Below are 102,987 nucleotides of genomic sequence, written 5' to 3'. Positions count from 1 at the left end.
CACGCAGTAACTTTCTGTAAGGGAGCTTTTAGAGGCATTAAACCCTTTAGATGTCTGGTTCCCATCCCCAACACTGTGAACAGTTCTGACTGGATCTCTCTATGATGATGCATTTCACATCAAACCAAGCCCAAGACTGGACTTGCAACTGTGGGAAACTGACCTCTAGAGTTTCTAAACTCAAATGAAGTCATTCAGAGGTGGGAAGTAGTTTTGTAAGTTATTGTTTTGCGTCTAGCTTTGTCTATGATTTAGACAGGAGAAGCATCCACAGGCTTCCGTCAGCGCTTTAGTAAATCCCATGCTGGGGGCCTCTGTGTTGTAAAATGACAGGATGTGCATTACGCTGGGTGTAGCTGTTATTTAGTCTAGCAGGCCTAACCCATCTGTTATTATTTTTTTGTGAATGGCAGAGAGGCATACTCAACACAACAATGGCTTAAACAATCTGGAAGAGAATTAAATACGGCTGAATATGAATGAATATTGTCACTGCTGGAACAAACCCTTGTACCCCCAAAATGGTAGAAAGATGGTACAAGAGAAGGACAAAAAGGACTAAACTTGAAATGCAAGACTTTATTCCATGTCATTTTGGACCGTATATGTATCGTCTACAGTTTCTGCTTTTATTCTCAGCTGCTTAAGGCATTGCCTTGTTTAATGCAATGAGGTATCACTAATACGCATCTTGATTTAGGCCTTAAATCTCTAGTCTGTGCCTTTTTTGTAAAAGTGCAATAACAGACCAATATTTCATGCTGTAATTTTAGTGCAGCAGTTCCTGTTGTAGCTCATACCGTAATACAAAGACAGTACCAACATCAAACATCATCTCATATTTTACAGTAAAATGCAATAAAGCTGTTTTGCTGTGATTTATTTCTTTCATGTGATAAACATTCAGCACTGTGGACACATGTGCATGATGATGATTGTGATAGAACCTAATCGACGGTTTGGCCTTCAGTCTGCTTATCTTACCATGCATCATTTCCATGTGCACAGGCTGTTTCATGGTGACAGTGAGGCATATTGGGTTGTTTACCTTTATGTTGGCCACAATTGCCATTGATAAGGATCATGGGATTAAACCTCTGGTCTGTGGTCAGTGCTGACTTGTATTCGGTTGGCATTTGGCTGTCCAGAAGCTGATCTTTGAACAGAGGGATAAAGTGCTTCCTACCTTAAGTATGTGGCTTTTGTGATCCCTGCTAGGAGTGGAATGAACTTTGTCATTAGCCCACAGCGTGACACCTCCCCTTATTACTGTGTTTTAGCAGCCTTGCATGCGGCTCTAGTTTGTTGCTTGCTGAAATTTAATCTTGTTAATACTGAATATTAATTCTGACAAATCCCACTGCGAATTACATGATTTTCTGTTGTTATAAAACCACATAATCCCCCTGATTATACGATAAAGGGAAATTATTTCTTGCCAATTTAAGCTGATTTTGTTTTCCATGTTAGCACTGTGGTGTGCCCGGGTCTGTTTTTGTTCTTTTGAGTAGTGGAAGTGTTCGGGATGCTAAAAAACCATAATCATTTACTAATTTACCAGATGTGGTCACTTTCTTTTTTTTAAACAATGTTGTTTTTATGTTTAACTTCTGTCGAAAAATAGCTCAAGTCAGATAAGGGATTGCTTTTTACCAGGATGTTTGGGATGACATGGGACATCAGCTGCAGTGCAGTTGGATGTCAGTGTTTACCGGATGTCTCCATGTGATACAGTTGTATGCAAGAGTTTAAACACCCCCGGTCAAATGACTTGTCTTGTTTATCTTTATGTGAAAATAAGATAACACATCTACAGGGAATTCACCCAAATATGGCACTTTGCTACAAATTTTAGTTTCTGTTTATCTGCTGAGTTTAATATTTTGGACAAAACAATACATAAAATATAAAATGTGCTATACCTTTTGTACAGGCCACATTTTGTTTTACTTTTCCTAAAATATATTAGATTCATCAAATACACAGTAATTGTGCATTAAAATGAGCAGAAGTGTGTTCTCTGTAGAGGATGTGTTAACTTATTTTCACTTAGAACATAATTTGACCAGGGGTGCCCAAACTTTTGCATATGACTGTATGTTTTTTGTAAAATGATTTTGTTGTAAAAAAGCAACCCTTAACGATCAGACTGAGATATTTGAAGGTGAATTAATCCCTGATAGTGCAGGAGTCCAATCACATAAATGATAAAAATATGAAATAATTGGTGGACGTATTGGTTAATTTCAGTATTTGTTCTCGTCACTTTAGCCTCTGGTTTTATTTCATTCTGTGTTTAATATAAAGATGTAAGGCAAATTACGCTTGTTGGTTAAACTTTAATGAGCCGTGCATTAGTCGAGATAAATGATTATACAATCTTTTCTTCAGCCACGTAACACATGAGGTGGTCATCCTAGTTCAGAGAGACACACTCATTGTTTACAACCAAAACATTGTCCATTTCTTCTCTTGTAACTAAAGACTGCATGCTGATGATGGCTGATGAAGATAAGTGTGGCTACATTGTGATGGGATTAACACATTCCATTCCACCAGCAGAACAGAACTGATTTATATATTTTAAATGAATGTTAATCCTGTACCAGATTAACTGGCACGCTCTCGGCTTTCGTTCTGTGAAATGTAGTGACTGCGTTGAGCTGCTAGTGAGGAATGAGGGCTGATAGGAGAGGGGTGAGAACCCCCTGCTGTGAAAAGAAGTCAAACCTCTCCACAAAGACAGTTCCTCTGACAGATAAAACACAGTATAACTTCAGCTTTCTTCCTAACAAAAATTATGACTGCCAAAATAAAAAAACAGCATTTACAAATGTGTATATTTTATATATATATATATATATATATATATATATATATATATATATATATATGTGTGTGTGTGTGTGTGTGTGTGTGTAAAATATTGTACAAAATTAAATGGAAAACAAAATAATAGATAATCCAAAAAAGAGTGGAATGGTAAACACATGGTTTTTCATTGAAGGGGAATATGTATTTTTTTCATGGACTTGCATGCTCACATACAAAGATCCAGTTTGCTTCCTGTTTTGTAAGTCCATAGTGTATTGAAGGAAGATGCATATTTCAACTGAGGGGCCTCCTCGAAAAACAGGTGGAAATAGCATTTTATGGCTACTGTGAAAAGGGGGCTAAAGAACCTTTCTGTAATTGAGATGGATGAGTATGACGAACCCTTTTAGACCCTGTTCACAGGAGCACAAAGTGCAATTTCTGCCTTTTTTGGAAATCCTTCAGTTTTTGTTCTATGATTTATTCTCTTCTTCAATAACATTGCTGGAATATATTTTGATGGAAGTCTGTATAATTCACACAGTCGAAGAGGATCTGTCTTTGTAGGTAAGCAAGCAAGTCATCATACATAAATATATTTTCTTGTGCTTTTTGTTGTGGCTTCTGAATGTGATTTTTTGATAGGAAGAAAGCTGCAGTTGTGCTGTTGGTTTTATCTTGGCTGTCTTTGTGGTGAGGTGTGAATTGTTTTGGCAGCAGGGGGTTCTCAACCATCCCTTTTTTAACCGTTATTGCTCACTAGCAGCTCAACAACCTTTTACACATAGAGAGCCAACACTGTTTTAGCTAATCTGATAACAATAAACTGACTTATGGAGAAAATACTGTTTTGATTCTTTGGTTATATTACTTAAAAAGAGTCAATTTTGCCACAAGTGGGGCTGCAGCAACAAGCTACAGTTTAAAGAACCTCAACATAAAACACAGGATCTATACCAACTAAACTAAAGGTTTTTTTTCTCATATGTTCAAGCCAAGAATCTTTTAGGAATTTTATTTTTATATTTTATGAAATATAGTCCAGATTATAATCAAATGCTTGACCTGTAATGAAGCATGAATTTGAAATCATATGCATTTTCCTTATATACCATGACATATTAATGAGTGATTTAATACATTGAATCAATACACTTTAACCCATCCGTGCAGTGAAACACCACATACACACTAGTGAATGCACACACACACTAGGGGGCAGTGAGCACACTTGCCCGGAGCAGTGGGCAGCCCTATCCATGGCACCCAGGGAACAGTTAGTGGTTAGGCGCCTTGCTCAAGGGCACTTCAGTCACATACTGTCAGCTCAGGGGATCAAACTGGTGACTTTCCTGTCACAAGGCTGGTTCCATAACCTCCAGCCCACGACTGCCCCAATACTAACCGGTAGTAGTTGGTTAGTGTTGGATTCAATGGTGAAGGTCATTTCATTTTGATGGAAGATTATTGAAGAACAAGAATATTGTATTTTAAATGACATAAGAAATCATGCTTAATATGATATTGTCATAACATAAATTATATAATAATATTATCGGATACTCATACTAACAAGGTAAAAAGGGACATTTTTAAGTTTCTAAGCAGTGAATGTGCCTACACATCTACACATGTTGATATGATGTGTATCTGTGGTACAGCTGAGGCCTGTGCATGTAGAAATAATTGTGTAATAAGTTACAGACACTTCAGTTTACCACCGCCATGTCTTCTGATACACCCACACTTTCATATTATCATATAGCTCGTGATAAGACAGAAGTTTGGTTAAAGGTGAGGACTGATGTAATCAGTGTATTCCAGCATGGCCAAGGATTACTGATAAAAGGCTGCAGGGTTTATGTAAGTAATGGCAGTTTCTTTTGTATCTCCAATGCTTCGTTTGTTGCATTGCTGACAGGCTCTGTGGTGCTCAATGTTCGAGACCAATAACACAGAACTAAATCAACACATTTTCTCTGTAGGATCACAATATGTAAAGTGTCTGAGTATTTTCACTATATCAACACTCCGAGCCCATAAATACAGAATCAGCATTTGTTAACTGTAGGCCTCTGTTACATATCAGAGAGGCCAGAAGAGCTGTGCATGAATGGACCCAGCTTGTGCTCATCATTAGAGTACACTGACTGAAGTCCATCAGAAGAAATTTGTGAGCACAAATTTCCTTTCCAATAGATGTCTTTTGTATTTTATCTGAATGTTGCTGGATTATAATCTAAAGTATGTATAATCCAAATATCATTTGAAACATTTTTGTAAAACGGTACATCCACTGAGCCTGCAAAATTGCTCAGGGCTTCTCCCACCCTACTAGCAGACCTTTCTCGTCCTCACAAACTGTGGTCTGACAAACAGCTTCTTCCATCAGGCTGTCATGCTGCACTTAGACTGGCCAAAAAGTACAACCCCGTTTCCAAAAAAGTTCCAAAAATGTTAATAAAAACAAAATGCATAATGTGCGAATCATTGAAACCTTATATTTAATTGAAAATAGTACAAATATAACATTTCAAATGATGAAACTGAGAAATTTGAAGCTAACAACAGGTTTAAAAAAATATTGGTACAGGGGCAACAAAAGACTGGTAAAGCTGTGTAATGCTAAAAACACACCTGGTAGAAAATCTCGCAACTAATTAACTGGCAACAGGTCAGTAACATGAGTGGGTATAAAAAAGCATCGCAGAGAGGCTGGGTCTTTCAGAAGTAAAGGTGGGGAGGGGTTCACCACTCTGTGAAAGACTGCATGGACAAATAGTACAACAATTCAAGAATAACATTTCTCAATGTAAAATAGCAAAGAACTCTGGGATTTGATCATCTACAGTACATAACAACATTAAAAATTAAGAGAATCCAGATAAATCTCTGTATGCAAGGGAGAAGACTGAAAAACAATACTGGCTGGGCATGATCTTCAGGCCATCTGGCAGAACTGTATTAAAAAAATATACAGTTCTCTAGTGGAAATCACTGCATGGGCTCAGGAACACCTCCCAAAACCACTGTCTGTTTGTCGCTGTACATACAAACGTAATTAAAACTACCAAGCAAAGAAGAAACCCGATATAAACAGGATCCAGAAACGCTGCCACCTTCTCTGGGCCCCAGCTAATTTAGGATAGACTGAGGTGAAGTGCAAAAGTGTCCTGTGGTCAGACGAATCAAAATTTTAGCATTGACTAGAGGGCTGTAAAGCCCCCAGCATCGGGCTGTGGAGCAGTGGAACTTTGATCTCTGGAGTGATGGAGTTCCATCCAATACCTTTGGGATGAGTTGGAGTTGGAGTGTGTGATCCAGAACTGATCATCCAACATTAGTACCTGACCTCACTAATGCTCTTGTGACTGAATGCAATCAAATCTTCACAGCAATGTTCCAACATCTAGTGAAGTCTTTCTAGAATTTCTAGGCTGTTAATGCAAAGGAATGCGAAGGAAATAAAAAAAGTAAAACCAAACTGTAAAAAATGATGTTTTTGATTGCTTTTAATTATATCTGAAGCTCAAGATGTATTTACAACACTCATAAAGATAAACTCTTCTTTTTCATCTATTAGGTGTGATGACATTCAACACATGTTCAAAACAGAAAGTCAAAATTATTACTTATTTTCTCAAATTTCTGACTTGAGTCAATGAGTAACTGCAAATGATCAATGCAGAATGAGAACAGAACTTACCAGCTTTCAGTCTTTGCTCCTCTAAAGACTCAAATGTTGTCACTTATCATCAAGTCACTATGAGACAGAATATTATTTTATGGGTGAGTAAGTAAACAAAAATCGGCGTATATTTTTACATAAAACATTTTAAGTAAAATGATTGGTTTTATGTTAAATTGATGTATGTAGTGTTGATGTGGAGACAGATTAGATGCTGATTTAACTTTCTAAATAATGGAAGATGGAATTTCAGTGGCTGCATTTCAGTGGGTGTATATACTATATGGAGTATTTTGTTGTAATACTGTAGTAATGCAAGGGAATACAGTTCAAACCAAGAAACCAAAAAACAAAAACCTAAATGAGTTTTTTTTGACTTACTAAGGCAAAATCTTAAGGAAGTAAGTACTTTGACATATGAAGTCACAATTTGAGCCAAAATCATAAAAGCACAAAACACTTTTATTCTACAGAAATTGGACTTTCAAATGAGAAAGGATGTAAGCCAAAGAGGGGGTTACATTTTGCTAGTCATATATTAATTATGAAATTGTGCCTGTGTTCATTTGCATAGAAAGTGTTAGTAGATAAGCCGTTGAACTGACCCATAGTGTACCAAATACTCACTGCACTAACTGCACTACATTATTTTCCCACTCACTGACCAACCTACATCAAACAGTTCATAACTGTAGGCAAAGGGAGTCACTCACTGGAACCGCCCTACATATTCTGTCTGAACTGTGCTGCACTTAATTTACAACTACATGGGAAGTTGTAGGGAACCACCCTGCTCCCACCACCACCTTGAAAGCTCAGTATGTAAAGTATATTGTTCTAGAGTATACTGTATTATTGAGTTGTATCTAGATCAGAGGAAGCTGCTGGCTTAGATTATGCGAGAGACGAATGGCACGAGTGTGTGGTGAATGGTTATGAAGGGTTACATGTCTGGTTGCAGTAGATGTGGTGGTATCTCTGCTGGCCTGAGAGTGTTAGTCTACACAGAATGTTACCCTGCATTTTGCTTATTTGTCCTGAGTTGTTATTCTCTGAGTAAAGTACATCTAGAGGTCATTAAAGAGATTCATTTTAATATAATTCACAATAAGTAGAATATGTTATTATTTTGGTAAAAGCTCACCTCAGTGCTGCACCCCTAATTTCTGCCTTTAGTTTTTTTTTTTTGTTTTGTTTTAAGCCAAATTTCACTGTCCAAAACTTAAAGTTGACTTGCATAGCTTTTGTCCAGCAGATGGTATTAGTGAGTAACTCACATTTTTCAGTAACTCATTTTCTAGCCAGTGAGTGTGTTTTCTCATAATAATACTGCACACACAAATGCTCTGTGGCACCCTTTTCTCCCCAGTAGACACGCTCAGCTGAGTGAGTTTACATTTTCCTCACTTTTTTAAACAAAAGACTTACACACATATACAATAAATTATACAGTTCGTTTATAGAAACTAAGCTGCAAAAACAGACCACATTGAATTCATTGTTTTTATGATGTCACAAAAACCAACACATTTACATATACTTACCCATTCAGCCTACAGCACAAATCAGAGCAGAGCTCATGTGCATGCATTAATCTTAACAGCACACAAACACAGCCCATTTAATTCTACAGAATAAAGAGAGATTGAAAAATGGTCATGTAAGTATGTCACATGAATTATGGTACAGAAAAAATGCACATGTTGAAAGTGGGCCTCAAGGGAAATAATAAAATACAAGATAAAAGTAAGATATGGGCTCTTGAAGTCGAAGGAACTTCTGTACATCATTGCTTTGAATTCCAGTTATCTGTTATATTAATTCACAGCATATTGAAGAGAACAGCTACTCATCTATAAAAGGCTCAGGGCTTGTGGTTTAGCATTTGGCTGACAAAGGGAAGCAAATAATTTATGTGAAAGTCAACATGTTTTGGATTTTCGTTCCTTAACCTAAAGTATTCCCAAATGAAATGCGTTATCTGAGAGTATCAGAGCTAACAGAACATTTTTACTCGATATGAAGAGACAAAGAAAAAAAAAAGAATTGTGTGCCATAGTATGACAGCTATGTAAGAGGCCAGAGGCTAATTTTAAGGTGGTCTTTACATAATTAACAAAAGAACGTTCTCCACTTTTAAAGAAGTCATCCATGTACAAATGATGAGGGTTTGTCAGATTTCCAGTGGAACAAAAAGATATGCCAAGCTGTATGGCATTATGTTGAGTAGAAAGATAGTCTTCTGGTTGGATTGTAGCAGAAATTGCAGTGAATGGGTGAGAGCAAAGTGTCCAGTCTCATCCACAAAGGGCTGGTGTGGCTGCAGCTTTTCATTTCAAACAAGGTCTTGTAACGGCCAAGACTTTTACTGCATATATGTCAGAAAGACTCAAACATAGAACCCCAGAAATTGGTGAAGGCCTAAAAACAGAACGTATGTTCTAAGGTGGCAGATGACATCTATGGCGTTGAGGGTTTAACTGTGGGGTATATTAGATAACAGGATAATTGGAAATCTGTTATTGATGCAATACTTTAAATATTATTAACCCATGCTTTTTTACATAAAGATGAAGAAATCCTTGCTATGTTGTCCTTCCTTAAAATACAGGAAAACACTTTATTTCACTGGTACACAGAAGCAGCCAAAATATCCTGGCATTTGAAGATGTTCATTATGTTGTGTATCATATGAAATCACAGATCCATCACTGTTATTCACAGTGGAGAAGTGGAGGCTTGTTTTCTGCTTGACATTAGCATAAAAATTACCGTAGAATTTGTTCACACTGCGCCCTTTTGACCTTTTAGGACCGAAGCCTAAAAGCAAGGGGTGAAATACAGATACAGGGAAATGCAGCACTGGTCTTCCTCAGGTAACGGTGTAGCAGACTGCTTAACCCAGTTGGTCCTTCATTGCCAAGCAAGTGTAACTGTGCCTGGGATACCTCTGAAAAACTTCACAATATGCTGCAGGATATTTGTAAATCTGATAACTTGCTCAATTTCCTAAACATTTGGTGGAAAGAGTGAGTCATTTCTCAAACTGAACACAAAAGAGGAGGTGTTTAAGATCTCAGGTAATGTGCTGAAGACTGCATTACTGTTGCCATTGAAGCTAGGTTCAGCTGCACTATGGCAAGTGAGTTAGCAGCCAGCCACTGCTGAAGTAGCCAACCAACATGGGACGCCCTGAATACCAGGGGTATTTCACACACTGCCTAACAGTTGCTGGCTATGATTATCTTCATATCTGCCTGTAACTTTGTCATAATTACACTGTTATTTACACTGTGATTTATATGGTCTAATTCAACATAAATAACAACAACAACAACAAAAGAATAATAATGTGAAAAATAATACCCTTCAAGTGGCTATTTTTTCACATTTTTGGTAAAACAAATAATGAAAATATATATAACTTAACAATTGCAGTTATGCCAACAATCAACCACTTTATCAACTCAATAGAAGACTTTGTTGTCTGCATGTACAGGTATGTAATGGGATGCTTCATCTGTTATGGGCACTGGGGTTCTGCCCAGTTACCTCAAGCAAAAAATTACCATTTTGAACTATGGTTTTACTGTATACTTACATTTTTGCTGTGATATATGTCTGTGAAACTGCCTGGAGGGTCTAAAAAATTAATTCCAGTTTATAAATCATATTTATAACATATTTATAACTGCTAGAAGCTATCCTGGTGGTCTCTATCTGTGCTGCAGGGTGCTAATCACAGCACCCTTGTACATTCCAAACTCTGCATCAAAAAAGTACTGGCTCAGTGAGCTGGAGAAAATGCCTTTGCCATTCAATGCCAATCAAGTGGCTGTTGCTATGCAAAATTAACACATTCCTGGCCACAGTTGGCCACATTTTCTCCAATCAAAAGTTCATGGTATTGAAGTTTAGTAAAGCTAAAGTAACCACCAAGGTTACCCTGTTAATAAGTTGAGGCACTATTTTTAAATCCATTTAAATCCATTTGAGAGGACTCATGTTAAAAGGTAAATGCTAACTAAACAGAATTCTCATTTAAACAAGACAAAGAGCAGTTCTGGTGAGTACAGAGGCCCTAATGGGCTGTGGTAAAAAAAAAAAAATGACATTGTGTTCCCTCGCAATGATTTTGTGTTTTCTCACAACGATTTTGTGTTCCCTTTCAAATGCAAAATAATTGCGAGGGAATGCAAAGTGTTTTCAATTTTTTTTTGCAATAGCATTTTAGGGGTTCTGAAAGTGAGTATCACTTACCAGTCTGGTAAGTTTATTACTGCTTTATGTATTTTGCTTATTCTGGTTGTTATGATCTTTCAGCTCAGTGGCTAAAGGTTTATTTATATCGGAGTGTCATTTTGCTAGTCTTCCATTATCTTGTTTTTGGAGATTTCATATTTGTTGAATGCTATGCTCATTATGTTTTTAAACAGGCTTGTTAAGCTTCAGTTGGTCTTGTGCTGTCAAGAAAACTTTCTGAGCAAACTGCCAGAAAGGCAAATCAAAACCCCGGTTTTGACCTTCAGGAGGACTTAGCAGACTCAGGAGTGGAGGTGCATTGTTCTACTGTGCGGTGACACCTGCACAAATATGACCTTCATCGAAGAGTCATCAGAAGAAAACCTTTCCTGCATCCTCACCACAAAATCCAGCATCAGAGGTTTGCAAAGGAACATTTAAACAATCCTGATGCATTTTGGAAACAAGTCTTGTGGACTGATGAAGTTAAAATAGGGCCTAAAAAGCTGAAGATGAAAAGAGGATGGCTTCTACAACAGGATAATGATCCTAAACACACCTCAAAATCCACAATGGATAACCTCAAATGGCGCAAGCTAAAGGTTTTGCCATGGTCTTCACACTCCCCTGACCTAAACATCTTCAAAAATTTGTGGATAGACCTCTCACAGAAGAAATCTCACAGAACTAGAGGCCTTTTGCAAGGAAGAATGGGCAAAAATCCCCCAAACAAGAACTGAAAAACTCTTAGCTGGCTGCAAAAAACGTTTACAAGCTGCAATACTTGCCAAAGGGCATGTTACTAAGTACTGACCCAAACTTTTGCCTCTGGCATTTTTATGTTTTTGTTATTTTGAAACTGTAATAGCTGGAACTAAAAAGTTATCTTGATTCAAATATTAAAGATATGTGTCATTTTGAACTGTATGCCTTTTGGAAATGAGGACATCTTTTACTTGCTTAGTTATTCACAGTAATAGAAATTTTGACCAGGGGTGCCCAAACTTTTACATGCCACTATATGCTGGTTTTACTGGTCTATGCTGGTCCTTCCAGCAGAAAATACAAAGGGTTAGAGCACATTGAGAACACATTGACTAGGGTTAAACAGAGATGTATGACACAAAGCTCAGCTCAGAAAGCTCAGCCTCTGTAGTTTAAAGTGGAAAAGTTTGTTGATATCTTGAAGTTATTTATGTTTGAACATAACGTGTCATGAAAAAACATGTAGGTGGCAACATGTTTGTTCTTAAAAAGCAAAAATAGGAAATTAAAGATTAAAACAGGAAGATTGTGGTACAAATACAAAGGAAAAATTAATTAAATAAAAAGTCAAAACTAGGCCAAACACAACTGGAAAAAAGGCAGTAAAATTTTATGATACATGCAATATGCTGATATACACTATAAACTATACTCTATAAACTATTTGCATTCATGATGTGTCCTTACAAAAGAGCAACATTTGAGCAATTCTTTTTGTCAGTGTAGTGTTCATAAGCATTTTGTGGTTCCTCTAGTCTTGAAAACTGCTTCACACTGCTTTGTTATACTTTCCCAAGAATGTCCACAGTGGCTGGACTTTTCTTCTTTTCACAGTTCCTAATGTTGCCCTGCAAGATCTCAGTGGGATTTTCTGTCGTGCCTGAATTTCACTTAAAGAACTGTGTATTATCTTGCATTGTCTTGTTGGAATATCCGTCATTTGTTGTGGTTTTCCTTCTTTAAGTGAACAGACAGGATAAACACATTAAACATCATCTGCTAAACATCACCCTATGGCATACGTGCACGTGAACAGTTCATTTTGACTGCATAATTTTTTTCCGAGATAAAGAGTGACAACACCATGGAGACCTTTAGAAAAGGTGAGAAAGGAATCATAAATTCTTAAACATGTGGAGAGCATTGAAGTTATTCACTCTAGATGAGGCAAATGCATGTGTAAGCTTTTCACCGTTGGCACTAGAGAGAATGTTAGATCACTTAGAGATATTGCAGAAGTGGTAAAATGCTGTTTTCCACACAATCTTAATGTGGAAACTGAGATCATTCTCAAAAATTGTGCCAGGATTCTTGACGTACTTTTCCACCTTCACAGATAATGAGTCTAAATAAACAAATAGATCTTTCCTCTGAGCCTCATTTACAGTGTCCTTAGTTGCAGGAAGTTCTAAAGCATGCACAGTTTATGCAATCAAACAAGGAACATAGACGATGGAGGAAAAGGAAGGCCACTTAACACTGTGTGACACTACACAGTGCAAGATATATATATATATTTATTTATTCATATATATATATATATATATATACATATATATACATACCTCTGCCCATCTTTGCTTCTGAGAGACTCTGCCTCTCTAAAATGCTCCCAACTTTTTTGAGATGCGTTGCTGCCATCAAGGTCTAAATGAGTTAATGCTTTTCATTAATGTCTCACTTTCAACATCCAATATGTGTTCTACAGCATAAATATGTGTTACACTGATATGTCTTACACAGCATCTCAACTTATCTCAATATATATAAAAGAATCTTGCAGGCAACTGTCTCAAAAGCAGCACTGATATCTAGAAGAACCAGGATAGACAGGCAACCTGAATTTGTGTTTACTCCTACAAAACCAGAAACCTTTGAGAAGTGAGACCTATGAACCTGAAAAACACATAGCTCTGAAGCACTTCTCACAGACCTTGATTAGTTTAACACCAATCCCACCCCCACCTCTGATGTTTGTTACCAAAATCTGTTTTTTTTCTCCTGGGACTGTAGAACCCAGCACAAATCAAAGTGTTGTTTACCAACTTGCGTATGTGGCTTGACGACAGCAGAGGCTTTCTTCTGGCGAGCTTCCCAAATATTCTGTTGGCACGAAGGGAGCGTCTAATTGTAGTTTTAAAGACTTGGCGACCCCAGGATGCGACCAATTCCTGCAATTGTCCAATTGTGACCCTTGGAGAACTTTTTGCCTTGCAAAGCATCCTCTTCATTGTGCATGAAGGAAAATACACCTGCATCCTCTTCCAGGCACAGATCCAAATGTTTATCACATCTTAATTATTGCTTTAATTGTCAAGATGAGTATTTTCAGGTGAAGAGCCATTAGCAGATGTATGATGGACAACTTTTGTTTCATTTTGCATTCATTTATCTTGTTGATGGGCCTGTTCAAAAATGGCACCCTAAGCCATGTGATCATCCTCCAAGCTAGCACCTTAGTAAAGTCAACAATAAACTAGGAAAAGCCTGTCAGATGAGAGGTTTCTACATGGATCTCAGGAAGTTCTTTTGAGAAGTGGTTATAAAAAAAGTCCTTAAGGAATCTAGGGAACCCCCAAGGACCACCCAGTGTGATGACGTGGTAGTAGCTATGTAAGAGCCCTGAGGACTGGGATGCTGTCTTGAAAGCCTGACCAGTCTCTATGGAAATGGTAGGCCTTCTGAGGATCTCTTCTGTCATTTCAGGGGCACTTCGATAATTTGGAAGTAAATGAGTGAGTGATTTCTTGTTTTTATCATTTGTGAACATCCAGCTCATTAGCTATAAATTGTTTACCACAACTTCTACAGTCCAGTTCAGCTGATTTTGGTACTAGTGGACTTTTGAAGGTGTGCTTTGGTAGTCTTTATTGTCTGGGGCACAGGATTCATGTAGAACGAGGAGTTCCTGTCTTGAAGAAGAGCATGTTGACTAGCAGAAGGGTCTTGTGCATTCTCTCAAGTGTCAAAGTTGATGGTAGAGATTCATCACTCACAACAAATTTTGCTTACAAATGATGAAAACAAGAAATCACTCATTCATTCACTTTTGGATCACTGGAGCTCTCCAGATATGAAAGAGAACCTTTGAGAAGACCTTTTTTTCTTCATAGAGGCTGGTCAAATTTTCAAGACCCCATCCAGAAATATGATGGAAGAACTTAATGAGTACCGTCATATGATAAAGTCTGAACTCTCTGGTCAAATGACATTTTGTTGATTTTCTTTCTCTACAGGGCCCACACTTCTTTGTATTTTTACTGTTTATTTGCTGAATTTGACATGTTATGGAAAATATGGCCTGTGCTAAAGTTATGGCAGATTTTATATTTTGTGTTTATTTTTCCAATATGTCAAAATGTTTCCAATATGTTGTGCACAAAAATGTGCACAAATGCCATATTAATGTATGTTCTCTGTGAAGTATGTGTTACTTCATATATATACATACATACATACATTTGTGTGTGTGTGTGTTTGTGTTGTCAAATGACATATTTTGTTGATTTTCTAAGTGAAAATATGTTAACACATACTTCACATATATATATAAATAGGTATATACATACCTATGCAGTTACAATATATCATCACTGTCCAAAGAAAAACATGTATCTCCATTCTTGTTGATTTTTATTTTTCTACATACTGAACACACCAGCTGTCCTTTACATTATGTGAAAATTTCATGATGAATGGGCCATTAAAAATGATTGAAAATCACTTCAAATAAAATCTCTTTATATTATCTTACATTAACATATACGTATATTTTATACTTGAAGCTTAGTAATAACCTTAAACAGGCTGGGTAGAAGCCATAGTAGACCAGTGGTCTTAAATTTATGCAGAGAAAGCCGGTCATTCTAAAGTCTCTTAGATAAACAGACAACTGCTAATTATCTATCATCATGTATTACTTGCATAGTATTCATTACACTCAGAGAGGTATGGCAGGGGGGGGTTGTTGATATCTGAATGGATGTGGCTGTGCTGTGCTCTAATTTTGTTTATTTTTGCATCTAGCTTGACTGTCTGGGCTAACTGATACCCCAGGCCACTGAGAAATCTCCTGGCACTGCTCAGGGGCAGTCTGGGCCTGCCTGGCTCTAATATTTACATGTTCCTGGAAGGTTAAGGTCAAGAAGATGTGTATCTCAACATTTGTAGTGATTTCTACTCTAGTCTGATTAAAGTTGTTACTGTGCTTTGGATGCATCTGGAAAAGGGCTCAACAGAAAAAAGTCTCATCTTAACCACATGTGTCATATAAATTCAGAAACAGGCATACTGGAACCACTATGATTTAATGGAGATATCAGACCTAAAGCCCTCACTGATTTCAGAAGAACAGGCAGAAGGAACTTATCTAGCTGATGAAATCTATACAAACATGGACAATGATAATGATGATGAAAATGAAATGATACATATGAATTCAGTAGCACTGCACATAACAGAGTCAAAACACTTGAAATGATGGTTTATGAAAAGTCAGATTTGTTATTTTACCATCTTACTGTCTGTCTGGCTGATGATCTTCTCATGTTCTGGCTCTTTTCCTGCCTGTTTTGTCTCATCCACTTACCACATCAACTGTTTGCATGCTATTACTTAGTATTTGTGTTCTTCTTCTTCTGTGCTTGTATACCCTATAATGTTTGGATTTCTTTTAGGCCTATTTTAACATCTGTATGTTTTATCTTATGTATGTCTGTCTATGTACTGGAAGTGCATTTTTACTATTGTGGTATATTTGGTATGTTTCATACGTGTTAATTAACCCCACATTCTTTATTAATGTGTTTTTAACTGATTATCTGTGGAAACTAGAAGTAGATACACTTCAGTGCTTCATAATGTCTGTAGGTACAATACACTTTGGTCAAGTATACATTAATTTTGCAGCAACACTGTTATAGGATCAAAGTAGCACTGACCTCCATACAGCTAAAATGAGGGTAATCACAAAAGGTAACAAACTTGTTAATTGAGCCCAAGTCATGAGAATTACAGCACAGATGTTAGTGCAGAAGAGAGGCTCATGTCTATTCATTGCACTTTCTCTGATTTGTGGTATAGTGAAGAATCTTGGTCACAGCAAGCGCTCGTTTTTAAGATGCAAAGTTCATCTTGGGCTTAAACTGCAGTTAAATACAAATAATAAAGTGTTAATGAATTTTCAATGAGAATTCATTGAGGGAAAAATATTTTTGTTTTTCTTTTGAAGGGTTTTGTGGACAATAATATGAAAATGAATGTCAGTAAACCCTTGTCTCTAATTTTCCTACCTTATTGTGGTTCCTGTAATTATAATACTGTACACAACAATTATTATTTCATTATTCATTTTTGGTTTATTGTGTTTAACATTTATTAAACATCTTTGCTGGTGAAAAGTAATGAAGTATCATTTCTTTTTCATTCCTCCATACATCCAAACTAATGTGATTCGGCTAAGGAGTGGGCATGTTACGAAACTGTATATAATGCTTAATTAATGTGAAAAGTGGGCAGACAAAAGCTTAATGTAAAATTTATTGCAGCTTTGTTTATTACAGTTTTGTAACCACTAAGATATGAGAGAACTTTGGTTTCCCCAGATCATTGTTTTAGTACATTGAAGCCCCAGAGAGCTTTCTTCCTAAATAAGTCCATTTACATGTATATCTTGTTCCTCTAGGTCCAAAATATACATATACAAAGTATGTCTTATAATTACCTTCCCAAAGTCTAAGGCCTTGTTCAGACTGACAGCCCAAATCGGATTTTTGCACATGCGTCTCAGTCTGGACGCTGTGGATGCTCAAAACGGATTTTAAAGTGTCTTTTGTGTCACTTGCAACATGACAAACAATGATGATGTCAAATCCAGAGTGACAGAAGTACTGAGATTCAAAAAGAGCAACAAAGATTAATGCTTATGCCGTAGAATTCTGAAGAGATTGGAGGGCACTCCTGCATCTGTGTTTGCAATCCACATCACCAGTGTAGCTACATAGTTACTGATACCTATGTCATTACCACAGCAACCCATGCAGATAGGCTGGTGATGTCTGGATACATTTGATCTGATCACTTGCAAATAACAGTGCATCACAAAAGATCTGGTTTAAGAAACAAATCCAATTTGCCTGCAGCCTGAACACAGTTCTCAGATAGGTCTGATCAGTGGTTTTTAAGGCGGATGTTTAATATAATGCTCAAGTTTAGTACATGCAAACATTTTAAAATTTTGTCCTGTGTTCCTTGGGACTTTAGGTAAGTGGCTCTCAAACTGGGGGCTGCAGCCCCCTGAGGGTATCCCTAGGGGGCACTAAAGAGGCCACAGAAAAATCTCAGAAGTTGTACCTGTACTTTGTAAGTTTTAATTTTACCTCTTTATAAATCTATATATATATAGTATCTGTAAAATCATAAAACCGGGCCATATCTCTAGCAAACTAGACAGGGTTCTGAACTGCTGCGTTAAGCCACATTGAGCTTTTTTCATGTTAAATGTTTTATGTTCACATCTCAACAATGGACAAATAGTTTGGCCACATTAGTAAGCACACAGCCAGCAAAACAGCAATGTGTAAAAAAGATGATACTAGCCACTTTGAGGCCTGGTTGGTCTGGATCACCTGCTCTAGTTGGCTCTATCTGGCTGATTAAAACAGCACATAATGCAGTCACCCAGGGCCTTACAGGTATCAGGTGTTAAATGATGAGGAACAACCAACCAGAGAAGGCATTTTTCTGGTCTTCCAGACATTAAATGACATGTTATACATCTCCTCTTTTGTCTTTGATTTGGGAAATGAGTAAAAATTCACTCTCTCCACCAAACTTTTGGGACATTGGGCAAGTTGCTGCATATTTGAACATTTTTTATAGTTTTTTAGAGGTAAGTTAAGTATAGTTATAATTGCCAGGCTATGAGGGACAAACTGAATGAACCGATTTGTTACAGTGACACTTTGATGCAGAGCAGTGCTGCATCTCTACTTAGTTAAGAATATCAAAGACAGAAGCTTGTGTGAGTGAAGCAGGATAAACGATCACCATTCCCTGAATTCGCACTTGAGCATCAGTTTTTCCCTATTGAGCAGCATAATGTCATAACAAGTTTATTTTCAGGGATCCCCCAGAAATTTCAGGGGGTCCAAGAAATTAATTAGGGGGTCTCAGAACCCCAAGGGCCCCCTGTATTTTGTACTTTAATAAAGTAGCTGTTGAATAAGTATTTAATCCATATGTACTTACGTTTCACTACATTCACTTACATGTTGTAGATTGTGGAAATGAAGAAATACATGTACCTATATTTTTGTTCTCTATATGTGTTGCACTCTCCAAGCATGCTGAGGTGCTTGGCAATGCAGCATAGTCAGAAATTCAACAACATGCAGTGGCAAGCTTCATGTGCATGGGCGGATGCGTGTTGGCCTTTATCCCCCAGACAAGAAAAGGTGGATTAACATATGAGCAATTGGGACTTTAAAAAGCTTGTGTTGTATTACCTGTCTGTCTGCTACAGTTAGGCATACTTTATGTATTGTTTGTTCATTCTCAAAGCAATGTAAAAGATAACACTGTAGCTCTGAGCTCATACAGTAGCTTGTGATTTGTTTATGTCAGGAATTCACATTTTCATTTATATGCTGCTTTCACTTGTTTGTTTACAGTCCTTTGCGTTAGGATGTTGGTCTTAATGATGTGCTGAAATCGCATTTCCCCTTTCTTTGCAGATACAAGGTGTTCTCCTCCCACCGCCAGGACAAAATGGCCACAATCTTCTGCAAAGTCTAAACATTGCTCGTTTTCACGATAACGCTGCGGCTCCGTTTTTCTGATCACTATCCATCACAGGAAGTCATAAGGGCACACTCCCATTTATCTGGCGTCTTCTAGTCTGAGAACCTCTAGTCACAGCTGGGGCTTTTCCCCCTCATATCTAAAGCCCAACTGCAATAATAACTGAAAAATAAATAACTAAGATATTTGCTCTGTAGTATTTGGTGTTGCTCAATCATGCATGGTAGCTGGTGCAGGAGCAATGCTGTCACATGCAGTGCTGTCCTTAAAGAGGTGAAAGACAACTAATGCCCCTTTTCCATTAACAGCAAAAGACTTTTTGGGCAAAAGAGGGGGTCCAAAACTGTAATATTATGTAAATCACTACCGACAAGAACCCCTCCATTCACTAACAGGCCCTCTGAATTGTGTCATCTCATTGGGCCAGAAGCTGTCCTGTAGCTCCTCCTCATTAAGGAGTTTTAAAGAGTATGACATGTATGTTATCATTTGGTGTAGCTCACTACCGCCACCTTTCCCTTACAGGAGTAAACTCCTCAGTTCATCTTTAAAAATGATTTCACATGTGAAACAATGAACCTCTTCACTGAAAATAAAACTCATTGCTCATTTATTCACAACTGGTTGTAGCTTTGCAGCAGGATATCACGGCATAATAGAACAATCAGCAATAATCTTTAATCTTTGACATTTAAAGGCACCTCTAATGGTAAAAGTACATTTTAGTTGGACTATTGGAGTTGGGACACCGGGAAAGTAACCTGTACCTCTTGCTGTACCTGTTCCAGAGTCCAAGGACCCCCGTACCCTTGACCAGGTCAAATCAGAGTAATAATGGTGAAGAGGAGGCAGCGGGGAAGTCTCTGTTTGGCATTCCTCGCAGAACATGCTACTCGTTAGAGCCTTCATTAAGAACAGCTTAACCCACACGCTGATGGAGAGGCCATCAGACACAATTAGACTCAAGCTGGTCCTTTAACTTCTTCAAAACCTTGTCCACAGCTATTCAGTCCATTTCTTACACTAACAGATTAACAAGTGACATGTGCGTGACCTCAACTGAAATGTGAATTTGTTGTGCTCATGAATTAGTCTCAGGTACTTGACGTGCTTTTTTCTCCCAGTCGCTTAACAACATGTGCTCTTTGTTTATGTACGTGACGTAAAGTGGTTTCTCCAAGTGCAGGGAATGAACATGTAGTGTGACTGACACTTAAGGTCATTTTAGTTCAATTCTCAAGGACGTTTTATATATATATATATATATATATATATATATATATATATATATATATATATATATATATATATATATATATATGTTGCTGCTGTCAGAACAAAACCTGAAACGGTTTTTCAGTTTTTGATGCAATTTGAAAATGCCTGTTACCCTTTTACATTGTGTGTAAATTTCACAATGAATTGACCAAATCAAATGGCCCAAAATTCTGGTTCCATTGATTTCCATTAAAAGTAAAGGATGTTTGGTCCTTCTCCTGTAAAGTTATCATTTTGAAGATACAAGGTTTTGTTCCAAAATTAGCAATATGTATATATTTTATATACCAACCTGCATTATGTATGGTGTATAATGGACATTATATATATATATATATATATATATATATACCAACTGCTGCACTGTCACCATCAATCACCATCAAAACAGTACTTAAAGCTTTCATCTTTGAGAGAGAGGAGAAAATCAAGCTCCACTCTTGCTTCAGATCTCAAAAAATTGTTTCTGTCCATCCTTCCACTGTGAGAAGACAACTGAATACTCTGAGTCTGAAAAGATGTGTAGCTGTCAAGAAGCAGTTACTGAGAAAATAGAATTGACAAAAAAGGAAAAAAATCTGCAAATGAAACAAAGACACTGCTGGTGTTTTCAGCAAAATAACTAGGCATTTCAGAGTCCAGATCTCAACATCATTGAATGTGTTTAGAATTGCTAGGGCACAGAAAATCCTAAATGCACACATATATGTACACATATATATCTCTCTCTCTATCTCTCTCTCTCTCACACACACACACACGCACACACACACAGATATACACACATAACATTTAGGTACATTTACGTTTACATTTATTAGGTACACCCACCTTGTACTACACTCTACTCATTGGCTATTTTATTATATATTTATATATAGGTACATTGTAGCTGTTGTCAGTATATGACCTCATTTATCGTATGGTGATCCTTTGAATGGAGTACAGGGTGGCTGACAAATTATGTAAGGTACAAATGGGTTAAAGTCAGTAACTGTAAAATAATTGTAACCTACATTGAGCATCTTTGTCTGATAAGTGTATAGACACAATGGGAAATAAGTGTAGGTACAAAGGAGATGTACATTTTATCATTTTAGCATTTTTTTTTTACCATTTACACTCAAAGAAATAATGTGCACATTAATTTCTATAAAAAATTCTTTTAATATAAAATATTATATACATCCCTAAATGCACGTTTAAATAGTACATTGATGTGAAGCATAGACATATGGATAGCAAGGAAAACTGCCTTTGGCCAGGAAAAAGTATGCACATGAATATCAGCACTGCAAAAGTGAACAAATTACTGGTGTTGACACACCACATACTGGTAGGTTTAATCAAATGATTTACCTGTTGCACTGCAGTGGCCAAAGAAAAGTAAGAGCAGTGTGAGTGCAGTTGTTTTCCACGGAACAGGGAATTATGGAGGGAAGTCCATCATTCAGCTACAAGCTCTTAAGAATAATATTTTCAGAGAACAGTTTAAAAAATAGCAATTTTAGCAATAATTTGTCCCATTGTTCAATGTCCCAGTGGTACAGCTGTAGGTGTACTCATTGAAAGTCTGTTAAACATACTCTGTGCGCTCTTTTGATGATGGTCCTGAAGAAGTCAGGTACTCGTTCTGGCGCTGGTGGAATACCAGACGTGGCTCGGCATAGCCCAACCCTGAGCAGGAGGCGAAGAACAGGATCGCTGCGACCACGTGGAGAAACCCTGCGGCCCAGCCCACGAACATCGCATCTCCGAACTCAAAGCGAGGCACCACCTCTGGCAATGAGTGGTCGAAGAACTTCTTCACTATATCGTGGGCCATGAAGGAGACAGGAACGAGTCCCACAATGCCAGCTATTAAGCACAGGACCCCTGCTGTGATCTTCATCCCACGCTTCACCCGCCAGCCCTCCTCCCACTGACAGCTCTTCACTTGTTTCAGTCCAGGGATGGCGATGATGATGCCCAACAGGCTCAAGGCGTCCGACAGACACATAAGGATGCGGGCCAGCATGATGTCATGAGAGAGGCCCAGCAGGCTGTCGTACTCACGGCACTCTGTAGCCCCCCCCTCTTGCACCACACAGGTCTCCCACAGGCCCACCTCGTAGCTCTCTGCAGACAGCAGCTCGGTGGACAGGCTTTGCCATGAGGGCATGAGCGTGGCGGCCAGCGAGCAGAACCAGGCCCCAGTGCCCACTATTAATCCAAGCAGCTCCAGAAGACTGGAGCAGGGGTTAGACATGTTCACCTGCCCAAATGTCACCTCAGGAGAACAGAGAGAGATGGAGAAGGAGAGGTGCAGTGAACGAGAAAGAGAGGCAGGGAGAGAGAGAGAGAGAGAGAAGGAGAGAGAGGCAACAAGGCCCCAGAATAGCAACAGCGTCTTTGGAACCTAACAGCTGACCTCCACTCCAGCAAACTTTACAGTCCGTTAGTCTCCACTCAATGAAGCCCACATCATCTCACTTCGAGAGCTAGAACAGGAGGAGGAGGAGGAGGAGAGAGGGAGTGAGCAAGACAGGGCACTCTGACATTAGCCCTGCCCTCTAGGCTCCATCCCAGTGAGAGAGAGCGAGAGAGAGAGGAAAAAACACATGCAGGCCCTGCCCCGCTCGTCCCAGACAGGACACCACACGGGATGCCATAAAAGCGTAGACAGGATGCAATTAAAATGCTGATTGTTGTGGTTTTTAGGGGAAAGTGGCTGCTTTCAGCATTCCATTTCAGGTTGTTTGCATCTCTTTCTGGTAAGTTTTGTCACCATGCTGGAGGAGATGGTCGAGAAGGCTTATCATGCAAGAAACATGCTGTGTTGCCAGGAGCGGAGTGTAGGAGATAAGCTCCTGTGAATGCCTGGCAGGGCGTCTCATGCACAAGAGGAGGGCTAAGTGTGCAAATGCTGGGAGCCTTTGTTGCTGGTGTGCAACTTAATTTTTATTATTTGTTTATTTGATTACAGTAGCTGATTTATTTATTTGTTAAATTAGTCGTAAATACGCAAATTTGTAATAATTTTGTACATAAAGAAAAGAACAACAGCTTTGTCTGAAAACACATTTTTATTTTTCTGATAAGGGGGTACTAATCACAGTGTAGTGCTGAGATTTCTTCTATGTGTAAAGCCCACTCCCAACAGGCATATATCATGAAAAACAGTAGAAAATTAATGAAACTGGCGTTATTGAACTCTACATACAGTCCTTTTCTAAGTGAAAATAAAGTTAACGCATCCTCTACAGAGGACACACTTGAATATAACATTTTAGTGCACAATTTCTATTTCTTCGCTGGGTTTAACATAACATGCCATAACTTTTGCACAGGCCGCAGTTTTTTTTTTCAATATGTCATTTAAAAGAAGTGTATTTTGTTCTAATGATACACTCTCAGAAATAAAGGTACTAAACTGTCACTGGGGCAGTACCCCTCTAGTCACTGCGGTGGTACCCTCAAGGGTACATCTCAGTACCTTTAATCAGGGAACATAATTGTTCCATAATCGATTGTTTTCTAAGTTGTATTATAGTTGTACTTGAAAGTATTTTCTAAGTTGTATTGACTCCAAACACCCTGCCATCTCCAGGCTTTTTCTTCTATTATTCTGTTTTAAAACATTAGGTTATGAAAAGGAACAAATACGTAATTTTCACCTGGTCAGAACATTTAAGGTACACAATTGGAGCTTAAAACCACTGTTGTACCTTTGAGGGTACATTTACATTGTTTTCATTCATTTGTGAATGAAAAATGTACCTGCACTGAACATTATTTTGGCTGCACGTCCAAACTTTTTAAGGCTGTAGCCTTTCGCTCTCATATCACTGTTACATCTTGTTTCGAGGTGAGCTGTAGCCTTCCACTTTGCTATTACTGTTTATAAGTTTGCTCCTGCAAGTTCTGTTCAGCATAGCCCATGCAGACGTCCTTCAGTGCTAACATAACTCATACTGCCACCATCAGCACTGTGTTTTGCTTACTGAAGACTCAACATACTTCAATGATAAACAAATTCACAGCATGGCAGCTGTTGGACGTAACATTTTTCAAAAGATCCATCAATGGAACTTGCCATTTCAAAACTGTATTTGAACAAGATGACTACAGTGGTGATGTCACAGCAACAGTAGTCATGCAGCTGGGCTTCAGGGTGGAACTACAGATGGTTCAAAGGGTCAAACTATAGAAATAAGTTAATGGAGTAAAATAAATAGTGCGATTAATAATTTATCCCATTATTGATGGATTAACTTTCATACCACTTATATATAACAATCAGCCGTAACATTGTATCTACACTCATTGTCCATTTTATTAGTCCCACTGATCATGTAGGTGCACTTTATAGTTCTACAATGCAGACTGTAGTCCATCTGTTTCTCTGAATAATTAGTTAGCCCCCTTTTACCCTGTTATTCTATGGTCAGGAACCCCAGGACCACCACAGAGTAGGTGTTATTTGGGTGGTGGGTCATTTTCAGCACTGCTGTGACACTGACATAGTGGTGGTGGTTTGTTAGTGTGTGTTGTGCTGGTACAAGTGGATCAGACACAGTAGTGCTGCTGGAGCTTTTAGACACCACTCACTTTTGTCCCCTCACTGTCCACTCTATTAGACACTCCTACCTTGTCGACCCACCTTGTAGATGTAAGGTCAGAGACAGCAGCTCATCTGTTGCCGCACAGTTTGTGTTGGTCATCCTCTAGTGCTTCATCAGTGGTCACAGGATGCTGCCCATAAAATGCTGTTGTCTGTATATTTATGGTTGGTGGACTGTTCTTAGTACAGTAGTGACACTGAGGTATTTAAAATGTAAAAAATAAAATCAAGTTACCATTTTGAAGATACAAGGCTTTGAGCTTTGAGCTTTAGAGCAAAAACCCTCATTCAAGAGGGTTTTTGGATCCATACTTCTAATTTTAATTAGGATTTTAACTATACTTTCACTTAAAGGGGATTTCTCAACAAATGATGGTCACTGATTGTTCAAAATTTCTGCATAGTCTTTCAGACGGGATGTGAAATGCTCTGTTTTAGAAAAACTTACACAGTGAGAACAGCACCATATTAGTGATGATAGAAATCAGGCGTCTGAAGCGTTTAAAGCCTCTAAAAGCTACTTCACTGAAAGTTGTTACATGAGACGGTTATGTATATGCTGCCTGATGTCTGAGACACTGTTTTATTATAACACTGATATATGATTTGGGGGCCTAAAGGCCTAAAACATATTTTTTTTACAATACATTCAAGGTAAAATAGACCCAAAAGAAGACTAATTCTCAGATTTAGCACTATTTTGCCATAATCAACATTGCACGTAAAACCGAGAACATATGTGTAGGTTCACTGGTTTGGAATAGCAAGTAATGGTGAACATGAATCTATCTGCGCTGTAGACACTGAGACCCCTGGTTCCTATCACCACCATTGTAAAGACATCAGAGTCAACACCTTTCTCAACAATGCTGTTTCACATCAATCCACCCTGAACGACTCTGTTTACATGTCAGTGGTTGAATTATTCAGAAACGTTTACTGAAATTCTCTTGTATTTTTCAACTGCTGGGCTCAGTGCAAAAAAAGAAAGAAATAACTTGAAGAACACTTTGAAGAATGAAAGACCATTCAGTAAATATTAAACACAATGCATGTTTGAATAAAATGAACAGATAAACACTATATGAAAGACACCGTTTCAGATTTCAGACTGACAAAATCATCTAGCATTTTGAAAACATTGTCTAGTATTTTGAAAAGGTGAAGATCATTGGATGGAACAAATCAAAGGCAAATAGTGGAAAGACCCCTGTTATGAGGGGTTTTATAGTTTGTTTTTGTTCTTAAACACATGAAAAGACATTATGCTTCATTCATTCCTTCTAAAAATAACAGTACAGTGCTGTATTACACAGTATAATGCACATAAGTCTTTAAATTCTTGTAGTGTAAATCAGAATAGTTTGTGTATATTTAATGTCCACTTCACTTATAATATACTACTACTATTACTAATAATAATTATATATACATATACATATATGTATATATATATATACATTTATGTATATATATATATACATATATATATATATATATATATACATGTGTGTGTGTTCATATATAGATGCAAAGATTAAAAACTATTAATACATTATTGCTGGCAAAATGTCTGTTTTAATTATAAATATAGTTGTAGTACATATATTCACTTCGCACAGCACTCAAGTTGAAGATGCTTCCTAATGTTCTTAAACATCCCTGTCAGTACAATTATTTCAAGTGGAAAGTTCATGGAACAAAGACTTATCATCCCTGGACAGGCGTACCACACAAGACTTTATAACGCTCTCTCAGAAAGAGTTGCAGGATGACCTGAAAGCAGCAGGAACAACAGTTACATGCTAAACAATAAGTAATGAACTTCACTGCAATTGTCTCCATTTCTACACCCCATGCAAAACCCCTCAACTAAAAAGGAAGCACAAAGATCCAAAATTTGCACACGAGCATTTAGCATTCAGCTCATCATATTATGATCCCAAGAAGACCACTCCCACACTAAAGTGCAGAGCTGGGAGCATCATGATATAGCGCTGTTTCTCTGCAAACAGTACAGGTGCATTGCATGTCATCAAAGGAACCATACATAGAGAAATGTACTGAGAGGTATTAAAGGAGAATTTAATCCCATCAGAAAGGAGTGAAGAAAGACATTTCAACAAGATGACATCCCCAAATATACAGTTAAAATAACTCATAACTGTTTACTGAAAATGTGAAGGAGGTGAAGGTCCTTGGATAGCCCAGTCAATCGCTTGATGCAAGTATATTAAATAATAAAAACAAAGGAGTGTCTAAATATTTGTTTCCCCTCACTGTATCGGCTGTAGCACAGATGGTGTAGAAATGTGAACATGTGCAACTCAACAAACCTGATCTAACCTGAGTTGCTTTTTAACACAGTGCAGGACTTTTTAGGAGTTTTTCAGCAATAGTTTCTCCAACATCACACACACAGCTTAGTTTGTAGTAATGACAGATATTGTTTAGCCTTTTTATTTTATTTAATTTTTTGTTAATGAAGTAATCTAGCCCGCTGTAGTGGAGTTGACCTCTTCTTTCACAGGCAACTGTCTCGTGCATGGGGTCCACACTGGTATCTTTACAAGTCATACTTAGTACCATATGGGGCCTGAAGGGTCTCACTAACCAGCAGGGTCAGACCAGGGGCAGAGTACCTCAGAGGTGGAGGTAGCACTGTGGGATCCCATAGGGGAAATCTGATATATGGCAATATATTGACTTCAAATATATGTGTAAGCATATGTGGATTTCCCTTACATCCAAATTATATTTGTCACATATGGACATATATCGTCACTGTCAATAAAACAAACAAAAACAAGCATCTCCATTTTTTTGTCATTTTACAACCCCATTTCCAAAAAAGTTGGGACGCTGTGCAAAATGTAAATAAAAATAAAATGCAATGATGTGCAAATCATCTAAAACCTATATTTCATTGAAAATAGTACAAAGACAACCTATCAAATGTTGAAACTGAGAAATTTTATTGTTCTTTTTACATTTTTGCCTATTTTGAATTTGATGCCAACAACACGTTGCAAAAAAGTTGGGACGGGGGCAACAAAAGGCTAGTAAAGTTGTGTAATGCTAAAAAAAACACCTGGTGGTTGATTGGCAACAGGTCAGTAACATCATTGGGTATAAAAGAGCATCCCAGAGAGGCTGAGTCTTTCAGAGGTAAAGATGAGGAGGAGTTCACCACTCTGAGAAAGACTGCACAAGCAAATAGTGCAACAATTCAAGAATAACGTTTCTCATAAAGTTTATTATGTTAAATGGTTAGATATATGCTGCATGATTGTTTTATGATAGTTTTGTGATAAAGTAAATGTGATAAAACTGAAATGTATTTTAATCCATTTATTTTAATCCATCCATGGTGAAGTGGACATTTAGGGCTTTGTAAGACAAAATAGTCCTCAAAGAAAACTTTTTTTTTTCCAGATTTATGACTAGTTTCCTATAAAATTGGTGAAATTACCATTTCCAGCTATGCCTCTTCAGCCTTGTGACACAGTTTCCAGTAACAGCTCACATCAGTAGTTCCCAAAACCTGCTTTGTAGTCTACTTGCATGATACAATTTGAACAATTGGTTCAGGTCCAGATGTTTTTGCTCTTCAGTTGTGACTCAGATAAGGCAAAGACATGTAGGGCAGGTGGACCACAGAAAAAACATCATTACAGGATCAGCGGTGGAACATACTGTCCAAACATACTGTGTACACTGAACTTTATTTTAACTTATGAAAAAATTGCTTTTTTTGTTTTTCATTTGACGATTTTCACAGGTAAAAATCTCTTACTGGTATCTAAAATCAAGCTTCCTTTCCTCTTTAGTGCTATTTTTACACTCTGATGAAAAATTCTATGATTTTTCTGCTGAAAACTTGTCCTCGGTTGACGTTTAGTGCAGCCACAAGATGGCGCACTGTCTCCAGGGAATAATTGTACACCTCTGTACTAAACTGTTAGGCTATAAACAAAGGTCATTCAGGTCAAGATGTGTTGGTTTGAAACTCTACAGGCTGTATGTTAATATGATATTTTACTAGACATGCAGTTCACCCATGGCAGGCATATGAAATTATATTCTTGTAGACTCGAAAATAATTACTTTTCAAATAACGTGATGGTTATTGTTTAAGCTAGCCAACCCAAAAAATGGAGTAAAAACTTCAGGATTTTTTTTGAGTTCTGCGCACCTCTAATAATTTGGTTGTGTATGAAAGTTGCTAAGTGGTTCAGTGGAGCTGAAACGCCAATTTAAAGCTCCATCTCTGAAGTGGCAAAATCCTACTAACCCATTGGTCAGACGGGGCTCATTTAAATACAGCGTCATGCGTATATGGGCGGGAATTATGCAAATTACCCCTGCTCGAAAATGGCCAGTGTGGAATAGCGATGGAAAATTCGATTCAGTATAGAGAACCGATTCCTGCGAACTGTCCATTGAATTAATCGAACGACCGATTCAACGATTCATGGCACAGTGATTAGTCAGATTAACGTTATTGTCATTTCATCCAAATATAGCGACTTTCAATGCGAGTCTACAATGATAAGTAATTTCAGCTTTACTCCCACCTCATGCATATACAACGACATAAGATGGTGTGTGATTTGGCAAGTGACTCTGGTGTTCGCTGCTTCTACAATAACGCACAAATCACAACCATAACAGAAAGAGAGCCAACTGCAGTCGACAAGGAGTAAATGAAAGAGAACCGATAGTTTTCCATGGTGTGATGTTGCGAGGTTACATTGTGAAAGGTTGTTATTCGAATTAAAATACGTGTAATTTGCGTTACAGCTTATGATCTGTGCGAGACACGTCGACGCTACAAAAGGTTCGACTCAGTTGGACTTGTGAATCGGTTCATCCGATTTATTGAAAAGATTCGGTCCAAAAGAACCGATTCGCTCGCGAGTCGGTGCATCCCCAGTGTGGAATGAAACATGGCGGGAGAGGCGAACATGGAGGAGCAAACTTTTCGGAAAGTGGATGCGGGAGTTTAACGCCGTTCGGTCACCGAGTTGTGTCGGCTCACTTGTTTTTCTTACTGCGTTTCCGAGAGCTGATGGGAGTTAGGCGTTTGGTAATGCAGTAAAGGGAAAAGTTGACGTTTTTCGCGTGGAGAAAAGGCCGGGGAGGGTGGGGAGAGGGCGCAGGCGAGCCGTGCGCTATGCCGTGGGAGAGCGGCGCTAAGCGGAGAGAAAGCTCGGAGCTACCGCTGCCCGCGGGCTGGGAGGAGGCGAGGGACTACGACGGCAGGGTGTTTTACATCGACCACAACACTCGGCAGACCTCGTGGATCGACCCGAGAGACAGGTAAACCCGGTAAACCTATCACACCGCGGACGGTCTCCGTCCTTACGGGCCGAGTTTGGATCATCCTCCGGGGTTGGCAGCCTGTTGCATCCGCCAGAAGTTTGTCTGGAGGGCGGGGGCTGTGTTTTAAATGATGAACATAAAGCTGGCGAAAACTTAGAAAACACGCAGCTTTGTTTTTGTCTCTGTTTGCCAGAGTTTGCGGAAAATACGGAGTGTTAATAGTGATAAACAAATCTACACTAGCCCACCCGGGTTGTGTCTATGTTCTGCTGCTTGTACTGATTTATAATAGACAACAGTGGCTTTTTGTTTCCGTGTAGCCTGATTGAGAAGTCAGATTTGCAATGATTGAGAACTTTAAATTAAGGCAGAGCACAACGTTTAAATGTAACTTATTAGTTTAAATAACTCATTTCTGAGTCATATTTTCTGTGAACAAATGTGAACTGTAGATGAGGCAGAGAAACCTCTAACCTCTATCAAAGATGGATGGTGTATCTTCTCTGCCTCTTCTGTCATTGTAAACTCCTGTGTTAGTTGATGCTCTGTGTCTTCAGAATCAACACTAAGGAAAAGTGACCGTCTCTGAGAGATCTGTTGTTACAGGATCCCTTAATATGAACTTTTGGTCAACCATCCAGCCAGTGTGACCATTTAATCTGCTGTCAATTTGGTATCATTAACAGTCAGAGGTCTTGAGTATCATAAAAGGAGGAAAGATCATCAATAACATCTCAGTGAATGATGGTTTAACCCCTAAAGAGAGATTTGATAGTAGAGCTGGGCAATATGACAATACTTATCAGTATTATGGTATTTTATCCCACAGTATGTCACAATATGCTTTTCTCAGCATGTTGACGATCAGTACTTTAAGACCACTTACCAAATGCATGTGTGATTACGAGGAGAGCCTGTTTAATTGGATTTAGTGTAGCAAAGTGTGTAAAATATTGAGTACAAATATTTGAGTGCATAGTGTTTTATAGTATGTTTAAAATATGGACTTATTTTGTCTGTTCTAACTTATCAGATGTCAAAATAAATAAATAAATAAATATTGTGACATTGTGTATTGTAGAAGAAGTCTTGAAATATCATATGACATTTTGCCATATCACCCTCCTCTATTTGATAGTTTGCAAAACTTGCATGTATTCCTTATTTGTGAGTAATATGGACTAAAAGATGGATTTAAGGAGTCCATGTTTGTTGTCAAACGTGTAAGTCAGCGTTTTGTTAATCAGCAGGTCTTTTGACAGATTCTCTAAAAATAACAGATCACATGTAGCACCTCCTTAATATCAGCAAATGAATACATCATTGTGGAGTAACTAAATATTAAACAAAAGTGTTGGTAGTGAATAATATGTGTTGGTAATGTGGCAAGTAGTTAGCTGTGTTTCAGTCTATATTACTTGGGACGCTCAGACACACACATACAGTGTGCTGGTGTAGTGATCTGTGTCTGGAAAGTGAGTCCGTGATGTCCCTGTCTTTAAATTTCAATGGGCTGTAGTGGTGAGTGCACAAGAATTGCTCAAAGTGGACTTAACACATTCATCACACAGAGCTGTAGGCCTTCCTGACTCATATGTCAGCTCCATACTCATCACCTGAGCTTCTTTACAAGTCTAACAGTTTCTATCAAAAGTGCATTTTATCCCTCAATATTCATCTTGGAAAATTCACCAACATGGAGGCTTTACTTTGCTTGACTGATCCAAAACGTGTGTAGCACTTTCCCGACTTGCTTATTACAGAGTTCATTACAGAGGCCTGCTGATGACATCTCCAAATGACTTATAAATGGTATAATTTTTACCGTCATGATTGCAGTATCCCCCAAGGTACTGGGTGAACATGCCCATCTTATTTCCTAAAACAGATTAACAAATCATCCAAACTGAATTTTCCCATCATTGGACACCATTGTCATAAAATTACCTCTTTTTTTTTCTCTTTTTGAAAAAATATGGCCACATAATGTAAACAGAGTGCAAATGAAAGAGAGAATTGAAGTGGAGCTCCCAGAGTTCCATGTGCAAATATGCGAGGAATGCTAGCTGGGCCACTGGGAAAGCACTGTGGATGGGCTTTGTGAGGTCTGTATTTTCACCAGCAGAGAAACAGGCTAAAACCAGGCTTTCAGCCGGCCTCACTGAGACACGAGTTCACTAGAAGCCCTAGCATGAATTGAATAGAGGGGATTTGCAGCCACTGGGAAAGTTGTAACACTTTTCATCGTGATTGTTGTATAGCTTATCATTTTCCCAAACAATTTATGTGTGGCTGAGTACCTCAAAGAGAGCAGTGTCTTTGTAGTGCTGGCCAGTTTCTGGGATCTACTCAGCCCGTTTTGGAGTCTGTGCTGCCAGTGTGCATTTATATATTACTTCAGTTCATGTCTTTGTTTCTGTATTATACAATGCAGATTGCTATCTGTGCATAGTTTCCTTATATCCCAGTAGCTGTTTTGTTTTCAGAGGTTCAATGGCTCTATTTAAATAAACACAATGGGCTGGTTTCTCAGACCCAGATTAAGTCTAAGCCTGGACTAAATGGGATTTAATGCCATTGGTGCAATGTAGTCCAAAACTAGCCTTAACCCATGTCTGAAAAACCGGCTGAATGGGAAAATTGGTTGCTATAGGGTCGTACATGTCTATAAATGTTAAATATTGCTTGTTAATAATTTGTCAAGCTGGTAATACAAAACAAGCAAAATTCTGACCCTCCCTAGTTCCTCAGTGCCTCTGAGCTACCAGTTGTTTGACTTCGGCCTATGAATTGAAGACCATTTAAGCTATCCCAGTTTCCAGCTGAGGATGGTTGGATGAATAAGAGAGGCTGGTGTTCATTTGCCATGCTGTTTAATTACACATGGTAAGTGCAACAGAGAAGCGCACACAGAGCTTGTGAAAAAAGATTAACCTAATGTTTTCCAGTACTGATGTTTTTTTTTTTTTTAACTGTTTGTTAGCGATCATAGGCAAGGCTTTAAGCATTTCTGAGTTTTTTATGCATTTTTTTTTTGGCATAAAAATTGCAATCATTGGTGGTCTGTAGTGACCACGATCAGTTATTACAGTGATCTAGAGATGAACTTGTGCTTTCAGGCTGACATAGGACCTGGTTTCCCCCCCTGCATTCTCCTCTTATCTGCTTACAGAGCTCATAGCAGATCCGATTCATCTAAGGATGACTGACTGGCTGAAAAATGCAGAGGTCTAATCAACAGCCTAAGTAAATTTGAGTAGTGGGGCTGTACGATAGTGACATAAAATGTGATATTTGAAAAAAACGACGTGCTGTGTGCAAGTATGAGGAGAAAATGCATGATATAGATAATTTATAAGATTACTATAAGAGTCTGTGTGTGTGTGTGTGTGTGTATGTGTATATATATATATATAACACCTTCAGTTATTCATTATATTGTTTTGGTAATCACCTTGTATTAACATTTGATTTCTCTAATAAACTTCCAGTGCCTTAAACTGCCCAAGTAAACGCTTAAAATCCAATACATATTCATGTATTTTCTTTCCCTATGCAGTGAGTTAAAGAGCACATATTAGGACAGTTTTCCTTACTTTTTCTGAAAGAGCTTGATGTAGTATACATTGTTAGTGTTTCAGCACATACAGTTCACTCCCTAATCCAAAACATCCCCTTTTGAATTCATTGTTTTTGTGATGTTACAAAAGCCATTGCATTTACGTGTATCTGCCTAGACAGCAGTTCAGCTCTGCTCCTGTCAATGAAGTTATAAAGAGTGTTTCAGTCTGGACTGCTATTTCAGTGAGGCATAGTATCTAGTACCCAATCATAACAAAAGTAATTTAGGCTACAAATATCAGTCTTAAAGGCACAGTAACAAAAACAGCCTGTTTAATTCTAAAGGATAAGTTGGGAAATGATCTTATGAAAATGAATCATGACTGTTTTTGATGCGTAAAAGCACACAAACGTTGTAAGTAAGGCTCAGTGGAAAAAATGTGGGACATGGGCCGTTTAAAGCTTGTTTGATGGATTACAGAACCATAAATGAGTCAAAGTAAAACATCAGAAAACTGATAGCAACCCTGAAACACCATAAAGAAGAGCAAGTTAAAACTTAGGGCTGAGCAATATGACAATTTTTTATCATCATCATGATAAATTACATCGCTGTGTGTCACAAATACGCTTTTCTTAGCCTATGGCGGAGATCGCCAGAACTTTAAAACACTTCCCGTGTTTAATTACAAATAGAGCATAAATAGTCCTGTTTAATTGGATTTACTTCAGCACAGTATGTGAAATGATAAATACTAGGTTTTGACAGTATATTTAAATGTGGCACTGTGTCATCGGTTACAACTTATCAGATGTCAGAAAAATTCAATATTGCGACATATTTATCCTGAAAACCTCTTGAAGTATTGTGATATTGCTTTTTTGCCATGTTTGACCAGATCTATTAAGACTCTAAACGAATTCTGTTTGTAAATACTGGAGCAAAAAGCCTCTGAGTTTTGCCTCATACTGAGGAATGACAGTAATGCTTGTCAAATGAGATGTGTCATTATCAAGAGTCATGGGTTTAAACTTAGATGTGTCATCGGCAGACAGGCAAACAAATTCAGGACTGTGACTTTAATTATTCTGCTTCAGAGAATGCAGGCCAAAAGGAAAAGCAGAATAATTAAAGTCACAGTCCTGAATTTGTTTGCAATCCGTTGCATTTTTGTTATTTAAAAAGAAGAAGAAGAAGAAAAGTGGAGTTTGCTGCTGGAATATAGATAAGAAAAACCTGATCTACTTGAAAGCTGTGAAGTCATATGACTAGCCTTTGTAATGTGAAGCTGATTAGTGTCTGAGAATCTCATATTTCCATCAGTGTCATGAAAGCGGTCATAGAGTGTAGGGTTTGTGTTTAGGAGGGCCTTTAAACTCTAGGCTGCTGTGTAACTCACCTAACCGAAACTTATGTCTTGGTGTTTACTATAACCCTGCATTACTAAGTCAGAGAGTCATGGATGTGTCATGTCTGGTAGTTGCAGTAAGTGGGACACAGGATGTGTCACAATTTGGCTGAGATGTCTAACTGTCTTTACTAGGGAAGAATTGGAATCTAGTAATGCTAAAGGTCATTTTGAATATTATTGTGGTGTGGTAGGTAACCTAACGTGTTGAAATAAAGTACAAGAGTGAATTATTTAAAAAATGTGAACTTTGTCATTACATAGTAAGAGTAAATTGAATGCCATACAGGCAGTGATACTGTATAGGTGCCATACAGGTGTGGGTATCATGCGCGTCCTTAGCCATCTGCAAGTTGAAGCTGACTTTTAAAGAAGTCTAGTGTATTTTGAGGCTTGCTTTTAAGTTACATTCAACCACATTATCTTTAATGTAATTGTATATTCATATAATTTGTATTGTACATTATTAGGTAATTACCTGATGATTTTTACTTTGAACTACGCTGTGCCGTCATTTTTCTGGAAATGCTGATACTCTATTTGGAAGGTGCTGTCAGTAGCCTTATAGAACAGGACCCGTTTTATGAAACAAGTAATAAATGCTTTATACTCTTGATATCTATGTAGCATCATTTTGTTTCTTTCACAAAAAAATATTTTTTATTCAACATATGTGACATTGATGTCACAGATGTGACAAAGGTAAAAAAAAAAGTCCATGCAAATGAGAGAGCTGTCCCTTATTGGTCAGATGTTCACCCTGATTGGTTGAAGAGCTGTTTAGGATCCGATACTCAAAACTTACCAAGCTTTGAAGCAGGTTCGGTATGCAGCCTCAGTGTCATGATGTAGCATGGTATAAAGTGATCCGCAATAAAAGTGGAATAGAAAATCCAGGATTAACTAATTGACTAACTATAGCTGGGCAACATGGCAAAAATGTAATATCACAATACTGCAAGAAGTTTTCACAATACACATCACAGTATTTACTTTTTGTAACATCTGATAAGTACTAAAATCAAAAGTATGATTCTAATTATTTGTATTCAACGTGTCACATATTGTGTTGCGGTATTTCCCATTAAACAGGACGAATTATGCTCTCTTTGTGATCAAACATGCAGTTGGAAGTGTGTTTAAATACTGACAATATCAACAATATGCTCAGAGAAGCATAGTGATAGATCACAATAACGATTGTCATAATGTCATATTGCCCGCTCCTAAGCCTGATGTTAGCTGGCTAGGACAGAAGTCTTGCTTTGTGAGACAGGCACCTGGTCTACAACAGCGTTGGCACATTGTCTCAGACTTTCTCTTTGTTTATGGCTCTGCCAAAGCATATGTTAGCAGTGGTTGCGTGCCAGAAGACATGAGCTTTTGGGTTTTGCTTGTAAGGTGACGACTTGTAGTGAAAACTGTGATTTGTCTGTGAATTCACTGCACAGTCTTTTGGGGAAGATGTGGAGTTGTTCTGTGAAGTGGGGCTATCCTCCAACAGGCTGGCTCTCAACTCGCTCTCTCTCTTCCTCTGCGCTCACACACACTCACACACATGGCTGCATGCTTAGTTGAAGCTGCAGTTCATGATAGCTGGAGGTCCTTGCCAACAGTTCTGTCTGATTCTTCTGATTCGTTTGTGCGTCTTAGTGCATAGGTAGAGCGTTCTTTCTGAATTCATGATCTTCTGACAATACGCAGCATGGTCAAAACCAACATTAGAGACTGGTCAGAGTGTTCACACTAGTTTATTGGCATGTGATTTCTGCAAACACTGGATTTCCAAACAGTAATTTTATAGGAGGAGGGAAAACTTCAACGTCTTTTGATATATTATTCTGTTTTTAGGTTTTTTGACCCAGTTCCCGCCCACCTCTGTTCATTTAGTCTTTGGAAATTCCTGCTAGTTAGGTCTCCCCCATCACCCAGTGCTACCAAGCCGGGAGGGTAAAGGTTAGCATGTGCTTCCAAGTCATGTGAAGCACCACTGCAACTTTTTAAACTGCCGCTGATGCACACTTGGAGGAGAACACTAACTAGCAGCTCTGTCAGCTAACAGATGTCTGTGTTTTCTAGCATCGTGCGGGGGAGGAGGGATAGCCATCGCTTAGAAGGGATTGAACCGGCAATGATGGGGCCAATGCTTGGATGGTTTTGGCACTTGATAATCTAATGAATAAATCTCATTTAAAAAACAAAACAAAAACAACGTTTTATAAGCTTTACTGTTCAAAGTTGCTCTTGGCCCATTCAGCATGAATTATCAAACAAGGTAAAGCTAGTGGTGTCATGATGTTTAAAGCTGCGCTGTGTATGATTTTTTTGTTAAAATTAAAAGAAATAATGTGGTGTGCGAGTGCTGCTGCGGGTTATCCTTTAAAGCCTGAAATAGTGTCGGACTAGAGTTTTTTCAGACTTTATGAGCTATATAACTGGACCAGCGTTATGTATTAATGTTGCTTGCGAAGGTCCGACTCCATGTTTAGGTCTCCAAATCCCTAAATCTTACATAGTATAGCTTCAAAAAAATGAATGTTTCTAATGGCAGTAGTGATGGCTTATTTATAATTGGCAAGTGTAATTTTACTACTTTTATTGCTGGTTGCAGTTCATTACAGTCTTTAATAATTCATGTAAGCCAAAAATGCAGCAACTGAAACACTGTGAACTGTGTAGGTGGCATATGCTAATTTTTTGAGACAATAAATTCAACTGATTGATGCCTTTGAAGTCACTTTTGTTACAGGAAGTGTACTGCAGCTGTATGAGGCAGCGGACTCCCTGTGCATCTGTGTGGTGCGTGTCTGAGGGCCTCCTCAGGTAGCTCCTCTGTCCTGCTGCTGCTGAGTTTCTGTGGGGAGTCTTTTGTGCCTGTGGAATGAGCACAATGTCAGGCATGCCTACACTACCGCCTGAGGGACTGTGCCTGCCTGCGGCCCCAGACAAAGCTGCCCAACGGTGGCAGCATTTCCCACGTGTCTCCCCCACCCTCCCCTTCCCTTTTCCCCCAGGCCCCTGCAGCCCTCCTTTATTCTTTATTAGCTCTGTTATGCAATGGCTGTGGCCAGGCCTGCCGCTTGGCAAAGGGAAGCCTTTATACGTGGTCACAAAGCACACCAAATTCAATTATTCTGGAAAGTAGGAGCTGTTTTGCCAGCACCAAAAGGTTATTCACATGAGCTCAACCCCCTCTCTGCTATTTTGCTTCTCTTGGTGTTTTCATTATGCTTTTTCTGGGTGGGGGGGAGTGGGGGTCTTTTTGTTTTCTTTCTATCAGGGTTGGCAAACGTGTCATTGTTTCATGTATTGTCAATTGTTTGTGTGTTTTTGTGCGTTTGAGGTTCTGCGTCCTGGTGAGGCAACAGGTTGTTAACTCATTCTGTTTTACTAAATCATTTTAATGCACATGTCAGAGAACAGCAGGCCTTAGTGGTGTCATCAATAAGAAATCTCACCATTTATATATTCTCTTAAAGTCAACCTGAAAATCAAGTCAGAATTGACCTTTTTTTTTACATTGTTAGCTCATATGGTCAGTCATATAAAGCATGATTCATCACACACCATTTAAAAGAGAAAACTCTTGCTTTCCTGTACATTTTCATGGAAGTATAACGACTTTGGGTCGCCAAGAGTTTTGACTGTCACTCAGCGGGCAGAGAAAATTAGTATCAACCAATAGTATCATGTTTTAGCCCCCACCTCCCCCTCCTATCATAGACCAAAAGCACTCAGGTGGGGTGGTTTTATTGAAATATCAGTGTTTCCTGTGGGTCAGGAGGTTTGGAGTCGGGGCAGTGTGACCAGGGTGGGGGTTGGGGGGGTGTTCGCAATGTGACCAGGGCTGGAGGGGGGTAACTACTACTGAAAAAATTGCAGACCATTGTTGCACATAAGTTTTTTTTTTATTGTTGTTTAGCGATGGCATAGTTGGCAGGCATGGTTGGAGCATTTTACTCTTGGGGGCTCCTGCTGCCATCCTTAATCCATGTTCCCTCTCTGTCTATGGTAAACAAATGTTTAACAATTATATGAATTAATGTAGGCTAGTTATTTTTCAGTGACAGTTACAGTGGGGGTGAGAATCAGGCTTCCTGGATACCAAGGTGTTGGAGTCGATGATTGGTTGGGATTTTTTATTTTTTTTTGGCTATGGCACCAAGATTTTGGTGTAGCGTGCCGCCATGGAGTAACTTGCAGTAATTTACTTTGTGTGTCTTGTGGAGCTGGGCAATAATCATTGTTTTTTCCTTCGAAATATACATTTATAAAATGTAGAAATTGAGACTAAATATAACTAGGTTAGTATCACTGCAATTTTTGTTATTTGTATAGTGCAGTAAAATGACTAAAAAAACAGATATAGCAGTCCAGGGTCACAGATATTTAGCCTTTTCAGAATGCAATAAACATATCACCTAGCATCAGTTTGAGTTCAAATTGGTCAAATTTGAGCATTGGTTTGATACTTTATCTGCTGATACTGAAATGACTACAAGACTTATATTTATTTGTGACCACAGTCAGTTATAGTGTAACTTTGTGGGGATAAAGCAAACAGTCAAGCTGACACTGATCAAACCTAATTAGACATGATAATGTACAATATGTATTTCAGTTTTTGGTTTCATGAGAGGCACTCCTGATTTCCAGATCGCAACAACTGCACATGCATGAAGAATGAAGAACTTTTTTCTGCTTTTTGTTGTTTGACACCAGAAGGGAATTGGCTTTTTGAGATGCTCCAGTGAAACTCTTCTGTAAAGAAGGTGTCAACAAAAAAAGTGTGTTTAGTATTGGTGTCTAAAATTTCAAATGATACGCAGCCCTAAGTGGGAATAATCAATACAAAGTTAAGTCGGTGTTAGATTGTTAATAATTGTGACAGACGTAGCTGAGGGAGCTAATTTCTACTCAAAGTATCAGTCAGTGGATTCACAAAAGTGTTAGGGTTAGGCATGGGATTAATACCAGCTTTAGGCTTAGGACCAGGGTGAGGGTTAGGTTCAGGTTTTGGGTTGAGGTTAAGGTTAGGGTAAATTTAATGAGTAATTAGTAGAATATAAGTTAAATGCATCTACAAAGCATTTGCAGTGGGTGTTCCAAATAAAGTGTTATCTGAAATTTTAGCTGATGATTCATTGCTATATAAATATTTATAATTAACTGTTTAATTTTTATTTATTGTACAAGCGTGGTCAGAATGGCTCATTAGCTATCTTTCTTTCTAGCTGTCGATACTTAATAGCTCCCAGATGATGATGGACGTGGCTCAAGTAAAAAAAAAAATTACTCACCACTGCCCTCAAAAGATTCTGCCGCACCGGCTCAACTTAGAACTTTTCTTGTTTTTCGTAAGACACGTGACGTGTCTTAATATGTGTTTTCCGTTTTCTTTCATTTACCTGTACATCTGAACCTGGCAGCTGAAAACCAGTTCTCATTCTTTTTGCTGCAATGTGAATGTTTGATTCTGAACACTAACAGCTGTGGAAAGTAACTGTGGTTGGCTTAAATAGTTGCCTAGCCTTAGCTTGCTCTCTTGTGCTTTTGTGCCTGAACCATAAAGACTTACCAACTGTACCAACCCATGTCCTGCTTTTTTCCCTTTGAGATCAACATATAACATTTGGTGGTTTTATGTACCAAGAATGGCCATGATTTATTTTTACATGACCATTCCTCTGTTTATCTCTTAGAGTTAAACAGACTGTTATTTTGTTATTGTACCTTTTAAGACTGATATAGAAGACGTCTGATTTGATTGGCTGTCATGTATTAAGCCTCATTCAAAAAGCACTCATAGAGGCTGAATAGGTGGATATATGTAAATGAGTTGGTTCTCATGACATTTCACAGTAACAATGAATTCAGAAGAGTTTTTCAGAATGGTTTTCAGATATTGGTTGTATGGATTGAATAGTAAGTAGTATGTTAAGAAACTTTTGACAGTGTTTACATATTACTTCAGACTCTTTTATTACAAAAACAGTGGAAAATTTAGTTTTCCGTCATATGGATTCTTTAAAAAGATCATGAATAACTGAAATGAAGTGGCTAAATTAGACATTCTGAATATCTGGTACTTCTTTTCACTATTTCAGAATAACATATTTCCTAAATGTGCCATTTCAGCAATTTCACATATTATGGGTGCTCAGTTTGGCCTCCTTGCCATTCGTTGTGACTTTTTGACTCTGAGAGAAGAATGTGGCACTTTTGCAGCAGTGAATATGGTGTTTATAATTTCAGGAAAGGCTATTTGTTTATGTAGTGCATATATATATATATATATATATATATATATATATATATATATATATATATATATATTTGGATGTGTGTATATATAATGTGTGTGTGTGTGTGTGTGTGTGTGTGTGTGTGTGTGTTTGTGATTTTATTTATTTATGTATTTATTTTTTATATATATTTTTTAATAGATCAAAGTTCGCCTCACATAATTTGGAAAGAGGATAGGTGAACCGAGCACACGAATGGTTGCCATTGCACAGCCTGTCGCTGACACGCTGAGTGAATAGCATGTTACTCATTTTTACTCACAGGCATTTGCCCCCTGCTCAAGCCTTATTTATGCAGGGTGCGCTCAGCCGCTTACAGGTTATGCGGATCATGCCAGGAATTTTAGCTGAGCAGGATCTGCCAAACTTGTCATGGCTGCTTGCTCTGGAATCTTCACACCTGAGTGTCTGAGGAAAAAGAGCGTGTTGGGAATCTAACACGAAACCAATTAAACATTCGGTGCGTCTCAGACATCACGAGAGCGTGTTTACAGTTTGATCTGAAGGCGTTTATTGCTCAGCTCTACTCTTGTTATTAACATACGCAAGTATTTCCTTCAAGGATCACATCATGTCTTGGGACTTTTTTTACAAGGCTTGGGCAGAAATATTTCACCCACATTTGTGGTTTTCAATCTTCTGCACCGAAGAACAGAAATGTGCGAAATATTTTCACGTTTTGCATTATTTTTCACTGTACTTTATCACTGCAGTTGTCTGTAGTTCTTTTTTTCTTTATTTTTGTCTATGTCTTTCTGCTGTCTACACAATAATTGTTGGCAATGCTGAGCAATTAAATGCCCCTCAGGGAAAAACAGGGTTTATATAATTCAATTCAATTTTCCATTCTTAGTCATCTGTGGCTTATGAAGATGAGAGTTAGCATGAGGGATGGTGTCCCATGCAATGGCAGACGGTATCTAAATGTGTCTGGAGACAGAGATTCTCTAGTCAAAGAGCAGTGGGCTACTTATAGTAGACCTATTTCTATAAGATGCAGGGCATAATGGAAGGAGGGGATGTCCGCACCGTGCTGTCTGAAATGCTCAGCTGCCTGCTCGCTCGTTCTGAAACACTGCAGCAGGCTCTTCGGTGGCCGAATACATAAATGACATTCCTCCCAAAGTTGTAATCTCATGTCTTCTTTTAACCCAGGACTGGAATTTTAAGATTGACACTTGTGGACGCTCGTTCTGTCCGTGTCTGTGTTATCTGGCCCTCCGAGGCATCAGAGTTAGCAAGGAGGGTGTTTGGTTATTTGCGGTTCATATTAGGGTTAAAAATGGGCCATATAGCATTTTCTGCTGCAGTTCCATGGCCATGTATGACTTGGTCTAAACTCGGGGACACTGAGCATTTGTTGTTTTTAGTGTCGTGTTATTCAGTGCATGTCGTTCCCGAGGTCAGTCTTAGACTTTTTCAAGCCTAGCACAGGAGTTGTTAATATTTGAGCATGACAAAAATGTTAATGCCTGGCTTAATGGCAAACAGAATCCTTTTTTTAAATCTGTGGAGTTTCACTAATGAACAAGTCTGGGACAGATGGCTGATGTGTTTAGAAATGTGAAACAGGATAGAATGCTGTGAATTAGCTTGAACAAATGGACACAGGAGGATGTGGTACTGTGTATTGTTTTATGAGAACTAGAAGCATGTATTGAGCTACCCTATCATTTAGTATCATGAATATCACTCTGAGGTAATGGCTGAACTGTTTGTCAGATCTACATTACTGTGCAGAAGTCTGAGACCACCCTTTCAGCATCAGGGGGAAAAAAGCAGAAGACATATTTAACAGAACATTGCACAGAAGCATCAGCGAGTAAAAATATCTCATTCTTTGGCTTTTAGTTTGTCTACCCTTTGCACCTATTACAACTTCCATTGTTTTCTGTAGACTTGCTTTGTTTTCGAAAAAATTTGCACACCTCCAAGTTCAGTCTAAGAAGTTGGTCGCATTTTCGGCATCTCGTGATGCAGATAATCCCAAACACATCCAAAGATGTTGAGGTCTGGACTCTGGTCAGTTCTTTGTTCTGGGAACACCAGTAGTTTCTTTATTTGATTTGCATTTCTCTTCTTTTTTTTGGTCTGTTTCGTTTTCTCAGTAATAGCTTCTTGACATCTGCACATCCTTTCAGACTCATAGCACTGAATTGTCTTCTCACAGAAGAGGGATGGACAGAATCACCTGTGGATTTTTCCAGATCTGAAGCAAGAGTGGAGCTTGATTATCTCTTGTCTCTCAAAGACGAAAGGTTTAACTACTGTTTTGGTGGGCTACCAGGTCTTGAACGATTGTGAGGAATTACATTTTCTCTGTATCTTTCAGTAGGTTTTTGAGCTGCAGTTTTGGAAACTCCCGTTTTTAACTTTTTTTTTTTACTTTGACTTATTTTATATCTAATCTTCTCTGAAGTATCTCCTGAAAAATGATCAACTGTTATGTAATGGTCGTTTGACAGGAAATTATTTCGGAGTTATTGTATTTTCTGTAATGGATTTACATGCGAATGGATATGAGTGCATGAAGAGATTTCAAAGACAAGCCTTTTACTTCTAGCACATCTGATCATAAGGATAGTCTTCAGTCACTGGATGGTCACTTTAGTCTAAATCTTCATTTCATCTTAGATGGGGGGGGGAAGCTTAAAGTTCAATTAGAAATTGCATATATTGCAGTTTATGGCATTAATTTCAATTTATAGCACAGAGACGTCCACGATCAGCTAGGTTTTGTTCACTCCAAAAACGTTCCAAATGTTTTTTGTCGCTCTTCTATCTGCATTCTGGACTCTGAATTAGCTAAGATAAAGCCAGTGTTAAAGTCCCAGCCGTTCTCCACCAGCCATTCCGTGCAGTGGCCCATAATAGCCTCTTTGCGGCTGTGTGCGCTGTGTCAGGTTTGGCTCTGTTGCTAATGAGCGTGGGTGACAAGTTACTTTAACAATACAATTACATCAGTGGCAAAAAAGCACCACTAAAAGTTCCACACAAGCGAGGCCACCCTTAACCATGGCGGCATGTTGTCTAAATGTAGGCAGTGGATTAATTAAACCAATAAAAGTTTCCTCATAAAGTTATACAGAGCTGATCAACCCGCATGAAAGGCAGTGCCTACAGCAACGGCGTTTGAGTTTATTAGTCTCTTACAAACATGTGGCTGCCAAATCCAAAGCTCTGCTACTGGACTTTGCACAATCAGGCAAGAAAAACAGAGCGAGGAGTACCAGAGGCATTAAAGAGAGTCCTTCTCGGCTACTGTAATTAAGTTTATTTGGGAATATTTTTAGGGAAACACATTCATGACGAGGAATGCAGAGGCTGTTATTTGGGAGCATCTTAATTTGCGGGCGGATTGTTAGTCCAGGCCTTTGTTGTTGAAGATGGCTGAAGCTGGAGGAGCGACGGGGTGGATGTCCAGACGAGGCCTGGACTCTCGGACCAGGCTCCGGTTACACATGCCTTCCCCACCAGGGAAAAGAATAATGCTCCGGATGGAAATATCCACTGGGAACCATCGGCGAGAGAGTGCAGATTATAATAGAATTAGCAAATGTCTCATGCTAAATGTGTTGTTAAAGGAATTTTCATTTTTAATTTTGGCCTTCACACTCCAAATTTTTCACACTCCCTGGAGAAGAAAGATTCCTGAGAATGTGTGCATCTCTCTCTCTCTCTCTCTCTCTCTCTCTCTCTCTCTCTCTCTCTCTCTCTCTCTCGCTTTCTTTCTCTCTCGCTTTCTTTCTCGTTCTCTGGCCTTCCCTCCCTGAAGAGAAAACAATCCCAAGATGTGGACCATGTGAAAACCCACTCGCTGAATTTTTCAGCCTTCCAATACAAGAGAGAGAGCTTGTTCATAACATTAGCCTGTAAAATAGTTGAACTTTTACCCAGCAGCGAGCATCTTTTTGAAGGAATTCTTTTATTTGTGCTGCCCTACTTCTGTTGCCTTTAATCCATGGCCTGTTCGTCAAAGTTTTGCCGCTTGTTTAGCAGTTACTCATCCCCCCCTCCCCTCTCTTTCCTTCTGGAATAATCTTTCAGAAATTCCCAAGTCTTAAAATAACCCTCGAGCCCATAACCCTTTTTCTTTCTGATGTTGGTGGGTTTGGGGAGTCAGCACACTGAACGCTCTGAGAGCTCTCCTTCTGGCAGCGCTGGTTTCCTCTCTGGAAGAAAGGCGTGGTATGGGAAGATTAGCTCTCTCAGAGCTCACAGGGTCTCTCAGGAACTGAAAGAAAACATTGGAGCAACTCACAAGTGACTGCTACTACTTATTCCAGACTGAACTTTGTTCACAGTGAAGAGTTTTTCAGCCCCCGTGTAGGCCAAGTACTATGGTTATATAATTGGTATGTGCTCCAGTAGTGACCAGTAACAGATCCAGGTTGTGATGAAAATGTCGGCCTGCATATTTTGTTGCTTAGTCTTACGAGACTCTGGCTTTTACGCTGCCTCTAGAACTAGAAGGTGTCAGAATGTTTCATTGCTTATATTGACCCTCACAGACGTTCACTAGTATTTATCACATCATAAATAAATAGGCTAAATAGAGCTTACACACGGCTATGTGGATGCAGAGCCTGGTATTTGGAGTCCAGCGTGCTGTTCACTGTTGTTTTTGAAAGCTCTGCAGAAAGAGGAAACTGACCCGAGGTTCCTGGTGAGAATGTGGGGTGGTCCTGTTTCCTGTCAGAGCTTCACGTCTCCCATTATGTCCAAGCTCATAGTTTGTGTGAGAAGCTGAACTGGGCGGGCCGGGCCGGCCCTGTGTGTTGTGTCTCTTTGGGAATTTTTTCTAAATTCCCTAAAAGATGGGAAAGAATACTTGAATACATGCATTTGTGTAACGTGATGTACTTTTATTGTATTTTGTTATATTGTGAATGAGTAGGGCTGTCACTGTTAGTTATCTTAAATTATCTAAATTAACATTTGGTTTAAAAAATGAATATATGGATGTGTTCATCATACTGTTTTTAACAGTAACAGAGGCCAGTAGAATATTTAAAATATGCTGTATTGTACAAATTGCCAACTAATCAATGCTGGTTCATTGACTATAATCTAACTTCATATTTAAATTTAATATCGTATACTTTTTTAATTGATCATTTTTAAGGCTGGAGGAGTCTTAAGGACTTTTTTGAGATTGAATGCACTGAAACCTTCACATGAAGTTCAAAAGGCTTTTTTTCTATCTAAGACTTAGAACACAGCAAGACACAGAGGAATAAGAAAAAGCTTAATCGAGTAATAGCGACTACAAAGTGATTATTTTCATGTCATTATTTGCGTTATTTCACCCATCGCAACGTTTTTCTTTCTTATTTAGCCACATTGGTTAGGAAGAAATTATATCCCTGTTTCTCCAGGTTTTGGTCGTTTGACTATACACTGCCTGAAGCCTGCTTGGTCTTTCTTGGGCAGTTGTAAACAAATGGTTAGACATTTATTCCGTTCCTTTGTGGTAGTCTAGAAGTTTAACCAGCATGAAGTCCTTTTTTTCTCTTTTAGGTGCAGTGGTGTCCAGCTGGGTTACTGGGTCGTGCATGAGGACCAGTACCATGAGAGCGGTTAACTTTGGAGCTAATTGTCTGGGCAGCTATTGGGTTGTGTGTAGTGTTTCAAACTCAGCTTGTGTGAGTGATTAAAGAGAGCTGTGGGTAAGCGGTAGTTAAAGCCTGCCCTGTGATGTGACTTGGCCAGGGCTGCTGTCACAAGGCTACACAACAAAACAAATATTCAGAGCAAACCATTTCTTCACCATTGGGATCTGAAAGACCTGCAGGGAAATCAGAAATACTTTCTGTTCTTTAGCTCTTCATTGGACTGCTCTTGCCAGTGTTGCCCCTGTTTTGTCGTCTTTCCCCATCTAGGTTGTGATGCAATCCAAACTTTCTCTGGAAGCAGAAGTTCCGTCCACATGCCCCTCTGATACGAGGTACCAGCAGGCCTTATGTAATTGTGGGTAAAGCTCTTCCTCGATGCTGTAGCTGATGCCTCACACATTGTGCCCATCTACCTCTAATAGATCATAGTTAGAGTTGTGTAAATCCACCCGTTCATTCGTGTCGTTAGTGATGTATTACACCTGTGTGTAAATTTTAGAATGGAACTAGCAGCTAGGAATGTCTTGTATTTCACCCTCTCATATGAATTGCTATAGGCTTTTAATTAATGTAGATGTAGGTTCAGGAGTCTAGGTGTATTCAGTGCTGGTTGTGGACAGGTAGTGTCTAGTGTGGCACCAGTACTGGCATGTAAACACAGTATCAGTATTGCAGTAGAACATACTGATATTTCGAGGGGAGACACCTGTAGTGGGCAATATATCGTAAATTATTCATACAGCATTGCAAATCAGTGCAAATGATCTTGTTTAGCTGAGTGGCTGTGTCAGGCTTGGCTGCGTTACTTGTACGCACCATAGGTTTATCTTTGTTGTATTCACTGTATTTACTGTTTTGTACAATAAAAATATTTAAAATTTACTTCACTTATTAAAAGTGATCAGGCATTCCAGAATAATGAGCTGCTGTTAACTTACCAAAATAGTTTTTTCTTAAGCATCTAAAATTATTTTATTATTATGAGGGGGGGACTTTTACACAAGAACTTTGCTGTATTAAATGTAATATGATACATATTTATATTAAATATAATGCAACATTGACTTGATTAAATAGAATGTTTACATTAGTTTTATGATTTCTTAGTATTTAGTATGTCCCCCTTTTGTTTTAATGACTGAAATCTGAACATTTTGTACAAAATCACTATTACAAATTTGGTTCAGCTTGATTGGTTACCTAGACGCAGTGCAGAATTTCAAATATTTCTTCTTTATTTCAATTGTCATAACATTCCTTTGTTTTAAAATTTTAAAATTGCTGTTGATTATTTCCAGGTTTAAATGAAAAGCAAGTAAATGGCATCATTTAAGCTTTGTTTTATTTGTGACACAGAACACTGCTTTTACACAAAAAATAAAATCTTAGAATTGTTAATATCATGTAAATATAAGGATTTATAGCCACTTGTTGAGTAGTTGGGTTAGCTAGTTATTATCAGTATCAGCAGACACTTCAAGATTGGAAGGGAAAAAAGTGGTATTGGGGCACTACTGAGAAATAACAGATGAGCTGTGCTGGATTGAATAGCCCTGCAATAGTAAATGGAATGGTTTAATCTTGAAACACTGATCATGATGAAGGGGTTTGATGGAGTTGAATAAACTGAATACATCTTATCAAATGGGCTTGGTAGTAAAAGTGTGGTATTTGCATATGCGTTAATGCTAATTTATCATTATCAAACCACTCAAACACTACTGCTCTGCAGGAAGAACTACACAACTCTCACATCAGATCACACAATGTAAGTGTATATCATTTTAGGCTAGAATTGTTACAGGATTGGAGATTCATTCATTTTTCTCTCCAATATTTGATGCAGCATAAGGTTTTTTTTCCCTAAAACTGTCTAGCAAATTTCTAAATAGATAAAAAAGTAGGTGTTTAAAGTAAATGTGAAGTTTAAAAAAAAGGAAAAAAGTGAACTTTCCAAACTTAGTGAAAGATTTGTGATGATTACATTATGCCATGTAATCTGTTTGAGACCAATAGGGGTCCCTAGTGCAAGATTGAGTCGTTAACCCGCATATCCAGCTTTTAAAACATTATATTGCATGTGTTTCATGCTACCACCACTCATACACATTCATTTATAATTAATAAATGTACATCTTGTGGAAACAGAGGAGTTTGTAGCAATCCTCATTGCTGAATATCTCCTGTGTCTGGCATAACTCGACGTTCGCAAGGATTTTGCACCTCTTGTTTTCTTGAGTATGTTTGCCAGAAATGTTGGGGCTCAGATCAGTGTCCAGATCATAATTCAACCTGTTTCAGCAGTCATGTAATCTATTTCTCATGAAACAGGAGCATTTATCTTATAAAATCCTGTGTTGTTGTTTTTTTTCTATGATATGTTAACTGATAATTGATTGACTGGTCAGATGATTCAGCTGGACTGACACATATGTATTTACAAAAGGGAGATTTGCTTTAGAATAGTGTAATGCAGCATCAGAGGGGCAAGACCAGGTAGAGTTTAATCTTTATAATGAGTTTGTCATATTTAAAATTCTTGATAATGAACAATCAGTCAGCATATAATACCTAAACAAAGCTTGTTCTAGTAGTTCCAAAGAAAATGCTCTGAAAGTTTTAAAGACTGGCATGTGCTTACAGGCATAGCTACCGTACATTCCATAGGTGCTGTAGTTTCTCAATGACTGAACTGTGTGTTAGAATGGAATGGCCAAAATGTGGTGCTGAGGAATGGCAGGCATGCAGTGGGGCTGAAATATTAAAATCAGTGTGCTGTGTGTTTACTTCATTTTAAGCAGTTTCACTGTGGGTACATGAATGCAGGAATCAGTCCCTCTAATTCACCATTGTGCAAAAAGCAGAGATGCTAAACTACAAATCATTGTATTCATAGTTTTTGAAGTTTATTTTTTAAATGTGTTATTACTTTGTCTTTTCCAGTGTAAGATGTCAGAAGAAATATATTTTGTAACTTATCGTGTATTCTTGAAGTATTGTGATCATTTCTTTGCAATGTTGCCCACCTTTATTTTCCAGATACATCACAGTTTCAGTGGTTTTTAAGTTTGTTATTAAAGTTTATGAGCTCATGCTTCCTGAGTACTGATAAGGGATGCATCAAAATTAAGTAGGCCTACAATGAAGTGTTCACAACTTTAACGGTAATGAAAAAAGAGAAAAAATGATTAAAAATAACCCTGTTCAATATGCAGAACGCAGCAAAAATGCAAAAGCAGAAAGGAAAGTCCCTCACAAGCCAACAGCATCTGTAGCCTCAGGTTTTGAAATGGCAAAAAATGTATGTAGTATAACTACAAAATGATGGAATTGCCACAAACAACTGTTTTCTGTTGGTGGAGATGTGAAAGACTGCACAATCAAATAGTGCAACAATTCAAGAATAATGTTTCTCAACATAAAATAGCAAAGAACTTTTGCTTTTCATCATCCATAGTACATCATTAAAAGATTCAGAGAATCTGGAGAAATCTCTGTATGCAAGGGACAAGGCCAAAAACCAGTATTTTCTGGCCGTGATCTTTGGGCCCTCTGGCAGCATTGCATTTAAAACAGACATGATTCTCTAGTGGAAATCACTGCATGGGCTCAGAAACACTTATGAAAAGCACTGACTGTGAACACAGTTCATTGCTGCATCCACAAATGCAAGTTAAAAATCTAAAACACAAAGCAGAAACCATATACAAACAGGATCCAGAAACGCTGCCACCTTCTCTGGGCCCGAGCTCATTTAAAATGGAAGAAGATGTAATGAAACACAGTGGTAAACATGCCTCTGTCCTGACTTTTTTTGTAACATGTTGCTGCCATCAAATTCAAAATGGACATATATTTTTCAAAAAACAATAGAATTTTTCAGTTCCAACATTTGTTATGTTGTCTCTGTAGTATTTTCCTTTTAAAATATGATTTACATGATTTGCATATCATTGAATTCTATTTTTATTCACATTCTACGCAGCGTCTCAACTGTTTTGGAAATGGAGTTGTGTATATAAACTGTTATTTTATTTATTTATTTTTTTAATTATAGTTTTCAGTTTTTTGCCCACTGTGTCCTGAATTTTAGCCGAGAATTTCCATTTTGATGCATCACTAGTACTTGTTACTCTAGGCTAAAAGTAGGGCTGAATGACTTGGAGAAATATATGTTTGGAATTTTTCTCACCTACATTGTGACTAAGATTAAAATGGAAATTATATATGGCCAAGAAGATCAGCATATCAATTTATTTCCTGCATTCACGATTAAATCCTAAACACAGTTTTCCAGACTGCCAGTTCGTTGTGGTTCTTTTGTCATGTACACAGATGTGTTTGGTTCCTTTTGAATGGTCAAACACATCTGAAGACAGTTCAGCAGCTCTGTGTTATTGGTTTAAAGAGTTCTTTTCTTTCAGCACTAGCTGAAAGAATATTTTTCATAGCTTGGACAGACTGTTTTATTCTGTTTTCTTCTGTTCAAGTTACCTTATATTGTTTCCATTTGCTTCCAAATTGTTTCCATTTGTTTCTAAATTGTTTCCATTTGTTTCTAAATTGTTTCCTTTTTTCCAGTATAGTAATGAAGTTGCTCAAGCTGTTACTGAAAAGTTAATGAATGACTTGCTTCAGCGTTCACAAAGGTGTTGTCTCCCAACTTAGTACTAGCTGTGATTAAGAAATGTGCTTAATTCAACATCTGATGGCAGTGTTTTTACACATGTACAACTAAAAACTGAACAACAGTCAAAACAAAACGCAGTACAGAGGTGCCTCGATTATTCCTGCATGCTTAAGGCTCATTCCTGTGCTGCCCGCGTTCCAGACGTCTTGCTCCTGGACAGTTTCACTCTCCTGCACATTGTGTTGAGGATGATCGATGGTTGCATGGATGTAATACATGAGCCTGTCCGTGAAGTTTTAGACCAAGAGAACAGATTGCTTTGAAATGCAATATCATTAGATTGGAGTGCCTAGACTGGCCTAGGCATGCAGGCAGTCTGACCACTGACCTCTCTGTTAGTTTTTGAATTAAGAGGGTATCTTGCATTTGTTTTTAATGGCGGAGTTAACCTGACCACAGCATACAATGTTCTGTTGACCTTTCTCAACCATGATTAGAAGAAGTCATAGGTCATGCAGTGCACCGCCTATAAACATAGCACTGATGCATTTTTGCTGTTGGGTAATGTTGGCTGGCTGATGAGTCGGCCCTTCCACTTTCTTTAAATTAGCATGTTGACTCTAGGCGTTATCATGAAACCAGCCATTAGGCCAGAGTGGCTGGCAAGAGGATGATCCTTTATCTCCATGTAGAAAGTATCAGAAAGCATTTTTACTGTAAGCATTATTTAAAACTCCAGACATGTAAATGTTTTGTTTGATCTACTCATATAGCTCTAAGCAGCATGATGCTGTGTCTGTATATGTGTGTGTGTGTGTGTGTGTGTGTGTGTGTGTGTGTGTGTGTGTGTGTACACTGCTACTGTGGCTGTAATGCTGGGGCTCCTAATGCTATATTACCTCCAATATAATTGTCACTGGCACTCTGTCGCAGCCCTGTATGTGGAAACTCATAACTTGATGACAATAAAAATGCTAATAATCATGCAGCCCTATAGCACATTGGATTAAAAACTAATACCTACCAAAAATATTCAGTTTAGATTAAGGTATTTACATCTCTATTGAGTGAACCACATGAACTTTATGTCCAAAAGCTTTGACACTAATTCTGATGAATGATTCCAGTTTCTTGAAGATTCACCCATAGTTGACACAGAGGTTCAGCTGCAAGCACACCTTGTATTATATCCATAGAAAAGCATTACCAATAGAAAGGGGCGCTCTGGGGCTCCCGCACATGATCCTGAGGTCACCATCCCCAAGAGTCCTCTGAGAACGTATTGTGATTTTGTAGTCAGCGTCATGCTCAAATAAAAAAAAAATTAAGGTGTAAGCTGGTTTTGGCAACAACAAAGTAATGCACAGTGTCTATACCAAGTGTCAGCACTGAGCTGTGGAGCAGTGGAACCCCTTTGAGATGAGCTGGAGTGCTGTATGTGATACAGAGCTGATCATCCAACATTTGTACCTGACCTCACTAATGCTCTTGTGGCTGAATACTGTCAAATCCTTACAGCAGTATTCCAACGTCTAGTGTAAAGTCTTCCCAGAAGAGTAGCGGCTGTGTTAATACCCTTGAGTTCAGTAGAAACGCTGGATAAGCAGGTGTCTGCATATAGTGTAATCACAGCCCTTTTTCATTCTGCCATTTCTGGCTCTGAGTAATGGGACAGTTGGCTGCTTGATTGTTTCTTGGCCAACTGTGTTTTACTGCGTAGTTCATGCGCAAAAGAGCTAACAAAAGGTCTAGACATTCTAGAGGTGCTGTGTGCATCTGATGTCTCTTGCCTCTCAACTTGAGTACCAAAAAAGTGTCAATGTCAGTAAGAGTATGTAATGGATTTTTAATCAGGGATGAGGAAGGTGTGACGTGAGAAGGAACTGCTCATGATTAAAGCAAACCACGTCATCTTTAACACATGGTAGCATGGGCACGTATCGCTGCAAGTGAAACTGGCTCACTTTCTTTACTGATTATGTGACTTCCGATGAAAGAATTCACAGGATGAGTTCATACAACTGAAGCAATTGTGGAGTTTTTTTCAGGCCAGAAAGTGGAATGTTCTTCATTGGCCAAGACAGTCACTCAATCTGAACCTCAATCTACATGTACTTACTGAAGACAAGACTGATAAAAATCTCTCAAAATAACCTGAAGTGACTGCATGAAATGGCTGTATTAAGGCCCTGGCAGAGCATTACCAGGGAAGAGAGACAGCGTCTGTTGAGATTTGTGGGCCCCTAACCTGGAGCAGTCATCAGTTGCAACAAATGTGCAACCACACTGTAAAAAATGGCTCGTCTGATCAACCTAAAAAATAACTTTATGTGGTAACAAGTAAATTAACTAGTTTTATTCAACCTAAATAAATACTTTCAATAAATGGATTTTTTTTTCAGTTGAATAAAACGATTTCAGTTGCTTTGTTACCACACGAAGTAATTTTTTTAGGTTGATCTAAAAAAATTAGAAGAACTAAGTAAGGCTGGGACCACTTATGAATTCAGTGTTATGGCTTATGGCCTCCCCTTTCTGCGTTTACTTGTTTCTCTTTTAAACTGAGTGTGAGACCGAAAAAATGGAAGACAAAAGTTCTTTATTAACGTTGTGTATTTTTTCTTTTTGTAAGAAAAAGTTTTTGTACTTTTTTATAAGCATTCCTGTGGAGTTACTTGTTTCACTTGTTTTAAGAATTGACTCTTAGTGGCTGCTTGAATCCTATTCGTAGAAGTAGCTGCTACGACTCATGTTTTCTTCTCGCTCCAGTAACTGAGGTATTTGGATGATGTTTTCACAAATGAGTTAGCATAGTTGAGGTATTAGCACAGATTTATTATTCTTACGCTTGTGTCTGCACACGGACATCATTCGGTCTTCCACTCCCTGCTCGTCATTTTGGTTTCCCAGTCACAAACAGAAGATGAAGTTCATCGCTTTGCTAAGCCAACCCAAGTAGATAAAACTGAAGTTAGCTTCTTATACAAATTTTCCTCAGGCACCAGAGTGCAATTGCTGCACCATTTAAGGTGGAGTGGAAAATTTAGATAAGAAGCTTACAAATAAGAAGCTGACTTCAATTTTGTCCAAAGTGGACTAACTAAACCAGTTTTTTCCAGTTCTAAAAACTGCACAACAAAGTTTTTTTTAACTGTGTTAAATAGAAACTGTTCCTGGTGTCATTTTATTTAGCATTATATTCAACAGTGTTTGATACACAGTGCATATCGTCTTGTGACCACATATTAAAAAAAATTATATTAGCATCCATTTTGCATTCATGTTTCAAATGCACTTCAAGTTGGTATGAAAAGTGTTCTATAAATAAAAGCTATTATTAAAAGATATTTCTACATGAACAGCTTGTTTAGAAACGGGCTGAGACTGATCTCCTTAAGGGGTATCAGTCTGATTGTTTGGTGTGTACCAGTGTTTGCACTGAACTGTACTATCAGAGCAACTGCACCAAGGGTTTTTTTAACTGAACCAAACCTGCCAAGTCTAAGCGCTCCCTAAGAGCTCTTAATTCATTTGCATAGTCTTTCTCTTCAGAATTGTGGCTGTTCCTGTTTGGTCTAATCTGATTTTGAATAGTAATTTAGGGCTACACAGTTTCACACAAATACAAATCTGACACTTTAATTATTATTTCTAGTGGCAACAAAGGTAGAACCTTAGCAGTATTTTTTAACGCAATACATTTTCACATTTTGACCCTTCGATATCTCTGTAGTTCCACACCGAAGCCCAGATGCTTGAGCACTGTTGCTATGACTTCACCACTGTAGTCTCATTCAAGTAAAGCTTTTAAATGGCTGAAAAGTTCCACTGATGGGTCTCTTGATAAAATTAAGTTATTTTCAGCTGCTGCCATGCCATGAATTTGTTTATCACTGGGGTACATCTAGTCCGAAGTATCACTGACAAGCAAAACATACCGCTGATGCAGGTAATATCAGTGATATTGGTAACATCAACAAAATGGACTGCTTTTTAAATGAAAGGATCTTCAGCATTGTGAGGAAATGTAATTTCTAATTTAATTAAAAATGTATTTATAAAATTAGTTATGATTAGCTGTGTTTTGTTTTTGTTTTTTTCTTCAAAAGAACACCTGCAGTAAAGGCAACATGAATTTCTGGAATTGTTTGCATGCTTACATGCATGGTTGACTAAGAATGCTTGATCATAATGCAGTGAATGTAGTCCATTACCTGTAGCCTTTCATAGTTAGCCAACTCTAGAGAACAAAATCTTTATCAGCAAAGGTTTAATTCTGTGAAGTCAAGTGGTTGTACCCTCTTAAGTTCAGCTCGTCCTTGGAGATATAAACCGTGCATGTAGTTTCGCATTCAGATTTTTGTTGTCCTACAACAGCCATTACTTTGAATGCCATTTGGGTTACCTGTAAGTGTCTGTATTGTCTGTATTCAGAATACTGCTTTGTGTAAAAAAAACATGATATTGTCTGTTTTCCCAAACAGTCTATATTCAATAATTCAGAGAGTGACAGATATGAGGAATAGTTAGAGGGTAAATACACATGTTGCATGTTCTTTTTCTATTTTGGTCCAATATGTTGAATTCAGCAAATAAACAGTAATTGTGCATTAAAATGTGCAGAAGTTTGTTCTCTATAGAGGATGTGTTAATACACTTTCACTCAGCAAATCAACAAAACGTGTGATTTGACCAGAGGTTCCCGAACAGTTACCTACAACTGTAGATGGAGGGTTTTGTGGGTGAAAAACTCTTCCTCTTTGATAGTGTGTAAAAGAGCTGAGAATTTGGTGGGGAATTCACTTCCTGTGTGAAACGATAAATCTGCTCCAGCTGGTGGAGCATGAGAGAGGTTATGCGAAGATTCTCAGGGAAGGAACTAAGGATCTGGGAGGTGATGTTAAGCCCCTTCACAGCCAAGCCAAACTGGAATATTGGTCACGTCACCAGTAACCTATCTGGAGGTCTGGTGGTTTGGCTTTTCCATGCTGTCAACACAACAGCCTTTCTCTTTTTCAAATGCTGTGCTGAACTTTTCTTCTACTGACATGCTTAATGGCTGTTTATACTGACCCAAATAAGAAAAGCTCCACCTCATTCATGGCAGCGGGAAAATGAAATGTCTTTTATGTGTAAAAGACTCCTCAATCACTGTCTCATTTGATAGGAGCTGATTTGTATAAGGAAACACACCTCTGTTTTTCATGCATCATTAAAGAGGACCTATTATGCTTTTCTATTTATTTTCCTTTCCTTTAGTGTGCTTTATAGCTTTTTATGCATGTGAACAAACTGCGAAGTTACAAAGCTAAAAGTACATGAGTAATCATTCCCACAGAAACCACTTTGCTCAGCTGCCTGAATCGCCTCGTTGGAATCCGTTTTTAGATGTTGGACGTTTTTCTTTGTTACAAGATGACGCAGTGTCATAACACAATCCTTATTGCTCACCTAGCGGTAAGCTTGACGCATTCTCACGCAACGCACAGCGACTTCAGGAGGCTAGGAAGAGTTTGTTCTGACTTTCAGGATTGGTTTAAATTGGTACGACAGAACTGACACCATTGTAGGAATAGCCACAGCTGTGTTTACAGCTGTGTTTACTGCAAGACAGGGGCAGAACTTGTAGGGGTGGAACTTAGGTCCTCTTTAAGGTGAACTGCAAACAACTACTCAAACAACAATTTAGTTCTCTTTCATTTTAGCTTTCAGTACTCTGTTCTTCATTTTCAGTAGGTGAACACTATACTATCTCCGTTTTTCTTTCATTTTCCTTTTAATTTTACTGTATCATTTGAACAGAGAAGGTTTTTTTTTTACCTGATGTCGGAATTTTATGATGAATAGACCAATAGAAATGTTCCAAAATTGCTAGGAAAAAATCTCATTACATTGACTTACATTAAAAGCCAAAAACATTTTTGCCTTCTCCTATACAATTACCATTTTGGGGATATTTTAATTTTATTTTCATTCTAGTTTTTTGGGCAATATGTAGAAGTTACATTTCTGCTATTTCAGTGGCCTTAGCGCTGGGTGAGTTGTGTTAAAAAGAGTACCTGAGGCTTCACTATTGGCTAAAAGCACAGGGGCTCTGATGGAGACCTGCTTTGTTCTGAGAGGAATGTGTTTATAGGCAGTTTCTTCCTGCAGAGCATGTATTACACCCATTTTTGACCTCTGGGTGAAGAGATCAGCAGCCACTGAGTGACTGAACATACATTCATGTCAGATCTCAAGGAATTTTCCAGATTTTTCAGATGCCTGTGAAGCTTTGTTCAACTAATGCTGTCCTTTCAGCTGATTAACTCAACTATCTAGCGAAGCATTCAGAAACAAATCACTTTAACCACTTAGTTTAGTAGGGACTGTGCCACATATAAAATGTGCTTGTTTTGTGTGCATGCACTAGACGTGTCACGATCATGAAATTTTAGCTGATGATTTAAGTGCCATATAAATAATTGTGATTAACAGTTGTCTTTGTATGCAACTATTAAAGTGGACAGATTAGCTTATTAGCTATCTGTCTTCCTAGTTGTCAATACGTAGTAGCTACCAAACGATGACAGACACAGCTCAAGCATAACTAAACCAACATTTCTCACTGCTGCTCTTCGAAGATGTTGCAGCAAACCAAAAGTGAGGACTTCTGTTGTTTTTTTCAAGCCATTTTGTCTCAATAAACATTATTATATTCATACATTTCTCTCTTTCTCTCCCCCCTCCCTCCCTCCCCCCCTCCCCCCCTCCCTCCCCCCCTCCCTCCCTCCCTCTCCCTCTCTCTCCCTCCCTCCCTCTCCCTCTCTCTCCCTCCCTCTCTCTCTCTCTCTCTCCCTCTCTCCCTCCCTCTCTCTCTCTCTCTCCCTCTCTCCCTCCCTCTCTCTCTCTCTCTCTCTCTCTCTCCCTCTCTCCCTCCCTCTCTCTCTCTCTCTCTCTCTCTCTCTCTCTCTCTCTCTCCCTCCCCTCTCTCTCCTCTCTCTCTCTCTCTCTCTCTCTCTCTCTCTCTCTCTCTCTCTGTAGGATAACTAAGCCCCTGACCTTTGCGGACTGTGTGGGTGACGAGCTTCCTCTGGGATGGGAAGTTGTGTATGACCAGCAGGTGGGGGTCTACTACATCGACCACATCAACAGTAAGTTCAGCTTCTGAACTCGTCCTTTCACCTGCGCCAAATTACACTCATAATGCGTCCTCAGGTCTCTTAATTACTTTACTTTTTTTGCATTTGAATAGAGCCGTTAAGGACCTCTTGTGATTCTTGTCAGTAGGCCTGCACAATTAATCATATTTTAATCATGATCATGATTTGTAATTCCGTCAGCTAATTAAACTGAATTGACTGTGATATTGGTACGTGTAGCTAAAGTTTGTGTCCATTTTAATTGATTGTAATGGATGTGATTTCTTTTTTGCTAAAACTTGTGAGCATAATTTAACTGCCCTAGTAAATTCTGTTTGACCTGTATTAAATTTAAAGCGAAACACTATTTTATTTTTTGCTATATTAACAAGGTTAATGGTTCAAGGTCATGGCCGTTTGGTTGTGGTTTTCTGCCTGTTCCTTAACAACGATCTCTCTGGATTTTCTGGATCTTTCAATGGTATTTTGCACCATATATGGTAAAATATCCTTCCAATCCCTGGCTAAGGAACGTTTTTAAACTGTTGGATTTTTTATTGATGTATTTCTGATGTGGTGAGCCTTGATTGATGCTTGTTCATAAAGGGCTTGGCCTTTCCTGGATGCTCCACATTTCACAACGTTGCTAGTCTTAAATTGCCCCATCCCAAATTTTTTGAACGTGTTACTGGCGTCAGTTTCAGAATGAGTGTATGTTTACAAAAAACAATGAAGTGGATAAGATAAAACATTATATATCTTGTCTACCACTTTTTTTTTTTCCAAAGACAGGTCAGAGTAGGTTTTATGAATCATTGCTTTCTGCGTTAATTTGTATTTTATCTGTTCTCCCAACCTTTTTGGAATTGTGTTTGAATGTAACTGCTGCATCGAGGTGCAACGGGAAAATCAAATAAATGGCCAATTCAGCATCAAAGTCATTTGTTTCTTTCCTGTGTCCCATACACAGCACTGATTGTCAGACACCGCTTGAATTTGGTAAATGCTCCATTCACACTTCAGTACCAGCTGGTCCATGGCTTGGTGCCCCATCAGGCGCCGTCTGATGCAGCTGACCGACGAATTGTATTGAAGCCAGTATACAGGCCACTACTAGTGATATGTGTTTATATTGAGTCTAATATTGTTTATGCTGAAAATTTGTTTATATTGGACCTTTGGTTCAGAGATTTATACATTTGTAGCAGTATAAGCGTATAAAGTATGTTGTAAAAGAAAAGGCTGTTTACACTTTAGTTTGGAACTATTTCGTTCCAAATTGGCTAAATAATTTTAGTCATTAGCTTGCTCTCAGGTGACTAATTTGCCAGGGCTCAGGCAATATGGGGGAGAGAAAGCATGCTTCAAATACAAGTCTTTTTCTTCTAGCAAATCAAAGAGTTGCAGAGATGTGAGGGTGCAGGGTTGATTGTGTTTTGCCTTCCACTGAAGTCCACAGAAGAGAACTGATACAATGTATTCAGATAGGACTGCTGAACTTGTGAATACTGGGCTTTTCAAGCATGGTGAGACTGGTGCTGTTCTCCCCTTAGAAACTACCCAGATAGAGAACCCACGGACACAATGGCGGCAGGAGCAGGAGCGTATGCTGAAGGAGTATCTGGTGGTGGCGCAGGAGGCTCTCAATGCCAAGAAGGAGATGTACCTGATCAAGCAGCAGAGGCTGGAGCTTGCCCAGCAGGAGATGCAGCTTTTCAACCAGCTCAACCAAGACGATAACCGCTCCATCACCAGCTGTGAGGACACACACACTCATAGACATTCACACACTAGCACAGTGAGTGACGGGCACATTTACGCTACTGTTCAAAAGTTTGGAATCACTTGTCATAATAATAATTGCTGTTATTTTATCCAGTAATAACTTGTACAGTGTAAACTGAAAGTTTTTCAGGAGCATCAAGAAGTTATGAAATGCTAAATAATATAAATAAATATGTTCTATTTATAGTATTTTTTAGTTATCTACCTCAAGAATTGATTCCCACTTTTCAAATAAATTGGATTTCAAATGTTAAATCTACTGTAACGGCGGCCTAGTGGTAGCAGACATGAGCCAAAACTGCCAAAGAGTTGCAGGTTTGAATCCCGGGACTAAGTGGGTGTGCTTGGTTGTGCCCTTGGGCAAGACACCTAACCCTCCACTGCTCCAGGCAGCGCTGCTCTGTTGGCGATATTCATGTGGTTGCAGATAAATCTACAGAATGATTCTAATATGCTCATCTTGTGTGACTTCAGAGGTTTCAGAGCTAGAAAGCTTCAGAAAAATGAAAATTGTTGATATCTAGAATAATGGACAGAACTGTGGATTGTTCCATAATGTCAGAGAAAGCTGTATAGCATCTTAATTGAAGTTATAGTAAAATCGATATCTAGAATGCTGCATATTTCAAAATTACAAATCAGATAACTGGATAAAAATAGTTGTAAATAGGTGTGTAGTGTATTTTTTTTATTTAATGGTGTTGCATAAAAAATATATATGTAAGATTAACTATAAATAATAATTATATATTATGTATTTTTTATAATTATATATGTATTTTTTTTATATATATATATATATATATATATATATATATATATATAAATGGGTATATATATGTGTGTGTGTGTATATGACTAGGTGATTCCAAACCTTTGATTGATGGTGTTTAAACACACACACACACACAGGCGCAGTGCTATTGTGAGTTGTTTGAATTAGGAGCAGCTTTTAACCCCGTCCCTTTCCTCACCTCTGTTTCCCTGACCTCCACCCTTCCTCTCTTTCCTTCTCCCTCCTCTTCACTGGACTCTCTCTCTCCGAATGACCCCTCCTTTTTCCTCTTCCCTCCTCCTTTTCCGCTTGCCCTCGTTCTCTTTTTTCATTCACCAGTTCTTGTCTCACATCCCTTCTTTTCCCTTACTGAATAATCCTGCTTACATTATGTACAGTATGACAAAGCTTTTTAATACACACGTATCAAATATTTATATTTGCCATCACTGCCTCTTTTTTTACTTGAGTACTTGTGCCATCCTAATTTTAAACCCATGCTAGATCAGCGTTGTAGATGCCTTTCATAAACCTGTATCTGTATTAAAGCAGAACAAATAACTTTGATACACTCAGACATCCAGAGTCAAACCAGTGATTTTTCTCCCCTTTGAAAAAAGACAAAAACATGGTAATTTACTTAAAATAATTATTGGTCTTATATTTATATACTTTACATGGCAGTAAGAATCATTTTGAACCTATTCTTGGCTGAAGTACATGTGTTTATGATTTCTAGACCACATTTTTGTTTATTGTATTAGTATTGGTGAGTATATTTAATATTCCACACGTTTTATCCATTATCTGATTTATGTTAACAAACTTTTTTTTTTGTTCTGGTGAAGAATGATGGAAGAATATGACTTTTTCCTTTTTTTTTTCTTTCTTTTTTTTATCCTTCTTCCATAGGAAATTGAGGAGGATCACAGAACAACTCATAAGCAAAATTTATTCGAAAATTCTTATCATGCTTTCACAGCATCAGTTATTTTGGTGTTGTTTTTTGAATAAATATATTAATAGGATCGTCCTAATCATGTGCTGCTTTATTCATTTTTTTTTTTTGTTTGTTGCTATCAAGGATGCCAGTAATTCTGGAAATTGATTTTGTCCTCGATTACCATGGACAAAAATGTCATTTGAAGAGCATGACAAAAGTGCATAGTGGAATGCCAAGCGAGTTGAAGAGAAAGCATGAAGGGAGAAAGTGAGGGATAGATAGAGGAGATGAAAGGCCGCTCACTAACACTCCTCAACCGTGGCGACACTGTATCCCCCACTTTTTCCTCTGTTCTCTTCAGGCCTGAGACCACTGGAGCAGAGTGGAGTTGGGTTTCATTGCCTGCATTCTTTCATTCATGTTCTCTTCCTCTCTCTCCCCATCTCTCTTTCTCTCTCTCCCTGTCTCTCTCTTGCAGCTCACTCTGGCTCTTCTTCAAATGCAAAATATGACCCTGACCAAATCAAAGCGGAAATCGCCTGTAGGCGTGAGCGGGTAAGTCATTATCCTCTGAGAACAATGCCTTGGACGTCATGCCTAGGAGGGGCCTGTTTGGGGAGACGTTGGGGCCCCTGATGTGTGCGCTGTGTGCATGTCAGGGGCACCTTTAGGAATGCGATGAGGCTTGGTTAGGGTTAGCAGACTCAGCAGGACATGCTGTGCGCTGTGCTGTGGTGTAGAGAGAGATTGAGATTGCTGCTTTCATATTGTCGCCATCATATCACTTCCCCATAACTCAACTTCTTTCAGTTGGTTTTTTTTTGGTCCTAAATTTCTTGGACTAAAATCTTGTTAAATTAACATAATATTAAATTTAAGAACTGTCCTTTGCGTGGATATGAGGTTTTGTTACGACAGCAGTTAAGATGAGTTAATTTCAGTGCATATTACTCACATTATGAGAGAAACATGTTACACAATCAATATCAAAGAGTTACAGTAGCTGTTTCACTTGGAAATTTTCCTACTTTGATCTGTGCTTTATTAAATTGAGTTGCTCTCAGGAAAATGAGCTGAAGCTGAAGTGGCGTGGTGGTATTGGAATGTGTTTTACAGGGTGGTGTGTGTGGGCAGGACCTTTTCCTGTTCCTGTGTGTGTGTGTGTGTGTGGATTGGGGGTGTTGGTGTGAGACCTTGCTGTTCACTGATGACTCAGCTGTTTTTGTTTTTTTCTTTTTTCATGAGTAGACTTCATTGAGGAAGGCCTACTTCACATATTCTCACTGGCGTGACAAAACCTCATATTTCCAAAATGACAACTTTAGAAAAGACAACAGAAAAAAAATTTCTTAACCTTCAGTGGACAGTGATGATATAAATATTGTGATACATGATATGTCACAATATTTATTTTTTCAGACTTCTGATCGCTTGTAACAGAGAAAAAAAGAAACCAGTAATGCTACATTTTTTTTTTAAAAATACTAAAAAAAAACTATGAACACAAGAATTTGTATTCAATATTTGCCATAATGTGTTGCATTAAATCCACTTACACAGGACTAATTTTGCTCTGTTTATAATGAAACATGCAGTTGGTCAGTGCAAATACTGACGATATCCATAATATTTTCAGAAAAGCACATTGTACTGTGTTGTGACACAATTTATCACAGTAATGATATATATTGTCAATATATAAGTCAAGGGAAAACCAAAACAAGCCCTGGTAGACCACCAAAACTGTCACCATCAGATAAACAGTACTTTCACCGCTTTCATATTTGAGAGAGAGGGGAATATCAAGCTCCACACATCTGAAAAAATCCACAGGAGTTTCTGTCCATCCTTCCACTGCAAGAAGACAGCTCAACACTATGAGTCTGAAAGGATGTGTAGCTGTCAAGAAGCTGTTACTGAGAAAAGAAAATAGATAAAAAAGAAGTAAACTGGCAAATCAAATTGGCAAAACAAAGCAGCTGCTGATATTCTCAGAGCAGTCCAGACCTCAGTATCGTTGAATGTGTTTGAGATTACTTGGATCGTGAGAAGCAGAAATGAAACCAATCTCCAAGGCTGAATTTTGGAGGTGTGGAAAAATACCCTTGCAGATTTCTTTGAAAAACTGAAATTAAGTCTCCTGGAAAGACTGGAAGCTGTAATAATGGCAAAGAGTGAACACAAAAAAAAACACTAAAATCAGAATGTATACAAATAAATAAACAGTTAATTGAGATTTGATTGTCAGTGTGTTCTCTCAACCATTTCCAGAGCACTGAGTAAGCACAGTACTTCTGGTGACCATTCAGCACCTAATTTAGCTGATCAGTCCATCATTAAATTAAATCTATTGAATGTGGAATTGAATCCTAATTTAAGTCAAAAGCCAAACTTGTGGTGTTCTAACTGTATTTTAACCATCAAATAAAATCTTTTAAAAATAATAAACCTGTTACATTTTGCTGTATTTGTTTATTTGTATTTATTCTGATGTTATGTTGTTATTCTGAGCGTTTGCTAGCTGCAACACAGCTGAGATAGGCTGCCTAAGACTTTTGCACAATGCTGTTTTTGAAAAGTTTCTTTCCAAAATGCTGTCTATCCATTTCTACCAAGAACAGATTTGACAAGAATCACAGCTGACATTTAATGCACTTTGTCAAAACATGTTATTATTTGAGTAATAAAGATGGTATTAATCATAACATTGCATTGATATTACTTGTATGTCTAAAGCCCTACTCCCAACAATATAGATCATGGAAAAAAAAATAATGAAGGTGGCATTCAAAGGAGAATTTGGCCGATGCTTCAAAATTCTTGCATAATTAAGCATTTAAGATGTAAGAAAAGTCATTCAGAATGGTTTGATATGCTCCATTATAGAGAGCCTTACAGAAAGTTATTGCATAAATGGTTGAGTACTCTGCCTGATACCTGAAACATTGTTATGGGAATATTTTGGTCCAAAATGTAGAGCATTGTAAGGCAAAATAGTCCCTAAAGAAAGCATTTTGTCCCAGATATACCTCTATTTTACCATCTCAACATAACATTGAAAACCATGGTGGTTTTGGATAGTAAATAAAATGGCTGCATTTGCATTTGTGCAGTGGTGGTTCCCATCACCACCACTGTAAAGAAACCATTTCACATCAAAACCTTCTGAATAACTTTGCATCTTAACAATTGAATTGTGCAGAGATTTTGATGTCTCTGAAATTCCTCCTTGCATTTTGGAAAGAAGCCCTTCATATATAATACATATAGTAAAATTGTATTATCCCACACACCGAATTTATGTGAAAGCAAACCTGTGTGTGAGTTGTAATGTCAATCTCTCTTGTGTTCACAGCTCTGTAGACTCAAACAGGAGCTGGCCCAGATGAGGCAGGAGCTGCAGTACAAGGAAATGGGAGTAGAGACCCTACAAGAGTGAGTTTTATACAGAACTCAAAACAAGTCCTGTGTTAAATTTATCTTTCCTCCATGCTTTTGTTTGGAGACTCAATCTGTTCCTTCCATTTTTCTGTTTCCATGAGTTTTTAGTCTCCAGTTTGTATCAGGTTTCCTCTGTTGTGAGCATGTCTGTATCTGTGTTTTGTGATGTGCGAGTCTACAGTGTCTCTTGCAAGTTTGTACGTTGACCTTGGCAAGATTTAAGGCTTTCGTTATCAGTCTGTGCAGTCCTGGACTGTGATAACAAATCTCCACAAAGGAGCATCCCCCACTCTGAGCATTTAAAGCAGTGGTTCAATGAAGAATTGAGTAGTTCATCAGCCAAGACTTACTTTGTTGTACAATACTGGGTTCTTGTTCTGTTTTGCACTAGAGCTACAAAGATGATATAGCCCACAAGTAATGTAAGCTTCTAGCCTTCATGTTAGCATTGTGCAAACTCTGTGCCTGTCAAACCATGTTGAGTGTTGCAGTAATTTCCAGTAGACCTGCTTATGTAGTTTCTGACACTGTATGATGTACTGTTATCCATCATAAGTATGTTGTATAGCTAGAAACTGTGGTAGCTTGAAGGCTATATTTTGTCCACTTTTTGTCCATTGTTGTAGACAAAGGCTGCTCTGATTGCTGTACACATACTGCTGTTGTCCATCCCAGTCAAAAGGCTAAAACATGTTGATTTTCTCCTCTAATGACTGCTGACCTTTTCATCCCAGGCTATCATTTCTCTTATACACAGCACAAACGCCATATATGTTCCATATGGAAAACACTGAACATATCCCATCATTCAGTGTGGCTAAATGTGGCACTGTTTATGTAGCAGTCCCCGAGTGCTGTGTGATTATGGCACTAACAGTCATAGACCACGACTAGTCCAAACAGGCCCCTTTTCCCCTCACGCTCTCGCTACATACAATGTGATTCAGACCAGTTTCAAATAATGCAGCTCACCAGAGCAGTTCAAATTTATTTAATGATGTAATTGTAAGTATTATTCAGTTCAGTGAAGCAGCAAACCAAACATTTACTGCGTAGTAGAGGACTCTCTTAAAATAGCTGCAGTGGAAAAGGCCCACTTAAAAATTCCTGGGGGTTTTTGTTGTTTGTTTTGTGTCCCCCCTTTTGTGAATGGTCTTCACATGAAGCTGTAGTGGAACAGCATTTAGATGCTATGTTTTGGATGAACACCAGCAGGTGGTAGTTGTTTTTTTTTTCCTTGTAGTCTTGAATGTGTGTGTTTTTTGAGGAAGGGGATATTTGAGGAGACACACACCTCTGTGTCTGTGTGTGTTCGAGAGAGAGAGAAGTTGTGTTCTGGAAAAGGAGACTCCACCTCAGGAAGAGGATGCACCAGTGGAGTGCAGAGAGCCAAGGCAGGAAAGAGAGAGAGAGAGAAGGGGAGGGAGGGTGGAGGGACAAAAAGTGCTTGAAAGCAGTTTGAAAAACACAGAGATATCTGGCAGCAAATTCCTTGCTTCTTCCTGCGTCCCAGTGAGAGCGCTTATCTCTTAGATAGAACACAACTCGAGTGGCTCCCAGAATAGCAGCTCAGCTCTCAGAGCTTCAGGAAGATAGAAGATGGAGGCGCCCTGCCTGGTTTCTTTCTCTGTCTTTCTCTCTCTGATTCAGATTTGACCTGAATTGTTAACAACTAATGAAAAAGCAATGAAACCACTAACAGTGACTATGTAAACGGGCAAAAATGTGTAAAGAGATGTGTACACTCAAGCATGTTTTTATCTGTTTCTGTCATTTATCTACATATCGTTGCTCTCCAAAGGAAATCTCCAAATTGTCTCTCCAAAATGGCACCTTTATGAAAAAAGTAGGGTTTTTTTTTTGGACAGTGACAATAAATTAGCAATGTACTGAATGTTTATGGCTTTTTCATGGGATTCTGAACTCTCTACAGCCAAATTGGCCCATGGCCTTATTTGTTCATTCATTCATTCTTTCATTCGTTCATTCATATATTAATTTATTATATCCGTAGCTCACACGGTGTGAACACCAGGAACACATTAGTACCAATACATTTTATTAGGCAAGGTTATAACATAACATTTATTAGCTCTGAAATGCCAAACCTGAGTTTCAGTTGCCTATTTAAATAATTTGAAATCAAATAGAATGCTCCATTGAAAGTCAGAGGTGACTCGCTGTTTAGCGTAATGACTACTGCTATAGCTGCGAGTTCACTTATTAAACTGGCTGTTTGAGCAAAATTTGGCCATTTCCTATAGTGCTCTGCTTATATATGTGTATATAAATATATGTGTGTGTGTGTGTATATATATATATATATATATATATATATACATATATATATATATATATATATACATACACACACACACACACACACACACATCCTTGCACTGACACACTTTGTCTGATTTATCAGTTCCACTTACCATATAGGCACACTTTGTAGTTCTGAACAGATTGTAGTCCATCTGTTTCTCTGTATACATTGTTAGCCCCCTTTTATGCTGTTGTTCAGTGGTCAGGACCCCCACAGAGCAGATAGTATTTGAGTGGTGGAGCAATCTTAGCACTGCAGTGACGCTGACGTTGTGGGGGCATAATAGTGTGTGGCTAAAGTAGATCAGACACAGCAGTGCTGCTGGAGTTTTTAAATGTTGTGTCCATTCACTGTCCACTCTATTAGACACATCTACCTTATAGGTACACCTTGTAGATGGAAAGTCATGTCCCACTCCCTCCTTTATTTCACCCAAGTCATCCTCATAGTTTTTCACCCTGGGGCTTGTGTACAGCTCAAAATCACTTCAATTAGCAATAGAATCACTAATTATTCCTCACACTACATCACAACCATCCAAACACACAGGACTACAGTGGGGAAATCCCGCTGAAAGTGATGTCAGAGAGTGACAGCCCTGTAAACGAGATGTCAGTGCAGGTTTTGCAGTGTTCTGTGGGGCGAGAAAGAGGAAAGAAAGAGCTTTATGTGTCTGAATATCAAATCAGACGGGTGGTTTTAGCTGCAGTGTCTGCAGTGTCGCCGCTGGCTGTAGACACGATGCTGTTTTTCCCTTTGCTGTGGTCGGACTGTGTCTAATGTGACAGACAGGTTGTTTTCCTCCTAATGAGAGTGGCGGGGCTTGTAAGCTAGAATTATAATGAGCGAACTGGCTTAACCCCTTCCACTGCAAACACAAGGAGGACAAAACTTTGCACGAATGCCAGACTTTACAATGGCTGCTGCTGTTGTTTTTTAGCTTTGCAGCATACGCTGGGTCTGTTTTTGACTGAACCAGGACGCATAAGCAGGTCTGTTGGAGACTATTTGAGAACTCAACCCTGTTTCAGGCAACTGTGTACGCGTGATTCAGGCATGCAGTTTGCATAATGATATGGGTACAATAAACATGGTATCTGTGTATGTTGGCTGCATTAGCCTTTTCGCTCCAGTGCAAAACTAAGCAAGCAGACATCACAAAATATGTCTTGACTGATTGACTAAATCTGGGGTAATGGGAAAATTATGTCAATTCTTCACAGCTGTGATGTCATTCATGATAACGTATGACCTCATACTGTTGCTTTTATACAACAGTTTGGCAAAGTAAAGAAAAAAGTAAAGCAAAGAAGCTCCCAAGTGTTAGCAAAAGTAATTCCAAGTGGTTTGCCAAGTGACCGTTGTTGTAGTAGGGGGAAAATTCAGATCAGGTTGAATACTTTTCAGCCAATCAGATTGTGTGGTCAAACCTTGCTATTGTATAATAATTGTATTGATTATTAATGAACTGGTAAGTGAGCGCTGGCTACCCCCGGTTTCTGCTGTGGCTGCTCGCAGGCTTGTTCAGTGTGATGGGTGGAGTGGGCTGGCTGCTTGGAGGTGTGTGAGTTGGTGGGTTGGGTGGGGCGGCCGGTGCGGGGAAGTGGGCAGACAGGGAGTGGGCCATGCGCCGGCAGGGCAGGGCTGCATGTGGAGGCTGGAGGTTAGAGGGGAAACAAAGCCCTGCTTGTGCAGAATGTCTCAGTCTCTCTGTCTCTGTCTCTCTCTCTCTATCTTTAACTCTCTCTCTCTCTCTCTCTCTCTCTCTCTCTCTCTCTCTCTCTCTCTCTCTTTAACTCTCTCTCTTTAACTCTCTGTTGGTTCAGTAAAAACCTGCATAATGAACTTCAATTGTTGACAGCGTGTCTAAGGTATTTTTTCAGAAGTTTAAATGTTTGCTGTCAGATTAAAGTATATTAGAGTAGCTGGTTTAAGTGTGAAGGAATGGCTTGTTGATTCTTATCTTTGTGTATGAGAATGGAGCTCACAGTGATGTGACTGTTTCTGGCTGTGGTCATGCTTTTATGTCACTGACTTGCTCCCCAATGAGGTTTTAGTAAAACTTCTTCTGTTTTCTGTACCATTTCAGTAGGATCAAAAAATGGGTTGTTAATCACAATATCTAAACTACTTCATTGCACAAATAAAGAGAAATGGAGGTGTAAGCTCTGTACTAGAGGTGTTGAAATCCAATGCATGTTTAGAGTGAGTAGCCTGGTTTTCTGCATGGCTCTAGGAGTGGCATTCTGTTACTCAGAACAACATTTCAGACATAACACTCATGCAGGAGGATGAGTGAGTACGGGTGTGCATGTGGACGCTCTGGTGCTTTGAGAAGGCAGACATTCCACGACGAGTGGCTTAAGCAGGGCTAGCTCCAGTTTCACTTGCCTAATTATTATGCCTTTGAGACCAGAGGCCACACTAAGTTAAAACAATATTATTCCAAAGTGGCTAAATGGTTAAGCTGTCTGTCTGACACAGTGGGCAAAGACCCTTCAGTGTTGTTTAACTTTTACACTTTCCTACCTAAAGTGCCGCCAGGTTTAAGAATCTCTTCTATAACATCATGCTTAGTCTTGATCTTCTCCTTTCAGACATGGACACTCTGCTGTTGTTTATTATGTGTTTTCTCTGTACATCATGGCCCTCAGTCAATGTGTGAAAATAACACTTAAGTGGAGTAACACCCTATTTAACTTAAAGACACGTTAACTTGATTGTCCTTTAACTCTGTGATTGGGTGTGGCGAAAGGTCCTTTTAAACTATGTTAAGGAGTCTGTGTACTTAAACATTTAGACACAAATGATTTAGTTAGGTAAAGACAAGGATTAAGAGAGAAAAATGTGGGCATGTGAGGACAGTCACTGTTGAATAAGTGTGTGTATGTGTGTGTGTGTGTGTGTGTGTGTGTGTGTAAACGAATGAATAAAATTCATCATGAATTAAATTTTTTTGTGTATGCTTAGGACAATTACTGTTGATTATATTAGTAATTGAATATTGAACCTGTTATTTTGATGAATAGTTAAGTCATCAGAGTTTTATGTTAAAGACCAAACCATCAGTGGTGCTGGAATGTCCACTCACTGTCCACTCAACCTTGTTGGTCCACCCTGGAGATGTAAAGTCAGAGACGATAGCTCATCTGTTGCTGCGCAGTTTGTTAGTCATCCTCTAGTCCTTCATCAGTGGTCACTGGACGCTGTTGGCTGAATATTTTTGGTCGGTGGACTATTCTCAGTCCAGCAGTGACTCTGAGTTGTTTAAAAACTCCAGCAGCGTTGCTGTCTGATCCACTCATACCAATGCAACACACACTAACACACAACCTAAGAATGATCCACCACCCAAATAGTACCTGCTCTGTAGGGGTCCTGTGGGGGTCATGACCATTGATAAACAGGGTAAAAGGGGGCTAACAAAGTATGTAGAGAAACAGATGGACAACAGTCTCTGTAACTGTAACTGTAGAACTACAAAGCGCGTGGGCTGATAAAATGGACAGTGAGTGTGGATGCAGTGTAGGTATACTAACAAAGTGCTCATTAAGTGTATAGGAGAGTGTAAAATATACATTATCATACTTAGTACCAGCTAACCACTGCTGATCAATAGGAAAGGTACATTTTATTTATTTATTTATTTATTTATTTGAGTTAATTTATGACTGTGATGTGTGTTTGTGTTTCCCTTTATAGAATTGACCGGAAGATGTCCAGCAGTCAGACCAACTACAAGCTGGACGAGGCACAGGCTATCTTCAATGAACTGCGCAGCATTAAGAAGGCTATCAGCTCAGGCGAGAAGGAGAGGCAGGACCTCATCCAGGTCAGCTGCTTTTTCAGCACAGGCACCCCTTTTTCCCAGACGTTTGCCTGACTGCTTATTTAGGTGGAGGAGAGATGGGTCCTGTGATGTTGGCTTACAGATTTTGGCTTGTTAGCCGTGCTCAGGAGTTTGGCTCTTTCATGGTGTCCTTCCCACAGGCACTTTCCGGCCGCTTCACTGTTTATTGTTTAAGTCCGAGCTGCACAGTTCCTTTCCACTCATGACCTGCTCCATACTGCCACCATGTGGCAAATATTTTATTCTGGTATATTTAGTTTGTGTGTTTTTTTAAAAACGTGTTTTAAAATGACACAGCATAGCACCTCTGTTTAACCTAATTCTATGCTGGTATTAATTAATTTGTATTTATTGACAAATGTAATCAGTCTTTCACGTATTTCTTTGTCTTTTCTCTGCTGGTCTGTGTGTCTCAGAGCCTGGCAAAGTTGACCGTGAATTTCCACAGCCTTTCCATTGGTGACTCCATAAATGAGGTGGCCAACAGTGCAGGAGCTCTGAGCGACTCCTGCAGCATGCAGCAGTACACAGACGCTGGCTGCCAGACGGACCTGATTGGGGAGGTTGGTTTATTCGTTTTCAACTGGGATTTTGTGGACATAGCATTCTTCCAGAATCAGTACTTTGGAATATGTTTATACATCTCAGTCAAGCCAAGACAGATAAAAAAAAAATTGCACTAGCCACTTGGGCCACCAAGCCAAGTAATCCTGTGACCAAAATTAAGGATTTGTGGCCAGAATAATAGAAACATTATCTTATGTGCGTTGTATTTACAATTAAGAAGCATGCTTCAGTACAAAAAAAATCAGGTGATGCTTTGAAAAAGGAAATATTTGTTAATAATTTACATTATTAAAGAACATTGCCATTGTGGTGACCCTGGTGGTCCCCCTCTTTGAAGCTGATGCACCTGATGTCATCGTAGGTTATTTTACTAGATGTTACTTAGCTACTGACTCTCCCCAGTTTACACCTTATTTTATAGAATAATATTAGCAAACTTCAGCCAGTAGAACAGCATTTATGATTAGCTGTCGCAATGGTTGCAGTTATAGAGTTGCAACAAAATCTGATTTTTCTGATTAGTTTCATGTCCAATCCAAAAAAGGGAATAAGTAGGCAAAACTCCAAGTGGCCTCTCAGTCTTTGCAATTTTAGTGGCCAAAATGTGAGGTCAGGAGCACTGGGCTGTAGTTACCATTGCCCTGACCTCATTACTGTTTGAAAAGACCGTCTTGAAAAACCAAAGTGGAAGCCCAGCCTGGTCACTGAACTTTCTAAAATACTAAAGGAAATGGTTTCCTAATGAGCGTAAAGAAACCTAAAGAAATGTTTAACTGTAACTGGTATGTTTTTGTGCATTGCTTGTATACATTGTACTTGAACCCAGGTGCTGTTATGCCTTACAATAGGGAAGAAAATTACATTTAGAAAAATAAAACTAAATACATCATCTAAATGCATACAAAACAGTTATATAGTCAATCAGTTATGTAAAAAAACTACTGATCATTTTCTGTATACAGCAAGTTTTACCATGTAAAAGTGTTATGAGCTTTTAGAACCACTGTATTAATAAAATTGTTTAATTTTAATATAATTTCTTCCTGCTCCAATTATGGATGACACTCTTACAATTTCTACTTCCACTCTGTTCCTTGTTTTATTCTAAGAAATCAAGAGACAGTATTGCCTTTGTTAAACATTTCTTCAGGCAGCATTGAGAAATATACTGACTGGAGATATTAGCTTTGCAGCTACTATAATTATAATAATAATGACCTCTGACTGTGACTCATTGCAGGATCCATTTTGTAATTTGCAAACTTGTCTTTTCAGTTTGGTTCCCAGGAATCATCACCGTTAGTTGACAAAATCAGGCTCAACTGGCAGTATGAGGAGGCCAAGAAAAAGTGAGTCCTGTTTTCCATCCTTCTGTAAAGGAGTGGGGATTGCTGTATTGCTGGAATACTACTTCTTCCTTCCTTTTTACATTCTAAATTTAGTCTTTTTTCATTGTGAAGATGCACTGTTCCATTGATTCACTGTGACCTAGGGAATAGAAAGGAAATTGTGCTTCAGATTATGTTGCATTTGATCCCTTTCTTTGCTGAGGCTCTTTCAGCTGCCTCTAGGAGAGTTTCTGTTACTCCTCACTGAGCTGAGAGGCTGGTGATCACATGCTTTATCAGCTGTGTGGCTCAGACTGACTCTGCTGTTTTTCTGTAAAACCCGCAGTTGCTCATGGCAGACATGTCTTTTGTAATTGTAGCTAAACAAAGTATGTAGATAACCTTGCTGCTTTTAAAGTGACGGTTCAGCAAAAAGAAAATGTGCAAAAAGTTGCATAGCTAAAAGAAGTAGTCACAGCCGCCATAATGGCTGAATTTCATTTGTATGTTTGGCCTTTTTTATAGATGTCATGCAGTGTCAGAAACCACATAAAATCTTACTGAGAAGCCACTTGTGAAGCGCCAGTCCCTGATGAATACGCTTCACTGCTCTTTAGTATTTAAAAAGTGCAGGACTGGGCTGGCACTACTGACAGATGTAGCAGCACAGCAGGGATGTCCTATGTTTTTATGCGGGCTGCAAGTGGACTTTACAAGACGCGTGTTGCCATAGCCACAGTGCTATCCACAAAGCTGCAGCTGTGACGTCAGTAGGAGAAAGAGAGGCAGAGAGGAGGAGGGATGGAGAAATGGAGAGGGGGAAAAACCTGTGGAAACTTGCATGCTCTGTGACTGAGTCATGTCGTCTGAACTCCAAAACACACAAACACGCATTCAGAGCCATCTTTCAGTAACTCACCCGTGTTTTACAACATGCATGACCGCTGAGGCACACCTGACCCTGCACTTTTACAGACAACAGACACAGTCACATGCAAAAGTTTGAACACCCCTGCTCAAATCACATTCTGTTGATTTCCTAAGTGACAATAAGTACACATCCTCTACAGAGAACACACCTCTGCACATCGTAATGCACAGGTACTGTTTATTTGCTGAATTGGACATACTGGAAAAATACATCCTCTACAGTAGTGATTCCTGAACTTTTTGCAGTCCTGTACCCCTCAGACATTAAACTTCCTGCTGCATACCCCCTCTCATTCCTGCACGCAGATTACCATGATGCATATTTGACCCCTTAAAATCCTAGACTTATTACATACTAAGCCGTATTATTCAGTAACTGCAGGGACTTCAGTGCAACCTGGTTCAGCTATTCTTAGCTTATGGAAGTGTGTAATAAAACTTTGGCCCTGCCGGCAGGTCCTGACCATTTAAGGGGTTAAGGCAATAAAAACGTTTAGTACAGGATACTTACTTCATTCATGCACACAGTAGACAGTAAATTGAATTAACTTTACTGCTGTTAGTTTCTCCTGAATACGCAGCACTCGGAAGGAGCCAGAGTGAAACGCCTTCTTATCCAGCACAGCCTTTTATAATAAAGAATTTATGTATTTCCCCATTTAGTTTTACATAGGCATTTTACTGATTTGGAATGACTGTGGACTGATTGTGGAAGGTAATGTAACCAAAGTAACTAACAGACGCAAATCGTACTTACGTAATTATCATATCGTAATTAAAAGCTTTTGCCTAATCAAGAGTCCTTAATCAGTCCCACCAGGGTTTTGCTGCCTTATTTTGTGAATGTTACAGGCTAAAATGCTTCATTATGCTGCAGCTTTTCTCAGTATTTCTGGTGATATTTGCACTTCGTTTTAGGGGGAGAGTTTGCAATTAAACTGTAAAAATCTGGGATCATTGAGAGCCTGGTATTTCTCCCATTTGTCTTGAATGTAGCCTAGTTAGTTCCTGACAAAAACAAGGGGGAAACAAACAGAAAAAATAAGTGTACCTCTTAGAAACTTGAGAATTGTAAAAAAAAATATATATATTTTAATGCTGTTTTAAACTCTTAAACAGGAGAGTTTGTAATGAAACTAATTGTATCTAAAAATACCTTGTTTATGCAGTATAGTATTTAGAAAATGAGGAGAAGAAGTAAAGAAAAGTGCTCTGAAACTTATTCTGGTAGAACATGCAGTAACACTGGATGACACCTCTTGGGCAGTATCCAAAGATTACTTCGAATTTCCCTCAGACTGTATGTTGCCGTGACAGTGGGGAGTTGTTCTACTGTAGCTTAATGGCTTATTAATTCAAAAGGGAACTACATGTGCATTTGTGTGTGTGTGTTGTTTACTAGTATTTAACTAGCTGTGTAAAACTAGTCCTCTTTCAGACCTCTTTCACAACATGGCAGCTTCTGAAGCATTGTCGTGTGGTTACTTGTCAGTCATTTCCTGTATCTGATTGTATCGCCCTATCTCACAGGCCCACTGCTGAACTAGATTTAGATGTTCTTTGAAACTTGAACACAGTGCAAAATCCATAAAAGTGTAAAAATTGATGTCATGACATAAAAGTGACAGTCATCAGGTTTGTGTGTTGTCTACAACAGTGTTGCACGATATACTAAGTCTGTACCCTTTTTCAGTGTAAAATGTTTGCCAGTTGGTTGTCTAAAATATTTGTTGACAAATCATTTCTGTGTTATCCATGGCTTCCTGGCCTGTAGCACAAAAGGTGAATGAAAGAAGTAGCATTACTGAGCCAGGAGGGGGAAAAAAATATGGCATGTGTGCACTGCTGCAAGTCACACTTTAAAGCCTGAAATAATAATTGAAAAGACAGAGGGGTCGGGTCAGATTTCTCTGGAGTTTTTTGGGCCATATTAAATGTCTTTATGAATTAATGTCACATGCACAGGCTCTAAAAGAAACTCTGGCTTGCTATTTAGGTCTCAAATACAAAATCAACATTACACTGATGGAGATATGATAACAATGGTATATAATTCACTTGCATCCCTGGAAGACATGCCCTTTTTCAGGTTTTGACTAAGTTCTCTTTGAATACTTATTCAACACACTTGTGAACATCAGATTCATTCTCCGAAGCACAACCAACGTTACAAAGTTTACTTCGGCATGTTGCATGCAATTCCACATTTACACAAGAGAGGTCTCCAAATTCCCAAAACTTACATATTGTAGCATTACAATAATTGTGAGATCACTTATACAGTTTACACATCTAGTGCAAAAATAATTTGATGATTAGACAAAATCACAAGCCACTGCACATATTGCAAGGGTTGGTTGCAAATTCTTGGAGGGATTGCTTCATATTAATAGTGAGGATATATTGTGTGTTGAATAATATTGAAGAAAAAGAGTGAACTTTTTTTTGAGTGTATACATATTATACCCATAAACTCTCACAAATGCACAGATTTTTATACAAATTTGTTTTTCTCTCTCTCTCTCAATTCTCTCCCTCTATATCTCATTCCCACAGAGTGTCCAGTATTCAGCACCAGCTGGCCCAGTTGGACAGTGAGAGCTGGTCGGGGCGTGCTGAGGCTGACCGAGACCGAGACTGTCTGCAGCTGCTGAGGGAGAAGGAGGCACTCCTGCAGGAGCTCACGTTGCTCTGCCAGCAGCAGCACCCCCCAGAGCTCTTCCTCCAGTTAGACGAGGAGAGGCGCAAGCTGGAGGAGGAGGTGCAGAAAGCCCAGAGCACACAGAGTCAGGGGGCCAACCAAAGGTCAGCACTCAGTACTACTGCATGTAGACTGAAGACTTGTCTTGTTCTTGTGCAAGCATAAAAATGCTATTTCAGTATCAGCTCAAAGGTATCGTCCAAATCCAGCCTATTTACACTAACTTAAGAATACTTTCCAAGTAGATGACAGAACAGCTCTGTAAGTTACTATGGATAAGAAGCATCTGCTGTAAGTGTAGACTGTGTCAGTACACTAACTACACTGCTTCTGTTTCTGGAAGAACATTTATGCTACAAAAACAAAGAGTAGTTTTGGACTCCAACAAGGTGGTGACAGGACTCATTACTAGCTACTAGCTACCATTTAAGATGTAGCAAGATGCTCCTGTATAATGGTGCAGTCACAGGAATGTCCCGGTTTGCAGATTTTGTTGAATTGTATGGTGGCCAACTGCTGCTTGTAGCTAAAAAAATCTGGGCACCACAATGGCAGGAGTGAAAAGGGTGTTATCAGCAATAGGGCACAGAATTGCAATGGCAGTAAGCTGTTGACACTGCATTCCAAAACATCATCGTGGTAGTTTCATTGTGTATCAGAATACTACAGCCATGGTGGTTTAGCATAGATACTTTCAAGTAAATAAGGGTCCCTCATCCCCCTACTGGGAGCAGAGACAGTTTAGTAAGGCACTACTGGCCGCTCATTATGAAGAATGATACTCCAGAGATACGACAAAGAGATATTGGCCACACAAGGAGCCAGTGCAGTGCCTCAAAGCTTTAATCTGAATTCAGACCACCGAAGTTCTGTGCTTTACAGACTGTGTTAACAACTTCTGTTCTTATGATAAAAAGTGAAGCCATATGTGTCATGTGCTGTGTCATTAGTCAGCAAAGCTAGTTGATTATGGAATGGGCATGTCTTAAAAACAAAAGCACTTAATAATTCTACAATTTCTTTGAATTATTTTTAATGTATTTATTTGTTGGTTACACATCATATATAGGTCTTTACTGTCTAAATGCAGTATTTCATACAGTATTGATATTATACAGTGCTATGCAATAGTATTAGGCATCTGGAGGGGGATAGAGCTATTTATCTGGGGAATTTATTTGTTTAAAAGACACTACATTAGACTAAATACCAATAAATGATACATTGTGATTAGGTGTCTCTTAGTGTGTTAGCTTAGCCATTTCCCAACCTCTCCATGTTGTGGATAAATATTTACATTTAAATCCAATACCTGCTTCTTCTAACCAAAATATTAAGAACTGTTTTTAAAAAACATTAAATTCTTGTTACATTTCACTGTTTATCTGCATTTATTTAATGTTGTATAGTGTTTTACTCAGAAAAATCACATTTACTACTGAGATAAATACGTTCAAAGAATTTTCTTGGCTGCTGAAGACTTTTGTATGATACTGTACGTGTCTGCGTGGTGTAGGATACTGCAGCAGGAGAAGAGGAATGTGTTGCTGCGACAGCTGGAGGAGGCCACCCGCATCACCACCTATCTACACTCTCAGCTCAAGAGGTACATTATAGCTTTACATATAGAACACAAATATATAGAATATATACCTTTCAAAAAGCAATGTGCTTAGTCATAAATGTGCAGCAATAATTTACGTAATTTTTCCTTAACCCCAAATGTAGTTGATAAGTAAAGACATGTTATTCAGCTAACAAGTAATGGGAGCTTATGTATACCACACCATTGTGCAAACTGTATGTTTAGATCATCACACGCTTCTATCAGTTACAGTGAGTTGTTAAGTAATTACATATAGACTGAATTATTTAGTTTCTGACACTGTATGACAATACAGTGAGCTATAAAAATGGACAAAAGTACAACAAAGACTGTTCACATTACAAGCCTCATTGCTCAGTTCCAGTTTTGGATCTAGTATTTAACTTGGTGGTCCACTTTTGTGTAGGTCAGTTCTTATGGTCATTACTGCAGTGCTGTTCTCTTGCAGTTCATGGCAACATCAGGTTTAATACAGTTTCAGATACCAAGTCTTTCATTATAGAAAAAAGCTTGCTGATCTAATGGACAGAACAAAGCACTAACAGTGAATACGATGTTTAAAGAAAGAGACAAAACAGCTTTTTGCTGGCATGTAGTTTAGACAGAGCTGGTTTATGAGGAGCCTGACCACTTCCACTTTCTCCTGTTATGTCAAAAACTTGACTGCAAAATGCGAGAGGGCACCCGTGAGCGAGTCCTCAATGAATGGGGGTAAATGGAGCTCAGCGGCTAAAAAAGAAACGTTAAAATAGTTTCTAATCACTCGCCCAGAACTTTCCCTTAATTTTAGATAGTAGAATGATGTATTTAAAACTATAATTTTTCCTTTTTTCTACAGCAAATGGGTTTTAGCCAGCAAGACGCTACTATTACTGCTACTGAGTGTTAATTTGTTAGTGAGCGGAGCAGCTCATTGGCTGTTCGCACTCACTGACGTCATGGACGTATATGAGGCACTGCTTTAAATTTCTAGAACTCGAGTTCAAAAGCTTTTAAAAAATATAACATCAGTGTTAAAATGGTTTAGGCTATTTAGTGTGCAGGAAATAAATGTATTCATTTACATTGAAAATGTTTAAGCATTTATAAACTATGATTTTGCTCAAATGCTCCATCTTAACCCATTCATTTTGGACTCGTCCGGGAGCGCCCTCTAGTGTTTGAGAAACCCGGAAGACATTACAGAGTGGTAATTCTCCTCCCTACAGGTTCTCTGGTTTGGATAGCACGTTTTAATAAGTTACAGATCAGATTCTTTTAAAACTTGCTTAAATTTCATCTGGATTAGTTATTGCACCTGACAGGTTTTTAGTAAGAATGTACTTTGGTGCAGTGCAATGCATGCAACTGAAAACGAGACACAACTAAAAGTCACTACTAAAGATTCAAGACTCGACTTAGACTGCAGTTGTGAACATCTCTCATCTCTCTGATCTTTTGTGTGATGCTAATGGTGTACATAAGCTTTTATTGCTTGCAGCTATAATAGCCATGTAATTCCAGTGTAAAACATAATGATGTCTAAACTAAGCCACTATTATTTGAGGTAAAGAGTAAATGAAGTTTTTTCTGGAACTCTTCCTTCTCATAGCCCTACTTAACTCCTCTCTCTTTCCTTAGTCTCTCAGCCAGTTCGCTGACCGTGTCGTCCAGCAGCAGCCGAGGCTCTCTAGCCTCTAGCCGAGGCTCTTTAGCGTCTAGCCGCGGTTCTCTGAGCTCCGTCAGCTTTACAGACATCTATGGTCTGCCCCAGTATGAGCGGCAAGAAGGCTGTGTGGATGTCCCGGACCCCTCCTTCCGCTACCTGCTGCCTGTGGAGGCCCCAAGCAGAGACACTTCTGCGTTCGTCCCCAAACGTGCCCACGACGCTCCGCAGTCGCTCACCTCTCTCTCCTCCCGCTCTTCGCTCTCCTCGCTCTCCCCTCCCAGCTCCCCCATGGACACCCCCTACCACTCAGGCCCACAGGACTGCCCCCTCACCCAGATGACCGAGGAGTACATGGAATTGGCTGGCCGGGGGATGGTGCTGGAGGGGCTCCGAGGCCAGACTCAAGCCCAGCAGCAAGCTCCCCTTTCTGTGGAAGGTGAAACAGGAGGCTCCTCTACAGCTCACCTTCTGGAGGGCAAGGGCCATAGAGACGGTGGAGTCCAAACACCATACAGTTCTACAGGTAAGAAAGATCATTCCAAAACAAATATTAACATTTTCGCAAGTGTGCAGTTGTGATGTATTGATTTGAAAGTGGCAATTCAAGTCCGTTTTGAAGTGTTATAGTGGGTAGTCCATGTCCTAAAATCTTACTTGCACAAAGGCATGGACCACTGAGCCCCTTGACAGTTGGGACCAGGCATCAGCATGTACATGAATGACCTGAAACATTACTTAACATACCCTGCAACTTACAAACGATAATGTTAAATATGTTAAAATAAAGAATATGTAAAAAAAGTGTCTTACAGGCTTCAAATGGCTGTAGATTTTTTTGTAGCCATTAGTAGTATTAAAAGCAGTGTGGAAAAATGAATGCGTGTGTCATGGTTAGCTCAGCGCTACACAACATTGGAAATCGCACAGAGGTGCTAGCAGCAGTAATTTCATAAGAAAAGGCTAATTAGAAGTCGAAGGTTTCAGAATTAAACACTGAGATACATTTGTGATTATGACAGGGAGCATGACTGCAGTATACAATGATGGGTGACTGAAAGCTCTTGTCCTCATTCAGTGGTCCATTTTTTTATGAACTGTATTTCTTGGTGAAATAATTATTTTTTGAGATTATGATTAATAATACATTAAATGAATATTTATTGAACATTGGTGTATTGCATTATATTTTATGTTGTTGTGTCATAAAAGCAGTAAGATGGTTTTTGGACACCACCCACCCTTGCTTATTGCTTTAGTAATCAATTATCTTAATATTCAGGAAAGTTTTCTGTTCAGTAAAATAAAAAGGCATTTAAAATTTTCAATTTGTTTTTAAAATTGTCTTTTTATTTCACTGTATTATATATTATAGACGTCTTACATATATACACAGTCACATTTGTGTATCATGCTAAATTAATCTAAATTAATCCTGGTAAAATTTGAGGTTTCGTGATGCACTGAATTGTTTCCTAAAGAACTGTAATCAAATCAAAATTACAATGTAAGCGATTTACGTCATAGTGAATTTAGGTTAATATTCTCTGTATCTCTCTCATGCTCTCTCTCTCTCTTTTGTGCTCTTTTTCTCTTGCTCTCTCGCACTCTCTCTCTCTTGCTCTTTCTTTTCTGCACTCACTTTCTGTCTCTCTCGCTCTCACACTCTCTTGCTCTTTCTGTCTCTCTCTTTGTGTGTCTCTCTCTCTCTCTCTCTCTCTCTCTCTCTCTCTCTCTCTCTCTTTCTCTTTCTCTTTCCAGGAGTGACCCTGCGCTCTAATGGTGTTAATCGAAGTGGTCGGAGAGCTCGCCGCGTGTCTGCTGGTGTGAGTGAGGATGTGTTGGCCACAGACAGCGGCGTGTTTGAGGCCTGGAGCAGGAGGTTAGAGCATCCAGCCAATCTTTACACACATATGCACTGCAGGGCAATTCATAAAGCACATATAGCACTATTTGATAGCCTTTAACTAAAATTAGAAAATACGTTATAATTAGTTTCTACATACATATGAGAAGTGCCTTTGTAGAGGAAGAATGAGGAGCACAGCACACAAATGTACTTCGCATTCTGTTTCTCCATGTTCCTGTGCTGTTTGGCCCAGAACACTAATTCTGAGAACACATTTATGGTTTCTCAGCAGAACTGGAGTACTCTGCCACTGCTGCAACCTTTCCCTTACTAGCCACAATCTGCTAACATGATTTAACTGGTTTAGCAACTCAAGCCTTGTTCATGCCTTGCATGACTTTCTCTGTTCCTCAGACTGAACAAAACCCAGATTATCTATAGCCTCTGTTTATTAGGATAGATAGAAATAATGGGTCTATTTAAACTCTTCTTTGTCTCATTATAGTGTGTTAAGAATAAAGCATGAGAACAGCAAGTCTTAGTCTGGTGTCTATACGCTGATACTCTTGCTAAATTGATCCTCACAGCAGGACAGAGGAGGTGGAAGAGGTGATGTTTACCCGAGACGCCATCAGCGCTCCCGAACCCCCTCAGGTCCAGCTCGGACTCCTGTAAGTCTGTTTGTCTGTCTCTCTGTCTCTCCCTTCTCGCTTACTTGCTCTTGCTCTCCCCCTCTTATTATTTCCATCTTTGTTTCCATCACTGTTTTTACTCAGTACTGTTTAGCCTGGCTATTCCAACTAAAGATGGCAAGCAATAGATTCAATACCAGGTACTGATACAGGCCTGATATCAGCAGAAAATGTAACATATTTATTCTGAAGTAGCACACACTCACATTATGTGATGTTAGCTGTGTGTTTCTTCCAGTGAAATAGAGTGTGAATAGATATTAGTGTTTGAGTAGTTTGGGCATGATAGCCTTCTTTTAGATCATCTTAAGTGAGATACTTCAATTAAAAACTTTTTATACAGGAAGTATCAAATCAGTACTGGCATATATGCTCAAGGTTTCAATATCTGTATCATGCAGAAAAAGTGCCGTAGTCCCGTCTCTAGTTTTCACTGAAATTTAGTGCCATTGGCTCTGTTGAGAATTTGTGTTGTTCTTGATCAGACTCTGCCTTTCTACAGGTATGATTCAACCTCCATGTCTCTACTGCTGCATGTGCTTCAGATGAGAAATCTGAGCAAGGCCACTGTGAGAGACGGCTACAAAGTGTAAGTCAGTTGCTGCTGCATGCATCTGTTATTTTTAATGATCATTTAAATGCCTAGTTGAAACAGCAGGCATTTGTTGAGGTTGTTTATTGCCCTGGCTGACTGTTTGTGTGTGTGTCTCAGCTTTGTGAAGGTAAACGTGCTGCCCATGGACTCCAGCCGGCCGTGCACATACTACTGTTGTAAGGCCCAGGAGCCGCGTTCAGCGCTCAGCTTTAATGAGGGCTTCCAGATCCCACTGCCTACAGGGGGCGCCAGTTCCCATGCCCTGCACCTGCAGCTCTGCACCCTGGGACCCCTTGGCCATGAAGAGCTGCTGGTGAGACCCAGTTTACACACACGGAGGCCTTTTACTGAACTCTAGGAATAACATGTAGGCCATGCTACCAGCTAGAAGTGATTTTAGAGATAATCTGAAGGAAGGCAGGTCCTCAAACTCCACTCCTGAAGTTCCACAGCAATGTACATTTTGTTTTCTGAGCTCCAACACACCTGTTTCAGCTCATTAGTTAAACCTAACGTTGAATACAGCATTACTGTGGTACTGCAGTCCTGGGGCCTTACGGGGTAGAACTGTGCAATACGTTGTTTGTTAACTGTCGTTGTATTATTAACCTTTGCAACACTAATATTGACAGAGACTACGATATGCAAATCGAGCCCTCTAACAGGACAGACATCAATAATTTTGACCAGTGTACACAGGCTAGTCTTTCACCACATCATGTCAGTGGTTCACTGGTGTAGTGTTTCCCACTCCTGTCCTCAGCGGCCCTCAGATGCCCCATTTTTTTCTCCAACCTAAATCACAACTCATGGGGATGAAGGAAAAATGTGGGCCATCTGGGGGGCCCTGAGGACCAGGTTGGGAGACAAACAGTGCTCTAGTACATTTATATAGTGTAAGCCGTATCATAAATAGTGAAAATCATTAGTAATCAAAGTATAATCACAATATGGTATTTTATCCATATTGTGCAGAGAGTTTGTTGATACTTGTTGATGACGTGTGTGTGTGTGTGTGTGTCTGTCAGGGCTCAGTTCAGGTGTCACTGGTGGACTGTGCGGGCAGCACAGAGATGCTGTTCCAGTGGCACCGTGTACAGCTGCTGCAACAGACCCCCAGCAGTGCGGAGAACCACCGGGCTGAACCCAGCAGCCTCTGCCAGCCCAGCCACAGTGTGGACGAGGAAGAGGAGGAAGACGAAGAGCATGGCACAACCCAGGTAAGCACACAGCTGACAGCTTAAATATGTCCTATTTGCTTTTTCATAGCTCCAGTATGCCGAAATTACTTTTGTTCTTGCCACTCTCACTTTCCTGCCTCTACCCATTTATCTCTCCCTCTTATCTCTCTCTCTCTCTCTCTCTCTCTCTCTCCCTCCCCCTCCCTCACCCTTGCTTTAACTGCATCTCTCTTCCTCTATCTTTTTTGGCCTTTTTCTGCCTTTCTGTCTTTTTGCATCTCTCTCTCTCGTACTCTGTAGGTGTCTGTTGGGGCTCAACTGGAGGAGGTAAAGAGAGGGCTGGATCTGAGTGAGGAGGAGCTGGAGAGGAAAGAGGAGCAGGGAGAGGCAGTGTCTGAGAGGTACACAAGCGCAAGCACATTTGTGTATGTTTAAATATTTGATATTCCACTTTCACTGCCTCTGTCTTGCATCTTATTTAGATACATAAACACTCATATAATCAAAGAAAAATCTGTAGCTTCACTCCTGTAATGTAGTGTGTTCACCTTGTTCCAGGAGCTGGCAGGCGGAGTCTGTGGACAGCGGCTGCAGTAACAGCACAGCGTTCGTCACTCCTTGTCCCGAAGGCTTGTGTGCTGAGGGAATCTGTATAGCCACCGGGGGGCACTGTGTCCCCCATTCTGACAGGTCCCTTGTTAAAAAGGTAACAGCCCTACATAATTATGTTTTTAACCCTTTTGAACTGGTCATCTCACTGACGAGACAGAATACCATGCTATGTTTAAAGTGTCCAAGTTTGTTGTTGTGGGTCGTTTACTTCCTGAGTGAACCCACAGCATAATTTTATAGAAACCATGCTTGTTTATTCGTTTTGTTCACAAATCAGTTTAAATCCACCATCTTTATTTATGATGTGATGTGTGGTCCACATTCTGCATTCGATTGGCTTTGGTTTGTGAACCACAGTCAGAGTATTCAGAGATTTGAAATTTGGGGTGGGTGTAAAAGAATTGAGCTTGTTTTTTGCTGTTCTGTGGGTTATTTCAGAAATATAGCATGTAGAAATTTTTATTCAATGACATTTTAGTAGCTGAGGTTACACTAAATCTGTGGATATGTACCATTTAATGGTTCTGTCCAAAAAAAAATGAATGTGCAAAACGCGGAAATATGCAAAGGTGGAGGTGTGTCAGTGTAGGGGTTAAAAAGTCTTTCAGCCAACATTCACTACTATCTTTTTCCACTGTATTAAGAGGGCGTATAATTAAAAAGAAGTGAAAGAGAAATGCAGTTAAAAATGGAGACCCGGAGAAGCTTCCTTTGGGGCTTTGCTGCTGGAGAAAGTGAATAAGTATTATATAACAGGTTGGGGCAGTTAGAAGGCACTTAAAGCTGATTATAGGGCCATTGTTCTTGTTAATGTTGCTTTGCCATGTTGTTTTTAAAAAATAGCTTCCCAACCTGGATTAATCAGGTCTTGATCCTGGTTAAAGTGTTGTCCACTTTTTAGAAACACACTCACACTTGAAATGCTCCCAGGTTGACAAGGCAACCAACACAGAGCTGATACGGATGCAGCCTAAGGAGCGGCCGGGGCGCTGGGGCCACGCCCCTCCATTCCTGCGCAGCAGCACGCTAGCCCGCTCGCACACGTTCTCACCAGGAGCCCGCAGCCAGTACGTCTGCAGAGTGAGTGCCGTTCCTTTCTTAATCAGGCACATACGCTAGAGCTGCCTATGCCGCTCTCTGAACTCATTTTCTCTCTCTCTCTCTCTCTCTCTCAGCTGTACCGCAGTGACAGTGACAGCTCCACTCTGCCAAAGAAGTCGCCATTCATTAGAAACACTCTGGAAAGAAGAACCCTGAGATACAAACAGGTGTGCAAAAGACACTGAAAGATATTCATTTGGCTCCCAATTACTACAAACCATCAGCACAGGTATTATTAGTGTATTTGCTGTTTGTGCATTGCAGTATGGAAGCAATTTCACAATTAATCGATACAAAGCACAAATGTGTTTATTGACAGTTTAGCGAAGAACATTTTTCCACAATATTCCCAGTTTTACATTGGTTTGCAGTGATTTACTCTAAATCTAATGTATTGCAGTTGTGTAAAAAAAAAAGTTTTTTTTCCTTTATTTCCCATCAAATTACTACAGAGAACAAAGATAAATATGACATTTTTTAGCATATTTGTATTTATTTGGTGAGACATTCGAAAATAGAACCTTTGCCCAGGCCACATTTTTGTTTTTTCCCAATATGTTAAATTCAGCCAATAAACAGTAACTGTATATTAAAACTTGCTGAAGTGTATTCTCTGTAGAGGTTGTATACTTATTTGAACTCCAGATTTCAGTGAAAACATGTAGTTAGACCAGGGGAGCCCAGACTTTTGCATATGCTTGTAAATCTGAAAAGCCTAAGTAGTCTGACAGTCACATACATTGACCAGTTTTTAATTATTTACAAACTCCTACTTTGATTCAGTTAATCTAGCCTCTTGGTAACCAGGTGGATATTATTAAGGCTGCAGTTAAACTCACCAGAAGACCTATTAGGAGCAAAACAATAAAGAAACTTTGGTAACAATAGCAACAAAAACCAGAATGTAAGCATTTTTAGTATCTCGGCTGTCTGAGCCAGCAAGGGAGAACTCTTTGAGTGGTGAGAATAATCAGGGAGAACTTTCATCTTCCTGTGCCAAAGTTTGCTCTCATCATTTTGTCACAGGTAAACAGTCAAGTGAAGGATAAGTTCTATAGTTTTGCCCTTGAACAGTTCAAGAACTGACAGTTGTTCATGATGAACAAATGACATTGACTGACTTTTTCAATCTAACTATTTATGCCTAGATCTCTTATAAAGCACAAGCTTTACAATGCATGCTGTGAACACCAGAACATTAGCAGGGCTCACAGAACTTAAACTAACCTCAAGACCCTGTTTACACATGGTCATTTCATGCATCTTGAGTTTCAGGATTATATATGGATGAGGCTAAGCCAAGTGTAAACGCACCCAAGACGCATTTAAAATGATCAATACAAATCCGATCGTTCAAACCACTTTAGAAGGTGGTCTGAGTCACATTTGATCCACGTTATAGCAGTATAAACACATCCATCTCTCCAAGACGCATTCGACAATTAAAACCCCTTCCAGTACAACTGAAACTGCTCCCCATGCAGTTTGTCAGTGGGCAGGTGATCAGTGTCTGCGAGGAGGATAATCATGGAGGATGCATGTGGTTGGGGACCAGACGAAACAAAATGCTTAATAGCAATATGGATAGACACGACTGTGCAAAACAAACTGCCAGAGAAGAGGCTGAACATATAAACAACTGGTGATTAGTTGCCGCCTATTTTAGCGGATTGGCATGTTCCGTTCCACACAGCAATCAGATTTCAGTCCGACTAATTTGACTACCATGGGTAAATTGATGTGGCTAAATTCTTATCAGTAAACAATCCACATAGTAGTCATTTGAAGTGGGCAGGTGTAAACGAGGTCCAAGTCAACGGTGTTTAACCCCAACAAACATAGATACATAGCTATTACTTACTTTTGCGACCACAGCAAAATTTAATGGTAGTTTATGGTACAAAAAAACAGAATATCACGGACCCTTCAACAGACTAAACAATGTTAATTACATGATTCCAGTGATTTCTATGCTTTTAGCTCCTGCAGCGTGTATGGTGATGAAGTATTTGCAAGGTAATCATAGACGTCTGGATATGTTTTGACGGGCAGTAACACATAATCGGGGCTCAAAGATAATTTATCGATTTGATACTGATTAACACCTCTGATCAAAGTGGTTTCTTTTTCTGGTATCTTGATTTGGAAGCCAGAGCCAGCGTTTATTGCTGACGAGAGTCAACATTTCCGCTTGACGCTTTATCTGGATTTTGCAAATACTATCTACAAAGCACAGCTTATTAAATATTTGTTTTAAATATTTACATTTATAATGTGGAATGCTATAATAAAAATAAAAATATTATCACACTAACATACGGCACATTTTGTCTATCATTACACCCCTAATGTGTGAATTCTCAATGCTTTTTTTCTCTGTGATTCACATGCAGCAGCCTCACCGTTCCTCCCTGGCCGAGCAGCCCACACGTACCTCTCTAGATCTGGAGCTGGACCTCCAGGCGTGCCGGACACGGCAGAGGCAGCTGAGTGAGGAGCTGACGGCGCTGCGGGAATTGAAGCTGCGGCTGGAGGAGCCGACCCCCCGTGGCCCCACAGAGCTGCCCCACTGGGTCCTGCGAGACGAGCGCTTACGCACCCTCCTGCGTGAGGCCCAGAGACAGGTATTGACTCAGAGTTCCACCTGCCCATGAGCGCAGATATATGTAGTCCATCCGTCCTACTATGGCTGCTGATAGAATATTGATTTTTGATTAGTTATTATTTCCACTCAGTTGCTTTTTAGTAACCTGGTCAAACACTATATGACTTGTAAAAACTTTTTTACTCAAAACCCCAAATCTCAACATTTTCACATGACACAAAGCTGGAACTGGACTTGGAACTAGGCTTGTTTGTGCTTTTATGCTTACATAAACCTTTTAGCTAAAATGCATGGAAACTGTTCATGGATGTGGTTGGGAAGACATGTTGCTGTTCTGCAGCAAGAGCTTGGACGTAAGTGTTTTGCTTTGAACTGGCAGCTGTCTTGAAATATATTGAGTACATACACATCTCTTAAGGCTCATTTATACCTCTGAAAAGATGCACATACACATCTGCGTAGAGTCAGTAGAATGTTATGCAGAGAAGGCTTAGCTTACAGAGGCCACAATGTGCTCACCTGCAAAAAGCGTAGCTACACATCGTGCGAGTCAACAGGGCTATACATTAAGCGTAAGCTAGTTTTTGGGTAAATTCTTAACATTATGATTGCTTTTCCTCTGAAACAACAATTAGACTGTCTTGATAAAAGTGTCTGCAATATCCTATAAATTAGTTCAATTCACGTTTTTCCCCTCTTGAGCACCTGCCCCCTCAAAATATCTGTGTATGTGCCTGCTGAACCCTAACCCCAAGTAGCACAAAATCAGATGGAATAGTTTGAGGATCGGCTGGTCAAAGAGGTGCAGTATTACAATAACATTTCTGACCTGTTTTCAAAATACAGGGTGTTCAAAAAGAATCATCTGATTTCAAAGCGCCATATTTTTACAACCGTGAGGCGCCTAGGAACCAATCACATACCAACTGAAAGAGGAGGTCATAGAGTTTCTGACTGTCACCGTAAGATGGCTCCCTTCAGTCTGCAAGGAGATGGCAACCCCTGAGCAGAAAGCGCTTTGCGTTCTCCACTTCAATAAGAGTGAATCTGTCATAACTGTGCAACGTGATGTTCAGCTCAGAGCGTTCGTTGTTGGTTCCACAACACTGGATGATCTCTGAAATCGCACGGAAAGAGCCACGAGTACAGTGACACCCGACATGCTGAATGGAGTATAGGATGAATGATCGCATTGATGTTGTCCATGCAGCTGGAGGAGGTCATACTGAGCACTTGTAAAATTACATAATAAACTTCATGCTCACTTAAACCATTTATAATTTGTTCTGTAATGATTTACAAGTGAAATAAATCATTTTGAATTCGGATGAATCTTTTTGAATCACCCTGTATTACAGAAACCTGAAGTGAGTGGTAATTCTTACAGAGAGAGAGAGGAAAAAATGTGAAAATTTCCTTTTCGTTCGCATAACACGTGCACATGTTCACAGATATGGAGACTCAGATGTGTAAATCAGTCTTTAGTATTTTTTTAAACATAGTTTTTTGTCACTGGCTATTAACTGTGTCACTCAGTCACTGACCATTTCACATTACAGGACTTGTAAATAAATGCTTTTGACCCATAAAAGTCAACATTGATTTGAAAATGTTGGGAGGTCTGCGGTCACTCTGATCAACTTGTTTCCCTTCACGCTTATAGATCTTTTGCCCCAGCAGTCACTTCTAATTGAATTCCTGATCTGGAAATGTGCTTCCGATTTTAAAACTTGTTGAAAGGGACAAATCAGGGGTAAAACCGAGCCTCTTATTCTCTCCCTGCCGCCCTCTCTCTAAGGCGAAGCAGACCAGACAGGAGCAGAGGCAGGAGGAAGCTGCTGAGAGAAGGTTGAGGAAGGCCTCTAAAGAAGTGCTGCAGATGAGAGGCCAGAGCCACAAAGAGCCGCTCCCCGTGCAGACCTTCAGGTGAGCACCAGTGCTACAGCTCTCAGTAAATCATCCTAACGTTTATCTGTCAGGACAGGATATTTCTGTATTACTGGGATACTGAGATTAGCATGTCTTCTAAAAGTTCTTGGTAACCTACATATGATTTGTTCTATCGTGTTCTGTGGATAGTGAAATCCTGTACATTGAGTTATTTAGTGTCTCAGAGAGAGTAACCATTGAGCCGTTTCTGTGACAGAGAGAAGATGGCTTTCTTCACCAGACCAAGGTTCAACATCCCCCCTCTGCCAGCCGACGACGTGTGACTCCCCTCCTGGACGCCATACTATCAGATATGAAGTATTTGTATTTTTTGTATCCAAGCCCATGAAGTAATTAGAACAACCATGCAGTTATTACAGCACAAAGAATAAAATGAAAGTTATAAATATGCAAGTTTCAACAGAAAGCTGCGGAAAGCTGTACAAAACAGTGTGTGTGTGTGTGTGTGCGCGTGTGACCGAGCGCGTGTGTACGTGTGTGTGTGTTTGTGTGTGTGGTTTTACTAATGCACACATGTACACCAATATTTTGTGTAATTATTGACATCTTGGCTGATTTTCCCCAAATGTTGAAAAGGGGAAAACGGTTGTTTTATAAGAGAACAAATTATCTTTTTACTCCTGTACAATGTACTTCTGAAATTTCATTGTTTGTGCTTACGTAAGGCTGGAAGACGGGAACAAAGTCAGTTTAGACAAATTCACTGTACTGTAACTTATTTTATAGTACTTTTCCTTGAAGGAAATAAAAATGCTTCCTGCTTGTTGATGTATTTTATAAAGCTTAAAACAAATAGCACTTACTGTAAGTGTTTGACGTACAGTAGAATGGACCTTTCAGCTGATTTTGTTTCTGTTACCTGATTCTTTAATGTTATTTACTTAAAATGTCACTTTCGATCCACTTTTATTACAGTTGTCATTGTCATTTGTGCTATTGTTATATTAAAATTATTAATATTAATTATTACTTGTACTTTTCAATATATAGATGACTATATGAAACACTGTTTTCAGATTTTTTTTATGGCGTCTGTAGGAACATCTGCAGTGTTACCTCTTTTGTAAAGATAAAACCATTAAACTGTAAAAGTGCAGCTTTTTGTGATCATTTGAAGTAAAGTATGTGCTTCACTGTTATGGACGTGTATTATCAATATGACTGAAAGAGTTGTAATAATAGTTTACAATGTGCATCTTTGTTGTTGTTATTGCTGTCTTTGGACAGGAGAGGGCGCTGTTATGACTCTAGATACCTGATTTCTCTGCTTTCATCAGTGCCAGAAAGGGTCAGTGGATGGCATCTCTTTTCTTACAAAGATAAATTAGTGACAATGACCATAAAACCTGCTGCTTTGAGTCAAAGCGACTGATGTTTTTTAGTCCTCAGCCGTGAACACAATTATACTCTGAGCCATACAGCCTAATGAAACTGATGGAGTCCAGTAAAAGTCACTAGAAAGAGCAAATACTGACATTCTTCAACATACTGTTATTCCTACCTTTAGGAATAATGAGGAAAGCTTCTGCTTTCTAGACATAACTGTGTGGTCATTTACACTGCATTCAAGTAAGCTGATTGTGTTTGGGTTTAAAGTGCACTGATGGTGCTATTCCGTGTCTAATACCAAAACAGGAAAACCGGAACTGTCTGGGTTTAAAAAAACAGGCAGGAAAATTGCTGTTGTAATCGTTAATAATCTTAAAAGTTGCTGAAGCATAAGGACATAAAACTCCCTCATTAGAGAACTTTCCATGGTGAAGTTTGGCAGCTTATCAAGAAAAACCACACATTAAATGTAATTATCAAATTGCATGGGGTGTTTTCCCCTGAGAGGGCAGGACTCTAAACTGTGACCCGTTTGAACGTCAGATATCTGCACTCGCAGTTTCCATGATCCCTACGGCACCGAGTTACTGGCATAAAACAGGACCACCAGCACTACTGTAATTGTAAAGCCACCCTTTATGGCCTGTCCCACTGGGATGAGAAAATAAGACACATTTGTGCAGGCCTGTGTTGTAAGTGGCTGGTAGGTATACAGTGGCTTCTTTTCAGAAAATGCACTCATATTTGTTTTAAAGCTGACCGGATGGATGCAGAGTGGATGCCTGCAGTCAGCCTGTCTCTCTCCTTCTCTCCAGTGAGTGATGTTCTGCTTCACACACTGCGCTGATGCACTGAGAGATTAAGAGCAAAGTCAGCACAAGCTGATCTATGGAGCTATTGATCTCCTGCTGTCTCCTTACCCCCCACACCCCCCTCCATACCTCTCTCTCCCTCTCTCTCTCTCTCTTTCTCTCTCTCTCTCTCTCTCTCTCTCTCTCTCCTTTAGAGAACATTTTAGAGAAGAGAAACAGGTCCACTCCTGCCTCAAATCCACAGGTGTTTCTGTCCATCCTTCTACTGTGAGAAGACAATTCAGTGTTATGGGTCTGAAAGGATGTGTAGCTGCCAAGAAGCTGTTACTGAGAAAAGACATTAGACAAAGAAAAAAAAATCCAATCAAATAGAGACTCTGCTGGAGTTCTCAGAATAATGGACTGACCACCCCAGAGTCCAGATCTCAACATTGCTGAATGTGTAAATGTTTACTTGGTTTTTGAGAAGCAGAAAATGCTAAACCAACTTCTAAGACTGAACTTTGGAGATGTGGAAAACTATCCCTGCAGATTTCTTAAAAGAACTGAAAGTAAGGCCCCTGGAAGGAATGGAAGCTGTGAACACACTAAATACTGAAAAATTTGATATGAAGTTCCTAAGACATCTGGGTCATTTTATTTTAAATAGATCCCTTAAATAGAAGCCTTTTTTTATTTTATTTTTGTAAATTTGAGCACAGCAGCTGCCCTTTATATTGTGTGAAAATTTCTTGATGAATGAACCAATAGAAATGCTCCAAAATTGCTTAGAATAAAATGTATTTATCTTAACTTACATTAAAAGCAATAAACATCTCTCTCCCTCTCTCACTGACTCTCACTTTCTCTTTGTTCCTTTTTCTCTCTCACACATTTATTCACTGCTGCACATCTGCCTTTTTCACAGCCTCTGTCAGAGCTGGTCAGCCAGTATCTTTACACCCATTGCTTATCTCTCTTGATCTTTCTTCAGGATCGCAGTTAATGTTCTCCAAGTTTCTCTGCTTTTCCATGAGAACACATTTCCAGCAGGGGTGACTCCAGTTAAAAGTAATGAGTTCAGTCCACTCTTCTACAGTTATTTCAAGGATTTTATCTCCTCATTGTGCACAGCCCCTGATGTCAGTGGTATTTTACTGTAGTATATCTGTATTGTCCTGCTGATTTAATTGTCATGCTGCTTTAATAATAATCACTGTTTTTCTCCCTCTTCTACTTCAGATGCGTTTTAATAATCCGGATTATCACTTCTGTCTGTGGCAGGCTTTCAGTACATAGTTCAGACCACAGCTATTAGAGCGGCTGGCCAAAACTAATGGAAAGTACTTTCTCCTTGTCAAAGCACTATTTTGCCGCCACTCCACATTAAGTTTGGCCAAGGGATCTAAGCTGTAAGATACCGATCAGTTTAACAATAATGTTATTGGTTTGATCCTGGAATTCCGGCCATCAAGGTTATTTCTCTACTGACATGGGTTTGTTTTTCCTTGAGTACTGATCTGGGCCTTGAGGTGGCCAAACATTTATTTATTCATTAGGAAACTGTAGAGCTTGGGTGAGCTTTCCTCTTATATAATGCTGGATTTAGCTGATAAAACCAAACTGTCAACATTCCTGTTCAAATAACAGCGCAGAATCCCTAAAAAACGAACCACAGTCTAGAATATACAGCTACAGTGTATCAGGGTTCACTCTATCTACAAACTGAATGCAGGTGAGCAAGAAGCTTCGGCACTGAGATAAGGCTGACAGGAGGGAAATATGGACACTCTCTGAAATCCTGCCTTTCACCTGTGAAGAATTACTATCTAGTCATATTGGTATGTTACACAAGAAGCACTATGGCAGTATCTGTAGCAGTATTTTTCTGAGTGCCATTTGTGAAGCCAGAAATGTGCTTAAAAACTAAGCAATTTCTTAGAGTTATGTTTCAGAGACTGGCCTCTAGCTTCTACCCAAAGAAATGGAACCTCCCCCTGCTCCTCCTCTGCTTTCTGTGCACCAGGCACCAGCAGGAACGGGAACAGGAAAGTTAGGGATCTTTCTGTTTCTCAAAGAGGCACTCTAGTCTAAATGAAACATTAAACCATCACTACAGCTGTTGTATACATGCTCACATACTCACCTCTTACAGTAGTGCTACACTCTTAAAAAAGATGGTTCTTTAGTAAGGAAAATGGATCTATACAGAACCATGAACACTCAATGAGCCCTTTGCATGGTTAAAGGGTTCTTTGCATTGTGATAGAGAATGTGCTGCAGATGGTTCTATAACACACTAAAAAGGGTTCTTCTATTATCACAATATCAAGCTTGTAAAAATAGAAGAACCCTTTTTGGTGCTATATAGGACTATTTTTAAAAAGGCTCTATATAGAACCATCTGCAGCACATTCTCCATCAATTTGAAGAACCATTTCACCATGCAGTGTTCTTTGAATGTTCATGGTTCTATATAGAAGCATTTTCTTTACTCTTTTTTAAGAGAACAATACTCCCTAGAGTGGAATTTTCCAATTTAAAGACTAGTCCAGGGGTCCGCAACGTACAACTTTTTGGCTGTCCTGTTGTGGCTCCACAGCAGCATTAATTTTTTTTAGGTAAAATTAAAATAATCCTGCTTTGCCATAAAATAAAGCTCTGCTGATCATTCTGACAGTTTTAAAAATAAATAACTCTGGAGTTAGTGAAGCCTACACCTCCTAATTCACCCTTTAACCCTGAAGGTTGGCGCGCAGACTGCAGGTCACCATAGCAGCACAGACAACAGTCTCACCTAGCTAGTAGCTAAAGAAAAGGCAAAGAGAGAGAATTGAGACGAACATCGATAATTTAAAGACCTACGTTCTTATTACATTTATAATCACTCCAGCTGGTTTCCTGATACAGTTAATCTGCAACAAGAAACTCTCAAAAACTAAAATGTTGCAAAGCTGAAGTCAGCTTCTCTTTCAGATTTTCCTGTTCCACCGTTGTGGACATTTTATTGTTTGAGAGTCTCTCGTGGGCTGGAGGTTAGGGAACCAGCCTTGTGACCGGAAGGTCGCTGGTTCGATCCCTTCAGCTGAAAGTATGTGACTGAAGTGCCCTTGAGCAAGGCACCTAACCCCCAATTGCTCCCCGGGCGCTGTGGATAGGGCTGCCCACCACTCCGGGCAAGTGTGCTCACTACCCCCTAGTGTGTGTGTGCATGTATGTGGGTGTTTCACTGCACAGATGGGTTAAATGGGGAGGTCTAATTCCTCTGTGTGCAAACACAGTAGGCTAATGGTTCTAAATTAAATTCAATAATGACTGAATTCAATAAATAGTGCAGCAGTTACATTCTTTTGCCTCAGGCACCATTTAAGGTGGAAAGAGAAAATTCGAACAAGAAACTGGCGAATGAGAAGAGACTTCAGCCCCGTAAAAAGTCAAACATTGAGAGACATTTTACAAGCAACTATTCCACTTTTGCGACAATGTTTTCTGCCGGAAATGTGAGAATAGCGGCTATAGCTGAGCTAAAGCTTAAAGCAGAGCAAAGTAAATCTGCGTTTTCTTTTAATGTTATATTTTTTAGCCTATATTAGGACATCAGCACATACTGAGACATATTTACAGCTACGTTGGTAAAATGGACATAAAATGTTGTGGCTCCCAAGCTGGTTTGATTCTTGCTGAAAGGACAAAATAGCTCTTCTTAACATTTGGGTTGCCAACCCCTGGACTAGGAAAATCCCCTTCTGATGACATATCTTGAAGGTGGGAGGAACTTTTGAAAAGGGCATTGAGCAGATATTTGAAGGTAAACTCTTTGAGATGTTTCTTCCTGCTAGCTGGCTAATATGGAAGAAAACCAAGTAGGTAACATAGGAAGCTAAATATAGCATCTGTATTCATTAGCCTACGTCAGTGGATATGCTAGCAGTCAGGGTTTCTTTATCACTGTGGGAGAGATTCTCAGTAGTTATATGATGTGTTTTCATAATGCATGCTGAGTATTATTGTGCAAGAGCACTGATAGATGAAAACACAAAAAGAACTGAATTCACAAAATCTCAAAAATAGCAAACTGAATAGACTGAGGGATGCAATGCTGTACTACCGATTATTGCATGATGTGGCAAATAAGAGGGCTATTTTTTCAATAGAGCTTACAACTAAATAGGCAAAGTTTGGTTTCTGTGTAATGTGCAGGTAATCAAAGACATTAAGCTTAGATTACTCAGTCATCCTCCTTGAAGTATTGGTTTGATGATGCACAGCACAGGTTCGGTTAGAATATAAGTCTTTTGCTGATTGTGAGACAAAGTTCTATTGTAATGTTGTTTTCAACTCCCCCCGCCCCCACCTCCCCCCCCTCACCTGTTTCTACCCTAACCCATCCAGGGAGCCTCCATCCATCTGGAAAATGGTCGCTTTCCCTTCCCACACAAACATCATCTTGCCAGACAACTCACCTCCCAGGAAATAGCTCCTTGGTATCACAACAATCGTAAAAATAAACGCACGTATCTGATTTAATTTATCTTCCAAGGTCAAGCTGGAGTCATCTGGAAGTGATTGGAGAGCTGGTAGACCGTCCAGAGCAGGAGAGAGGCAGGAGGAGAGGAAAGAAAAGAAGGAGCTGGGGGAGAGTAACCGCTTTCAGTCATCTGGGAGGATAGTTTTAGATGGTTCTGTCTCAGATGTTGCATGGAAGTCTGGAATATGTGAGTAACAGAGTAATGGTTATCAATTTCCCTACATCTGTTAACTTTCGCATTTTTACATTCCGATACGGATCATTCTACTGAACTGGTACAGAGTCACAGTTGAGAACCCATTCTGGACTTTTCACTGACATGGACTTTGGACTAAAATAGTTTTTATAGTGACGCTATACCTCAATTATGTTTATTTTATTAAAACAAATGACTGAACCTGCCATTTTGACACTGCCAAAACAATAATAAGACTACTGAAACTTTAGCAAATGTTTCAGTAGTGACTGTTTCAGTAGTGACACTAGAGCATAACTCAAAAACGATAGCCAGTACACGATGAGCAAGCACAGCTTTGAACAGCTGTACACACACATCATAATATTTTTCATTAATACACATAAAAACTTGCTTAAAAGCAAAAATATGTTTTTTGTTAGTGACAATTCTTAATGTTACATTAATTTTCAGACTTCAGAACACATTCACTCAGAACAATAAGACCTAACTGCTTACCATGACCTTGAGGGACAGGGATACAGTCTCACTTCCTGCTTTAAAATGCAGGGGTGTTGCTAAAACAGACTTTTCAAAAGATCTTTGAAAAATAACATTGAAAAAATATTTTTTAAAAATGTAAGTATTATTTTTACAAATGTATATTTTGGGGTTAGGGTTTGGGACAGTCACCTCCCAGTAGAAAGTACCTCATTAATGTTGATTTTGTATATATTCAACTTACTGCTATCTAAATTAATGCACTGGGTTTAAACAGATTAGAGCATAATGACTGAAAATGTATAAGGACTGAACTAATGGTAGAACGGTCCATACAACATATGTACACCAGAGTGACCATACATTTTCTTTTTCCTGGACATGAACTGCCAAAAAATGATATCTTCGCATCCTATATCTTATCTAAATATCTATAATGCTATAATTAGCAGATCATTTTGCATGTTTCAAGAAATTATGCTTGAATAAAGCTAAACTATCTGCAAATGGAATAAGACACTTTCAGTAGATAAATTGACTCCTTTAAGGACATATATACATATATATACATGTATGGACAGGATTTCTAAATTGCCTTAAATGTCCAGGCTTTGGCTTTACTTTCATGTTGGCATTTGCTTTCTACAGTGCTGCCCTTCTGCTCCTGTGTCCTCTTTTTTGAAAACCCAAATATGGTCACCCTAAAGTTCACCTACCTTATATCTACACCCACTGTCCATTTTATCAGCTCCACTTACCATATAGGAGCTCTTTGTAGTTCTACAATTACAGACTGTCATCCATCTGTTTCTCTGCATACTTTTTTAGCCTTCCTTTACCCCATTCATGAATGATCAGGACCCCCCACAGGACCACCACAGAGTGGGTACTATTTGGGTGGTGGATCATTCTCAGCACTGCAGTGACACTAACGTGGTGGTAGTGTGTTAGTGTTTGTTGCGCTGACACAATAGTGCTGCTGGAGTTTTTTTAACGCTGTCCACTCAATGTCCACTCTGTGAGACACTCCTGCCTTGTCGGTCCACCTTGTCGATGTAAAGTTAGAGATGAAAGCTCAACTGCTGCTGTTCAGTACAGCTGGTCACCAGCAAAACCAGCAAATGTTATGTTTTTGATGCTGGTATGCTGGTCAACCAGCATGAGCATGCTGGGTAACCAGCTAAATCAGCAGCAGACCAGCATTAGCATGGAATGCATGCTGGTCAGTGCTGTTTATTTTCAGCAGGGTTGTTCCTCCCTTTAGTCCTTCAGCAGTGGTCAGCATGCTGTTGGCTGCATATTTTTGATTAGTGCATTAGTAATACCTAATCAATGGTGGTCCTGTGGGCTTTTAATCAATGATGAATGGGGTAAAGAAGGACTAACAGCATATGCAGAGAAACAGATGGACTATGATATGTAATTGTAGAACTACGGAATGCCTTTATATGGTAAGTGGACCCGATCAAAGAGACAATGAGTGTAGATATGAAGTGGATGTTCCTAATAAAATGACCAGTGAATGCTTATTCAACACAAGTAGTATGAGAACAATTGTCATAAGAATTTTGTTGTTTGACTTATAAGACATTGGTCATACAAATAAGTAATACTATCTGAATTAAAGTTCTTACATCATTGCTCCATGTTTTTCTTTAGATCTTCCCTGGAAAACCCTTGGCTTTTCCTGGAATCCATGGATAGCTGGCCTCCACTGGTAATTGAAAGCCAGGGTAAGATTTGGGCCACTGTTGTCACAAATCCTACACTGAGCACCCAGCATTAGCTTTGGTCACCAGCGCCCCCAGCTGTAGCTTCTGTCATTTCCTTGTGTTGGCTTTGGGAACCATTCATCTGGGTCAAAGTTCAAACTGTGGCAAGAACAAAAACAGATTCCCTTCTCAGAAATCCTATGGAATTCTGTCTCAGGAGCATTGCGGTAGAGCTACTGAGGCTGCTGCGTGTGCTCTGGGATGAGTAGATGTACTTTCGCTGAAGGATGGTAAAGTGCTCTGTAATCTCCTCTTTCACTTGAAAACCACTAAACGTTGCAAACTGAAGCTCGCAGTACTGTTCACTGTCATATAGGAAAGTTTGTTCTTTCCTAAAAACTTTCCTCTCTTAGTGAGTGTGAGTGTTTTTACGTAGACGCTCAGTAGCTTAGTTAGCACAGTAATGGGCCTCTGAGAGTTATATCAGTGAAGACAAGTGACCTCCCCTTCCAGCTTCACAGATAAAACACGCTCTGTGGCTGCACAGCTCAAAGCTGTAGCCTATTTATCTCCACAAGTGTGTGTGAGCATTTTGGCTGTTGAAGGTTTGACGACAGCTTGCCTACTTTTGAATGTTTTAACACTGATTGATTTTCACAGTTACTTTTCAGGCAAGAAAAAAAGCTTTTTTTGCAAAGCCTTTGTTAACATCTGTTTGTTAATACTTTTGGCTCATTTCACAACAGTTTCATGTTCATCAAAGTGTCCTCAGTACGAAGGGCAGGTTTTGCCTTAATATTATATGATTTCACCCTTTTCTTTTCAAAATAATCTTCAAAGCAAACTGACTGACAATCTTTTGGCCTGAATGTGTTTTAAACAGCTGAGAGATTTGAGTGCTGATGAGTGCTGAAATCACAACTATTGGAAAGATTGTGAGCCTTTGGCATTGTTCCCAGGGTAGTGCTGTCATAAATATTGATGTGTGATATTGTTTTCTTCAAAATAAACCTAATCTTTAATACAAACCTCATTTCCAAAAAAGTTGAGATGGTATGTAAAATTCAAATAATGGAAAGAAGTGATTTGTAATTCCACTTTGACCTCTATTTAAACGAAAACAGTACAAAGACAAGACATTTATTTAACTTATCAACTTCACTGTTTTTTGTAAATGTACACTCTTTCTAAAAATGGAGGCCTGCAATACATTACAAAAAAGTTTTCCATCTTAGTTTAAGTTAACTAAGAACATTGTGAAATGCTACAAATGATGCTTTGGTATAAAAGTAGCATCCAGAAAAGGTCTAGTCCTTTATGAGCAAGGATGTGTTGATGCTCACCACTTTGCCAAAAAAATGCAACAGTGAATGATCCAACAGTTTAAACATTCCTCAACGAGCAGTTGCAAGGATTTTAGGTATTTCACCCTCTACAGTGCATAATATCAAAAGATTCAGGGAATCCAGACAAATCTCTGTGAGGAAAGGGCAACTGAATGGTCGTGAATGGCCGTGGCCATTATCAATAAGACATCCAAAGTGATGAGACTAAATAACTGAGAGTATTTAGAGCAGCTGCATAGAGCTTGTATTGTGACTCTCTTTGATGAAGGCTTAAGACAAAATATGTTGAAAGATTTTTTGTCCATGGCCATATTGTAGGCCTTTTAACTCAATGAAGAGTGCCATAGATTTTCACTTTTTTTTAAATGACTGTGACCTTCAGTTCCTTAACCGGCACGCTTCTCTGATAGATATCACCACATGGGTTTGGGAATACTTTGACAGACTGTTGTCAGTAAACACTGTTTGTTGCTGCAACCACAAATACAAGTTAAGACTGTACTATGCACAGCGAAATAACAACGCCCAGAAATGCCACTCAGTTCTCTGTGCTTAACCCATCTGAAATGGATTGATGCACAGTAGAAATCTGTATTGTGGTTTGTCAAATCATCATTGTCACCTTTCATATTGTTTATTATAAAATAATGAATGCTGTGTTCTCAAGACCAAAGAAGAAAAGGGCCATGTCAGGGCCCAGATTCTTAAAAGCATCTTAGTTTTAAGATCATCCTAACAGGTGGAGAGAGTGTCCAGTATGATTGTGCTATGTTTTTGGGAAACCCAGCCCAGATTGTTCCCTGCGTAAAGTCAAAAATCAGGGTCTGTCATAGTATAGAGGTGTATTAGTGCCCATGGTATGGGAAACTTGCACATCTGTGAAGGCACCATTAATATTCAAAGATGTATACACGTTTTGGAGCAACATATGTTGCCTTCTTGACAACATCTTTTTCAAGTACATACA

General features: G+C 39.1%; 2 protein-coding genes across 3 annotated transcripts; one reads left to right on the top strand and one right to left on the bottom strand.

The window, feature by feature from the left end:
- Nucleotides 1-21,781: 21,781 nt before the first annotated feature.
- Nucleotides 21,782-23,060, bottom strand: zgc:153311 (uncharacterized protein LOC751666 homolog). The gene has a single exon (XM_036570265.1). The coding sequence runs from the start codon at nt 22,833-22,835 to the stop codon at nt 22,164-22,166; it is 672 nt and encodes a 223-aa protein (XP_036426158.1). The 5' UTR covers nt 22,836-23,060; the 3' UTR covers nt 21,782-22,163.
- A 7,056-nt stretch (nt 23,061-30,116) lies between these two features.
- On the top strand, nt 30,117-92,734 carry wwc3 (WWC family member 3). 2 transcript variants are annotated; one of them, XM_036570264.1, is made up of 23 exons: nt 30,117-30,512; nt 59,059-59,168; nt 60,710-60,913; nt 63,138-63,214; nt 66,015-66,094; nt 72,129-72,258; nt 72,693-72,839; nt 74,119-74,192; nt 77,658-77,906; nt 79,319-79,408; nt 81,029-81,579; nt 82,815-82,935; nt 83,493-83,573; nt 84,097-84,183; nt 84,307-84,502; nt 85,218-85,409; nt 85,671-85,771; nt 85,929-86,076; nt 86,913-87,062; nt 87,158-87,250; nt 89,477-89,707; nt 91,487-91,614; nt 91,835-92,734. In XM_036570264.1, exons 1-23 carry the CDS (start codon nt 30,367-30,369, stop codon nt 91,899-91,901), a joined length of 3,453 nt encoding a protein of 1,150 aa, XP_036426157.1. In that variant the 5' UTR covers nt 30,117-30,366; the 3' UTR covers nt 91,902-92,734. The 2 variants fall into 2 exon arrangements, with proteins under 2 accessions (XP_036426157.1, XP_036426156.1); XM_036570263.1 differs by having other exon boundaries at nt 83,490-83,573.
- The last annotated feature ends 10,253 nt before the right edge of the window (nt 92,735-102,987 follow it).

The sequence above is a fragment of the Colossoma macropomum genome, unplaced genomic scaffold (genome assembly GCF_904425465.1).
Source record: "Colossoma macropomum unplaced genomic scaffold, Colossoma_macropomum, whole genome shotgun sequence".
In the NCBI taxonomy this organism is placed as follows: domain Eukaryota; kingdom Metazoa; phylum Chordata; class Actinopteri; order Characiformes; family Serrasalmidae; genus Colossoma; species Colossoma macropomum.
This window is presented reverse-complemented; position numbering and strand designations above follow the sequence as displayed.

Coding starts and splice junctions, on each gene's coding strand:
- zgc:153311 (XM_036570265.1), bottom strand. CDS start 22,835: ATGTCTAACCCCTGCTCCAGTCTTCTGGAGCTGCTTGGATTAATAGTG.
- wwc3 (XM_036570263.1), top strand. CDS start 30,367: ATGCCGTGGGAGAGCGGCGCTAAGCGGAGAGAAAGCTCGGAGCTACCG. Junction 83,574..84,096: donor CAGGTCCAGCTCGGACTCCT/GTAAGTCTGTTT, acceptor GCCTTTCTACAG/GTATGATTCAACCTCCATGT. Junction 91,615..91,834: donor CTCCCCGTGCAGACCTTCAG/GTGAGCACCAGT, acceptor TTTCTGTGACAG/AGAGAAGATGGCTTTCTTCA.